Source organism: Lissotriton helveticus, chromosome 11 (genome assembly GCF_964261635.1).
Source record: "Lissotriton helveticus chromosome 11, aLisHel1.1, whole genome shotgun sequence".
Lineage (NCBI taxonomy): Eukaryota > Metazoa > Chordata > Amphibia > Caudata > Salamandridae > Lissotriton > Lissotriton helveticus.
In genome coordinates, this window is record NC_136072.1 from 408409923 (window position 1) to 408554101 (window position 144179).

Below are 144179 nucleotides of genomic sequence, written 5' to 3' on the forward strand. Positions count from 1 at the left end.
CAACGTTTGCACATACCTACATTCAATTTCCATGCCATATTAACATAGATACTATTAAATACAATACAGACAACCCCCTACGTCTAGGCACACATACTTACATACATTCGAAAAGCACCTAGACATACTCATCTCCATACCACAGAGACAGACCTACCATCCTGCAGTTCCCCATACCGTACAGACACATATGTAACCCCAATACTTCAGAAATACCTACGTAAAATTAACTTATCATCCAGTCACACAGGGTCTCCATACTATACATATCTACATAAAATCCTCATACTATACAAATGTACAGCCCCCTCACCATACAGACACCCACACAGTCCCATAGGGTGCACAGTGCCCATATCATACACATACAGTTCCCTTACAATGCGGGCACAAGCACAGTCCTACAGAGACACTTAGTATCCCATACGAGCACGTGCAGTCCCCATATCATACACATACAGTTCCCTTACAATGCGGGCACAAGCACAGTCCCACAGAGACACTTAGTATCCCATACAAGCACGCGCAGTCTCCATATGATAAACACACATACAGTCCCCATACCATAGGGGCAGGCGCACAGTGCCATACTGTACAGGCACACATACCATCCCATAGCATATGGGCATGTGCCGCCCTCCGATACAGACCCATGCAAAGCCCTCCCCCTCTCATGATATACAGGCACGCGCACAGTCCCATACCAAAGACACACATAGGCTTTTGTATATTTTTTATCTGGTGCTTGGGTGCCTCGGGCTGCCTGTGTTTTACCTCAGACCACATACATCCATTTCGGGGCACTTCCCCTTTCGCTGCATGAAACTTCTCAACCTCCAGTCAGTTTTCCAGCCGGGCCACAGCTAAAAGCTACAGAGGAGCATTTAATAAAGTCTGCAACTGGCGCTTCATTCCAGTAATACCTCCATGGCCGCCCCCCTCGGTCCGGGGTCAGGACAGAGGAATATTGTACTGGGCATGGAAATCAAGGTGCCTGACTTTTGCACCTCGGGCTTCCTAAATACAGCTCAGAATGAGAGGGGATATAATTCAGCTGTGTGCCAGCGGGGAGACCTGTCGGCCCTTGCAAACAAACTTTGAGGTTGAAAATGTATGAGATTTTGAACAAACACAAGCAAAGCGGCCCGACCTCCACCCTCAAAATGGTGCACTTTACACTTGTGTAACGCACATGCCTCAAGAACTTTTTGTAAGCTGTACTTCAAATTAGCATCATAATTCCTTTAACTACTGAGGGCAAAAGCAGTGATCCAAAAGGAATGTTCTAAACCAGGCGAAACCAACTCTCCATCTGTCCACGGGATAGGAGGGAGAGGAGGGGGACATGCCCCCAACTCCAACCAGTGCTTACATTTCTCGGAAAGGTCTGACACATGTCCTTCAGGGAGGGGTAAAAAAAATGTGCTTACAGTGTAACGGCGCGAGTAAAAGATCCAGTTCGGGTGCGGGGCCAAAAGCTAGTCAGGGCGGAAATAAGGAGGGACTAAGAAGCCTCCTTTTCAATCGTGAACTAGCGTCTAGCAAAAAGATGGGTGGGGCTTCAAGTCCCCTTCAGAAACATTATCGATAACAATAAGCCCTCGCAGAGCGAGGAGTGCATGTGGGCTCCAGGGCTAGGTCTGCGAGACCTAAAAATTGAGGGGGTACCAAAGCTGGTCCAAATGGGTAGCATTTGTATTCGGGGACCTGGGGGATCACTGTGTGGTAGGACATTTGTGCCAGCCCAATGATCCCACAATTTTTCCACACAGAAATGTGATGAAAATGTGACCATGCAGCTATATTTGAGGTTTGCTGGGGATCCAGAGTAAAAATAAACACTGGGGGATCCACACAAGCCACACCACCCAGGACTCCCTGAGTGTCTAGTTTATGAAAATATCTAAAGTTTGTAGATTTTCCCTACAGACAATCTTCACCCTGGCAGAGAAAGACAGAAAAGACAAATATCACTACACAACCTCAGCTAAACACACATACTAGTTGGATGTGGCATGAGGATGAGTGGAAAGTTCAAATGTAAATTTTACTAACAAGAGATTTCACAGAAATCAAATACACTGTTAGCAATTAAAAGTTCAAAAAACTAAACCAATGACTCACAGCTCATGAGCTGTAAAGCCTTGACAAGGCACAAACCACTTTACAGGCCATTCCTACACCGTTTATGTGTGACACATACAAAGCAATTCACATCGGTAGCCGTGGCCCAGCACATTAGAACATTCACATCAACAGACAGTTCCATTCAAGGGCCTATCACTTTCATATGCCCACATGACTGACACAGCAATCACACCATCTGGCAGCTGATGGAGTGTGTGGACTGATGTTTGGCTGGCAATGGGTGTGTAGTAACCAATATGAAGTCACTACACACACATCGCCAGTCAAATGCCAGCTTACTCACCACCAGCCAAACGCCAGTCTACACTCACCGCCAGCCAAGTGGCAGTCCATGCACACCGCCAGAAAAACACCAGTCCACTCACACCTCCAGCCAAGTGTCAGTCCACACACACTGCCAGCCAAGCCCCTTCCACGCACATTGCCAGCCAAGCACTATCCACGCACACCACCAGCAAAACACCAGTCCACGCAGATCATCGGCCAAGTGCCATCCACATGAATCGGCCACATTACAACACACATATTTACAACACATGCCATTACATTGCAAGTCCTTACAACGACTTGGTGTAGGGGGGCACTGGAGTTCGGAATAGTCTAATTTACTATTCCAACTCCAGTCTGTGCAACAGCAGGGAAGGTGTTGGATTTTAAATCCAACACCATCTGCCCCCTACAGCAATTCGTTGTAACGACTTGCATTGTAATGGTATACTATGTAACAACACGGTCTCTGCAATGACCGCGTTGTAATGAAATGCTTTGTAACGCATTCGTTGCACACAATGTTTACCCATCAACACACACTGCTAGCCAAGCGGCAGTCCACGCACATAGGCAACACATTTTTTTAACAAAAAAACACAAACCAATTTGAAGGAGATAAAAAAGCACTTACGACCTTAAACACAACAGGTCTAACTAAATACATCAAAGTACTGCCAACAGTGAAACTGATCAAAAATATAAAACAATACAGACCAGTCATTTCACTTTTATGCTCATGGTTGCCCCCCACAATTCTGTTGCTTGTGGTTCAATATAAAACATGCAGGCACACATAGCCTATGCTTAGAAGGACACTCAGGGCAGTACATATGACTTCTATTCCACGTGGCTCATTGGATAGAGAGTCTACATCTCCTACAGGTAAAATCTTTTTAAGGCATGGGAGGAATGTAATCAGGAAAGTTATAAACTTTCAATCTAGCCACATCTTGCACCACTCCAAATCTAGGAACTCTTGCCTGCTCAACTAAAACAAGGCTGCCTATCACAGCCTGCTGAAACTGAACACATTTTTTTAAAGGAAACAAGGGAACCCAAAGGTAGTACACTAGGGACCTTGGGTGAGTAATTGTTACTAAAGACAGGGGTCCCTAGACAACAATTATAAGTAGGGTGAACAACATAAGCTAAATAGACTGTATATTTTTTGTCCAGCCGGACAGAATTTGTTTAAAGAATGCTTTTTAGTCAGAGAGATATTTAAGTGGAGCGCAACCTGCGATCCACACATACAAAACAGGAAACAAAATTGAAGGGAGGGAGTTCAGGCAAGGCAGACAACCCGTATTACACGGTCCCGCCATACCGGCTATTAGCAACGGCCCTTTACAATTGGAATCTCAACCCTGTAAATGCATTAAAAGGTTCCAGATCATTGAAACCCCTGGGTACTTGCCCAAATTGATTAAATACGCCTGGCATAATTCGTTGCCAGACCCACACACTGCTCGAACCTGCACGCTAGTCCTGGAAGTGCATTCACCCGGCCCTCTGTGGGTCGCAATAATTTTGTTCCAAGACAGGCATGTTCATTATTACTGTCCTGAAGATGATCCCATGTATTTGAGTTAAGGGATCGAAACATGGACACCTATGTAACATATGGCACTTGATATTGTGAATGTAATGCACAATGGTACGAACGCAAAATCAAGTCTGTCTACTGATCACTGAAAAACACACCTTTCCTCACCTTGCCTGAACCCCCTCCCTTCTATTTTGTTTCCTGTTTTGTACGTGTGGGTCACAGATTGCGCTCCACTTAAATATCTCTCTGACTAAAAAGCATTGTTTAAATAAATTCTGTCCGGCTCGACAAAGAACATACTGTCTATTTAGCTTATGTTGATCACCCTACGTATAATCGTTGTCTAGGGACCCCTGTCTTTAGTAACAGTAACTGAACAAAAGTCATCTTTGAATCTGCAGAACAATCCTTGAATACAAAAGAAACATTGAAGGTTTCCAAATGAAACAGATGGAAAGCCAAATTCTTATACCAAATGTATGACTTATGAACAGCACTGGAACGCCCCTTACTCTATCTACACCGCTCATGTGCTTAGTGTAGTCTAAAATGCACACAGGTTTTCACACTTTAGCAAGGTGACCCCAAATAGTCAGAGGTGAAGTACTTTCATCATAAATGGTAGTCAGCATGTAGAGATCTTGCATGTCTGAAAAATTCACAGATAGAAGTTCCTTACTATGCAAGGCACTCTACAGTCCTCTCTGAATATTTTTACAAACAAGCTCTTTAGGGTAACCTTTACATGTGAAGTGGATTGTGCCCCATGCAACAATGTCCACTTTGAACAATTCCTTGAACAATTGCACACCAGTGTTGAAGCTATCTACGTATAAATGGTGCCCTTTGTTAAAAAGTCCTCTACCAAGTTCCCGCACAATTTTCTCACTGACTCCAAAAGTTGACGGATAACCTGGGGGGGCCAATAGTGTAATCTCTACCAGTGTACACCCTGAAATTATAGACATACCTAATTCTACTCTCAGACAGCATATTCATCTTAATTCCATAAAGTACCCTCTTGAAAGGAATGTACTGCCTAAAAACCAAGAGGCCCATGAACAGGACCAAAGACTCATCCACAACTATTTATTATCCTGGAACATAGATCTCTGAAAAGCGATGTCCAAAATGATCAAGGATAGGCCAAATCTTGACGAGACAGTCACAATCAGGGTGATCCCATGGCAATGCTGAAGCATTATCAGCAAAATGCAGCATCTGAAGCAGAAGCAAATGCCAATCACGACTCATGGCTGCAGGATATATAGCCATCAATGGACTAGTAGACCAATATGAAGCTAGTGATGGATTTCTTATCAATTCCATTAAAACAATGAGGCCACAGAACTTCTACAGCTCAAACAGATTTGTGGGAGTCCACCAGGTAGCTCTAGAGCGGGCTTAAGTCTGGCATTATTCCCCCTCAAATACTGTTCAGCACAGAAGTTAGTCTGTTATCAACCTTATCCAAAAATACATTGTCCATAAACAACTGAAAGAAATTTAGAAGCAAAAGGTTTTCTGTATTGACTCTACACCCTGTGAAACCACTAAAGGCAGGCAACACCAGCTGCATCATTCATGTTTGGGGCAACCCAGAGTTCAGCACTTCTAATGGGAAGCTTTTCAACCCCAGGCTGCAATCCAGGTGCTTCTTGCTGCACTATCGGCACATCAATGTCCTCATCTAAAGGAGCCACTTCCTCTTCACTGAGAGTGGCTTCACCATTAGATGATTCCTCTCGGACAGAAAATTCACTGCCAGAATCTTGAGCTTCCTGCTCTGCCTCAGATGCAGTCTCAGTCTCATAATCATGATCAGAGGATGATTCGAAAAGCATACCAACAACCTGCTGAGCGGTAATCCTGCAGCTAACCATATTCCTCACTAATAAAAGTAATGTGACAAATAAATCAACAGTAACTAACACCAAAGTATGGCTTTACAAACAGTAAGTAAACCTACTGGCATATAGGGCCAGATGTAGGAACCCTAATACCGGTTGGTAACGGCCAAAATTACCGAATTTTGGCAGTTACCGACCGGTATTAGGCATTTGGGATGTAGGTGGCTACATTTCAGATTCGGTAATTTACCGAATCGATATTTAAGAATTCGGTAAATTACTGAATTCTTAAATACCGATTCAGTAAATTACCGAATCTGAAATGTAGGAAGCACTCAAGTGAGTGCTTTTCTCCTGTAAGGAATCGTTATTTACCACCAACTACAAGTTGGTGGTAAATTACGAAAACCCTAAAAAAAGCAATTTTTTGCATTTAATAACAGTGCCATGTGGCAGACATACATGCCCTTAGGGCATGTATGTGTGCCACATGTGCATCCATGCACAATTCAGCGGTGCAACAGGGTGTCTAAGTGCCACCCTGCCACCCTTGAAAGGGTTCCCCTATTACCGATTCGGTATTTACCGATTCGGTATTTACCAAATGGGTAAATACCGAATCGGTAATTCCCATTCATTCCTATGGGCCTCCAGGCCCATAGTATTACTGAAATACCGATTCTTAATTACCGAATCTCACTGATTAGGTACATTTTTCCTAAAAATGATCTACATCTCATTTACCTATTCTTAAATACCGAATCGGTAAAATTCGGTATTTAAGAACAGGTAAATTGAGATTACCTACATCTGGCCCATAGTAATTTGTGAGAAAAAGTAAATCAATACAAAATACACAAAAATCTATAGACTCAAATACGATACCTCTCTCAAACAGCTATACTCAGGATCACCTGCACCTACTCTACACAGACACAGCAAGCACCAACAATATCCCACTAGAAAGGAAAAGCTATAGAAGATTACACTCAAGACAACACAATACACATTGTGCACAAATCCAAGGAGAATTTCACACACAACAAAACAGAAGCTAAATATGGTGCTATTATTCCACCATTTACAAAAAATGCATGCATGCAGGGCAATGATACTCATTGCAGTAAACAATACAAAAAGGTTTTTCTTACCCAACTCATGCAACTAAACTAATTGTAGATACACCAGTGCTGAAACGGCAAGCAAGAGTCACAGCAAAGGAAATCAAAAGAACTGCACTAGAATAAAAAGGAGAAATAAAACATTTCAATCACAAATAAATGCCAATGATTACAAGAAATAAAACAGTTAACATGATGAAACACTATGAAATCTGCCCATCAGCATCCAAATGCCAGCCACACACATCACCAGCCAGAAGCCAGTCAACAGACACTGTCAGCCAGATGCCAGTCAACACATATCTCCAACAAAATCCCCAGTTCAAACAAACTAACAGCCAAGTGCCAATCCATACACACCACCAGGCAAGCCAGTCCATACACACCACCAGGCAAGCACCAATTTATCCACACCACCAGTCAAGCGCTAGCCCAAACACAGAGACATCCATGCACAAGTCCACACACACCACCAGCCAAATGCAAGTAAACACATAGCCAGCTAAATGCCAGTACAGGCAGACCATCCGCCGAATTCCAGTTCACTCACAGAAACGTTCCCTGGTGTCTAGCTTTCTCCCTCCCACCGCCCCCCCCCCCCCTCCCAGAAACTGCAAGAATACATTCCCCACAAAAGGGAAGCGACTCTTGCCAAGAGTGCTAACTCCCAGACATATAAATAAATACAATTCCTGGTGTCTAGTGGCTTTCTGAGATGGGCCTTAAAATATGGCAGATCTGCCCCCAAGGAGGGGCAGAAACAGCCAAAATACATGCCACCTATAAAGGAGAGAGACGCTTGCCAAAGGGGCCGCTCCCATACATTCAAATAAATAATATCCCTATGTCTAGAGGCTTTCTATCCTTCTTGGGGGCAGATCAACCTCAAAATAAGCCAGATCTGCCCTCAAAGGGGGCAGAAACAGCCATAATATGTGTTCCATAAAGGGGAGCGACCCTTATCCAAGGTACCGCTCGCCAAACAATAAAAATCACATAACAAACTATGGTGATCTACTGAAGCAATCCTGCTGCGCCATTGTGGCCCCAACTGGCGATCGCGAAGCAGGAATACATTGCAAAGACACATCGGGGGACAGGAAAAAGTCTTTCCTTTCCCCAAATTCTTCTTTGCCTGCCCCAAATCCTCTCCGGAGGAATTTTTTTACCATATTCTCCGAGGTACTGGAATCCAATGGCTTTCAGCTCATCCTGGTGAGTTTTGATGATGTTGGTGCGCGGTGCGCTCGCCGACGTCATCTGATCGCCAAGGGGTAGATTCGCAGGTGGCAGTGAAGCACTTTTGCTGCCATCCCTGAGAAAGCCAAATCAACAACAGGTCCATGGGGGGAGTGCCATTTCTTCCCCCATGGGTTGGTGGAGGACAGTTTGGAGCTATCCTACACACACGCCAACCGTGTGCGTGGTTGGCTTCGAGCCGTCCTATGCACACAAAGGGTTAAACACTTTGTTTGAGCTGTGAAGGATCATTATATCCAATACTGCCACATATTGCTTTTACTCATGGCAAGAGACACCAGCTTAAAAAACTTTTATTAGGTTATTTACTTTATCATCAATCTACACGCTCAGAATCTCCACATATGTTGCATCACAGCTAAAAAATCTTTAAAAGATCTCAATAAGAGCCCCCTCAAGGGGCCCATTGGGCATTGCAGCGCTGGCCCAATGAGAAGCTGCCTGATGATAAAGCAAAACACCATATTGGGTGTGTGAGGGCCCTTGCTTCTAATTTATCAGATCCCCCACCTGTTTTCTTTCCTATTTTGATATTATATCAACTGCATACCTATCGTTTAAACATATTTCTATACAACATTTTTTTATCTATTATCTGACTTGTTGAGCACTTAGTTGGGGATATGTACAATGAAGTGAAGGAGCATATTGTTAGCCTCCTTGGCTTAACGACATGCTCCGCCACTTTGGGAACGCAAGGCTGCACTATATTTACAAGAATGTGGTGCAGTCTTGCGTTTCCCCCTACTATGGCACTAGATTCAGATTCAAAAGTCTTTATTCGATTGTAGAACATACAATCATAAAAGTACAATTCATAGATACTCATTTTAAAAACAATTCCAAACAATACATTTCGTATGGCAAGTGACGGACACAGAATACAGTACAAAAAAGGAGAAGGTACGGCGGGTGCTATGAGCATGGGCAATGTGAGATTAAAAACATAAATTACTATATTAGTTAAAAGACACCTAAAATATTCACAGCGTAATTATCCGTCCATACTTTTCCTAAAACAGATAGCTTTTTAAAAAAAGTTACAGACAAATAAAGTGCAATCACAATTCAGCAGTTGTAGGTAATAAAGTGCGGGCTTAATTTGTAAAAAATTCAGTTTCTTAAGACATGGTTTAAGGTATAAATTCCGTGGGATAGAGTAATAAGGGCAGATAAAGAGAAAGTGTGCCAGATCTTGAGGAGACTTACTGTCGCAGCCACAAGCTGGCAACACTTCTCCCCGTTGTGCCCCACTTGGTACCGCCAGTAGAAGATGATATAAATCAAAACGGAACCTTATTAACAGAAACCGTTCATAACTAGTCATAGGCCATGTCAGATAAGGCTCCATTTGTGGGCAGGTTTTGAGTAGTAGATGTTTCCTGACACTACCCTTCTGTATCTCCGCCTCTTCTCTGTCAGTACATCTTACCAATAGTATAGCGTTTTTTACTGAGACAACATCGGGTTTTGTAATTAGATTAGGGGCATGAAACAAATCAGAGCGGCCTATTGCCGACAGACAATCCCTTATGTATTTCACCCACGGAATTTTAAGCCTACCATCTAGGGAAAAGACATCTTTCAACAAGGCATGTGTAAGCGGAATGTCGGTGTTAAGCCAACAATTCAGCCAGCACAAAACCGGGTTGACTGCTATTCTGTCGCTTAGATATGGAACCCCCAACTCCTCGTGTACAGAGTAAGTCCCGGTGCCCCTTGGCAACCTCAATATCTTTTTCAGGGCGTTGTTTTCTGCGACCTCTAGGTCTTTTATCCTACAATAGCCCCAGAGCTCGCTACCATAACAGGCGACAGCAACACTTTTTGCCTGATAAAGTTTGAGTAGTGCGGCCGTGGGGCAATTGCCAATTTTTCTCCCAAAACCAAGAATGGCCGCGTTTACCCTTGTTACTTCGCCCTTCTTTTTGGATATTGCGGGGCCCCACGTTAATTTGTGATCTAAGAGGACCCCAAGATAAGAGAAGGAGTTGGTTAAAGGGATTTTCTCCCCATTTATACTAAAGGAGTCGGTTTTCCAGGTGCCCTTTCCTGTTTTCATGACGTAGGACTTGGAATTATTTATGCTAAGGCCACGAGACTCCATAAACTTAAAGAAGGAATTTAATAATTTTTGGAGACCGATTGCTGTCCTAGATATAAGTACTGCATCGTCTGCATAAAGGAGCACAGGCACCCCCTTTTGTTCGACACGGGGGTAGTCTGCTTCTGTATGTAAAAGAAATTCCTCCAGTTCGTTTATGTACATATTAAAAAGGAATGGGGCAAGGATACAGCCCTGTCGCACTCCCCGATTTATTCTAAATTCGTCCGTTACTTTAAGGTCTTGAGTGTAACGAACGTTAGCTTTGGTATCCGAGTGCAAGTCGGCTAGGAAGTTGACAAGATTCCTCTCCACGCCCATTCTCAGCAAAGTGGCCCATAATAAGCTTCTGTCCACACAATCAAAGGCGGACGACAGGTCCATAAATGCCATATAGACAGTACCTTGTCTAGCCAGGGTATATTTACTTAAGATCAAATATAGGTTCAGACATTGCGTGATGGTCGAATGGCCAGGTCTGAACCCATATTGTATGGGAGACAGGATACTATTGTCTTTTACCCATGTAGATAGCCTGTTAAGCATTACCCCCCCTACCACTTTAACTACTGAATTTATTAAGGATATCGGCCTGTAACATAATGGACTGCTGCGATCGCCCTTTTTAAAAACGGGGACTATGGTCGATAGGCCCCACGTTTTTGGGCACCCCGTTATAGCAGCTGCATTTATTGCTGCCGTGAGGACGGGAGCCCAAAAAGAGGTGCTAGACTTAAACAGGTCCGGTGGTAAACCATCCGGACCCGGGGCCTTATTACTAGTTAGACCCTGGATCCCCCTTACAACCTCACTTACTGTAAAGCATAATTGGTTTGCAGGTGATATTAAAAAGGCATTTTCTGCCCTGTGCTCATTACTCTTAAAAATTGTACTGAAGTGAGACACCCACTCTCCTTCTGAAATGCATGTACCTAAAACTGTGTCATTAGGGTTATCAAACAATGGTTTGTTGATAATTTGCCAAAACTTACTACTATTCCCCATCACTGTAGGATCAAGGAGGGATTCTATAGTGTTAGCCTTAATTTCCTTTTTTCTTACGGCTAGTGCTTTCCTATAAGACACACGCAGACTTTTTATCAAGTCAGGATGTCTAGGTTTAGTTTTTAAAGCATTCTTCAGATCTCTACTTGCCTTTGAGCAGTTGTGGTCGAACCATTTGGCCTGCTTTCTACTTTGCCCCTTTATTGGCGCTGACAGCATTTCACCGATTTTAGAAGCCATACCCGCAAACCCGGACAAAATATTCGTAGGGGATGAATCAAGAGATGAGCATGCTAACAGCTCCTCCTCACATGCACTGTTTATATTAAAATATAAACTATCTTGATTTATCATTGTCCATTTGATACGGCGTCTACCATTTATACAACTCAGCGTACCTCGATCAATACCAGGCGGTCGTTTGGTGAACAAAAACCCACCCATACCAATTGATAGGGGGTTGTGATCACTGTATACACTGAGGAGAATGGAAAATTGCAGGACCCGTTGTACAAGATCTGAGGATAGAAGTATGTGATCTATAAAGGATCCCTGACCATGTCCTTTAAAAGTCGGAATATCAAAAATTTTAGTATCAGGAACCATAGACATAGCTACTGTTAAATTATTCCCGTTTACAAGATCATTTAAGCTCTTACCTCCCCTAGTGTGAGAAAAGTGAAAGCCTTCGACGCTATTACATCCCAAGGAGCCCATTGAGGTGGAGCCTGGGTTACCACAAGGGTGAACATTGAAATCACCTGCTATCAACAGGTTCCGGGATGTAGTGTGTGTGTTTTTTCTCAGTAGGTCTGTGAGCGATATAATGTCACAGCCACCAGAACCACTAGCATTATAGAAATTGACCAGAGTCAGGGCATTCTTGCCGTTTTTTAAATCAAGCATCTGAATGTTTAAATTATCAGTATGGTATATGCTGATATTGCAGAGCAATCCCAGATTTATAAAGGTGGCCAATCCCCCCTTTGCTCTGCCCCTGGTCGAGGCAACCGCTGGAATGGTGAAACTTAAGTACCCTTCTATATGGACGTTTCTATCCTCCAACCACGTCTCTTGAAGGCATACAATGGAAAAAATTTTAATAAATGATAACCAGGCTAGGTCACATAACTTGTCGGCCAAGCCAGCTATATTCCATGAAATTAAGTTCACGCAGTCAGCTAATGCTGGACATGTGAGACTTTCACTAATAGATGGTACAGGAATTGAGGTTGGTATTTCAGGGTGTGTGGTCCCCGTGTCCACAGTGCTTGCTGCAGCCGATACTAACGACTCTCGAGTCAGAGCATGAACCTCATACAAGACAGAGGAGTTGGTATCTACGGGTGAAAGGTCCAAAAATACAAATGATGTGCTAGGAAGATCGTCATGGCAATTTTTCGTGCATATATCCTTAGTAACATCACTTACAAGAGCACCATTATTAAACACAATAGCAGGTAAAGATGGTGAAGACACCGCGTTGATCCTAAAAGGCAATGTAGATAAAACAGCAGGTGAACCACCATTCACATCAGCATATATTACAGCAGTATGTGTTTCTGTTACATCGCAGCTGGTACCCTTCTCTTCCTGTGACGTTGTGACACAGGAAACAATTTCACCCTCCCAACCTCCCACTACACACTTTAAACATCAGTCGCATTCCTCAAGACCACTAAAGGCCTCAAATCTATTATAGAGCTCTAGAGGAGTAAATGGCATCAAATGTGACATGCTACCCTTTGCATCTATTTTATGGGTTAATGGTATCGTATTCCACCCCTGCATTGCAGGTGGCGGAGCTAAATAGGGCATATATGCAGGGTTCAAAGCGGACTCCAAAATTAGTGACTGGGGGGTAAAATAGGTGCTGTTAATTGGGTTTTGTGGGGGAAGTACAGCAGATCTGGGGTAAAAGTACGTCAAAGGACGTGGTACAATGCAGCTATTCTCGTTGGCAAAAGGCCAGTTCAGTATATGTTGTACTGCTTTTATATCCCTAAAGTTTATGACCACAATATCTCCCCCTATATCCTTTACTCTGCCCCCCAGCCAAGACATGCGCCGGACATGAACTATTTCGCCGTTAACCAGGTTGGGTTTGGGTCTGTACAGCGAAAGCCAGTGCGTTATTTTATTTTTCAATTGAAAAAATCCCTCTCTTTTTCCTTTCATCAACTCTGGGACCCCAGTAAGTACAACCACATACGGCAGCGCTTCTGGTGGAAGCTCCATGGTTGGTATCCTAGTTTGTTCACCTCTTCCCCGGTTAATCACATTCCCAACGGATCTCGGGTGTCTATCCGGAAGGGTGCTAGGTTCTCTAATCGGGGCATTAACTGTAGTGGCAGCGTTACCATCTGTGGCTGCAACAGTTGATCTTCCCTGACCCAATAACGATTCTATTGGCAGAGATTTATTTGAGCTGATGCCGTCAGGTATTATCGTGGCCACATGTGGCCTATTAGGGGCAGCTGGGGTTGCTACAGCCGCATGGCTGTTGACGTTAAGATGTACTGGAGGTATAGGGACGGGAACATTTTTATTGGGAGGGTGCGTTGTTGAGACAACTTTTTGTTGTTGAGCTTTTGTAGGCCCTTCTGGCTGGACAGAATTCCCTAACTTGGTCAGGTCCTCCTCTATTTTACCCAACCTTGACTCCAACCCTTTAAATCTTTCAGCCAATGCAAGTGTGTAAGTGCGTACAATCAACTCGATATTGTCCAAAAGAGACTTAAAGGAGGCTGGTTGTAAGTCTATTTCCATTTGAGTATAGGCAGTATCTGGTTCTATGATTGCTTGAGGTAAAGGTATTGGGGGCGAAGAAACGGCCACTATTGCTTGTTGAGTGGCGGGGCCTTCCAGAGGCGTTATAGAGTCAATCTTCGCTTTATTGCCAAACTCTGAGTGGCTTAGTTTGGGCTTATTTACTGATGTTGTTTTCCGTCTCCTTTTAGGCGGTGGGGGCCCAATTATTTTGAGGGACGCTGGCCGCAAACATTTTCCTCTTACAACTTTGCCGGGTCTGATTGTAGGTGAAATCAAGTTCTTAGGAGTGTTATTGGGGACATTCAGCACAGGTAATAAGTCTTGTTGACTTAAAATTGGTGACACTGCTGGGGCTAAACAGTCTTGAAGGAGCAAAGGCACGCTGGCTGTTAGTGTTGAGTTGTCTGCTGGGCTAATAGTCAGATCGTCATCCAAAGTAACGGACATTATAGGTTCCGAAAAAGTTCTGTTTTTTATGCGTTCTATTGAACGACGACGATCTGCCCTCCTCTCTGCTAACAGCAGCTCCTTGTTACCCTCAGGGGCTGGTTTCAAGAAGTAATCATCCAAAGTGCGGTTTACCATGGCCACATTTTTATCTGCTCCCACTGAAACAGGACTAGTAGCAGCAGTTGCCATCATAGGTTAGATTAAAGTACGGGAACAATAAAGAAATAGAGCGCAACTTACGGGGATCAGGAACCAGGATCTCTGGCCCAGCCCGGCCTCCTCAGGCCGATGAGGGCCGTAGAGGGCCCGCCCTTTGCCCGGGCTTAGCCCGGCGTCCCGCTTGCGTCCCGCAAGACGGACTCTCCTTTGTTCTTGTAGAGTGGCGGCGAGGGGCGGGGCACGCAGGGGGGCGCTGACCGATGACTCGTGGTCAAGCAGGGACTCCTGGGATAGTGAGTCCCTGCCGCGCTTACCCCTGTAGCCTCCTCCACTGATGTTAATCTCCCTCGACAGGCAGGCAGTTTCCCGCGTTGGTGGGTCTGTTGTTCCCCCCACGGACGAAGCGGCTCCCGCGCAGCGGGAGCGGCGAGCAGTCCTTAGAAATCCACAACAGTTGATGGGCAGCAGTTGGTGCGGTCAGGCGGTTCCCAGTGCGCCAGGGGAAAGAGTCTCAGAAATGCTTGTTCCCGCTTCGCTCTTAGCGGTTTGCCGGCGGGGGCGGGGCACGCAGGGGGGCGCTGACCGATGACTCGTGGTCAAGCAGGGACTCCTGGGATAGTGAGTCCCTGCCGCGCTTACCCCTGTAGCCTCCTCCACTGATGTTAATCTCCCTCGGCAGGCAGGCAGTTTCCCGCGTTGGTGGGTCTGTTGTTCCCCCCACGGATGAAGCGGCTCCCGCGCAGCGGGAGCGGCGAGCAGTCCTTAGAAATCCACAACAGTTGATGGGCAGCAGTTGGTGCGGTCAGGCGGTTCCCAGTGCGCCAGAGGAAAGAGTCTATGGCACTAAGTTTAACAACTTAGTGCCAAGGCAGGCACCCTTGCACCAGAGTGCAAGGGTGTCTGTGTGCAGGGGAGGATTGTTTATATGTAGGAAGGTGTCCCTTCCTGTACATAAACAATCCTAAAATGCCATTTTGTAACTTTCATATGTGCTGCTTCGTGCAGCATACATGAAAGGTAAAAAAATGATTTATTTTATGGTTTGCTCATGTACACAAAGTGACACCTTCCTGTACATAAACAAACCATGGCATTTTGCGTTTTACATGTGTGCTGCGCAAGGCAGCACACTTGGAAAATCAAAAACGTGGAGAAATAATATATTTCTCCTTATTTCGCAAACTTAAGACCAGGATTTTCCTGGTCTTCATTTTGGCACTACCTCCTACGTACGCCATCCTTGTACAAAGGGGGGAGCGTCAAATACAATGGGTGTTGTGGTGGAACGCCCACCACAACACCCACTGCACGCCCCTTTTGCGCTGAGTCAGAGTGAAAGGGTGCCTTACGTACAAGGCAGCGTTAAGCCACGTTAAGTGGCTTAACGCTGCCTTTTACATAAGGCAAGGCCCCAATCGCCATGAGTATGTCACAAAATGTGACGTTCCTGTGGCGATAGGGGCTTGTACATATGCCCCTAGGTTTTTTATCCCAACATCAATTTTGCTTCTTCCCCCAAACCATATTCTGTGCCTCATTTCAATTCCATTCATTCTCATATCAAATGCCATACCTCTAAAAAGCTACCCCTGCTGCTTAACCTTATTTAGAGTCGCCACCATAAAATCAGGGATCCCTCACATTTAGTTTTCACTGATAGAGTCTACCACAACAAAGACTGGGGACCCTGTTGTCACAATGTTCATTATTGTATTCTATTCAGGGCAAATATTGCATATTTATTACCATACTGTCACCAGTAGGGTACTGTGCACTTTATCTCTGGGGAATCAACCTAGTATGTATGATTCCCAAGTGTTTGGGAGTTGTCTTCTGCGCATTCAGACACGTGTAGTGTTACCCCTTCCCAGTATTGTTGAAGTTTATGGCACAACCATGACATGTGTGTAATGTCGGCGTGTGCGCATCAGGGACAGTGTAAATAATTTCTAAGAAAATATGGATTGATTTTCTCCAGGGTTAGGTACGTGTGGTGCACTTTGTAAAATTGTATTAATTTGAACCTAGCGTTGCGGGGAACATGTGTAGGGCTTGCTAGTATTACGCTGCATTCTGTGTCTGTGCACAAGCAGCCTAGATTGGATTCCCATTTCATGCCTAGTGGGGTCAGATCCGTTGCCATTTGGGGGCGGAGCGCGTCTGCAAACCAGCGAGTGAGGTGGCTACCATTTCACATAACATGGATATATTGGATAACCATATTTGTCTGTAATTAGGCATAATATCCTCCCATCTGCTTTGTAACAGACTGATCCAAGAGGCATTTATAGGAAAATGTCCTTGGGTATTCCATCCTCTCGCACCAGGTCATTGAATGGTAGGAGTGCTCTGTTTAAATACAAGCCTCCAAGTGTATGTATATGACATTATACAAATCCACCAAGTCAGGATGGGTGGTAGCTCCTCTGGGTGTTCTGAACAAAGGAATTGATGGGGCAAATGGTTTTACATGTCAGGTGAGGGATAGAGCTCTGCAAAAACAATGGTAGGCTACTTGCAGCAATAGAGGGTGTAAACCACTTTTCCCACTACAAGGGTGGGTATAGAAAGGATAGCGTGTACCGTGAGTGAAGTCTTCCCTCCCGCCGTGTCTTATAGATGTCTGCCCTCCACCCAGGGGCCACCCACTGCAACTCAGACATTATATAATAGTGCTCTAGATTGGGTACAGATAGCCCTCCTTGACCCTTCTATAGGTACAGCTTCTTGACTGCCACCCTGCAGCTCGAGCTGCTCCATATGAGGCTACGGAGCATGCATTCAATTGGTCTAAAAAAGGATCGTGCAGGTATAATGGCAGGTCTGTATAATAATAAAGGAGATGGGGGAGCACCACCATCTTGATGAGTGAGACTCTTCCTGCCACCAAGAGAGCTAATGTTTTCTAAAAGGTCATCTGTGACAGGGAGATGAGTGCCCTAGTAAGGCTGTCATCCAGGAGATCTCGGTCACTGTGGTATATCCTGATGCTTAGGTAACAAAACATGAATGGTTGCCAAGGAACTGGGGTATCAATAATGTTGAGCATTGAGACAGGTGTGGTAGGTTTAAATGGAAACAGACAGGACTTATTCCAATTAACCTGCAGTCCCAAAAGATTAGCAAAACGACTGGTACAGTAAGTACATTATTTGGGACCCTCCCAACATCTCTTATATGTAAAAGAAGGTCATCTACATATAGGGATATTGCATGTATATCTCCTCCCATATGGATGACACATTGAGTTGCGGATGCCCACATGGCCAGGGCCAGTGGCTCAATAGCTAATGACAAGAGGAGGGGTGAGAAGGGGCAGCCATGTCGAGTACCTCTGCATTCGGTATAGGCTACAAAAGCATGTGGCCGGTCCTGACTCTAACCACCGGGTTGTTATATAGTAATTTTACAAGCAAGATAAAATATGGTCCCAGACCGAACCGAGTTAGAAAAATAAAGAAGTATGGCCATTCCAACACTTGAAAGCCTTTTCCAGATCCAACACCATACAGCCAGATCTGTGCCAGGTAGGCAGAGCATGTTGCATGACTCTGAACAATCCACACAGGTTAAGAGAAGTAGACTGGTCTGGGACAAACCCATTTTGGTCTTCATGCACAAAGTGAGGTATTAGTAATGCCAATCTCCCAGCCAGTATGCTGGTCAGTACCATATAGTCCACATTCAGTAGTGCCAACGGCCGATAGGAGCCGAGTCTGGTGGGGTCTCTGTCCGGCTTTAAGAGAGTGACCAAAGAAGCCTCGCACATAGAGCTCAGCAATTAGTCCAGTTGTATTGCCTCTTTGAATACCTTCATTAGTGTTGGGGCTAATATGTCCACGTAAGCTTTGTAGATCTCTGAGGGATAGCCATCCAGGCCTGGTACCTTCCCTGAGGCTAAGGTTTTAATTGCACCCTGAATTTCTTCTACTGTTACGGGTGCATCTAGTTCATCGCACTGATCAGGAGTGAGCCACAGAAAGAAGAGATTATCTATGTCAGAGTCAGTTGCCTACATAGATGATTGGTATAACGAGGTGAAGTGGAGAACCAGATCATTGTGTATTTCATGTTGGGTATAGAGTAGCACCCCTTCTGAGGAGTAGAGTGTAGTAATGGGTCCTCACAGTTCTTCTTGCCTTATCAACCATGCAAGCAAAGCCCCCGATCTGTCAGCTAGGGCATGTGTCTGACAGAGTGCACCGCATAGTTAAGACACCTCAGCCTCTCTAGTAGTGTAGCGTTTTGATCCCTTACTGTCAATAGCGCCGAGGAGCAGGAAGGGTCAGAAGCCACCTGTGTCTCTAGCGATAATAATGCTCACTCCAGGACTTGGAGCTCTTGTTACACTTGTCTCTACATACCACCACCCAACCCCATGCAGCTACCCGTAGTGTCACCTTGAAGGCATACTACTCCATCAGGGAGGATGTTGCAGTGCCTGTGTTTTGTGTAAAACTGTTCTCGGCTGTGGTAAGAAGGGAGACACAGAAAGGTGGGTCCTCCAACATGGTAGGTTGTAGGCGCCAGGCTGGGGATGTAAGGAGCTGTGCAGCCCATGTTAAGGTTACGTAGTGAGGGCTATGATCTGTTCTTCCCAGGTACTCCCCCTGTGATACATATGGTAGTATATAAGGTGTGCATTGTTCCGTTGCCGACCGGCCCAACAACGCAGGAGTGAAGAACGTCCCTTTCCTCTACCCTCACCGTGACCCCCAACACCCGCAATCAAAACGGATGGTGGAGAACACGACACCGGGAGAAGGTGGGTAACAAAACAAGGGAACCCAAGGTCTTGGGGAACACAACTCGTCTCCTCTGGCTTCTTGGCAGCTGACAGCTTGACACAGATGAGAACGCTAAAATGAAAGAAGGAGACAAGATTAAACACACCCCTACTACTATTACCAGTGCCAAGTACACACACGAACCACCGACCTCCCTGCTTACCCCAGATAACAAACGGGAGTGGCTTGATACGAAACAGGAATTCTTCCACTGCAATCGTATTGGTTGTTTCTTGCGTAACCCCAGACCACCCACGCCCCCTCGGGAAACACCGAGAATGACAAAGGGGGTGGAATTCACAATTCTTAGAACAAAAAAAAGGACAGGGGAAAAATGGTATCAAAGGAAATACGAAAGACACCCAAAAAAAACCTGGAATCTAAAAAAGAACACGAAGGTAGCACAAAACCGGCCGTTATTCAGCTCCTTCGTGAAACCACCCAAACACAGCGTATAACAAGATGGTTTGGATACAAAAAAGGGATAATAACGGGACGTTAAAACTCACAGGAAACGCAGCCGCGAATCCCAGAACGTCACCGAAGATCAAAAAACAGGTTCCCAATAAAGGGTTCTGAAATGCCCAAGGGAATAGAAAAACAAGGGAGCAGGGGAAAAAGGGGATCAAAACCCAGCACTAGAAAAGACCGCTGGAACGGAGCTCGAAGGAAGGGAAACAAGGTAGAACCACAGGAACAGGAAACACACGGCAAGGGACCAATAAAGAAACCAAGCACCTGTTTCCTGTTGGCAGCCCCCTTTTAAAGCGAGCTCTAGGGAGCATCCATAAATTCGCATATGCACTTGGCACTTTTAAGAAAAAACGCTAACGGGGAACTAGACAGAAGGAACCAGGCACGCTTGAACCCCAACAGTACCCACTCCCGAAAGCCTCCCTACAGGCCTTGGCTTCCCAGGGTGCAGGCGATGAAACAGACGAACTAACCGGGCAGCATGAACCCTACTTGCCGGAACCCAAGAACGGACCTCTGGGGGATAACCCTTCCAGTCAATTAGGTAATACAGCCGTCCCTTCATCCGCTTGGAATTCATAACAGTTTTAACCTCATACTCCACGTTATCATCTATTAAAACGGGAGGAGGAGGTGGCAACTCTTGAGAAGTGGTGACGTATGGCTTCAACAAAGAGGTGTGAAATACAGGATGAATACCATACTCAGCCGGTAAAGCCAACCTGATCGCAACTGGATTCACCACCTTCTGGACAGGAAAGGGACCTACAAATCGAGGCTGTCATTTTCTTGGTCCTGGCAACTTCAGATTCTTCGTTGATAGCCAAACCCTACCCCAACTGCATACAGAGGAGCTGGCCGTCTATGCCTATCTGCCTGTACTTCCATGGCTTTCTTGGACTCAAATAAATGCTGTTGGGCTTTCTTCCAGATTTCAATCAAACCCCTACTCAGGGAATCCACTGCTGGTACCCTCTCAGATGGCTGAATAGGAATGGTCTTGGGATGGAACCCCATTGAACAATAAAACGGTGACATGCCTAAAGCTGAGTGCAGACTGTTATTATATGCAAACTCACCACAGGAAGGGCTTGTACCCAACTGTCCGTCAGTGACGTTAGCAAACAGCGCAAATACTGCTCCATGGTTTGATTGGTACGTTCTGTTTGCCCGTCGCTTTGTGGATGGTAAGCTGTTGACAAACGTACTTCCATATTTAATGATCGACACAGGGCAGTCCAAAAATGTGAAACAAACTGAGCCCCTCTATCTGAAACTATGGCAGTAGGAACCCCATGCAGTCGGATCACTTGGGCCATAAACACATCAGCCAATTCTCTAGATGTAGGTAACCCTGGCAAGGGAACGAAGTGAGCCATTTTTGTGAATAAATCCACAACAACTAAAATGGCTGTAAACCCTGAATCAAGCGGTAAATCAGTCACAAAGTCCATACTGACCGTATGCCAGGGGAAAGGAGGCACTGGCAATGGGTGCAACAACCCAGACGGAGACATGTGCGAGGACTTACTAACAGCACACACCGGGCATGAGCCCACAAATACCTGTACATCATGGGCCAGAGACTTCCACCAAAACCAACGCATACAAAGCTCTTTGGTCTTATTGATCCCCGGATGCCCAACCAAGGACGATGAATGACAATATGTAAGAACCAGTGTACGCAATTCGGGGGGCACAAACAACTTCTTTGCCTGATACAATAACCCATCCTTTAACGTGATTCCAGGTTCCGACAGCCACGGAGCCAGATCTAACTGCTTCATTTCATCCTGCACTTTAACCATGAAATCATCCATGGAAGCACAACCAACTATCTTATCACCAGGAATCATAAAACAGGACTCCTCCGTCTTGTTTCCTTGTGACGGATCCGCATTAATCCGAAATAATGCGTCAGATTTCCCCTGTTGAGCAGCTGGCCTATACGTGATGGTAAAATCATATTCATTGAAGAATAGTACCCATCTCATCTGTCTGGGAGTTAAAGCCCTAGCGGACCGGAAAATCTCCAACTTCTTGTGATCCGTATAGATGGTAATGGGGTGACGAGCACCCCAAAGGTAATGGCGCCATTCCTCAAAAGACAGCTTTATGGCCAATAGTTCCCTTTCGGCAATCGTATAATTCTGCTCAGCAGGTAGTAGTTTCTTTGAAAAGTACGCAATTGGATGCATCAACCCAGATTCATTGTCACGCTGAGACAACACGCCCCCAACGGCTAGCTGGGACGCATCCGCCTCTACATAAAACGGAAGAGCAGGATCAGGATGCATCAACACAGGAGCAGATGTAAAAAGCCCAATCAATCTTTCCAAAGCCAACTGTGCCGCAGGCGTCCACTCAAACACCACTCCCTTCTTCAACAATGAAGTCATAGGCGAAAAAATTTCAGAGAAATGACTGATAAAACGCCTGTAGAAGTTGGCAAAACCAAGTAGCACCTGTATATCCTTAACACATGCGGGTATGGGCCAGTTAACTATAGCTTCGATCTTCCGGGGATCCATCTTTATACCATCCGCAGATATCAGGAATCCCAAAAACTCAACATGTATCGCACCGAAAGTGCATTTATCCAGCTTGACAAATAAACGGTATTCCAACAACTTAGACAAAACCTGCGAAACATGAGCATCATGTTCCTCAAAGGACGGGGAAAAAACCAATATATCATCAATGTAAACGATCACACTGACATCCAAAAACTCACGCAAAACCTCATTTATAAAAAACTGAAAAGCGGCAGGGGCGTTACACAAACTAAAAGGCATAACACAATATTCAAACAAACCAAACTTAGTACGGAACGCCGTTTTCCATTTGTCGCCCTCGCGGACGCGAACGAGATGGTAAGCACCTCTTAAATCAAGCTTCGTGAACACCTTGGCATGTCGCAGCTGGTCTAACAACACCGGTATAAGAGGTAATGGGTACTTGTTCTTTATTGTGACCTTATTCAACACTCTGTAGTCCACGCAAGCGCGAAGATCACCCTCCTTCTTCGGTATAAAAAATATGAGGAAGACACAGGCGAAGAAGAAGGCCGAATAAACCCATTCTTTAACATCTCATCCAAATACTGCCGTAGATGTTTCTCCTCCGGCTCCGACAACGCATAAACCCTACTACAGGGCAAAATGGCCCCCGGAACCAAATCAATACGGCAATCAAAAGCCCTGTGTGGTGGCAATACACACGCCTGATCCCTATCAAACACCTCCTTATATGCCACAAACGAAGGAGGCAAACCGTTCTGATCGCAACCACTCGCTGCACAAGACAACGGAGACACCCTATCAGTCACCTCACAATAACAGTGAAGAAGACAATACTCCGAATCAAGCGTAACCAGCCTCCGCGCCCAATCGATTCTGGGATTATGGGCCTGTAACCAGGGTACCACCCCAAATGCTGGTGCGGCAATCAGATGGAAACAGACCGTCTCAGAATGCCCATTATCAAATGTCATCAACAAAGGTTCGGTTTGTCGTACAATCGACCCAGAGGTTAGCTCCGTGCCGTCAATAGCCCTCACGGGTTCAGGTTGTTTCTTCATCACACAGGAAACCATCAACGACTCGGCCAACCCAATGTCCATAAAGTTCCCTGTGGCCCCACAATCCAATAATACCGACAAGGAAGCTCTACCACAAGATGAGTAAGCGAAGCAAGCCGATACCGTGAAATGATGCGGGACTCTTTGAACCGCCCCTTGTACGTCATATGGGTTACAAAAACCTCTTTCATGGACTAAAGGACTCTCGTAATCCCTTCCCACGAAAGCCACAGCCTTATTCTCCGGGATCCGGGACGGTTTCACTGGACACTCTCGAGCAAAGTGTCCACCCCTCCCACAATACAAACACAACTGCAACAAGCGCCTTCGCTCCTTTTCCTCCTTGGATAAGGGACCCCGCACCCCACCCAAAGGCTTAGGTTCAGGATCTGTTTTCACGTCCCCATTCTCAGATGTTTCTCTCTTGGTTACAGTTGTCCTTGGGGGTTGAAATCTGATCTTTTCCCCTTTTCTTTCACTCATACGATGGTTGAGTTTGACAACCAAATCGATGAACTCAACACAAACTTCAGGGGGGTCTACAACCTGAGAGACTATATCCTTTAAGTCCTCGCACAAGCCCTGATAAAACAAAGAGGTTATTTTTGCCATGGGCCATTGTGTCTCTGCTACTAGGCGATTGACAGTAGCCACATAACCCAAAAGATCCTGCTTACCCTGCCGGAGCTTTAACAATTCAACATCGCTTGCCTGCATAAAAGCATTCTTAGCGAACAGACTATGCATCTGGTTCTTGAAGGCCGGGAAACTATTCAACACAGCGTCATTGTTTTCCACTAAGGGGACCGCCCAACTAGCTGCAGTACCCGAAAGATATGAGATCACAAACCCTACTTTAGTAGTGTCGTCAGGAAAAGCGGTTGGTCGACACATGAAGTGCAAATGGCACTGGTTCATAAATATAGCATATCTGCTACTATCCCCGGAATACCTCTCTGGAGCTGCTAGAGGCACCGGCACGGGAGTGTTCACTGTAACAGACAAAGGAGAAGGAGACCCACTCTGCCCCCCACTCCTCTCATATTGAAATGTGGCTGGTTGAATCAATGGTGGCTTAGCCTTAACGGAGGGATCCCTCCCTCTTCTTTTAGTGCTTTCCTTCATCTCACTCAGTGTCCCCCGTAACTCCTGATTCTCCCGACGCAGGGATTGGACTTCACCCTGTATGTGCACTAAAGCCTGCATGATTTCCTGCATCGAAGAAGCCCCCCCTGCTGCCTCCTCAACCATTCTTCACTCGGGCGGTGTGTTAATTCGTGGGCTTGGTTTTCTGTTCTGTGAAATCCAGTTGGCCTAAAGAGACTCAATTACAGCATGAACTACAAATATTTTGGAAAGTTTCTAATGAATTATCTTTGGAAATCAATATTTTAGTACGTGGTGACAAACTTGTTGTGCCTTTATATTTCAGGCAACAACTAATTGGTTTAGCACACAGTGGTCATTTAGGTTCTACCTTGACAAAAAGAAAGATTAGAAAAGAATTCTGGTAGCCACGCATGGATTCTGAGATCGAAGATTTTGTGTCCAACTGTGTCAAATGTAAATTAAGTGACAACGTTTTAACAACTGAACATCATGTAGAGTCTGTACCTTTTCGTCCAAAGAAAACTTGGCAGTGTGCTGGTGTTGATTGTTTGGATCCTTATCAAATCCTACCTAACAGTATGAGGTATTTCATAGTTATGGTGGATCATCTTTCCAGATGGGTTGAGGTTGAACCTGTCTCTGAACCCACCACCAAGAAAGTCCTTGAGTGCCTTCAGAGAATTTTTTCTAGAGAAGGACTTCCTGAGGAGTTGCTTTAGACAATGGGGTTCAGTTTGTTTCCTCAGAAATGTCTTTGTTTTTTAAAAATTGTGCCATAAAACATTTGAGAACACCTCTTTACCACCGTCAAAGCAATGGAAAAGTTGAACTCTTTAACAAAGTTTTAGTAGAATGTATTCAAGCTTCTATCAAAAGCAATGTGAATGCCGCCAAATCTATTCAAGAATTAGTTTGGTCTCACCGTACCAGTCCGCATTCTGTTACTGGGAAATCTCCACTTGAATTGATGAGGGGTAGAGAAGCTGTTACTGAACTTTGTCCTTTTTGGGTTTCAAAAATGTTACCAAAGTTTGGGAATGTTGACAGTCGGTGGAAATCTGCTGAATCCAATTCCAACTTGACCAGTATAAAGAGATTTGTTAAAAACAATTCTGGTTCAATGAGAAAATGCAGATTAAAGATAGGTGACTGGGCACGTGTTAAGAACCCAGTTCTTGTTAGAAAAGGTTTGTCGAAATTCAAAGATCCTGTTCAGGTTTGTGAACTAAGAAATAATTCTGTGAAACTTTCTGATGGAAGTTGGTGAGGTATTACCTGTGTGGCTTTGGTTCCTCATAATTTCTCTTTACCTGGAGAAATTAAGAAATGTTCAAAAAGTGATTTGTTGTTACCTAACATTAGAAGAAGTGGCCGCACTTCCATTAGACCAAAGAAATTCAATGATTTTGTTTCTTGCTTATGTTTTTCATTAAAAAGAGGGGGTGTTAAGGTGTTGTGTTAGTTGTAATTTTGTGTGGGATGAACTGAAACATTTTTCAAACTTCTTTTTTATTTTTATTTAAATTGTACTATTGTCATTTGATCTGTATTATTTCTTCTTTTTAATAAATGGGAGATGTGTGGTAATGTGCAAAGTCTAAGCTCTAGGCTTAGAATGTTATGAGGTCACTGGCATTCTCTATGTACATTCTTTCTGCTGTCAGTTGCTCCGGTGCCCCTTCATGAAGAGAAGTATCTTTCGGAATAAACCCACAAATTACACTACAACCCTTGTAATCTCATCTTTACACATTACCTTGGCATTGTCCATTCGCATGTTTTGTATCTTCCGGGTTTCCCTCAAGATTGAGTCCCTAACCTGGTAATGGAGCACTTTGAATAGAAATGGTCAGGATTTGACTCTGGAGTGGGTCTCCAAGATGGAACTCGGTGTGCTCTTTCCACTGAGACGTAGGTGATAGCGCATCTTCCGGCATTAAATCCTTCAGCCATTTTTTGGTGAACTCCACTGGTGCTTGACCTTCCACCCCCTCCGGCGATCCTATCAAGTGGACGTTATTCCATTGTGAGTGGCTTTCTGCACCTTCTACCCTTTGTTCTAGCTGTCGGGAGTCGCACTTCATGTTCCCCCATGTGCTGCTCCAGAAGGTCTGCGGCTGACTGCACTTCTGTTAGGGTATGTTCCACAGTTGTGACACAGTCAGTTTTTTTCTATGGTCTGCATGTAGAAGTGTGAGTTCTGCAGGCATGCTGTCTATTTTGGACTCCAGAGAGAGTCTGGAGTGCTCAATGGCTTGGAAAATGGCATCCAACCTTTCTCCAGGCGATGGGTTCCATGTATTATGGGAACCCTGTTGTTCCATCTCTGCCGCCGAAGAAGCTCATGAAGAAGTTCTGAAGTCTACTACCCTGGACTACCCCATCACTGCTTATTGTGTGGTGGCACAGCTACACTCCTCGCTCCTCTATGTTGTGTTGGTTGTGTGTGCGCTCTGCCGTAAGTCGACAGTAAGGTATGTAGCTCAGCTTCCTGATCGGCTGCAAATTTGTTCTCACTCCTGCATTCAAATGTTTCACAACAGGACCGTAATTCGGCGTGGGGATGGCATCCAGATTTAGAAGTACTGAAGGGACCCAGTGTGTACCTCAGTGGGCCCTCTTATCCGATGGTGTGGTCTACAGAGGCCTTTTTTTAATATTTGGGTGGGTATATGACCACCTGCCTCTTGTCGCTGAAACCATGCTCCTTGCAGCAGGGCACATAAACCTGGTGATGCCCTTGGTCTGGACATGTGCCTCAACAGTCTCGAGCAGTAGCTGCATAAGCAGGCAGAGAGGAGGAAGAAGAGGGAGCCACCACTTCCCGGGAGGGCCTGTACTTACAGCTTTCAGCTCAACTCGACCATCACACGCGGCCAGGCCTCAACACTGCCATTGTCTCTGTGTGTTCACCTCTCTGCAGCCATGAGCGTCTTTTTGTTTATCTCTGTTGTCACCCTCATGTCATGGCAACAAGACGAGAGGGTCCAGGGCCGTACAGGCCGCCGCGTCCAGCCTACGCATATGCCGCAGCCTGCTCCAGTGTGTAGTCGCTACAATGATCAATCTCCTCTGCCATCTGCCATCTGCCCATCCCTCGCATTCACCGCTCCTTTGTCCCGGGGGGGTGGCATTGCCAGTATAGGACCGCAGATGTCGCTACGGTTCACTCGGCATTCGGGTCCTAGGGCCTCCACATGTCAATCTGCTGCTTTGCCTAGCCGATTGCCGCTCTCACCTCATCTTCCATGGGTGCCAAGACGGCCACAGCAGCCATGATCTCTCCCCTTGACGCCCAGATGGGGGATGCCTCTCTGTGCAATGAGCCCGACCAGCTCCCAGCCGGTTCCTCTAATGCACTCACTTCAGCTCACATTGCCTGCGTCCTGGCCTCAGTCAAGGAAGAGGGCCAGCCTTTCAATCAACTCCCCATTCTCTGCTTTTCAGGGGCATCAGCATGATCGGCGAGCTCCGAGGCACATCAGGGGTGTTCCGGGCAGTTGGATGGGAACTGGTGTGGGAGATAAATTGCAGATAATTTAGATATGTAGCAGAGCTTGCACAAGCCATGCCAGTGTTGCGACTTCCCTAATAACTGCGAGAATGGAAGATTGGTCTTAAAGATACATTTTTAAATGAACTTAGCACCAAACATGAGTTTAAACATGTTTTTAAAGAAGCATGTATAAAGTAATATGTGTAGCGCAATGTTTAGAATTTTTTACTTATTATGTGTGGATGTGCTGGTAGCCGTTAAATGTCTGTTCCTGTGACGTATCTGCAACCATCTAGATGTCATTGCAAAGATTCTCAAAAACTGAAAAAAATGACCTTTTTAAAGAAAATGACCATTATTTTGGGTACTAGGGTAGCTCTGACTAGATCCTTTGTGTTGATAGTATGCATATGACAGCTACACATTAGAAACAACCTGTTGCCTTTGTCTCTAAAGTGCACAACATTATTTCTATAAATTCCATGCATGTCAAAATGCAGGTTGTTGTTATAGATATAGCCCATGCACTGGTCTCTGAGGAATGCAGAAACAGATGTATTAACATGTTTCCTGGCTTTGTAAATCTGTGAACAGAATTGATTTGGCCACTTCCATTTCTGTCTTTTGCATATTTAGAGTACACCAAGACAGTATGAGGGAAAAGTGACATTAGTCATGCAAAGGTTTCTTTCATTAGGATTACCACCCCTATCCCAGTCAATGTGCCTAGGTCAGTGCCTCCACAGTGAACAAGCACAAGGTGAGGAGCTTGGGAATCCACAATGGATTTAACCAAAGCCAGCAACTCATGATACTTTAACCCTCTCTGGCCAAATCAAGTGATCTGCACATTTGGCAAACCCGCATCTCTTTCAATATCTCTCTTTTTTTGCAGCCTCTTTCACCCAATAGACATAGCTGTCGCCCACAATCCATATCCTAAGCATTTTGAAGTAAAGGAGAACCAGCAATAACAGTCAGGAGAGAAGGCTGGAGCTGAATGAGGTAGTTTTCCAAATGAAAAGAAGTTAAAATGGAGTTGCTTGAAAAAAAAGATATATTTAATTGGATGCTGTCAGCATAAAAGTGAATAGGCAGTGTGTTAGATGCCTTAGCAACAAGCCCTATTATTGGCTGTTGCTTAACAAAATAAATGTAATACAGACATGGATATGCTTTTAAATCTGTGGAGTAAACAACACCTGCTGTATCTTATTTGGAAGTTTCATGTTCCTTCTACAATGTGCTGTGAACTTGTGACCTACTGGTTCCACTGGGTTGCTAGGTACACTGAGCTAAGAGTATATTGGGGCGGAAGGGTGTTAAAGAGACAGAACATTTTTTTTAAGTTGAGAAGTTATAACACAATTTAAGCAATGACAGACTTTAATTTCCAACTCAGGACTATATAATAAACTGTTTTGCGGTATTTAAATTTAAAAAAAATGAAGTTAGATATCTATTTGGATTCCCATTTTGCTCTGCAATGATCGCGAAAACATTGCGAACACGCGGAGACAGGAACCTCATTTTGAAAGAGAGGGAAAGGGTTAACAGATAATAACCATTCACAAGTGGAGCTAGAGTAGTCTAAAATGAACCACATGATTTTATTTGCTGCCTTCCTCATGATCATAGAGTGGAAAGTTGAAGAGGTTGCCATTTTATAGTTACTTTGTATTAGAGTGGTGTACAATTCTTGTGCTTAGTTTTTACAATTCTTTAACAGTGTCAAAACTATACAGAAAGAGCTAAAACAACAATATAATCTATGAACTGAATTCACTGGTATGTATATAACTTTTTAATTGTTTACAAAATGTAGATTAGAAACGAAGATGTATATGGGTGTTTGACAAAAAAAAGTATCACAGTGATATAAAAAAAAAACAGATGAACTTTGTTTGACAGAGGGTATGTGTTTAAAATGTTAGTACTGGTGAAAGTTACCATGAGTAATCCCTTAAAATGACTTAGGCCCCGATTCACAGAACTAACTTAAGACAAAATCCTAAACTTACTACCATTTTGGTATTCACAGCAGGCACTTACTTATTTTGGTATTCACAGAAGGCACTTAGTCATTTCGGTATTCACAGAAGTTAGGAGTCCTAACTTTAGGACTCCTAAATGCCTTCTGTGAATACCGAAAGTCTTAAAGTTAGGATTGTTCTCAGTTTAGGAGTGGTAAAGTTAGGACTCCTAACTTTAGGACTCCTAAACTGAGAAAATCCTAATTTTAAGACTTTCGGTATTCACAGAAGACATTTAGGAGTCCTAAAGTTAGGAGTCCTAACTTTACTACTCCTAAACTGAGAAAAATCCTAACTTTAAGACTTTCTGTATTCACAGAAGGCATTTAGGAGTCCTAAAGTTAGGACTCCTAACTTCTGTGAATATCTAAATGAGTAAGTGCCTTCTGTGAATACCAAAATGAGTAAGTGCCTTCTGTGAATACCAAAATGGTAGTAAGTTTAGGATTTTGTCTTAAGTTAGTTCTGTGAATCGGGCCCAATGTTTTAAATGTCTAAGCATCTATGTTAAATGCATTCTGGTAACTGTGGTACTTTTAGTCACATGGTTAAATAGGAGTAGTGTAGTTATGAAAAAAACATAAGAAAATGTGCTGTGCCTGTATATAACTTAAAAAGTATTATTACTTTTTAGGTATGTATTAGGAAGTGTTTGTCAATGAGGTTTTTAACTTACATGACCTCTTGTATATGTTTAGATGGTGAGATATGGTTTTTCAGGTTGCAGATAGTTATATGTACAATGAGATTGTTGAGTTTACTTAAAGAGGCAGAGAACTATATATTGTTGAAAGATGCTCTGAACCTGTATATCAATTATGAAATCACATATATGTTTATGTGGTGATCTATGTTCTTCAAGGCCGTTGAAAAATTTCATGTATACAGCGATGGTGGTGCATTTCTTTTAACATGCTCTGTTTAAAATTGGGCAGGGTTAATATTGCAGAATGTCTTTTGAGAGCTTGTGTGCTGGCTTCAATGGGCATGTAACTTTTCTTTGAAAAATGCTGAATATATTTTCTAAAGACACAATAAATATTTGCGAAATGATGTAGGTATGTCATAAAGAAAAGGTTTTGTGCTTTCAAAAGGTGAGAATTGATTTTTTAGTTTTAGAAAGTTATGTATGCATGTGCACGCAGAGTAACAGAGCAATGTATACTCTTAAAGAGGCGTGTCTGGCATTATATATCAATTGTGATATCTAGACCTATTCAATCATCCAGGTACTAGACATGCACTCCTCCGATCACACAGGTACTAATTTTGTACTCATTGAACTACACAGGTAACACTCATGCTTTCATCCAATCACCCAGATAGTATCAATATAGTTATGTGAATACACAGGCACTAACTATGCAGATATGAAACCACTGATGTAGTTCCTACATACTTGGGAATCAGGCATGCACTGCCTATATCGTGAGGGGCTCTCCTAGGAACTATCTATGCACTTATCCAATCCTCCAGGGAGTATTCTTGTACTCAAACAAAAACACATGTATTTACAAGTTTTAGTGAGGAATATGCACTCTTTTAGGGCCATGTGGGGAATTATATATGCAACCTGTAACACACTATTTGCATGTACTCGGAAGAATCAATGAGCTATATGCTGTGATACAGATTAATGTGCAGGTTTTTATATGCAGAGTTTTTAAAATTTAAATCCGACACAAGTAAGATGAAAAGTATTGAAACACTAAATCTACCAGTGACACAGTGGTAGAGAGGCACAGAAATAGTCTTATGTTGTGTTTTCGGATTTAAGGTATTGAGACACTGTATGTACTTTTACCCTTTTTTTTTTTTAGTTTTATATATCTCGAACTAGACCCAAGACATCGGGTACCAGAGCGCTTTACATAGCACCAGTTTCGTTACAGAATGACACATTGATTTTTGTTAGGCACGGGGAGATTAAGTGATTTGCCCAGAATCACAGGATGTGGAGCGTCGTTGCCGAGACTTGAACCCTGTTCCCCAGCTTCAAGGGTGACCACTCTAGCCATAAGGCTACACCCTGTCCCCAACTTTGGTTGGTGTTTATTTTAAAAATTTGTACAAAAGGGATAAAGTGGTTTTTTGGCATGTATAAATGAGAACTGAAATATGGTGCAGCTGTGTTGTAGGAGAGGGTGCTTTAATATTAAAAGGTAGGCAATAAATACATTTTTGTGTTTTGGTTTTGGATTGGTACATTGAAGTAAGTGCTGGTAGTTATGTAGGTAGGTTGATGTGTAGATTTAAAACTGGAACATAACATAAAAGCTTTTTTTATCATTCAGACAGAATGTCTTCAAAAGCTCAGAGGAAAAAGGAATAGAAGCAAGTACAGTGGACACATTTGATATAATAAGAACAGGAAATAATACAACAAAGATGGACAAACCTTAACCAGGAGAAAGAAGCAGTTCAAGGAAATCAGAGTCAGAGTGATTCATGATAGAGTAGTTATAAATCTACATAGAACTATGAAGAAGTATAGAAGAAGGAGAGAGGCACTGAAACAGAAAGAACAAGTTGGGAGAGTAGGTGATAAGGCCTTTGCTTTGAAGAAGAAGCTTTTCATGTTGATCATAAATAGAATGAAGACTCATGACAAAATGTTGTTGTGCATGAGGAGGCAAAACCAGAAAAAAAGATTATTAAATAGAAGTAACTTTTGTACAATTTTTAGTGGAGAATGCATACATAGTTCTAGTACAGAGTGTTTCTTTAATAATAAAGTTATGTCCAGCATAATAAATTAGTTCATGCTATTGATAAAGGAGGACGGTGTTATGAAATAAAGAATGGGACTCCTACAGAGAAAGAGGTGATAGTTAGCCCTGGGCGTCAAATTCTGCTCCGCTTTGGCAATTTAGGCAATTTCGCTTTCTGCGGAGAACGGGAAATTGCCAATGATTCCGCGAACCGCAGCGCAGCTGAATTTTTTTCTTGTTCATGCTTTAAAAATGTGTTCTAGCGGGCGCGATAGGGACTTACCGGCATTCCTGCGTTCGCCAACGAGTTTTCCTATACGTTTGCATGCGCCACGAGATTTTGGTAGACGGCTGCGCGATCCCGCGGAAGTTTGCGATGGCGAACACGTCATTCGCCATACCATCGTTTTTTGCATTTTATTAGATTACAGGCAAAGCAGTGTGGTTTAGCATGCAGCTTTTGCCTGGATATTATAGGCCTGTTTTCTTTACATTGTTTTCCAGGTCTCCTGCTTGTTGCTTGTGATTTCTGAGTGTCCATGTGGCTGGTGGGCATTTCTGGTGGGAGTTATAAGTGTGCTGCTTTTGTCATGTAGGCTTGCATGTGTTTCCTTTGTGGCCTAGGCTTCTTGTTGTTGTGGGCCTGGCCATGAGGCTGGTGGCCATTTTGAAGCCAGGCAGTGTGCTTTTTGCCATAGGCCTGCATTGTCTGTAGTCTTCAGTTTCTTGTTGTGGGCCTGGCCACGAGGCTGGAGGCCATTTTGAAGCCAGGCGGTGTGCTTTTTGCCATAGGCCTGCATTGTCTGTCTTCATTTTCTTGTTGTGTTCCTGGCCATGTGGCTGGTGGCAAATGTGAAGCCCGGTAGTGTGCTTTTTTCCATAGGCCTGCAAGCATGTGGTCTAGTTTGCCAACAGGCCTTTCATCCAGTAGGCTCAGAGGTAGTCAGCGGTACATGAAACAACTGTTTCTGTGTGTTCTGTTGAATTTAAACATCATTTAGGACATTGATGGCATTGGATTGCATTGCAAAATGTGTATTTTTGGGTGTATTTCAGTTTTTGGGTGTGTGTTAAATAAATGCCTTAGTTGTGTGTGATGTGTTGCAGACCTTGTTTAGCCCTGTGGATTTTCGTTTTTGCATTTTATTACATCACAGGCAAAGCAGTGTGGTTTAGCTTGCAGCCTTTGCCTGGTTATTATAGGCCTGTCTTCAGTATATTGTTTGCCAGGACTCCTGCTTGTTGCTTGGGATATGTGAGTGTCCATGTGGCTCGTGGCCATTTCCGGTGGGAGTTATAAGTGTGCTGCTTTTGCCAATTAGGCCTGCATGGTTTTACTCTTGGCACACTGCTTCCATCCATTCCCTTTCCCAGCTGCAGCTCCCTGAATGATGTGATGAACAAATAATTTAATGCCAAACAGGGTCCACTTCCATTACATTTGTATTTATGTTGTTGTTCCTCTTCTTTCCTATACTTCCTGAGAGTGTACACAGTATTCCAAGAAAGCCCTTGTTGACAAAGTCTCACAAATGGCTACACTAATTTATACATTTTATTTGTTTGTTTCTACTAGTAGTAATTGAACCACAACAACAAATGCAACATTTCACTGATGTTCTTCTCCTAGCTTCTTTGCCTTTAGGTCCAACAAAAGGAGGAGGTGTCATCATCACCCTTTGTATTGCCAGACAGAAGTCCTGCTGCGCACCACGTCACATCCAAGTGTGACCACAGACATCTCTGCAACTTGTGCACCTGTGTCCTGCTGAAATCTGAAGATGATGGCCCCAAAGAAAGGTACCAGGTCCTCCAGTACCACGAAAGTTGCCAGTGAGAAGAAGAAGGAACAAATGAAGAAAGTGGCACTTGCCAAGAATAGTGTGCACCCTCTGTGTTTTTGGGGAAAAAAAGTATGCCTGCAGCAGCGGTGTCCAGCGGAGACCAAGCTGGGAGCAGCAGCTCCGCATCAGCGGGCCCACCCCACCAACCTAGGCCCAAGCCCATGAGTGTGGCAGAGGTAGCCAGTCTACTAACAAGCAGTGATGTTGAAATGTCATTATCGCAAAGTAGTACCCATTCAACGCACTCGCAGGGGGCAACCACAGCGCAACCACAGCCGCAACCACAACCAATAGAAGTTGTTCCACCTGAAGTAGGGGTAGTTCAGGAAATCAAGCTTTTTCCAGACGAAGAGGAGCAAGCCACTGTTTCAGAAGTTTCACTTTGTTCCGGACCCCGAGCAAGGAAAAGGAGGGTGTTAGAATTGGGGGTACCTGGTTGGCACGGGTAGGCACTTGTGACCAGCAGGGACCCTCTCCTCTATTCAGGGCAAGGGAATTACCCCTTCCGAATAACCCCTGCTCACCCTTTAGGTTGCTTGGCACAAGCAGCCAAGGCTAATCTTCATGGCGCTGTCAGTTAGGCATTTATGACTACACACAGTAAATCCAATGATCCCCCACAAATGGACACCAGGCTGCAGATTATATCAAAATACGTGTACTTTATGTAAAAATATATGCAGGTAGGTAAAATTATCACAAGACCTTTTATAACATTTTAAAATTGGGGCCACAAGATTTCAAAATGGCAAGTGTTTCTTTAGGGTTCAGAAAAATACTTAGGCTGCTTCCATCTGGTTCCAATCACCTTAAAAATAGTTCCACCACTCTCAGGGCACAATTTCCAGGCACTGGTACAAGGTTTGTGAGGGTTATGCGCTTCGTAGAGCTTCTGTGCGTGTCGTTCGGGCGGGGAGAACAGGCCCTGCTGATGCCCACGCACCTCGCGGTGCGCCGCGTACGGCGCGATCGTCTTTACTGAGGGGTATGAGTCATACCACTCTTGTGCAACTCGTACTCCGGCACGAACTTGACGGCTCCGACCAGGGTACGCACTTCACATAGGTGGCGTACCGGGCCGATCACGCAGAAGCGTATTGGCACAAATGAAGGCGCACAGGATGCACGGGGAAATCAGAACATTGCGGGCCCCAAGCCCGTTGCGGCGAGTTGGTAAAGTGCAGTACCTTGAAGGGCGCGGCGTACAGTCGTTAGTCGTCCTTCTTTGTAGGGGACGAGTCACACGCTATTAGTGCGCTTCGTGGCATCAGGTATCTCCGGGTCTCTTTTAATCAGCGGGTGTGTTCTCACAGGCAGGCGCGGCCCACGACCTCCAGTACGGACGGTACTGGGGGTCACCTTAGGCGGGCGGCGCGGCCTGTATCCTGTCTTGGGAGGCAAAGTGGAGTGGAGAAGCGTGGCTCAGTGGTTAGAGGCGGCAGACCCGGAAGCTGAGATCAGCCGTGGACCAGGGTTCGATTCCCCGCCTCGGCGGGTCTCGGGCTCAAAAAAAAATTCCACGGACTTGACAATTCTCGCTCCGGTGCCTACTCGACTCACGGGGTCACACTCTGCGACTCTGGGCAATAGCTTGCTTAATCTCCACTACGGCCCCTCGCGGCGGGATGCCTGGCTTTCACCTTGTGAATACCCTGCCGGGGTATCTCACAGGGGAATACCAGGACGGGTTCCCTAAGCAAGCGCCTTGAGACCCCTGGGTGATTAGTGCGCTATATAAATCGAAATACAAATACATTTACATTTACAAAGCGGGGCGGCCGGATACGTTCAGACGTACGAGCAGCTGTCCGGGCGTAGATCGCTCTCCGAAGGGGAATTCCGGCGGGAGGGGCGAGAGAGCACTCTTGCGCGCTCCAATAGCGGGCGGGTTGGCAGAGGAGCAGGTGGCCTGACCCAAGTGGCAGAGAGCGACTCTACACGAGCGGGACTCTCAACGGACAAAAAGGCAGGCCAGCTCCCGAGTGCCACGGTCCTAGGAGGGGGCGAGGGGGCGCAGTTTCGGCTCCGGCGGGAGGAACACACGATTCGATTCAACAGACGAGTGAAGACACAAGAAACCCATTGGTCCTGGGGTTCCGTTCAGGGGGCAAGCTCTGTCAAGCCCTTGGAGATAGTCCTCAGCACAATAAAGCAAGTTCCTCTTTGGTCTTCTCCTCTCCTTCCTCAGCAAGGCAAACTGCAGGCCAGTCCTTCAGCTTCTTTTTGGTCATTCTAGTTGGGCAGAGGTTCGTTGTGGGAAAACAGGATCTGATTTGTTAGGAGCAGGGCTCCTACATTTATAGCCAGTTTCTTTTGTTCTTTCAGGCCAGGGGGGGCCTTTGCATAGTCCATTTCATTCTCTGAGCACTTTGTTTTGCTGTTCCTGGCTTCTTCTTTCCGTGTGAGGGGCGGGGACAGCAGACGCTCCGCAGTAGGTGGAGCCAGAATTGAGATGACAAGTACAGTCAGGAGCACTCTATTGACAGTCCTCCCTCTTCCTGGGCCAGGTGTCGGGCAGAGTCATCAGTCGCTCCCCAGGAGGTGGAGCCAGCATTGTGGTGGCAGAGCACAGCCCTATTCAGAGTCAAGGGGCACTCCCACCACCTACCCTGGTGTAATCCCTCCATTCACCACCTGTCATCCCCAGCCCTGTCACTCACACAACCCAGACAGCAGATACACATCCTGGCAGAGGCGGGCTGAAATGGTTAGGCAAGCAAAGGCTAACTTTCTAAAAGTAGCATTTGCAAACACAGGATATTAAAATAAACTTTACTAAAAGAAGTATTTTCTTATTCTGAGTTCAGGCATACTAAACTTGACTTGCTACCATGCTCCCTGAGCCTGTTGGGATTATATGGTGTAATAATTCCAGCAGCCCATTCTGGCATATGGAGAGCAGGTAGCCTTACAATAGTGAAAAACGAAAATGGCTGTAATTCACTATTAGGACATGCCACACACATCAGGGCTTGTCCTACCTTATGCTTACAATACACCCTACCCTTGGGCCAACCATAGGGGTGACTCACATGAAGAAAAGGGAAGGTTTAGGGGCTGGCAAGTGTGTGAACTTGCCCAGCCAGCATGACAGTACCAGACTGCAAGCAGGTTCTGCAATGGCAGACCTTAGACACATTTTAAAAGGCTGCTTCTGTGGGTGGCGCATCCAGCGCTGCAGGCCCACCAGCAGCATTTGTATTTACAAGCCCTGGCACTCCTGGTGCACTTTACTGGGGTCTGACAGTAAACCAAATAAACCAATCATGGAAGTCAATTACATGTGCACTTTACATTGAGAGAGCATATGCACTTTAGCACTGGTCAGCAGTGGTAAAGTGCTCAGAGTCATTAAACCAACAAAAACAAGTCAGAGAGAATATTGGAGGAAGGCAAAAAGTTCAGGGATGACACTGCCAAGAGGGCCAAGTCCAACAGAGGGTTAGTCCATCAACTTCTTCTTCAAGCCCCACTTCTGATGATCTAGATGCCACTTGGAAGCCACTAGCTCAGTCTGAAAGGAGATGCACACCATAAGACAAGGCTAGCGAAAAGGAAGGTTCCAGAAAGCTTAAGAGTTATGGAGGTAGAAGAGGGGGGTGATGATGGTGAGCCAGTCATCATGAGCATCAATCCCAGCCCAGAGGAGACGGAGACCAACATTATTAGACTATCTAAAATCGCTGAGAGCGATGTAGCACGGATACCACCAACACAGGTAACACCAACACGACCTCCAGCTTCCATATTTGCCTCTGCAAAGGCCCGGCAGGGACCTACATCCAGTTCAACCACAACTTCAGTAGGTAGTAGTGGTAGTGTAACTGCACAGAGTCAAATTCCAGGCACACCCTCCAGTTCATCTGGTATTGAAAGTGGCACCTCCAGCAGTGCCAGAAAGTTCTCCTCCCCAATTTGGGACTTCTTTTTGGTTAGCAGTAAGGAGGAAAACATTGCTCTATGCTCTATTTGTCAGCAGGCTGTTAGGCGAGGTAAGCTTGGTGCAAACTGTGGTACCGGAGACCAAACAAGTCATCTCAAAAACACCTTCTTTGCTTAGAAAAATGTAAAACTGAACCCATTGCTGTTGTTGGGAATCAAGAAGTAGGGGAAGATATGATCGCAGTGGAAGGTGAACAAGAGGGAGATATTTCTAGCCCTGTGGCACTGTAGTAGGAGTCAGGCTGAGACACCAAGGCAACCGAGTACTGCAACGAGAAAAAGTGTGTTGTCGTTAGGCCTAACTGGGTTCAAGAAGACAGCTGCACCACAAAGGAAAATAATCCAGCCTACCATTGACAGCATGCTCAGGTCGGAGGGGCAGTACCAACGCAACTACCCAACGGCACGGTTGTACAATGCGATGCTGGCTAAAATGTTAGCGCTGGACCTTCTCCTTTTTTTTTATTTGTGGAAGGGGTGGGTTTCCTTGAATCTGTGTCAGCCATCTGCCCTAAATGGAAGGTTCCCAGACAGTCCTATTTTGCCAGAGTTACTGTTCCAGCACCACATCACGATGTGCTGGAATTGGTTGGACAAGCTTTGCAGCAGAGTGCTGTTCACAATATCCACCTGGCAACAGACATGTGGACCAGTTGCCAAGCCATTTATTACATCAGCATCACTTCACACTGGGTCTGTTTTGTGGCGGTTAGAGAAAAGCTATCTGAAGTAGGTGCTGTTGACACAGCTGAGATTTTTAATGCTACTTGGAAACATGCAACTGTAGCCATGTCCGCCATGAAGAAATTTCATACTACTGCAAACATTTTGGAAGAGTTTAATAGCAAGGTCTATGAATGGCTGAGCCCATGAGGGCTTAACATTGGTTTTGTTGCCATGGATAATGGCATTAATGTACTTAAGGCCATGGAGGTTGGTGCCTATTTCAGGGTCCCGTGTTTGGCGTACTGCATTAAGATTGTAGTTCAAGACTTTCTGAAAAAAGAACCCACAGTCCGCAACTTACTGACCACCTGCACCAAAATATGCACCCATTTCAGCCATTCTTTTAAAGCCCAGAAGCAGCTGAGGATCATTCAACGTGACTATAGAATGCCAGTCAAAGCACGTTGGAACTCAACGTATTACATGCTTGACCGTCTGTTTGAGCAGTACAGACCAATCAATGAATATGTCATGCGAAGGGCAGATGCTACTGTGAAAGGCATGACCCTACAGATGAACCAATGGTGCCTAGTTAAATGCCTGACAGAGATGCTTCTTTCTTATGAGGTCTTCACACTTGAAGTCAGCAAGGAGGACTGTACTATGGGCCAAGCTATCCCATTGCTGCACATGCTAGAGCAACAGCTGAAGTGTACATAGGTGTGGAAGAAAAAAAATAAGCATATGAGTTGGTGGAGAGGGTGCAAACTACGATTTTGTCACAAGAACATCACATATGTGCCACAATTCTGGATCCACTGTACAAATCAGCACTGAAAAGTAAGACGTTACTTCCTTTTTCAGAAGTAGATGTTGCCTGGTACAAAACTTGAATAGTTGAGGCAGCCAGTAAATTGGTAATGAACGGCTGGTAATGAAAGGCCCGCTACTGAAACCCACAACAAGTATTGCGGCAGGGCATCCGGAGTCAGGTTCAACTTCAGAGCCTGAGGGCAGTGCGTTTGGCTCACAGCTGTCACCAACACCAACACTATTGACAACAGCAAGAACCGGATCATCAACCCCCAGTAAAAAAGGCACATGATTGGTATTTACAGCAAGGACTTGCTAGGTCCAGTGCTGATGCAAAGACAAAAGAGGCCGAACAAAGTGTAGCACCCCTGAACATTGAGCGGATGGTCCAGGCCTATCTGGATGACCCAACAGAGGTCTACATTGATCAAAACCCATTGCAGTATTGGTATGGCAAAAGGGGCCAATGGCCAGTGCTCAGCAGGCTGGCGATAAACTATCTGACTTGCCCTGTCGCAAGGGTCTCTTCTGAATATGTTTTCAGTGCTGCTGGTTCCATTGTACCAGTGAAAAGGACCAGTCTCTTGCCCAAAAACGTGGAGTGGTTAACCATGATCAAAATGAATCAACAATTTATACCACCGAATTACACAATACATGAATCAACGCAGGAAGATAAGGACAGCGGCTCAGGTGACGGAAGTAGCGTGTTAGATGATAATTACCTACTTAGTTTGAGGACGACCTATACTTCCCTGACAGCTAGACTTCCACCTCTTGCTGACTTCCTCCCTTCTTTACTTTTATTTGTATGTCTGTCTTTCTGGTTGGAAACTTCGAATGGCAAAAACAAAGAAAGGAGTATCCACTATGATTTTGAAGAACAGACGTATCTGGAGGATCGGTTCTTGGCAAAAAGAAGGAAATTCATCCTTTTGATAGAAACCCCTCACTCACCACCTAGTGGTGACATGCTTCATCATTGGGGTCCACCTTGGCGTCCTAGCGACACCAAGGTGTGCTACAACACCTGGACTACAGTGGAGCGGGTTGTGGCTGTAGGTGCAAAAAAATGTTAAAAATTGTCCTGGTTGTACTCAGAAAAAGTAATTTTATTTTTAGAGCAACTGAACAATGTTTTAAAATTAATACTGGCGAGATCCTGGTAGGGAGGGTTACGACCCAGGGATCTCTATATGTGTTGAGTGGTCAACATGTTTCTACCATAAGGGCTATTGCCCGGTATTCGTCAGGACCAGAAAAAACAGGTGGACAGGGGGTGCGTGCTCCCTAAAAAGCACACCCGTCCTTGATCCCCTGTGTGCCTACTGGCAAAAAATGCCAGTGGTGAGTGCCGCTCAATAAAATAAGTGAGCTGGCGGGTAAAACAAGAGACCTGTAAGGAGAGAAGAGTGGATAAAGAACAATCAGGTATTGAGTGATAGACTTACTCTCCTGTAACGTCGTGCAGTCTCTCAGTGCAATTGATATATAGTGCCAAATGAAGTGGATGGTTCTCCAGATATACATAATACCGAGGTGGGGTGATACTAGTCAACATCTATGGCAAAGGGTAGGTGCACGCAAGTTGCATGCAGTGCTAGCACGACCCTGGGGGGGTTGGAGTATTAGATGTAAAATACTTGTGCTACACGGAACAGGTCTGTCACGTGGTGCCTAGGCTACTCGCTGGATATTAAATGCCAGGGCGGAACCTATTTCATTACAGTTGAAAGTAAGGTGAAGTGAATTAGGGCATAGATGTAACTCGGTAGTGCTATATACATTTGTCAGCAACCGACTCAAACGTGTAAGTGAATAACATTAAATCAACAGACAAGAACAAACATACATGTAACACTGAAGGACACACTTAAGTTCAGAATGACTTGGGAATATGCTTACTCCAATATGAGTACTCTGGGCTTCAACGGGCAGGGCGTAGGGTCAATGCCTGTATAATAACAACTTCTGTAAGAGACAAACAGTGCGCGAGCGTTGTAAATCTCTGCGCCGCTCAGGACGCTATGTGGGTGGTGGGCGGCGCCCTCGTGGACCCGGTATGTGGATGTGTATCCGGGGCTTGGTATCATGAATCTACTTACAGTTTCAGGCAGGTAAGATCAGAGTCGACCTACTCCTCGCGTCCACTGCTCGGCTAGTAATTCCGATGGCAGCTGGACGCGGTAAAGAGGAGTCGACCGCTTCCGGGTTTGGGCGCGGCCTGGGCGTGTAGGGGGCGGGGCTAGCAGTACGCGGTGGCGTGCTGTCGGTAGCTAGGCTACCGTGAGGATACAGCCAGCAGGTTAGGTAGTATCACAACACATAGCAGGGTCGGTTGGCTCGCGGGGTAGCTCCGCAGTGCTGGAAAGAAAACGAAGCGTGGGGTGCACGCCAGGACTTACATAGTGGAAACAGATATTTACGCAGCAAGTGGTTGTGGACATTTATAATTTACACTGCGTTTGGACTGAAGACCTGTGTCTAATCACTGGTAAATTAAGTGCCTCACTGTCAAAAGGAGCCTTATTACAAGGTTGCTAAGGGTGATATATTAAATGAACAAATTAAACCTGCTGGGTCAAGTGGAAAAAAGGCCCAACGCTGGGGCGTCTGAGCGGTTCAGTGGGGCCAAGGTGATTCATGCTATGGTATTTCGTAGTGTGAGGAACAATAAGCTAAACGCTCAGTGGAGCAAAGCTTAGGAATATATTAAGAGTATCAGGTGGCAGAGCTCTGTTGTTAATTCTAGGTCTTGGTGGCCCTAGGGATAGAGTCTCATTTCAGGACCGAGTTCCATGGGATATTGTCGTTGAGCCCAATTTTATGGGAGGAAAGACGATAGATCCATCGCTGCTCTTTTTCAAAAAGTCGTGCTTGTGCATTGGGACCTGGTTGGATTTGCTCAATTACAGTCCATCTCATGTCGTTGGGTGTGTGATGGGCTGTGAGAAAGTGATCAGTGAGCCTGGTGTTCGTTTTTTTGCATCGAATTGTGCTACGATGTTCCGCTATTCGTTGCTTGACCTTTCTTGTCGTCATGCCCACATAGGGCTTGTCACAGCTACATCGGATGAGGTAGATCACAAAAGTGCTGTTACAGTTAGTGTGTGATCTTTGTTGCCAGACTTTGCCTTCCTCAAGGTTCAGAGTTTTGGTGTTGTTCGTGAGGTGACAGACGCTGCAATCACCACATCTGGAATGTCCGGTCACTGGGGGAAGGCCCCAAGCGTTGGTGATGGTTTGGTCGGTTGTCACCATGTCCATTCTAGGTCTGGTGTTGACCAAGGTGTCTTTTAGGCTCCGTGCTTTTTTATAAGAAAAAAGTGGTTTGTCCCAATTGTGATTTCCAGTGTTCAGTATTTGCCAATGTTTTCTGATACTTTTACTGACCTGGTTTGACACCGCATTATATGTGGTCACGCATGTAAGTGGAATCTCTTCCTCTGTTCTTGGTGTGTCCTCTAGGAGGGCTTGTCTTGGCTGATTTCTGGCCCTTTTCTGACATCTCCTTGTGATTTTCTCAGGGTATCCTCGGTTAGTTAGTTTCTCCGTCAGGTCTGCTGCCTGTGTTTTGTAGTCCTGCAACTCGCTGCAGTTCCTCCTAAGTCTGAGATACTGGCCGTAAGGTAAATTTTCCCTCAGGGGGCGAGGATGGAAACTATCAAATCTCAGCAGGTTGTTCTTAGCGGTGGGCTTAAAGTGGGTTTTAGTCTTGAGCTTGTCAGAAGTCTCCAGTTCACTTTTGGGTGAACGAACTCCCTTACTCTCTCTTTTGTTTGGAAACTTCGAATCACAACAAATCCATCACCATCGTCTTTTAGTCTTTTATTGCCATATATGAGTTTCAGCTTTCTGAATTTCAGTCCACTCCTCTGAGTCCTGCTCCTCCATCCTCCTGAATCACCCTAAATCTATTGCCCTCAAGCCAGATGATTAGCATAATAGAAGAAAAAAGAAAATCTTGCCCCGTTGAGTCCCTCCAAAAGAAGTTGAACATGATGATGACTACTATAGCTATCCTCCTTTCCGAGTCGAGAGAGACTGCCCATTGACTGAAGATGAGAAGGAACAAGTAATGAATGATGCAATGTATTGGACGCTGACTGAGTGATTTGTGTTGTTGTTGTTTGTTGTGCATGAAGTTAATTAATTTGTGTACTATTATCTAAATCTACACACTAAAAGTAACTCAAGGCAATGTTTGTTTCCCTTCTTGTTTTTAATAACACAATTGTACTTCTACTGTAGGCCGATCCATTGCATCTTGAATATGGAAAGGGGACTCAATCTGTACACTGCACACTGAGTTGAACAACACCATGATGAGGACCACATTGACATAATATCTTCACAGCCACTCAGTAGGATCGGAGATGATTGATGGAATAAGTCAGGGCATTTCATGAGTGGCATACAACAACCACTGCAGACCTACATGTCTGTCTAGTGGTGGAGTAGAATGTGGTGGTATGACTGACAGCGGTGCATTGATTTGGTCACTTAATTTGTAAAATGCTTTGTTGCTGTATATGTGCTTTGTCTGCCTCTGTCAAAAAAAATGTACTCTAAATGGAGGATGGGTCATGTGTGCCGATGTCCTGCTCTGTCCTGTTGTTGTTGGAGGTTAATGCTGGAAATGGACTAGAGTAGACACGATGTATCCATGCCACCTCTGAAAGTGTTCTTGTTGCACTCCACCGAAATTTATGCATTTCTTTCTACTTGATTTTTTAACATCCCTTTTGTTTTTCCATCCACAATTACAGGTCGGCCCTTACCCTGTGCTATACTGGGAAAAACAACTCACACTTACCTTACCAATGAATCTACATCTGCCAGGCTGGCAGTGGCATTACCCAAGATTGATGGTCGGAGCATCCATGGAAAGGAGGACCAAGAGCAATGCAGAACTGCAGCTTCCCATTGACCAGGATAACATACAGTAACAGTATCAACTTTCATCATCTTTTAAATAATGTGATTCATTTTTTGTCTTCAATCATTACTACTGTGTGCTGTTGTTATTATTATGTTTGCTCTCTGCTTATAATTCAAATTAAACCCGACAGCTATTTTTGAATTTTCTTTGCTATCTTTAAAAGTAAGCCTGGTACAACAGAACATAAACTGTATGTAATTCAGGTCTCCTGCGGGCAGACAGGCAAGGCAAATTGCATAATATACTGCTGCCCTGTACTGTCTAATTGCCTAGTAGTAGTTAGTAAGTACTACTTATCATTGACCATCAGGTTATCATGATCATGCATGCATTTCCTTTTTCTCCCTTAACAGATTTCTGGATATGGTCCCCTGCCAAGATTATGTTTGTTGTTTTCCATGCATACTGTTGTTCTTTGTCAAACCTTTCCCCAAACCCCCCTTCCCATCCATTCATCAAACCCTAACCCTCTTCCCCCGGGCTGTGTGACTTATTGAGGTGTGACTAAATTAACTGTACACCAATAATTTATCACACGCTTGCTGTGGCGGAAGTGGCGAAAGCAACACTAATTCAATTTCAAGGCAGGGCGTCATAAGCAGTATATTTGCGAGGTAAATTTTTTATCAAGGGAACCTAATCCATCAGCATTAATTGCCAGCAAAGATCGGATTTGTTGTCATCCTACTACACAGCACTAACGGTTATGCTTTTGTCGAGTGCACTGTAGGCCTAATCGAGTGACTCGACACAACTAGAGTTTGTAACTCGTTGTGCTAGGCTATCCCCGCCACCATTATGTTTTATTTTATTTTGGCATATTATTGTTTGGCAGTAAGTTCTGTACTGTACTTCGTAATACTACTCCTCCCACAGTCTCTCTCAGGCGACTGACTGTCTAATTTTCTTTTTTTGCAAATGCTACTGCGAGTGTCTACTACTACTACCACCACAACCATGGCACGTTGGGAAACAAATTTGCAAAAGAGAAACACCGGGCACAGTGCTATTTACTATAGAAGTTATTTACAACAAGGGGTGGTGATGGACAGAGTCTCTGAATTAAGCAGAGTACTCTCACCCAGTCAAGAGATCAGGGCTAGATCCAACACCGTTTTTTAGCTCATTGCACCATCCCAGTTTCAGAACCTGGCTGTATGCAAATTAGTCTGTCCCTGGCCCAGTGCATCATGGGAACAGGGCAGACCAGACTACAAAAGCCAATTCTTACACTGGGAAGGAAACAAGCTTCCGGGGACCGGTTTCTGGCATTTCAGCCGTCTTCGGCCCGGCTTGCTTGAATCCTGATGGTGCAATGAGCAAGGGACTCACATCTGAGTGTACCCTTCCACGCTTAGGGTGGACAAAATTATTTACAACAAGGGGTGGTGATGGACAGAGTCTCTGAATTAAACAGAGTACTCTCACCCAGTCAAGAGATCAGGGCTAGATCCAACACCGGTTTTTAGCTCATTGCACCATCCCAGTTTCAGAACCTGGCTGTATGCAAATTAGTCTGTCCCTGGCCCAGTGCATCATGGGAACAGGGCAGACCAGACTACAAAAGCCAATTCTTACACTGGGAAGGAAACAAGCTTCAGGGGACCGGTTTCTGGCATTTCAGCCGTCTTCGGCCCGGCTTGCTTGAATCCTGATGGTGCAATGAGCAAGGGACTCACATCTGAGTATACCCTTCCACGCTTAGGGTGGACAAAATTATTTACAACAAGGGGTGGTGATGGACAGAGTCTCTGAATTAAGCAGAGTACTCTCACCCAGCAGGACTGCGAGGACCAGCGGGCAGTGCGTAGCTCTATCTGCCGCAGCTGGTCCTCTTCCCGCCCCCATCTACTCCACCTATTTCAGTGACCATGGGCTTGAGCTCGCGGGACACGCGCGGGCCAAAGCCCGGGGCTAAGCCTGGGCAAAGGCCCTCAGAGGCCGGATGAGCCCGGACCGGGCCCCCCCCTTAGATGTGTAATCTTCGGCGAGGTATGAGTGACTCTTAGATCGTGTCCCTGTTTTCCAGTAGCCAGACTCACCTACGTTTTTATATGATACATTTAATTATTTGGGTATTGTGAAACGTGTGTCTACAGTTAGGTCTGCGAATATATGATTGTTAACGTGTGTTCTGCTTAGGTATCCATAGCACTAAGTTGACATTATGACCTCACCTGCCCCCATAGCAACACCTTTAGTGGGTGGAGGAGAAAAACAAGGGACATTAGACAACTATTTTATCAGGGCTGTTACAGGAACAGACAGGGACATCGCACTTGCTGAACGACGGGCCGAGAGACGTCGCTCTGTTGAGCTAATTAAGAATAAACGTTCTTCTCTGGGCCCGCTACAGCTAGCCATGTCCCCGCTTCCTAGTATTTATTGCAAAAGCGAGGGTATTGAAGCTTCGCTCGGAGATAGTATTCCACTACTCCTCCAAGACATCACCCCTCCTCCCGATCTAAATAATGACCTGCTCATAAATCTCTCTCTCTTCAGGTAAAATCACGCAAGAGGCAGGAGTTTTGGTAGCTTTACTGTCACCAGTGGTTGAGCCTGCTAAAAAATTTAACAAACCTTCAAAAATCCCACGACCACAAGGCCCTCCCCCGAAAAGGAGGAAAAAGGCGGGTAGTAGATCCCAGACAAACAAAATCAGTCTCATTGATTGTGCCAAACCTTAGAGCTCCACATTAGATGCACCTACACTATCCGCACCACCTATTGAATCTCCCTTCCCATTATTAGATCCACTTGGTATTGATTTAATGGGAAGTATCGAAAAACTAGTTAGGTCTCTCACACTGCCCTTGGTAGAGAGACTACAAAAAATAGGCCAACAACTGGGAAATTTAGGACAGGCAATCAATGAAATCAAAGAAGGAATCAGGGGTGTTTCAGTGCCCCCACTAGTGTCTACAACTACCGTAACACCCCCAAATGTTATTGATCAAATGGTGACTAAAACTACAAATCAAACTAACTCGAAAACCCCTAAACCAATGCCCCCTAAAACATCACGGCTAAGGGAGAACAGTAGTGATAAATTGGCTCAGGAGGGTGGAAAGCCTAATCCACCGGGAAATCTCCATAAAATTACCGGTCATGAAGTTTCTGTGAGGCCATCCGCTCCTAAGAGGCACAATGTGGAACTGCCTCCGGAAGCAGTTCCGCTTGTGGTGGGGCTCACCGGAGTTCCGGTTTTGGAGGATGGTAAAGATAGTAAAAATGAAAACCAAAATCAGCTAAAGAACAAAGTCATATTTTGGCTTAGGAAAAACCGACCACTTCCTCCTAATGTGAACGGCGAAATTCTATATGTTAGGCACCTTTCCTGGTTAGGTCCTAGCACAAAGAATATCACGGGGGACATCATTATAATACATTTTAGAGATACAAGGGCAGTTAGTTATATTTTAGATTGGTTTCCTCCCAATGGCAGTAATGCAATCACAGCTCGTGATTTGACCTACTTTTATCCTAGAAATGTGATAAACCCCATCAATCCCAGGCCGCTGGTCCATTATCAGGATGACGACATCAGACCCTTATTCCACCGTGGGGCCAACTGTTCTAGGCCTCAATTTGATCAATGAGGTGATCACCTTAGACCTCTATCCCAACATCAGGATCCCTTCTTTAGGTCCCTACCTTTACATCAGGTTGATCACTATAGACCTACATCTCATTATCAGAATGATCATACCAAGCCTCCAGATAATTACTATTCCTCACCATGGAATAATTTCTTTACCCAGGAAGGCAGTTCTAATCATCAACCGACAACAAGACCATTTCTGATTCCCACACAGAATCGATTTAACATCCTGTCAGGTTTAGATGATATTGAATAACTAATAACCACCCCAACCCCTCTGGATAATTCCAATATGTGCCCCCTAGATAAGTCGACCGTATCCCAAAAGGTCTCTTTATCTGAGGATCACTGTGGCAGCTTCTCTCCCACCAGCGACCTGAAGGGCCCTGGAACCTAATACAAGATCCTTCTTTGCTGTCTCAGGGGCAAATTGCGGAAATTCAAATCCATTCCAAACAACCGCATCTTCCCCCAAAGGTACCATCATCTAGTAGCTTGATCCTTTCTATCCTATTTTGGAACACTGCAGGCTTGCGCTTTAAAGTCGACCAACCTAACTGGCTAGAAATAATTAGAAATCACAATATAGTATGCTGCCAGGAAACATGGTCGGTAACTGCTATCCACCTTCAGGGGTATAGATTGTACCATTCAAGTGCCCGCCCTTCCCTTTTTGATAGACCTAAGGGAGGCTTATCAGTATATGTATCTAATACCCTTTCATTCAAGAAAATTGTAGAAATAACAACTGAAGAGAACTACCAGATAATTAAACTCTCAGTGAACCAAGGGCATACATATTTTCTGGTAAATTTCTATAACAATCTGTCACCACCTGATTTTGTGAAAGTCCTAAATAGGATAACCTTTGTTCTAGATGAGCACCGGAATAATTGTTCCCCCCTGCCTTTTAAATTGATTTGGGACGGCGATTTTAACATTACTTTATGTAAAGAATATACTAATCCAAATTGTGGTATTGTGGATGAGGGCGGGAGCCCCCTAACGCATTTCGCACACTCCAGTGCTGGGAACATTTTAAATGAAAAGCTTTTTACCCTAGGACTGGGGTTTGCGAACGAATTAGCTGAACCCCCAATTGACTTCTCCCCTACCTTTCACGGCAGCGGCTGTAACACCATAATCGATTTAATTTTGTTTTCTAATCATATGAAGGATGAGCTGCTTACATTTTTTACTGGAGATGATATTAGTAGTGATTATTTCCCTTACAATGTCACTATCTCAGTGCCAACTGGACGTGACACAACTGGTAACCCTGGGTTGTTGAACCAAAGAGCCTTGAGTTTAGATAAAACTAATGGCTATTCGGTTTAATGGGCCAAAGTAGACCCAGATGTTATCACATCTAACGTCATCACCAGAGCCCTTCCTATGTTAGAAACATGCCTAAATTCGCACTCCACTGCAGACGATATTTTGACTAGTTTTATTAATATTACTGTAGTAATTAGCAAGGAGCTGCTTCATAAACAAAAGCAGAATGGCTCACAGGAAAAAGGGTGGCTTAATTCGGAATGTCGTAGAGCCCTTTCGACCCTAAAAATAGCTTTACACAAACCCGAGAGGGATCAGCTTGAAATTAGGAAACTGAGAAAGCTTTATAATTTGGCGAAAAAAGAATGTAGGAAAGAAAGGAAAAAAGATCTGTGGGCGCAGCTCCACAAGAGCTGCAATAGAAAGGATAGTTTAACGTTCTGGAAAGTGGTCAACTCACCCTTTTTCAATGATGTGAACACTGGTCCCAGTATTGAGGTAGCAATCACTGCAGAGGGTTGGGTTTCCCACTTCTGAAAAATATTCTTAGCTGAAGGTGTTATCCTTAATGAAAGTACATACATATCACCCTATCCGATTGAACTATCTTTTAGTCACGAGGAAGTAATTAACGCCCTGTCATCCTCGAAGCCTGGCAAAGCCCCCGGGCCGGACGGCGTACCATTGGATATTTACACGCATACTCAGGAGCTCTGGTCAACAGCATTGACCAGAGTAATTGAAGCAGCACTAAAAGGGGGTCTTGTAAAATCTTGGTCAACTTCTGTCCTGTTGCCCATTTTTAAGAAGGGTGACCGTAACAATACTGCATGCTACAGGCCCATTTCCCTCCTGGATTCTCTTGGTAAAGTTGCAGGCCGCTTGATCCTAGATAGACTGCGGGCCTGGTCTGAGGATAACAACATCATGACAGACCTGCAATACGGCTTCCGGGAGGGCCTGGGCACTGTGGAGCAGGCTCTGAATCTCTCCCTTCTAATTGGGAAGTATGCCCAGGCCAAGAAAGGCAATCTCCACTTGGTCTATGTGGATTTGACCGCAGCCTTTGACTGTGTTTCACATTCAAGGCTGTGGTCAATCCTATCAGAACTGGGTGTAGACCCACCGAAAATATCCTTCCTACGCGAGCTGTACTCGGGAGCATAGGCCAGGGTGAGATTTGGGGTGAACGGGGAGCTTACTCTCCCCTTTGCAATTACATAGGGAGTCAGACAGGGGTGTGTATCCGGCTCCATTCTTATTTAACCTCTATACAAACGGTCTCGAGAAGGCCATGCTAGAGCAGAGTCAGGACCTACCAGCAATCGCCCGTCGCCCCATTCCTGCGTTACTTTATGCGGACAACGCGGTTATCATGGCGCGTACCCCATTACAACTTCAGATCCAGTTAAATTCCTACTGCAAATTCATGGCTTCATTGGATTTAATGGTCAACATTAAAAAAACTTTTGCTATGCATTTTGGTAAAAAGACAGCCAAGAAAAAATCAATACTTATTCAAGAAGCTAAGTTGGACTGCACCAAGACATACCCCTACTTAGGTATTTTATTTGATAATACTTCTTCTTGGAAATCGGCCATCGTTAGTAGGCATCTCTTATTTTTAAGAGCTACTTCTGCTTTAATTGCCTTTGCACGTATAGTAGGGAAGCCTCCCCCAAAAGAACTTATGCAAATATACTATGGTAAGTGTCATAGCATAGCTGTCTACAGTGCTGGGGTGTGGGGCTATGTACCCGTGGACATTTTGCAGAGGGTAGAGAACAATTTTATTTGTTACCTGTTGGTCGTTCCACAGTGCTCTCCAACGTTTGCTTGTCATGTCGAACTGGGCATGGATTACATTGCTGATTACATAAAAATTCAGCCAATATTACTGTGGCACCGTATTTGGACAACGGAGCAGTGTAGCTTAATTCGTGCGTTAATCTCAGACTGTTTGGGCCTAGACAACTGGTCAGATATTCCGTGGCTGTCCTTTGTACACAACTTTCTCAAGGATTTGGATCTTTCTATATATTTTAAAGAACCTGCTATTTTAATTACTATTACAAGAAAGACCTTGAGATTGTCATGTTTGTCACATTTAAGGGAACTACGTATAGCCCAAGAAATTAATAAAGTTTCAAACCGTCATAGTTTAACTATTCAATGTACTCAGGGCATCCAACCGTATCTCACCTTTTGTCTGACCAGCTATGAAAAATATTTGTTGACACGGTTTAGGCTCAATATGTTTTTCCGTTTGGTAACATTTCCAAGGAGACAAGATTGGTCCTCTTCAAATATCCGGTGTCCTTGTGATGGTATTTCTGAACAGTCTAATTTTCATGTATTACTGTTCTGTAAATTTTATGAACTACCACGCAAACGTTGGATTATTCCAATACTGTTATCTCAGGGCCTGAGAAGATGCCGCCCTGCCATTATATTTACAACAAGGGGTGGTGAGGGACAGAGTCTCTGAATTAAGCAGAATACTCTCACCCAGTCAAGAGATCAGGGCTAGATCCAACACCGTTTTTTAGCTCAATGCACCATCCCAGTTTCAGAACCTGGCTGTATGCAAATTAGTCTGTTCCTGTCCCAGTGCATGATGGGAACAGGGCAAACCAAACTACAAAAGCCAATTCTTACACTGGGAAGGAAACAAGCTTCCGGGGACCGGTTTCTGGCATTACAGCCGTCTTCGGCCCGGCTTGCTTGAATCCTGATGGTGCAATGAGCAAGGGACTCATGTCTGAGTATACCCTTCCACGCTTAGGGTGGACAAAAATATTTACAACAAGGGGTGGTGAGGGACAGAGTCTCTGAATTAAGCAGAATACTCTCACCCAGTCAAGACTCTGTCCATCACCACCCCTTGTTGTAAATAATTTTGTCCACCCTAAGCGTGGAAGGGTATACTCAGACATGAGTCCCTTGCAATTATGTCTGATACTACACAACTAGCCGGTGGAATCCAAACTTTTTATCCAAACAACTGTAGTTATAAAAGACCTTATTCTGTCAATGTACATATAATGTTTAATACTATTTTTATTCTATTTTTATGATTGTGTATGAAATTGTACATTATGCCTGTTGCTTTTATGATTTTATCTTGTCTTCAAATCGAATAAAGCCTTCTACTAGACTAGACATAGTTTCCTGCATTTGTAAGGCAACTCTTCTTTTTATCTAATCACATGACTGCATACCAGCTCTATTCTAGATATATGAGAAAAGTGAAGGTAATATTTAATTTATAGACAAATAAACATATCTTAGCAGATACATGCATAAGAACCAGGACCCACGGGCTAATGTGTCTTATTAATCCTCTTGACACAATAAGTGCTCTATCACAAATATTGGGAACACACAGTAGTGCTCCTTGTATGAATACTCTAGGTTATACACATACAAAATTGTGGCTAGCCACAATTTGCATGTATTAACAAACTTACATTGTTATGTGCTGTTTGATCTACAATCTACATGTATTAACAAACTTACATTGGCACATGTTGTTTTAGTAACCACGCATGTTTTTTGCATGATTATTATTGCTAATCACAATGGAGTTTCTCCCGGTCATCATTATTGGCTCCATTTTTTTAATCTACGACTAGATATATGCTTACTATATAGGTTATTTTTTGTATATATGTATAATGTAAATATTTGAAAGGGCTATTTGGTACTCTAGATTAAAACTATTGTTATATATTCCCTGTTTAGTACACCACTGTGACGGAGTCCTGATGAAGGCATAGCCGAAACGGGTTGGGTTTTCAACATATGTCACCAATCTCTGCAAATTGTTTTTAGTAATAAAATGATGCGAGTAAATCAATGTAACATTGGCAACGGATTTATCATAAATTTCCAATTATCAAACTGTGCCAGATGAAAACTTTTATTACGAGGTTCAATGATTTGTCAGTCTAATGTTAAAATTATAGGATTAGACTAACATGGATATATGGTTGTAATCATTCCTATTGAGAATGTGTATTTATCAATTTTGTATATGTAATTATCAGATGTGAAAGATTTTTCTACTTAATATGAAATAGCAATTTATAAAAAAGAATAAAGATATAGTTAATGATCAAAACTTTTTTCTCTTGATGATGTTTAAAAAGAGTTAACGCATAGAGATGTTTAGAGTTCCTACGCCCTTCTATAGTAAATAGCACTGTGCCCGGTGTTTCTCTTTTCCAAATCCGTTTTTCCTTGGTAGGGTTGCATCCTATTTCCAGGGCCCCCGTTCGTTTTCCAGTAAATGTTGGGAAACAAAACCATCATCACCATGCAGCCATCGCTGGGCCTAAGTTAAACATCAAGTACAGGTAAGAGAAGAAGTTTGGGGGAGGCATAATTAATAATGGAAATGTTTTCATCAATTCAATTTCACACACCCGCTGAGTCCACTTGCAGAATGCATAGACTAGGAAGACAGACTGGCAGTACTAGTAGGACAAGTCACTCAGTGAGGGGTACTGCATCTATCTGTTTGTGTCTTACAAAGTCAGCCAATTATTAAATCAAACACTGGCTGTGGCCCTGCAGCAGCAAGGAAACAGTGTGACGCAAAACAGTAACCCCAATCACCAACCATTAACATTGTATGTAAAGTATGCATATATAATTTAATCCCCTAACAAAAATAAACTATGTAAAAAAATCCCACAATAACACCTGACCCACCCTTCTCCCTAACCCCAACCAATGTCCGAAATCAAAAAGTCCAACAAATTAAATGTCCAATTGTCCATGTCTGTTCATTAATAAAGTGAAAATCCCAATGCCCGATTCCCACCCACCAAAAGAAGCAATAAAAAAGGGACAATCAACAGGATCTGTTCATCGGCGGGCTCGCCTTTCCAGGACACAAATATGCTCCTCTAGGCAGGCCACGCTGCACTTCAATGCGCGGCAATTGCATCAACGAAGGGGCAGCAGTGGTACTAAATGAAGTGCTGACAGACTGCAGCGGCTTGACAGGACTCATACCTTCCAATGCGTTTAACTTCCAAATTCGGCACCTATGAAACCTTGATAGAAGTGTCCCTGAATTTACCGACTCACTTCAAGCGCGCCCATGTGTGCTTTTGAAATTCCGGAAAGTGGACTCATTTAAAATTATCCTTCCCGCTTCCATGTTGATTCATTTTTCTGGAATTAACATGATGGGGCCATAACCACACAGACTCGAGCTTGTCCTGGTCAGCTAACCAGGATTTACTCTGGTTATCTATAGGCTACTCACCACAGTGCTGATGAAGACCTGCATTGACTATTCAATATTGCATAGATTGGTTTGAAATGTCAACAATGCCGCCTGGTCCAGATCAAGGCATGTTGAAAGTAATTTTTTGAAACTGTTGTTTTTTTACAAATGTGTATTTAAAATAAAGTTAAACTGTTATGTTACTAAACAGTTAGACTCAAACTTTCTGCAAACTATGTTTATATATCTTCTTTTTTACGCATTGCCAACTGTATTCATGACTACTGATGCCATTGTGACCTAGGGTGTTGCTGTGAAGAAGGAACATTTATTTTGATGTAATTATTTTGACAGATGAATACAAAGGGGAAACTTAAATTAGTATCTTACTAAATAGCTACACTGAAAATGTATGCAAAAAAGTCTATACATGTATTTTACTCTTTGTCAAAAATACCCTATATTTGCAGTGTGTCCTTGGTAATTACACTCAAAGAATCACACAGGCACTACCTATGCAATCATACAATCACTCAGGCACTACTCATGCACTTACATAATTACCCAGACATTACACACTCAAACAATAAATCAATCAGGGTTGGTAAAGCACCACTACTCACCCGTGAGGGTCCCAAGGTGCTGGTGGGGTAGAGGGGCGGCTTCGTTGAGTGGTGGGGTTATCTGAAGAGCCGGGTCTTGAGGTCCTTCCTGAACTGGGCACTGTGGGAGCTTGCCGGAGGTGGAGGGGGAGATCGTTCCAGTCTTTGGCTGCAAGATAGGAGAAGGACTTTCCTCCTGTTTCAGTCTTGTAGGGACGGTGGCCAGAGAGAGAACGGCTGATCGGAGGTGTCTTTTGGGCGCTTGAAAGGAGAGGCGGTTGTTCAGGTATGTGGGTCCGGTGCTGTGAAGGGACTTGTATGCGTGACCCATACAGCCACTCACAAACCCAGTCACCGACCTATACAGCTACTCTCAAAGTTTACATATTACAGTTAGGAAATAAAATTAAAGTTACCTTTGAAATTCACTGAAAAAACAAAGGTTACAGGGATGTTATAGCTAGGAAATATAATTGAAAAAACCTTAGAAATTCACTGAAAAAAACAAAGGTCCCAGACGCATTATAGTTAGGCTCAAGTTTCACTTGTACAAAACCAGAGAAATTCAGCAGTTATAGTTAGCTAAGCTAACTATAACTCGCGCCCCCGCAATGCATTGCTTATGACCTCACATAATACATCACTCAAGACATGGTCAGTGACATCACTGATGACATCTCAAATGGCCAACACCGCCTGTGTGGTTGAAACACGTTCTTTTTGTCTGCTTGATTAAAGAATACCTTTCAAACTGCATATCTGAGTGGCTCGTGATTTGCCGCCGGAGGAGTGGAATTTATATATATATCTTAATTACTTAATGGTGATCTCTCCAGGCGGTAGTTATAGTTAGGACCATGTTTCCTTAGGAAAAGCAATTCTTGACTTGCCTATATCTTTGGCACCATTTCATGAATCTCCTTGAATTCTCTGTGCAAGAAGTGCCCCAGTGAATCTTGTTCTGCATGGAAAGTTTTGGGGTGATATGTACAGTGAGGGCCAAGAAAAAGGGGGGTAAAAAAAGTGTGTTTTCCATGTTAATTCCCATAGGACCGTTAGTCAAACCTGCAGTCTGAAGTACTGGACAGAATTGCAACAAATTTGCCAGAAAGTTAGATTTGGCTATGCAGATCTTGCTTTAAGTTATTTAGTGTAAATGTATTCAGTAGTTGTTGGGAAACTTAAGAAAATCAAGAAAGTGATATATGTGGCTACTGGAACTTCACGAATAAGAGTGAGCTTGTGCAGATCAATGCAGAGCTCTGATTGGCTGTCAACACTTCAATTATCTTGGTACTTGCCTTCAGCAGAGTCCCAAAAAAAAGTTAAAATAAAAGGAAAGGGGAAAGGTAGGAATACCCTGGCCCCCTAACCTTTTAGTGGACTTGCACCTTTCGTAGCGCAGCATCATCTGGTAGCTGCTGCTGTCCCCATTGCTGCTGCTGACCCAGAGGTCAAGATTTCGAGGCCCTCTTCCACCTGCAGGCTCCTGCCTGTGCCTCATCCCTGGTGGACCAGTGGTAGAGCGTCACTGCTCTCCTGCTTGACTGCGCTTCTGTCTCTCTTTCTGCTTTTCTCTCTTTTTCATTTTTCCTACCTCTGCCTTTTTTGCTTTTTACTTTTCTTTTCCTTTCCTTGTCCTGTTTTCTCCTTCATTGCCCCTGCTGCTGTGTTCCCCCACGGCCCACCCCCCCTCCAGTGACCCTTCCCGTATTTTCCCACCTCCACCTCCCCGCTTTCCAGCCCCCCTGCAGCACTACTGCCACTGCTGCGCCAAACGCAAGCCTGTCTGTGCCAGGACCATGCCCAGCGCCTGGGACCCTGGTTCTCAGACCATCCATCGCAATGCGCTAGAAAGCTCCTCACCCTCAACTCTTGACACCACACTGCCTGCCGCCTGTCACCGGAGGAGACCTATGGACCTTTTGCCTTCCGTAACTGCAACCACACCTTCTCCCACGGCAACACACCAGCTCTCCTTGCCACCCAGCCAACTAACAGTGCACCCGACCGAATCAACTGCATCCTCCTCAACGTGCGATACCTCCAGAAACAAGCCATAGAAATCTGGGAACTCCTAGACGCCATATCTCCCGACATCGCCTTTTTCACTGAAACCTGGACCAACCCCAGTTCTGGAACAGACATCACAATTGTCATCTCTGACGGCTACAAAATGACCTGCAAGGACCACTACGACCAACCAGGAGGAGGCATTGCTGTCGTCCACAATAAAATCCTACGACTGACCACGCACTCAAATGACCCAAGGACAACCATGGAACAACTCAACTTCCAGATCCAGACCAAACCCAAGAACTCCCTCCACAGCACCCTTGTCTACAGGCCCCCCGGCCCCCACCCTCTGTTCACTGATGCCATTGTAGACCTCATTGCACCCCAGGCTCCCACATCCACCGAGTACATCCTACTCAGAGACCTCAACTTCCACCTAGACAACAACAGTGACCAGAGCCCTTCCTCCCTACTGAAGAACCTCACCAACGTAGGACTCAAGCCGGCCACCTCCGCCTCACAAAATAAGGCCCGTGCCTGCACCCCTTTTGGGCGCCACCTTCCGCAAGGAAGGCATTCGATGCTCTGGCTACAGCTACGCGCCTTGCCCTTTGCCATGGTTCTGGTTAGGTTGGGGGGCATAAAAGAAAAGGTAGGAATTAAAAAAGTGAGTAAAAGAAATAAAATAAGCAAGTAATAGAAAAAGAGTGAAAAGGTAGTGCAAAACACAAAAAAAGTAGAAAAAAACTGAAAATATAGAACCAGGAAAAAAGAGAGATAGATAATAAAGAAAAAAGTCCAAAAAAAGGTTTCCAAAAACAAAGGAGTGAAAAGATAGAGGGAGGATAGAAGAGCAGGCCCAGAACCATAGCAATAGAGAGAAAATAAGATGGCAGTGCCTATTGCGACCGCATGGGCAAGTTTGCGTGATATTTCCCCCCCCCCGAGCAAGCAAAAAGCACTGCGAACACATAATATGCATTCCTGAACAGGAAATACTCATCGCAAATGGGCGGGAGCATGCAATACATGACCCAGAACGGGAAATAGGCATCGTGAGGGAGTAGGAGCATGCAATACGCGTACCGGAACAGGAAATAACCATCGCGAGCAGGCGGGACAAGTAAAAAACAAGATGGCCGCGCCCATTAGTGACTGCATGGGCAAGTTAGCAATGTATTTCCCCGCAAGCATGCAAAAACACATCACCAACAGGCGGGTCAAGCAATTCCACGTCTTCGCGGAGTTTCTGCGTGCTCGTGGAGATTTTTTACAATGTCGCAGATATTTGCATAACGTGACTACACAATTCCCCCCCACCCCTGGTGTTGGTATTTACAAATGTAGAACAAGTTATTAGAGAACAAGTACAATGAAAGCGGAGTCAGGCACCTGTATAGAAATGGAATTGTCGTAGTGTTTGTAGTATTCAACAGCAATCCATTTGATATATTAAGGAAATCTCTACATACCTTTCCAAAGTGAAGTTTTAAAACAGAAAATAAATGGATCCTTGCAGGACTAGAAAGCAGACAAATTTGCAGGGACACTCATTAGCTTGTTTATTACAGAAAGTGTGCCAAAGCACCTTTCATCAGTTCAGGAAGTTACTTATACACCACTCAACAATGCAAACTTTAGTTTGGAGGCTGTACTATGTGAAAACTCCTGCTTTATGTTGAGGAGAAATTAATAGAGCACTTTTGTATCGTAGTATGGCAGATGTAGAAAAGGTTTGTGATGGTGTACAGTTTTGTTTATTTGGTTCTCAGCGGGATTCTGGGGAAAATGAAGACTTGTAGAACAGGACACAGATATTACAGTTGATAGTTTTGAAGAAGAGATTATAAAATTTAACAAAGTGTCACCTAAAATACCAGAGTATGTTTGTATATGTTGTTGAAGCACTCACTAAAAGATTTAAACACAAACTGTTGACTTGTGTATAAAAAGTGAAAAAGTAAATAATGATATCGGGCAAAAATTTGCTGTGTATTTATTTGTAGGACTGGCAAAAGTTAGCTGTGTATTTATTTTTATAGGAACGCTTTGACTTGTCCATATGGCAAGTTATCTGTAAGTAGTATCACAATAAATTAGAAGATAGTAAAATGAAGAGCACATATATATTAGATACCCATTTTGTAAGATAATAAAATTCCTGCTAATGTAGAAGTACTATAAAAGTCCAAAAATAAATAAAATCAACATTGATGATTCTTTGCAGCATTGCGAAGGGCTCTTATAGACTTCTGTCCAGCACTAACTACAACTCCACAATTCATGCAGTATGATACCATCTGGGAAAACTTTGGAGCCAAATCTTGAAGTTGAGATTAGACTTCTGGAGGGACTCTCTTCTACGGTTGTTGCTACTGCTATTGAAGTTGGGGGTCCTTCAGGCTCGCATTGCCTTCTTGCTGCTTTTAGACAATTGCCAAAGTATATTTTTAGATGGTAAAGCATGGTCGTAGTGCTGCAAGAATATCTTTTATTTATACCCCTTAACAATGTCTTGTCACATATTGTGCATGGCACAATTTTAGCTGTAGAACTGGTTAAACCAACAAAATGTCTTTGTTTGGTAGTTATGTTCTATTTGTGAGTTCCGATGTTGAAAGTAATTTTTTGAAACTGTTGTTTTTTTACAAATGTGTATTTAAAATAAAGTTAAACTGTTATGTTACTAAACAGTTAGACTCCAACTTTCTGCAATCTATGTCTATATATCTTCTTTTTTACACATTGCCAACTGTATTCATGGCTACTGATACCATTGTGACCTAGGGTGTTGCTGTGAAGAAGGAAAATTCATTTTGATGTAATTATTTTGACAAATGAATACAAAGGGGAAAATTAAATTAGTATCTTACTAAATAGCTACACTGAAAATGTATGTAAAAAATGTCTATACAGGTATTTTACTCTTTGTCAAAAATACCCTGTATTTGCAGTGTGTCCTTGGTAATTACACTCAAAGAATCACACAGGCACTACCTATGCAATCATACAATCACTCAGGCACTACTCATGCACTTACATAATTACCCAGACATTACACACTCAAACAATAAATCAATCAGGGTTGGTAAAGCACAACTACTCACCCGTGAGGGTCCCAAGGTGCTGGTGGGGTAGAGGGGCGGCTTCGTAGAATGGTGGGGTTATCTGAAGAGCCGGGTCTTGAGGTCCTTCCTGAACTGGGGCACTGTAGGAGCTTGCCGGAGGTGGAGGGGGAGATCGTTCCAGTCTTTGGCTGCAAGATAGGAGAAGGACTTTCCTCCTGTTCTGGTCTTGTAGGGACGGTGACCAGAGAGAGAACGGCTGATCGGAGGTGTCTTTTGGGCGCTTGAAAGGAGAGACGGTTGTTCAGGTATGTGGGTCCGGTGCTGTGAAGGGCCTTGTATGCGTGACCCATACAGCCACTCACACACCCAGTCACCGACCTATACAGCTACTCTCAAAGTTTACAGATTACAGTTAGGAAATAAAATTAAAGTTACCTTTGAAATTCACTGAAAAAAACAAAGGTTACAGGGATGTTATAGCTAGGAAATATAATTGAAAAACCTTAGAAATTCAATGAAAAAAACAAAGGTCACAGAGGTATTATAGTTAGGCTCAAGTTTCACTTGTACAAAACCAGAGAAATTCAGCAGTTATAGTTAGCTAAGCTAACTATAACTCGCACCCCCGCAATGCACTGCTTATGACCTAACATAATACATCACTTAAGACATGGTCAGTGACATCACTGATGACATCTCAAATGGCCAACACCGCCTGTGTGGTTGAAACACGTTCTTTTTGTCTGCTTGATTAAAGAATACCTTTCAAACTGCATGCCTGAGTGGCTCGTGATTTGCCGCCGGAGGGGTGGAATTTATATATATATCTTAATTACCTAATGGTGATCTCTCCAGTAGGTAGTTATAGTTAGGACCATGTTTCCTTAGGAAAAGCAATTCTTGACTTGCCTATATCTTTGGCACCATTTCATGAATCTCCTTGAATTCTTTGTGAAAGAAGTGCCCCAGTGAATCTTGTTCTGCATGGAAAGTTTTGGGGTGAGATGTACAGTGAGGGCCACGAAAAAGGGGGGCAAAAAAGTGTGTTTTCCATGTTAATTCCCATAGGACATTTAGTCAAACCTGCAGTCTGAAGTACTGGACAGAATTGCAACAAATTTGCCAGAAAGTTAGATTTGGCTATGCAGATCATGCTTTAAGTTATTTAGTGTACATGTGTTCAGTAGTTGTTGGGAAACTTAAGAAAATCAAGAAAGTGATATCTGTGGCTACTGGAACTTCACAAATAATAGTGAGCTTGTGCAGAGCAATGCAGAGCTCTGATTGGCTGTCAACACTTCAAATATCTTGGTACTTGCCTTCAGCTGAGTCCCACAAAAAAAAATTAAATAAAAGGAAAGGGGAAAGGTAGGAATACCCTGGCCCCCTAACCTTTTAGTGGACTTGCACCTTTCGTAGCGCAGCATCATCTGGTAGCTGCTGCTGTCCCCATTGCTGCTGCTGACCCAGAGGTCAAGAGTTCGAGGCCCTCCTCCGCCTGCAGGCTCCTGCCTGTGCCTCATCCCTGGTGGACCAGTGGTAGAGCGTCACTGTTCTCCTGCTTGACTGCGCTTCTGTCTCTCTTTCTGCTTTTCTCACTTTTTCATTTTTCCAACCTCTGCCTTTTTGGCTTTTTACTTTTCTTTTCCTTTCCTTGTCCTGTTTTCTCCTTCATTGCCCCTGCTGCTGTGTTCCCCCACCCCCCTCCAGTGACCCTTCCCGTATTTTCCCACCTCCACCTCCCCGCTTTCCAGCCCCCCTGCAGCACTACTGCCACTGCCGCGCCAAACGCAAGCCTATCTGTGCCTGGACCAAGCCCAGCGCCTGGGACCCTGGATCTCAGACCATCCATCGCAATGCTGCTAGAAACATCCTCACCCTCAACTCTTGACACCACACTGCCTGCCACCTGTCACCGGAGGAGACCTATGGACCTTTTGCCTGCTGTAACTGCAACCACACCTTCTCCCACGCCAACACACCAGCTCTCCTTGCCACCCAGCCAACCAACAGTGCACCCGACCGGATCAACTGCATCCTCCTCAACGTGCGATACCTCCAGAAACAAGCCATAGAAATCTGGGACCTCCTAGACGCCGTATCTCCCGACATCGGCTTTTTCACTGAAACCTGGACCAACCCCAGTTCTGGACCAGACATCACAATTGCCATCTCTGACGGCTACAAAATGACCTGCAAGGACCACTACGACCAACCAGGAGGAGGCATTGCTGTCGTCCACAATAAAATCCTACGACTGACCACGCACTCAAATGACCCAACGACAACCATGGAACAACTCAACTTCCAGATCCAGACCAAACCCAAGAACTCCCTCCACAGCACCCTCGTCTACAGGCCCCCCGGCCCCCACCCTCTGTTCACTGATGCCATTGTAGACCTCATTGCACCCCAGGCTCCCACATCCACCGAGTACATCCTACTCAGAGACCTCAACTTCCACCTAGACAACACCAGTGACCAGAGCCCTGCCTCCCTACTGGAGAACCTCACCAACATAGGACTCAAGCAGCTAGTGACTGCACCGACCGTCACAGCTGAACACACTCTCAACCCTGTTTTCTCCACCAGCAAGAACATCACCTACAGCCACACCACGAGCTCCTCTGGACCGACCACTACTGTGTGCATCTCACATTCGCCACACATCTGAGAGTTATCCAGGCTAAGCTACTCCCCTCTATCTGCTATGGCAGCGAGGCGCTGCGTGGGAGAGACTCCAAGAACCTGGATACAATCCAGACAAAAGCCTATAGAACAATGTTTTCTCTACCGTCCTACACATCGCCGGCCCAACTTAGGCTGGAATTTGGATTGCAAAAGCAAGCCCTTGCCAGACAGGGAGCGTACATCAACTGCTGCCACAAACTCCGCTCGGCCCCCACCAACACTCTAAACTCGCTGCTATGGCAAGACATCCAAAATAGGAATACATCTCAGGCAAGATCCTACCTGAAGACTGCTCTGGTGGCTACTAATCTAACTGTGATTTGGGACATGCAACTCGGGCACAACCCATTTAAAAAACTAGTCTGGAAAACTGTTAAAACACTATCCTTACTAGAGGACAAAGCAACATTCGCCAAAAGAAACCATGCCTGGATGTCATTAAACTCTTATAAAACGCTGACACCACAACCTTACTTCAGCCAGGGTTATCCTAAGACAACAAAACTGAAGTTCTTGAAATATAGACTAGGGGTTTTGCCCAGCGGAGAGTATCTTCCACCATGGCTCAGGAGAAATGGGCATGAGGTTTGTCCGTTTTGCAACACAGACAATGGCGATATACTTCATCTGACCTGCCTTTGCGAAGAGCTACGGCCAGCCCGCCAACAGCTCTTAAAGGCCCAGCTTAAGCAGCTAGGAACTCGCACAAGAAGGCAAGCGGTTCTCGCCTGCCTGAACCCTTCGAACACGAAACTGAATTGCAGATACATTAAGTTCCTTGCAATGATCGAGCAAAAACTGTCAAAACAAAACACCTCTGAACATTGACACAGACAACATGCAGGCGGCCTACAGGACTCACAGGAATATGCTGCCCGCCTTAAAGACAATTGTCACTTGCTAATCAGACTGGGTTTTCTGTGTATGCTTTTTAATGACGATAACAACGTACAAATCTTAATGATTTTTTAATGTCTATTTTTTTTTTATGTTTACTGTTTGTACTACGCTTTGCACTGGTTTTAATTAACTATGCATAATAAACTTACTTACTTACTTACATTCGCCACACCAACCATACACCACTGCGCTCATCCCCCGCCCATTGCAGATGAAACAAAGCCACAAAGAATGTCTTGTTGACCTCCTCAGCACGACCACACAGCTAACACCAACAGACACCAACACCACAGCTCCCGACCTTCACCAATGGATCTCCAACTGCGCCGATACTCTGGCAACCCTCAAGAAGATACTAGGCAGGCAATACTCCAAGAACGACAGCTGAGTCACTCCTGCCCTCCCTTAGTCCAGACACACATGCCGATGACTCAAGAAGGGATAGAGGAATAACAAAACCCCAGAAACCCACACAACCTTCAAATCTGCCGTCAATGCACTCCACCTTCTCCCCATAACTAAGCCTCAGCGGTGAACTCCACTCCGTTCACGGAGTTTGGATTTTTCCACATACCGCGCTCTCCTGAGATCACGGATTTCTGAAAAACTCCGCTCCTCGTAGTGGAGTTTTTACCTCGCTGAGGAAAATCCAAAACTAGACCCCATCCCCACAAGATTTCTCAACTCGTCATTCTTGGATGGTTGCTACCGCTCACGTTGAGAAAGCTTCTGTTCGCGTTTTGGAAGCTGCCACTCAAGTAGAACTTCTACTCGAGCAGCAGAAAGAAGCTGCACCCTCTTGCACTGTACAAGATGCCATTTGCGCTGAGTTTTTCACGGCACCAGTACTAAAAATCAGTGTAATCGGTGCAAGGTAATCCACTCCGCTGCTCACACAACCACAGCACCGAGACCACCACCGCCAACGACATCTGCTCTCTCCTCGACCAGGGAGAAATCACAGCCCATATCCTACTGGATGTCTCTGTCGCCTTTGACACCATTTCCCACCCCACCCTAATCACGAGACTCCACAACACCAGTATCTGTGGCAAGGCACTGGACTGGATCCACTCCTTCCTGACTGGCCGAACACAGCAAGTCAGAACCTACAGAGATCAGTTGCAGAGATCCTAAGGGTTCATTCCTGAGCCCCTCTCTCTTCAACATCTACATGGCCCCCCTCGGTGCCATCGTCAGAAGCCACTGACTCAACATTGTCTCCCATGCCGACAACATCCAGCTGATCATATCCCACACCAAGTGACCCACAACCTTCAGAACCAATTTTCACAACAGATTAAAGGCAGTCACTACCAGAATGCAAGACAGCTGACTCAAGCTCAACTCAGACAAAACTGAAGGTCTCTTCCTGGGACCCACCCCCTCAACATGGGACAACACCTGGTGGCCCACCGCACTAGGAACCCCTCCCACCCCTATGGACCACACGTGCAATCTTGGCATCATACTGGACTCCTCGCTCTCAATGAACTGCCAAATCAACGCAGTATCCTCATCCTGTTTCTACATGCTACGCCTACTTGAAAAGGTTTTCAGATGGCTCCCACAGAATCCAGAAAGACGGTCCCCCACCCACTCATCACCAGTAGACTGACTACGGAAATGCACTCTATGTGGGCGTCACCCAGGAACAGCTCAGGAAACAACAGAATGTCCAAAACAATGCAGCCAGACTGGTGCTTGACATCCTCCGCTATAACCACATGACACAACACTCCTGACAACTCCAATGGCTCCCTATCAACAGGATAATCATCTTCAAGCTCTTCACACATGCCTACAGAGCTTTTCATGACACAGGACCAGAATATCTGAACCACTACCTCACCTACCATACACTCGCCAGACAACTCCACTACCCCCAATTCACCCTGGCCTCCGTCCCACGGATCCACAAGACCAGAACCTGAGGAAGATCCTTCAACTACTTCCCCGCTAAGACCTGGAACACCCTACCCCACCGCTTCAGGCAATTCGCATAATTCACACTGATCAGGAAGGACCTTAAGACCTGGCTCTTCAACTGAAACTCCACACCCAGATGGATCAGCAGCCCTGCCCCCCCCCCCCCCTCAGTGCCTTGAGACCCTCATGGGTCAGTAGCCACGCTCTTAAAATTACTGATTGATTGATTTATTCATTGAAGCCTTGGTCTTGAGGTTCCCCTGGAACCCTGCAAAGGCATAACAGCATTTTTTGAAAAAAACAATTTGTTTGCAAACTCACAACATTTTTGGCAAAAAATACAGGGTGGGCCAGGTCTGGGGCATTTTTTTAAAAGAGGAAGGTGCACGGGCCACCTCTACCTAAGGCTCTTTGAGCCCCAGGGACCACCACCTCCCCGGTACTTTAGTAGTAAAAAGAAGGGGGTCTTATGTGGCCCCCTCCATGGGCTCTAAAAGCTCCAGGGACCACCACCTCCCCGGGCCAATCAACCATTGTTGGGGGGGTCACACAGACTCCCCAAGCCCTGTGGACCACCATCTCCCTGGGGCTAAATACAAAATGGGAGGCCCTGCAGAACCCCCCCCAGGCCCCCGGGACCACCTTCTCCATGGGGGCAATTACATTTTGGGAAGAATGGGAGAGGGTCTGTAAGGCACCCCTTTGAGGAGCAGTCAAAGAGGTGGGAGCAGCTTTGACTGCTCCCGCCAAGCATAAGCAAACATTCCGTTCCCAGCGGGCGGGAAAAGTCAAAGTGCTCCCGCCCTCTGGAAGTAGAGATTCCATCTCTTTCTCTGCCCACAGACATGCAGGCAGGGAAAGTGAAAAAACAGATTGCTCCTGCACAGAAGGAGCTGCCTTTCGAGCAGATCCCTCCATGCAGCAGCACTGCCGGCTCCCACAGGTGTGGGGAGTCAGCTGGGATGGCGGAGACCTTGAGGCTCACCCCAAGGTCCTGGAGAAGAGCAGAAAGAGGCAAAACAACTCTTAGAAACGAGCAGAATAAAGGTAAGAAAGAGGCACGATAAAGGTGAGAAATGAGCAGAAAGAGGCAGAATAAAGGTCAGAAACAAGCAGAAAAAGATAGACTAGATGTCAGAAGTGAGCAGCAAGAGGGAGAATAGAGGTCAGGAATGAGAAGAAAGAGGCAGAATAGATGTCTTATTGAAACCCTATTGTTGCCACAAGTAAATCCTCCACAGAGGGATTGCTGAGACCTTCTTGGAGGCCACTCCTCCTTTCTCAACCACTCTGCAAAGGGGCCGCGTGGCGCACTATTGATTGGGGGATGAAGTCCCCTTGGCGACTGAGGGTCGTTGGGGGGGCCAAGAACCTCTCTTGTTGCCACAAGTAAGCCCCCCACAGCGGGATTGCTGAGAGCTTGTTGGAGGCCCCGCCCCTTATCTCACCCACACTGTTAAGAGGCCTCCTGGTGCACTACTGGTTGGGGGATGAAGTCCCCTTGTTCGCTGAGGGTCGTTAGGGGCCAAGAAACCCTATTGTTGCCACATGTAAGTCCCCCAAAGTGGGATTGCTGTAACCTCATAGGAGGCCCTGCCCCCATTCTCAACCACTTTGCAAAGGGGCCTCCTGGGGAATTATTTGTTTGAGGATTAAGTCCCATCTGCTCCTGAGGGTCATTGGGGGCAAAGAACTAGGCCTCTGATGTGAACTCCACCCCGTTCGCTGAGTTTTCCGCGGAGTGCAGAAAACTCAGCTCCCCATAATGCAGCAAAGTTTTTTGCCTGCTCGCACTCGCCAACGGGAAGTTGGCGAGCTCGACCTGCCTCTTGGGTAGAATTTCTACTCGATTGGCAGGAAAATTAGCTTAGCCACAACCCCACTGTTGAAGCAATCGCAATGGAGCGCACACCGCTAGCCCCTCCTCCGGATCGCCCCTAGGGACTCTGGTACATGGAGTTCTTGAGTGGTTCACCCCAGTGGGTGCAAGTCGGTACTTGTGGAACTGATGATCTCTAGACCCGATACATGTCCCTGGTTTTTGGGTATCGCCCGAGACATGGCTCGGGTTTCGGGATAACTTCCCTCATCAGTAGAGATAATAGTTAGGGATGGAAGAGAAGGCCGCCAAACAACCGTCAAAGGCCTCGATGCCAGAACCGGCACGCAGGTGCGTCGTCCAGGAGCCCGTCGGCTCAAAGCTCAAGGGAGCCTATTTGTAGAAGCAATCGCAATGGAGCGCACACCGCTAGCCCCTCCTCCGGATCGCCCCTAGGGACTCTGGTACATGGAGTTCTTGAGTGGTTCACCCCAGTGGGTGCAAGTCTGTACTTGTGGAACTGATGATCTCTAGACCTGATACATGTCCCGGGTTTTTGGGTATCGCCCGAGACATGGCTCGGGTTTCAGGATAACTTCCCTCATCAGTAGAGAAAATAGTTAGGGGCGGAAGAGAAGGCCGCCAAACAACCGTCAAAGGCCTCGATGCCAGAACCGGCACGCAGGTGCGTCGTCCAGGATCCCGTCGGCTCAAAGCTCAAGGGATCCTATTTGTAGAAGCAATCGCAATGAAGCGCACCCGCTTTTAGAAAACGCCATTTACCGTGATGCTCTTGGGTTATACCCGCTGGATTGGTGGAGTAGTGTGCGACCTATGAACCCTTCACAACCCCACTGTTCTCATGCTTTACTCAGAAAATTTGAACACACAAACTGAAAGATTTACGTGTGCCTCAAACCTACAGTTCATGGATGCTCTGGCCATTGTAGGGAACAGTACCTTATCAGGCTTTCAATCGAGATACTGAGTGCCCTCCCATTTGCAACATCTTGCCAAGCGGGGAAATATAAAAGGTCAAAAACTAAAGCATGAGGTCCACTTCATGGATAAGGATGAAGTTGAGTCCAGAATTACACACACATTTCACATTCCCATGTCTTTTGAGGAGAATAGAAAGGAGTGGGGAAGCATTTGCAAGTGTACACACCAGCTACAGTAACAGTGGCTTGGTAGCGATCAGAAATGTCCTAGAATCTGCAGAGATCTCTGTATCCTAATATCTTATGGTTGCTGGCAGTGTTGTACTATGCTATGGGGTACCAGACCTTTTGGGCCAGTCAAGACCTAGAACAGCCTGAGGCCTGACACAGTTTGAGGCACCAGAGATGGACAGGTCTTATATGGTCCAGCCCTGACCGTTCAGCCAAACTGTGACAGCAGATCAGCTAGCGTGTGCCACGCACTACATGCCTCTACTTACTGCAGAAAAGCAGTCACCTTAGACTGGCTTGCAAGGGCCCAACACAAGCTGAAAAAAGCCCTGCAGCCACTTTTAGACTAACACTGTCCACACACTTCCAGAGAGCAAGAAACTTTGGGACTGATTTAGAGGTCGGTGAACGGGATATTCCCTCCCAAAAGTGACAGATATCTTCCAGACTTAGTACAAGTGCCATAGGATCTAATGCACTTGTAATATGGTGGGCGAGATATCCCCTGCTCCGAACTCTGAATCAGGCCTTTGTTGCCCAAAACACTCCAACTTTGTGATAGCTACATGAACCTTTCTGGGCTAGCATTGTTAGTCATTCGTGTATTGCAGAGGAATGGCTGCATAGCTTTGAGTGTATTGTTCACTACCAGAACATGTTCAACTATGCATCACTCTCAACGTTACTCTTAATATCTACCCCCATGTTTTTATCTTCTTTTTAATGGTGGGTGCAGACTTCAGCAGAACTTTGATCAATTGTCTCACGGGGGCACAGTACAAGCAATTGTCCTCAATCTGAAACCAACTGCCTTAAAGGTCAGAACGAGGCAAGATGAACCAAGAACTGTGACCGTTTTGTTGTGTGTCAAGTTCTCCCCTGAGAAGCGTAACAGTGGTAAAATCAACCATCACTTACTGCCTGTGACGTTGATGCTGACCTCTGTAATGGCGCGTGTCAGAGACAGACAAGCGCAGGAAGCAAGGCTGATAACCACATCCCTTGGAAGGCATCGAGCACAGGGGAAGGGAGGTGGAGCCTCAGCAAACACAAGAGGAATAGCAGGAAGACAGCATGAATAAACGCAGGGAGGGTGAGGTCGGAGGATGAGCAAACACGGACACGGGGGGGAATCAGAACGGGCACGAGCCATGGGTGGAAAAGCAAACACAGAAGACGGGGGGAGGGGAGCTCGAACAAGCACATGGGAGGGGGAGATGGAAAAGACACCAGATCCCCTCACTAGGCACAGCAACAATTACATGCACGCTTTTGACTGAGGTGTCGATTACAGCTATTAGACCACCCTCTTCTGCCCCTGCCTCCTCCCCGCCGCACCCCCATTTGAGGCGAGAATTAAAAATCACGTTTTGAGAGCTGGAAGAGGGAACAGTGTCAGCCCAGGCATACACGCCGGCTGATTTATGCAATTCATTTCAGCCATTAGTTTTCATTAAAGATCAAATGGAATGGGTACTTACTTACTAAGAGGCCTTTGGGGAACTGAATTGCTGAGAAGAAAGAAGATTAAACTTTACATTCAACCCAAAATTTAATTCAGAAGTAATCAATCCCATAATGGGCCAGCAACTGTAGCAGGGTGATTGAAATGAAATTACCATATTTTTAATCTTAATTTTCCACACTGTTTATCTGACACTGTCAATATAAAATACAAACAGATAATGAAATAGCATTATATTGACAGTACAATCATCTGCCGAGCAGCCCTCCGTGATTAAACTGCTGGAATGTTTGATTACATTTTGTTGGCTGACATTACAAATGACACGGGTGCTTCAGCGAGACTTGCTGCCGGGCGGAAAATGAGCCCATCCATCACGGCGAGCTGCCAACCACCCCTTTCAGTCAATAGCTGCCAGCGTAGGGTACTTCTGTCAAAACGTTTAGCAAACAGAAAGGGGAAAGAATGAAAAAGCGAAGAGACAGAAGGAGAGAGCGAGAAGGGACTGAGCAGCAGGGAGGGGGCCTTGCAGCACTTACTGGAGGGCAAGAGGAGCTTCGGGGCGCCATGCGCTGGCAGCAACAGGAGGGGGGAGAGGGGGGGGGGGGATGCACGAGAAATGAGGCATGACAGGTTTTGTGTTGTCGTTTTCCGGCAGCGGTGTTGCGATTAGAGGTGCGTGCCCGGGGTACAGGGCCGCAACAACGCGCTTGCTCTGCAGTAATGAGGGCGCGCGCTTGGAGACATTCTAGAAGGTTTAACTTGAGTCACCATAATATCACACAGCATGAGCCCCTGACGAGGAGAAGAACACCCTTGAGATCGTAGACTTGGGGGCTAGAGAACATGGAGGGGGTATGAGATACAGAGCAACTATGTGTATTTATTATTTTTGTGTTGTAGGACTCCACACGTCGGCGCTGCAGTGAGCAGCACTTATGTTACAGTACTTAACAGTTGGTATACATCAGCGAATGAATGGTTAAGTGAAATGTAAGGACCTGTAAGTGAGTGTTATGAGGGCTTCAGGGGTGCTGGAAAATCAGCTTGCACGCTATGACAGGCACATATAGACCTTGGAGGGGCGGCCTTAGGCATGTGCAAGCTGTGCACCTGCACAGGGCCACCAAACCCCAGGGGCCACCACGCCAATATATATCCTTAATGAAATAATCCTCTGAGGATGGATACATATTTGCGTGGTGGCCCCTGGCAGGGATTTGGCGGCCTCCAGCTCTGTTCCACTTCCAAACACCCTGACCCCCCCCTCTTCACTGGCCTCTGTGCTCCGCCCCGCCCGGACCCCCTCTTCCAGGGCCCCCTACCTACGCTCCCTGCCCAGGGCCGCCATGAGCCAAGAGCCGCCCCTGGACCTTGTCAGAACCCTCTGTGTTCGAAATAAAAAAAAATCTTTATTTGGGATCCAATAAACTACGTGGAGCACAAAGGGGGTGGAGTCATTAGGGCGGCATTCAAAGAAACCAATAACAGACAGACTATGCATTATTTTTGGCAAACGCCCTTCCCCCCCACAAGATATATTGGCAACATGGAAAAATGTTGCAGTAAATCCTTTGGTTAAATAAAGCATTTTGAATCAAACAGCGCTTTAAATTGGCGAGAAAAGGTGGAGTCCATAAAGGGCCTATGGTCTGAGAAGAATAACTAAGAATTGTTTGTAAAAGTTGTGGCCTTTGCAATTGAAGGCATGTTCTTTAACATGTAGCCCAAAACAGTGACGTCTTCTCTATCTCTTCCTCCTCCCACTGGCCTTTCTGCTGCTTCTCAGCATCCACTGGTCTTTCTCCCCCTTTTCATCCTCCTCCTCCTCACTCTGCACCTCCTTCTGGTCTTGTCCTCCTTGTCTTATTTGTGGACCTTCTGCTCCTGGTCCTCTTCCTCTTGACTTTACTCCTAGCCCTACTCATACTGCTGGTCATCCACTGGTTCCATGTCTTGTCCCTCTTTGTTTGAATCCCTTCCCTCTGAGTTTTGACCCTACTGGTCCTCCTTATTGTTTTAGGCCTCCAACTCCCCGTCCCTGGTCAGCCTACCTCTTGAGCATGTTTTGCCTTGTGCATGTCTCCTACTCATCCTACATGTCTGCATCTTGTTCTTTAGCCTCTTTCTGGAACTCTATTCGGTGCTCAAGGCTGTTTCTTTTTCTTCCAGTCTACTCCGCAGCCTTTTGGTCCTCCACCTGCTGGTCCGGATCTGCTTCTTTTGGACCTGGTCTTCTGCTCTTTTTGGTCCAGATCCTCTGGATCCTGGTCCTCCTGGTCTTGGCCCTGATCCTCTTGGTCTTCTTGTTCTGCTCGTCATCCTCTTTTGGGTTTTCAGCCTTATTCTTCTGGTGTTGCTTTTGGTCCTCCAGAACTGACCATCCTTTTCCTCATAGTTGTGGCTTTCCCTGGTTCTGGCCCTTTTGGTTCTCCTAGTGCTTTTAGCCTTTTTCGTCATAATTCTTTCGCCCTACCTGTTTCTGGTTGTCCTGGTCTCCATGGTCCTACTGGTCCACCATATATCAAGTGCATTATATCCGATGGCACTTGTAATAAGGCAGGAAGATATCTGTCACTTTTGGGACGGCATATCCCATCCACTGACCTCTAAATCAGTCCCATAGTTCCTTGTTCTCTGGAGGTGTGGTGGACAGTGTTAGTCTAGAGGTGGCTGCAGGACTTTTTTCCTGATCATTTTTATAGGAAGCTGGCTTACTATATAGTCTACTAAAAAGAACTCCAGCGAGTACCCAATTGGTGTACAGAGGCTGAATTAGATAATACTGACTCTCTCTTTTATGGTAGTATGGGCAAGTCGTTAGGCTTATCAGATGGTAGTGCTAATCATTTGTTGTACTCACAGAGGCAATAAATGAGACATACACTCAAAGAATACATCTGAGACCAATTTAGAAAAACAACACTTTTTTGTGTATATACTTCAAACTCAGGACCTTCATTTCAAGGTAAGTACAGTTTTTGATAAAAAAAATGCAAAGGTAAGTTAATGTTCAAACATGTGCACTTTTACACACAATGCAATCCTATGGGAGGAAAAGTAAAATATTTATAAAGGTAGGTACAGTCGGTTTTAGGGGTTCACCTTATGGGATTGGAGTAGGAGTGGGCAAGGTTCAAAGTACTACCAGCAGTTCTTCAGGATCCACACGGGTTCTACTGGGAGCAGGTTGCTAGTGAGGCTGGTAGCTGGTGTGCGCATCTCCTGAAAAGAGGCTGCACAGGGGAACTTGCGGGCAAGTCCAAGGGCTCCCAAATGGGGGCTCAGGTCGCAAGGGGTTTTGGAGCATGGGGCACAGCCAGTTCGTCAGGAGCCGGGCCGGGGGAATTGGGTGCAAAGACATTGTCGGCTGGACTGGTGCACCAAGATGCACCTTGCGGTCAGGGACAACAGCTAGCAGACTCAAAATTAAAGCAGCTGGGCCACTCTTGAAGTGAGTCTCAGTGATGCGGATACACCTCGATGGCTGCTTGGTCCTGGTGCAGTGAGAATCTGGACTGGACTCTCACTGTTGGTGTTTGGTGCAAGGCTTCTGGTTCCCCAGGGGTTGGTGTTGCACAGCTCCGGTTGGTCCTAGTATTGTCACAATCTATGAGGAGACAGATCTGACCTTCCAGACCACAAGTACTTTCTCCTGCTCATCTGCTGTGGGAAAGGAAGCTGCAAGGCGGTGGACTGGACTCTGCTTGTCTGTACCTACGGACTGTAGGTGATTAGCTCCTCTACTCCGAGGGAGACTTTTGGTGTTTGTTGAAGTGCTGGCAGGCTACCCAAGGCTTTGGGAGTTTTCCAGCTCACAGGACGAGTCACTCTGTTATGAATGTCGAGAGAGGGCTGAGGATGGTTTCACGCCAAAGTCCAAAGTTCTGCTGCAGTTCTCACCAGGCAGTGACTCTTCTTCACCATTCTTCTGTTGATTAGTTGAATTTGAATTCTTGGGTTCAGGGGTGCCACTTAAATTCTCAATTTAGGAGTGTTATGGGACTGACAGGTAGTAGCCAATGGGCTATCTGCCTTTAGAGTGTCTACTCCCTCTATATGACCATTTCTTGTGGGAAGTGGGTATAACCCTGTCCCTAGAATGCTAATTCGATCCAAAACAACATGGAGGAATCAGAAAAGTGTGGTCTCCATCAGCTGCCGCTGGCTGATTGTGGGGAAACCTTCTAATTTAACACATTTCCTGCCTGTTTTGCTGCCAAAAAGTGGGGCCCGGACAGGGGGGTGGGCACCTCCACTATCTGGAGAGACCCAGGGTCGCATAACAAAGGCAGAAGGACCTTTGAGGCTTTCTGCATTGGAATCCCCATCTTGCTTGGAGGAGATGTGAACACCCCCGCCCCGAGCAGGCTTTCTTTCTGTCCTCCAAGAGCGAAGGCTCTCACCTCAGGAGGTCAGAAACCTGTCCCTGGTGGCTGGATGGTTGAGACCACTCAGTCAACCTACTAGTAGTAGGTTGGTTTTCAAGGGGCACCTCTAAGATGCATTCTGTGTGTATTTATTAATACATTTTGTACTGGCATCAGTGTGGGTTTAGTAAGACAAGGTATTTGGTACCAAACACCTTAGGGGTACAGTGAAGCCTTCATGTAGCTGGGGAACTCAATGACGAGTGTCCAGCCCATGTACTCGTTATGGCTTCTCTGTGCACCGGTAATATCTAAGGGTGAACTTAGATATCACTGGGACATATTCACTCTCGCAGATAGGGCCTCATATGGGTATAGTGTACCCTGACTTAGGAATGTAAGGCCACTGGTGCTGAGGACCTGGTTTGCAAGAACCCAGCACACTTTCAGTCAAAGTTGCACCAGATTTCAGACTAAAAGTGGGGGGTTACTATGTAAAAAAGGGGCACTTTCCTACAGTGTTCCTCCAGGTACTGATCCTGTTCTCATATCTTGAGGCTCCATGGTCCTGTTCCTACCCCTCCTAGGCCATGTGCTGCTCCTGTTCTTCTTGCTCCTCCTGGTCATCCTGATGCCAGTTTGACTAGCACTGGTCCATATGGTTCTGATCCCTTTGGTTCTGATCCCCCTGGTTCTGTCCCTACTGGAGCTGGTCAAAATGACCTTGTTCCCCCAGGTTTTCTTTGATAGGATGCTCTTTTGCTGTTCTCCCTGGATTTGGTCCTTCTGTTCCTGGTGCTTATGGATGGTTGTGGCCCTCCGGGCGCTAGTCCTCTTGATTATCAAGATCCTGGTCCTACTTATCTCGCTGACTGTCTTGTTTCTATTGTTTTTTCAGGTTTTGCTGGTATTCCTGCTTTTCCTCCAAGTCAGTCAGGAACCACCTTCAAGACTGTCAATCATGTTTTTCTTTTTTAAGGATTTCTGATTTTTAGACCTGGGTGGCAAATCATTGGGGACAGAAAAAGAGAGCTCAGTAGGGACGCCGGTCAACACCTCTTGTTCTTCCTTTTCAGGTGCTGAACTACAGCAGGATCTACCCTCTGAAAACACTGGGGTTAAGGTCCATTTTCCTGATATCCAAGGGCCTGAATGCGAGTGCAGCTCGCTGTAGTGCAGCAGTGGGGCTTCACCGCCCGCTGCATTATGACTTTAAAAGTCGTTGTGTCGGAGGACCACCAACTGCATCAGGGATCCGTCATTTCCTGGCAGAGCTGCGCCACAATGTAAGATGCTCAGCCGGACTGGTGCTGTCCTGCTGAGTATATTATGAGTTCCACGATCGCCAGCCATTTCATGGCGGGAGCCCCACCCTGAAGAGACTGGCGGTGGATGACCAAAGAGGGCCTGGGGATACATTCAGGGGGGCATAACATGTACCCCCCTCTCTGTATTCCCCCAAAGTTCCAGCATGGCATGGACATCACTGACCATGAGGTGCTGGAACTTTTTTGCCAATCCCATTGAGGTGACTGTTTTCCAGACAACACCATGGAAAAGACAAAGGACCATCCACCTTAAAAGAGTTCAACTCGTGATAAAGAGGTCGGTCCTTGCACGTCTTTGGAACAGCTATGTCGGTGGAGAGCCAGCACAACTGCTCCAAAGTCGTAATTAGGCCCTACATTTTGTCCACAGGTTTCCGGTGTTAGCAGTGGCAAGTTAAAATCTGGTGGTTAATACAAATGCTGGCGAGATACGTGTGTATTTGTTCCCCGTTCACAGTTTGGAAGCCTCATTAACTAGCACAGATGCTTAATGTGCTAGTTTCAGAGTATAACGTCTAGGTAATAGATTTGTATTCTATGAAGATCGCAGAGATCCTTTTTATTACCTTCAGGTCACCAATACACTAATGGTATTATAGCTTAGTGAGTTATGCAGCCATATCAAAAAGCCGCACGTAACCAGCAAGGCATACGTTTTGACCATTGCAGTTTTTTCAATCTTGCATTATTCTAAGGTTGTTAAAATTATTTAATTAGGGTAATTATGAATACTAATGGATAAGTGCTTAATAAAGGACTATTAGTGTCAATACACAGACATATAAATCTTACTTTGTGAGATGGCACAATGAAGGCCTACCTCTTACATAAGACTTGAGTACGACAACGACACTTGAAATCTTATTTTATCTTTCAACAACTTGTGAAGTGACAAGTTACGTCTTTGTTTGCTTTGCAAGGCTTCTGTCTGAGTCTATTATGAGGGAGTTGGGTTCTAACTGTGACCCTTTAACATCTAACTGCTTCCTGCTTCAATGAACAAAGGGAGATGCTGATTGCCTTTTAAGGTCACCGGGCCCAGCGGTAAATGAAAGTTGAGTTTTATCTCATTATTGGCAGGAACCATAGCATGTGCCCAGGTGTTCACACACTTCACCAGGACACAGTAAGATTACGGACAAGATTCCATTGGTCCCGTCTGGGATCTTGGATCCGGCTCAATAACTTCTGGATCTCGGATCCAACTGGATCCCTCTATATTCCAGCAGTGAGAATGCTCCTTTTATTTACCTGCTCTCCTGGCTCAATGTAGCAGGTGTGAAGTTTGTTGGCCAGGATTAGAGGGTTCGCAGCTGTTGACATACACAATAAAAATCATTCTTTAAAAAAACATATACCGGACACTGTGTTGACCAATCAGTCACCTTGTCTAAATTGCTGGCTCTTTCATGCCAGATAGTACTTCACATTAGAGAGTGGCGAGGGACGAGGTCACTGATCGCTGAGTGAGCCATGAGGATCTGTTGAAAATGGCAATGTATATGCACATAAGCGGCGTTCATTTGTGTTCACTGTACCCCTTGTTGTAAGCAGAACGGATATCGCTAAAAACTGACTGTGTTATCCCGCCAGCATAGACCCATGCACAGACGTATACGACAGCCATTTTAGGCACCATGGCCTCTCTGCCCGTTTGTTAAACCCCCGGCACCCCTCCCCGCGCGCACTGCTCATGCATCGGCCATAAAACCCTCTCCCTCTGCGTGACCCTGCTCTAGAAGTAACACTCCTGCTTGACCCACACCCCCCATTTCCTCCCAAGAACACCCTTCCCCTCAGCTGACAAGCCCCCCCCAGCTGCACTTGGCCTTTCGACCCGGTCCCAAGTCCTAAGACCAAGCCTCGTGGATGTACCCCCCCCTTTTTCCTGCCCAGCATAACAAAACCGTGATACACCAGCCGAAGTGCCCGATCTTATCGCCTGCCCAACCTTTGATCTGATCATCCCCTCCTGCCCTCGTGTCCTGTAGGAATGTCCGGCTGAGAGATCACAATCTCTTGTTACATTCAGGAGGGGAGGATGACATCTGAGCGACTGGTATAGGAATAGGCCTGAAGCTGGGATTCCAAGCATGCCTTTTCCTACTTCAAAGCGTCTTTATTGTAATAAGGAATGTTTGTGCATCATAAACATGTGTATAAAAGACGAAGCCTCAGAGAAACTGGGGGTGGGTAGGAAGGAGAGAGCACCTCCTGAAGACACTATGAGTGTGTCCGAAATGACAGGCTCTCCTAATAAGAAATAAAACTCTGTTCTTGTTTTCCTGCTTCCATCGCCCGTCTCTTTATTTGGTAATTGTTCAAGATGGGATCTAAGAGGCGTCCTGCGCCAGCAGCCTGGGCATCAGGTGCGTTATGGGCTGACTTTTCCACAATTGGCGTCGCAACGCGGGGTCCATCAGCGACATAAGGTCCGGTAAGAGAGGTCCAGACGATGGGGTGAACATCTAAATGATTGGAGTATACCTGCCTTGAGAGGGCCCTCGTCCGGCTGCCGATTGAATGAACTTCACCGATTCCGAACGGACCTCTCTCAAGTGACCTACTGTCCTGACTGGAATCCCACAGGAATGCTGCGGTAAAAACATGGAGAAAGAGAACGATTGGGCGCTGGAAAAGGGAAGGCGAAGAATTGCCCACACGGTCCGGTCCGGGTAAGGTTAAGTAGGACGTCTTTACGTCCGATTGGTAGGATGGCTTTATCCATCTGATTGATTGATTGATTGTACTTGAAGTATTGGTTCTCTTTGAGACATTCTCTATTTGCAAACAGCGATGAATAGGAACGTTCCTCTCTCTTTGCAAATAGTGAAGGATAGGTAATGCAGACGTTTGTCCCCCATTGTAATCCGTCATGCCTATCTTTCTCCCCACTGATTGTTTGTTATCGATTTTTATCGATTATTGCTCTTTGAGATATTCCCTGTCTACAAACAGGGAAGAATAGAAATATTCTGCCCCCTTTGCAGATAGTGAAGGATAGGTAATGCAGATTTTTGTCCCCGTTGTAATCCGTCATGCCTGTTTTTCTCCCCACTGATTGATTGATTGTCTGGACATTTATTGTTCAAGGAATAGTTCTTTTGAGGTATTCTCTGTTTGCAAATAACGTGGAATAGAAATATTCTGTCTAATCTTTGCAAGTAGTGAAGGGTAGGTAATGTGGACCTTTGTCCCCCGTTGTAATCTCTCGGGCCTATCTACTCCCCACTGATTGGTAAACTAGTTCCACCCGGACCATTTATTAGAGGTAGGTCATCTGGCTCGACCAGAGGGCACCCCTAATAAAAAGGACATATGCAACAATAACGAAGTAATCACCGTATCCTGTTAACAGAAACTTTAGCATGAAACACGCTAGGAAAAAATGGGAAGAAAGAAATAAGAAAGCAAAATCAGTAGGCCACTGATGAGTTTTTGATTTCGCAACAAATAGGAAAACGTTAGAAATAGCTCACGATAAAACACATGATTTCGCTAGAAATAAGAAACGTTAGAAATAAGCCCGTAATAAGAAACATGAAAATGGTGAGAGAAGCCAAGCTTGACATCGCAACGGCCACGAGGCAACCAGGCTTTGCCACCCCTCACTGCTCCAAACATGTCTGTCCCACCGCCTGCCACGCCCCAATAACGGTAATATGAGATAGATACAAGTCAGCAGATACCTACCCCCATTCTGGAAACTCCCGAAGTGCAACAGGTCCGCGGCTACGCCCATCCGGAAGACGAGATCTTCGGCACGTGTAGGGCGGGTCCTGCTGCCAGCCGTCGGCCGGGGAGGTCGTCGCATAAAGTGGGCCAGAAGAGGAGTCGAGGCCGACGGGATCCGGGCGTCCCCTCTTCTTTCTTCAATAATGGCTGCGACAACACGGGGGGGGTATGTCTTGCTCATGCCACCAACCCCCCCCCCTCATATCTCCTGGTCCAGCCACGGCTTGGTAGAAGCTCCCCGTTCGGCCCTGAAGCGGCGCCTTGCAGGCCACCGGGGGGGGGGGATGTCTTGCCTATGCCTCCGACCCCCCCCTCTCATCGCCTGGTCCGGCCATCATGAATGTTAACGCCGAGAAAAACGGCATGGGGTGCGCTGGGAGGGAGAGGCGGCGCGAACGAGCCTCTCCCACCTCCCCAGGTGGAGGCCCCCAGTGGCACCCCCAACGCTCCACTCACCCGACGAGGGTTCGTCCACCCGTAAAATGGCGGTCGACCCTGCAGGAGCGGGCCCGGCGTGAAGAGATGGCCCGGTTGCTTGTTGATTAAGAAATGAGTCCCACAATCAAAAGTGTTCTCCTCGACTTTGAAGATTCTATAGGAGCCACGGGGGCCCCCGACCCCCGCAGACACCCCCGATGGGGAATGACCGCCATGATTGCCCGCGGAACGATGAAAATGTAGCCGCGAGACGTCGGTGCTCCCATGCTGGCGCCAGCCTCAGTTTGAATAACTAAAATCCTGCAGACTACAGTTCGGATCAGTTCCGGTGAAAACCCAGTATGACCCGGTAGAAAAAATTGTTGCCTCCCTCCCCCTTTGACTGATGGTTCATACCGCCGATCCTTTCTGTTGCCCTTTAACGGAACGTTTGGACTGCCGAAAGAGGCTCTGGACCAACCACGAGTTGGTGGAGATTTTGACTATGCCTGGATCTGCCTGGCTGCACCCAAAAATGGCGCTGGTACAAATGAAACTTTCAACTCCTTGTTGTACCCCGATTGCTCAGCCTTGGTGTCATGAAATATGTATGCAGTTTTTAAACACAATGAATTGATATGGGATGGGTACTGATTGAACATTCGGACAATGAATTGTTGTTAAGTTTTGGCGCATCATGATTGTTGAAAGTTCGAATTTCAACACTTATGATACTCGCTCACACTGAAGTTTCGATATGATTTTATTGTACTTGTCGCACTTTTTATTATGAAATCAACGACCACCGACTCCATTAGGTTTTCCACTAATAAGTATCCCCACATGTACAGTTCCAGCCTGCTCCGTGGCCGGCCCACGGGGTTGTAGGCCCGTATTTATGCACCGACATTTTTATTAAAGATTTTTTGGAAAAAGCAAACGTAGTTGTCACGCGTAAATTGGTAAGTTTCGAATAAATGACCACTATTTCCGATATAACTAAATTACAGGTGAAATGGCTCAGCTCGATTAGTTAAGGGTTAAAAAGTATAGTACGCAGAAATATTGCAAATATGAACGGTCCAGGTTTTTGTTGTATGTGTTTTGCATTTTTGTACAGCCTAAAGCAACCGCTAAAGATCCTGGTATTTAGCCTATACTTTATATGCTACCTGTATCAGGAAAGTTGTTTTAAAAAATGCCCCTAAGTCGCCCCGAAGGAGTGCCACCTGACCCCCCCCTGGTACGAACGACAAACGACCCCGTACCACTGTAGGTTATCACTTTTCCTCAAAGGTGAGCACGAGCTCGCCCCCCCCCACGTTGCACCGACTGCCCTTTGTTCTGACCCCCCCCTGCGCACGATCCGTAATACCACACTTGGGCGACCTATGCTATCCACAGGCTTCCGATAATCATCTCTCCCACACTAAATGGTCCACCTGGGCTTAAACGCCAAGTTGGCAGGTACTGCGTCCAGTGGAGATAGCCCGAGTATGTAGTAAGTAAAAGCCTTTTCGAGTTTATGCGCGCTGATGTGTTTTTAAAATGCTGCCCCCGCCCCCCTTCTTTTTCCCTCTTTCTGCAGGTCACATCGGAACGTCGATTAAAGTACGAAAAAGAAAATGGTGATCTAGCGGACAAAGAGATGGGAAAAAGGGGTTCGATTATGGTACCTACACACGACGAGCGAACAATGACTGTTTCTCTCCCTGAACTTAGCGCTTGGGAGGACAGCCTGAAGCGGAAACTACAAAATATGACTTCGCTTGGCACCCCGAATAATACAACCAAGAATGACGTGCACTAATGAATAAATTCCTACGTTTAACTAAATAGGGAAAGTTTAAGGAATATTCCGAGGTGAGGTTTACCCAAGTACCCTCCGCTTGGAGGACTAGGAATGTTGGCAGTATTTAAAATCTACTACATCCTTTTCGCACCCTCATAGACATGAAACTCAAAGCTGCCCTATTGTTCTCCCAACTGACACCCACTGTTGCCTCAGCCCACCGTGAGCATTAGCCCGACCAGGTTAGTTCTTGGCCAATTGCCAAAGGCATATAAGTGTATGCAACCAAAGCCACCAGTGAAGGCAGCCGACGATAAAAGAGAAGAAAAAGGTAAAAAGAGCTTAGGATGCTAAGGATGCGCAGCATACAGGAAGAGATCATTTTGGCCAATAACTGTTCTATGTTTTGTCTTGGATTTTTGTAAATAATACATGTACTGTCTCCCCCGCCTTAGTTTGTGTGCACGTAATGTATGGATCTACGTCGTCCCTCTGCCTGTGTTTCCGTATTACTTGACCCCTGCTGTTCTGTGTTGTGTGCGCACTGAATGGCCCATTATTGTACACGTTTCTCTCTCTCTCTCTCTCTCTCTCTCTCTCTCTCTCTCTCTCTCTCTTTCTCTCTCTCCATGTCATACGTGTACCGAGTGGTTCGTTTAGAGTGCGGACGACTCTCTCTCTCTGAGGGTCCCCCTGTTCCCTCCTCCCTTGTGTGGTAACGTTGTGCCCCACCGGCACAAACCTAATTGGGTCTCTTCGAACACAAAGGTGTTCGGCAAAATTGACAGGAACTAAAACGATTGTAACTTGCCATATTACTACCTCTCCTTTCTGCAAAACGATAGAACCCGAGTTGGTAATGAAAGAAAGGACAGGTAAGACGACTGATGTCCCCTAATCTGGCCTTTTTATAGGGGGACTATAACGTCAATGGTCTTCTGTTTTTCAGTTCATTAGAAATGCAACCCCAATGCCCAGATTGCTTCACCCCTCTGCACTTAAGTGCGGATGTCCAAAGCGTCCTCGCTTCTCCCGATTGACCCCAGCTCCCTGTCCAAAGCATCCTCGCTTCTCCCGATTGACCCCAGCTCCCTGTCCAAAGCGTCCTCGCTTCTCCCGATTGACCCCGGCTCCATATCAGCTATCCCCGAAGCGTAATTGATGACCTTGATTAACCGTCGCTCCCCAAGAAAAGCATGTTTAACCTCTGCCCCCCTCTCATGATGATAACCCCCCAGCTTGCAAGAGTTTGCCGACCCCGAAGGGAAATGTAAGATTGTCAGTACTTGGGTTAAAAAGAAAAAGGGCGAGTCTCTACCTAAGGACTCGATTTCGAGTTTGATAGAATACACTGTCAATGGGAGTCCGATTTCTCTCCACGTACGTCACGAATGAACGCCAAATAGGCTTACGAATTCAGTGGAAATGCCCTCCTACATACTCCATAAGTGATGACTTCTGACTGTGACTGATGAACATATCCCCCACCTACTTAGGATTGGGGACGGAATTGAGATGTATAAATGTCTTCTCCTGACAGTTTTTCTAAAACTTGTTTTGTACCCATTCAAAGATACAATCACCGGAGGAGAGGAGCTGGACGTGACGCACAGCCTGGCCACAGATCATGAAGCACGTGTGACCGCAACCAAAGGTAGAGTCGCAGAGCAACGAGACGCGGGACGAGGCACCACTCTCAAACTCGGCAGGTGAAGGAATGAAGGGCTGCCTTGAAGCCCTCGATTTGCTGACCCACTCGTGCCTGAAGTCCCTGTCCCGTTTGAGCCCGACTGATGGGCCTGCCTGCTCGTCGTCCTTTGCTCCTTTGGTCCCTTGGTGTGTTCAAAGATCTGATCCCACTCCGCCCTCTCTTCCCTTGATTATTCAACAACATCACCCTTTTCGCATAACTTTTGACTCAGAAAAGAAGAGCAGCATTTAGATAGAATACGGAAGAAGAAAGACACGCAGGTGCCCAGCATGAGGCACCCCTAAGAAGATCAGTTAGGAGACAGGACTGTGATCTAACAGCAGAGGACTGATCGCACCCTGCAACGCGTAAGGATGAATCCGAGCTGGACCTATAGCTCCACCGCCGGTGCTCAACAGCGCCAACGAAAGAAGACGGACTACTAGAGCCTACCAGTGATGGCTCGCTGTTAAAAAGACACTGTGACGAAGACCCCCCCCTTCCTGAACTTTCTGCCCACTCCTTGACTAATTGCTTGTATCGAACTGAATTCCTCCCTCAGCCATTTTTTGTATTGCTTTAAAAAATGTTTCATCGGTCACTCATGTATTTAGTTTTCCAAAAGTCTCTTATAGCACTGACAAGACCCGAAGGTATCAGAGCACTTTTTACTGTATTTTGATGTCACCGGAGAGAAAGTCAGAACCTGATTCTATAATGTGTCAGAACCTTTTTCTTGATTGACCCCGACTAAGTATTATGCCGATCTCTAGACTTGTATGAATAACCCAACAAATGTAAAATCATATGTACCGATTCTGCCAATCGTATCGACTGTATAGAAATGAACTAGCTTATGTAAAAAAGCGGCGACTGTTGAAAATGGCAATGTATATGCACATAAGCGGCGTTCATTTGTGTTCACTGTACCCCTTGTTGTAAGCAGAACGGATATCGCTAAACACTGACTGTGTTATCCCGCCAGCATAGACCCATGCACACACGTATACGACACCCATTTTAGGCACCATGGCCTCTCTGCCCGTTTGTTAAACCCCCGGCACCCCTCCCCGCGCGCACTGCTCATGCATCGGCCATAAAACCCTCTCCCTCTGCGTGACCCTGCTCTAGAAGTAACACTCCTGCTTGACCCACACCCCCCATTTCCTCCCAAGAGCACCCTTCCCCTCAGCTGACGAGCCCCCCCCAGCTGCACTTGGCCTTTCGACCCGGTCCCAAGTCCTAAGACCAAGCCTCGTGGATGTACCCCCCCCTTTTTCCTGCCCAGCATAACAAAACCGTGATACACCAGCCGAAGTGCCCGATCTTATCGCCTGCCCAACCTTTGATCTGATCATCCCCTCCTGCCCTCGTGTCCTGTAGGAATGTCCGGCTGAGAGATCACAATCTCTTGTTACATTCAGGAGGGGAGGATGACATCTGAGCGACTGGTATGGGAATAGGCCTGAAGCTGGGATTCCAAGCATGCCTTTTCCTACTTCAAAGCGTCTTTATTGTAATAAGGAATGTTTGTGCATCATAAACATGTGTATAAAAGACGAAGCCTCAGAGAAACTGGGGGTGGGTAGGAAGGAGAGAGCACCTCCTGAAGACACTATGCGAGTGTCCGAAATGACAGGCTCTCCTAATAAGAAATAAAACTCTGTTCTTATTTTCCTGCTTCCAGCGCCCGTCTCTTTATTTGGTAATTGTTCAAGATGGGAACTAAGAGGCGTCCTGCGCCAGCAGCCTGGGCATCAGGTGCGTTATGGGCTGACTTTTCCACAGATCTCTGAAGTTCTAGTTTCTTAATCTTTTAACTTTACTTATCAGAGGAGTGTATATCTATTGATGTTTCTTAGTTCTAAATTTTCTAATCATAGGAGCTGTTAGAAATGGGGTTACCAATTCTTCGGGGGGTAGCATGGAGCTGAGCGGGCAGGCCAAACTCCAGAGGACATGTGTGAAGCATCCACACAGTACCCACAGACGACACACCAGGCACACCACAAAAGAGACACAACACCGCTTCTGGTTGGAAAAAAAGAATAACGTTTGTATTAGGTCCAACCTGCAAAGGTAAGATACAGTAAAGCACAGTAATCACAATAGGGTGCCAACTGGCGCCAGGGCAATGGATACCAGGGGGATTATTTACAAGGGAAAAGTAAGAAAAAGGTAAGTAAGTCCATTAGTGTCCAGGCTGAAATAAAAAGAACGTTATCAATGGGCATGTAACACAAGGTCAGTATTGCAGGGCAAACACAGGCATTAATTCTTGGCATCACCTAAGTAGTAGGCTGTAAGCGTAAAATAAAACATTAGGCGTGAAGACCCCTCATGCATGGCATCAGCATAAAATCAACCAATAGGTGTGAAACATCAGTATGCAAATAACAGCCAGCACTCTGCATAAAGATAAACATTAGGCATTACACATTTAACATGGGGCATGAAGCTACAGGACTAAGAACATCAGCATGGGGCGATCCCGTGGAACCAGGCGTCAGTACCTAACTCCTAAATATCATTATCGGAATAACCACTGGCGCCATTGCCCCGGAGCCCCCTACTCTGGGACTCTAACTCTCGAAGTGGTTCCCTTCATGGTGCTACCAGGGGCCACTGACTCACCCCGGCGCTCCCTCCTTGGGGGAATGGGAATACCGAGTGCCCTCACAACCGTTACCGCTACCCACTGTCCTGAGGGGCAGCTACGCAAAGGGCGGTAAGTTATTGTAATGTTGGAGTCCCCTCCGGGACTCGGAAATCACCTAGGTCCCTCCCGGGGTGGCTCCGCTCGAGCTCCCACTCACCGGGTCAGTATTGCAGGGGGGAGGCGAAGTCCTCACCTTCGCGCTAGCCCAGTCAGTCTCTCCCGCAGCAGCCCCACTCACCGGCTGCTCCAGGACTTGGCTCCCTTCCGCGGCAGGCGCGGGGGTTCCTACAGCGTAGGCTGAAGACGTGGGGCTCTCCTCAGCGCCTGAGAGCCCCGCCTTCTGCAGCAGTCGGCCGGTCCTCACCCGGGCCTCCTCCTGGGACCCAGGGTTTAGGGTCGACTTCTTCCGGCTTCAGGTGTACCGGGCTTCCCTCCGGCCAGCCGCCAATTGGGATGCGCCCTCCAGTGGGCGCGTCAGCAGTGTCCAATCCGTGCGCGGCAGGGCAGGGGCGCGGTCGGTGACGCGGCCGGGGCCCCCGTCACGTGATGGTGGCACTTGCAGCTTTGGGGCCTAGCGTGGCCCACTCTTTACTCCGGCGACCCTCTCCTGGTGCCGGGGGCCGCCACGACGATATATCCACAGCAGCGGGGATCTCCCCAAGCAAGGGCCGGGCTGTGGCGGTGACGGTGAGGCCCCAACTGCTCCCCGACGGCAAGGGGGGCACAGTGCCAGCAACCCCCGGGCCGGAGTGGTGACACCAGCAGCACTTCGCACAGCAAAGCCCGGCACCAGGTACCGGGCTGTGGCGGAGGTGAATTGGCAGGCACAGCGTGTCACAGGAGGGCACAGCGCTTTTCAGGTACCAGGCGGCGAGGGGCCAGCAGCACTTTTAAGGGCACCGCTCTTCAATGACAAGGGTGCTTCACGGGGCACAACGCTTGAGTCTGCTAGCGCTCAGGGACACAACAGTTCTTTAGGGCCCCACAGCGCTTCCAGGCAGCACAGCTCCTTGAGGGCACAATCTTCCTAACACAGCGCTGTAGAATCAGGCAACACAGCGCTTAGCAGGTACAGCGCTCCCAGATTATAGCGCTTAGCAGGCAATCAGCAGAGCAGTCTTGGTCACAGCGCCCTGGCAGCAGGTCCCCTCACGTTCCTGTCCCAGCTCTGTCTCAGCACATGGTGGCACATCCCCCTTATTTATATCCCCCTCCCAGACAGTGCCAGCAGCTTCTGGAATGTATCATGGTTGCAGTGGATTCGTGCTCAAGGTTCATTTGGATGTGGCCTCAGTGCTCGGCTGCCGCTCAAACTGTTATAAAAGATTTGCGAGTCTTTATCGGCACATATGCAGTCGGCACGCTACATTCAGACCAGGGTCCTGCATTTAGCTGTCAAGCTTACAAGGAGGCCATGGCCAAATTGGGCGTTGCATTGCGGTACTCTAGTCCATTCCATCCTGAGGGAAATTTGGTTGTGGAGAGAAAAAAACAGAACATTTTGCGATCTATCAAAAAGAAGGGGGACCCCACTTCAATGGAAGGCAGGTTGACGGGGAAAGCAACGATCAGGCAAAGAAAAGAAACCTGCCATATATATTTTGCAACTAGGCCTCAGAGAGGTCCAACAAACTTAATATTACACTCTGAACCACATAGGAACATCTCAGACACAAATGTTCACAAAAAATGTTTACAAATATTTTATTAAATAATTCATTTTTTTCCCTTCTCTTTTTCTCATTTATATATATAATATAGTACCCAGAAGTTCATGATAAAAAAATCCACACAATAATGGATAAAAGTTCATCAAGGACTGAATCAACTCCTAGTAATGGCCCACACACCACACAACACATACATACGAACATACATACCACTCGATTCATGGATCATACAACACTCCGCAAGGATATCAAAAATAAGTGATGAATTAGGGACAGTTGGAGTAATATCCCAGGTGGTTCAGATGGCTCTTAAAAGGAACAAACGCCAAGGCGCGTTTCGGTGTAAGGCCCCAGCCGGGGCTACACCTTCATCAGGCCAGGAGTGAGGAGGGAGGGGAGGGCCACAGGGGGAAAACGTCTTTCAACTACAACGGGCCCCGGATAAATGTCTTCACAGATGACAGGCCAGCAAAGCACACAATCACTTGACTACTCGACGGAGGAATGCTCAGCAGCACTACAGGACGAAGTGCTGTCTGGATAGGGTCACTTCACCGCTTTCAATCATTCCAGCCTCTATGGTGCCGTATGCAATAACTCAGCGGCTAGTTTAATAAAATAATTTTGGTTTCGAAAAATCCATGGTCCGGCAACACGGTCTCCAGAACTCAGGAGGACAGCATAGACACAATAATTGTCCGATGAAGTTCAAATGGTACGGTAGTATTTAGGATCTGCTTTATTGCCTTTCCTATATATTGGAACTATGACCAACATGGCCCAAGAAGGAGTGAAGGTAACCTGTGCATGTGAATTAAAGATACGAGTTAGTATTAGTGCCCACTATTCTACTTTCCCAAGAAAGGCATCAGCTGGATCCCCGTCCGGCCCAGGGGCCTTCCCCCTTGCACAACTGTGCAGAGCATCCAAGGTGTTTTTTCAACATAAATGTTAGGGGGGTGTTACTACTGGTAGGTCTTTTCATCAAATTATTTTGGACCAATGATACAGGCCTTAAGTCATTATTCAGAGCCGTAGTAATAATTGTCTCAAAATGGTCCACCCAGGCCTGTGAAGGTATCAGGGAGGTAAGAACTGGGCCAGCCTCACCCTTCAGGAAATGAGTATTTATAGTGCTACAAAACAGTGAAATGCCATTGGTTTCAAAGGCCTGGAACAAATTTAACCAAGCCTTTTCCCTTGATTGCTTTTTTTCTGGCTATTATGGTCATGTTATACTGTTTCCTGAGGTGTTTAATCAGAGATTGATCTCTTGTGCCCTGGTGTACAGTGGATCTCAGTAAATTAGATGCTTGGGTGCATCCATGGTCAAACCAACCCTGTCTATCTGTTGGACCTTTTATTGCGGGACGGACCAGTAAGGAGTTAAGGAACACAGTAATCTGCTTGAAAACTGGGACCTAGGTATCATTATCCACATCTTCAGCTAGCCAAATTGCGAATTCATTCCACATTAAGGAAACCAACTTCTGTAAAATGAACACTGGGTCTGTTCCCATCCATTTAATGTGGGCGCCATTTGCTGTACTGGGGCAAAAGAAGAGATCTTAATATTTTCTTCATAGTTGGCGTGTAGTTGAATGGTTAGGGATAGCAGATCATGATCACTAATAAGTGCTTGTTGTACTCTGACACCAGTAGTCACTGGCATGAGATTTGAATCATGAAAATGGAAAATTCCTTCCCAATCTCCATCCCATAACACACACACTAATTAGCTGAGAGATGAAATATTTGGATATTAAAGTCCCCTCCCAATATAATTGGCCAGACAGTGTTACACCACGTAATAAATGCATCAAGGTCAGTTTCTAAGGCTCTTAGTAGTAGTATGTTGAACTGTGTCCTTTAGAATCAATTAGGCTCTAAATTAAGTGTCTGTTCCCTGAACTTGTTAATATTAGGTACCCCAAATTGATTTCAGGTGAATAATATCCTTCCAATGCTCATAACATTTTAAGGATAATTGTTTCATACACAAATCTGTATATATATTCCCTTGGTTTGTGTCAGCATATATTTCTTTGCCGGTGTAGGGCCAAGTTTAAAATAAAAGCATTTTGGGTTAACTGTATCATGTCCAAAACAATATGTGAAGTTATCCCTTAGGGGCTCAGAAAACCTCCTCCCGACAGTTGGAACCTTCATGACCGGGTCGGAGCCCTTCCGACTGACTCGGTCGGTTTACATTCCGACCGCTCGATTGCGATGTTTGAGATCGGAACGTAAACCATCCGGTCATTCTGACTCGGTTTAAAGCGACTCGCAGAGTATTTCTGTAGGTCGGAACTGCATCGTACACCCCTTTGGACATAGTTTCAGCCATTGGGATTAAGATGTCGATTGCCGACAGCTTTTCCATGTTGGCCTGTCCAACACGGAGAGGCTGTCAGAAAGTGACTTTGGGGGCCCCTGCCAGGGCCCTCTAGCCCCTGGAGCCTATCTTTGATGACCCAGGGGGTACCTAAGGGACCCCCCTGCAAAACCCTGCACTGTGTTGCAGGCACTGTTGGGTGGCTACGACAGGGTACAGAGTTTTTCTCATACACCGCATTTCCCCATAGGAGACTGTGTTACAGCCGGTTCTCGGGCTTAACACGAGCTCCCATAGGGAGAAATGGGCCTCTGACCTAACTGTGTTCGGTTGCTTCGTAATCCGGCAGTCAGAACTAGCGACCGCAGATTGGTTGGTCCCAAATCCGAGTCAGTGTTGGGCAGAGACTTTTCCCACGACATCGTAATGAGCCTCTTAATGTTTTTGAGCTCCCTTGTGTGAGAGTTGGACAATGTTCACATTGTGTATGATTACAAATTGTGCTTTGAACACTAGCTCAATGTAAATAATGTTATCTATAATGATGATAATATAATATTTTGCCATAATTAGCAGAATTTAGATACAGGTCCTCGCTTTAAAAAACAATGTAATATTCCAGCTCTGAAAGTGTGTAATTAACAACATAAACATCCCAAATGTCTGAATGTAATCTAGGTACAATAGAGAAACATCCTTTACAACGCAACTTTTACCACGCAGTGCCTTTACATCGCAACTTTTACAACGCAAACCATTACAACGCATTGCGCTGGGGGGCGCTCTAGGATAGGGAATAGATTTAATTTACTATCCAACACCTTCTCTACTATCCACGGGGACTGGAGTTGGAATAGTAAATTAAACTATTCACTATCCAGCACCCCAAAGCGCTATGGGTTGTAATGGAATGCGTTGTAAAAACTGCGATGTAAAAGCATGTGATGTAAAAGCATGCGTTGTAATGTCATACATCCAGGTACAATAACATCACCCATAGAGACCTTATATATGTAAGGACTCTGCAGTATTTCTGTTGAGCTGAAGATATCATAGGGAACCTTATCCCAAACAATTCCATCAGTTCAGAAGGGACAGGCCTCTTTTCAGTTTCTGTGAAGATGAGTGTGGCATCAACACCTCATTATCCAGATCTGTGGCACAGAGTTCTGAAGGCATGGCCATTTATCAGCAAGAAGAAAAGAGTCACAAATTCAATCCAAAGAAATAGAAAATATAAGCAAAATGTTATCCAAACATATTTCCAATGAGCGACCAGGTAAGTGCATCTCAGCCACGAAAAGAAAACACCAGCCCGTGTAGATGGAGTGTGGGTGGAACTGTCAGAAAAGTCAGATAAAAAATAATCTGATCCCACTCAATAGCCAGAAGCTGTTCATTGAAAAGCAGGAGCCACATGTGCAGTAAGCAAACTGGTAGATTCCACAACGGGTGGATCTGTATAAACAATATCATCTGTAGGAGACTCAGTAGTAAGTACAGGTAATTATAACGTTTTTAGGCTGGAATTTGTAGCAGCATTTGGAAGTAACTAAAGTTCATTCTCCACCCCCCCCCAAACATCCGCCAGCTGGGAAGAAACCGCTTTGCTCACAAGCTGTAGAGGAATTTCCTGTACTGTAGCGAGAGGAGTTAGGGAACTACCAAGGACTCCTCATGGCCTACTGTTTAAAATCAACCACATGATGTAACTTGTTGCAATCAATGGAGACAAATTGATTTTCTTTATAAGCAGCAAGTGGTGGCAATATTATAGTCCTTGTACCTTGCATGCCAAGGACTGGCACCAGTGCGCAGTATGATGGGCCAAATTCCTTCTTTACACAAATGAGATCTCCAAGTCGTGGAATCTAGCCAGAAAGTGATGGTTGCTCCTTGATTCCGGGAGAGGCAGACATCTTCAACTGCTCATTGGATTGGCCATCGCTGAAGTTTTGGAAATCCTGTAAGACAGCACAATTGTCATTTATATCAAAGGGTGTGGCTGCCATCACGATGTCTGGACCGTCAAGGTCTGAAACATATATTTTGATGCCAAAGAGGACCTCCTATGGGGTCATGCCATCCAGATATTGTTTAGGGAGATTATTAAGTGCCCTTTGTACCCCATATAGGTGTTAGAAAGTACCTAATATTCTTGCTGTTAAGGATTGCTTTAAGTCATCGTTCATCCTCTCCACCACAGACTTTCCTTCGGACAGTATGGAGAAGAGTAAAGGACCGCTACATCCAGGGAAACCATAGTATTCCTATATACTGTTAAAGTGAAAGCAGTGCCCTGGTCTGAGTGGAATGTAGTACATGCATATGTTCCGAGAAAGACTTGAAAATCTTTGTGCGAGCATCAGCCAAAAGTTGTGGCCACACCCAGGGGAATCTTGAGCAAGAAGCAACTGCAAGTAGTATAAATCTAAGCACTGCATCTGAATTAAGAGGACTTCAGTGGTCCAAATAAATGCAGCTGAAAAGTTTGTTGGAAGTCATCAGGCGTGTCTGCAGTGGACGAGCCAGGGTTGAACTTTTACATTGTTGACAAATGTCATAACAAAGGGCATATTTCTTGGCCTGATTTTGTAAGCTGTGCCACCAATAACCTTGCTGTAGCAATGACATTTTGGCCGTCACACTTGCATGTGCAGAAGCAACACCTTCATGCACAGCTGTCACCAAGGCTAGCCTGCGATCTTGGTTGGGAATCAAACGATCATCAACTCCTGGTAAAGTAACAAAGGGAAACTATTGTTCACTTTAATGGTATGTATATTTAGCTGGAAAGCCTTTAGTGAAATGGGAGCTGTTACACGTAGCAACAACATCTGCTAATATATCTTTATCTTCCCTCGTATGAGAATGAGTCATCACAGCAACTGTCACAGTCGTAACTGCAGATTTGGCGTCTCATCGGCCAAAGAATTCCCACCAAAGTGTAGTCCCACACACAGACAGCTCAATGTACGAATGACATGAGTCTGTGGCCGCCAATTTTTTAAGTGTGCCACTTTCACCCAAAGCGTTGTATGCTTTATAGTATGGTATATTCTGTTCCGCTGCTTCGGTTTTTCAGAGAATCATGGGGAATATACTTAAGGAGGTAGAAGACGTTTTGGTTTTTCAGGACGATGTTTTAGTCTTTGGGAGAGACTTAAATGCTAATATCCTGACATTAGACAAAGTTCTTTCTCTTTTTGAGAAGAATGGCGTGTCTTTAAAAGAGGAAAAATGTGAATTTCTTAAATCCAGTGTGGAATATTTAGGCCATGTGGTTTCAAAGGATGGTGTTAGCCCAAAGTCTGGTTTGCTTTCAGCCATTGTGGATGCTCCTTCTCCTAAGGATAAGGATTATGTTAAATCGCTGTTGGGTCTTTGCGAGTATTATTCCAGATTTATATCCAATTTTGCTACTATCGTTAGGCCTATCAGCAATCTTCTTAAGAAAAATGTCAAGTTTCTCTGGTGTGAGGCTGCCATTAACAAAATCAAATCGTCTTTAAATAAAGATTTGTTTCTTAAGCCTTTTGATAGTAACCTTCCTTGTTGCATCACTGTTGATGTGAGTCAGGTGGGTTTGGGTGGCATGCTGACTCAAATTGACAGAGGCACTGAGAACACGATCGGTTTTGCTTCCCGGGTCTTAAAATCAGCTGAACTTCAATATTCCATGATAGAGAAGGAATTGTTAGCCTGCACATGGGCAATAGAGAAGTTTCGCTCTTATGTGTGGGGTAAGAGATTTTTACTGCAGACTGACCATAAGCCCTTAGTCTCTATTCTGAGTGGTGGTTTGAGTAAGTGTTCTACTCCCAGAATTTTACGTATGGTCTTGAAACTTCTTCAATACCAGTTTGATATCCAGTATGTACCAGGTGGAAAAAATTGTCGTGCTGACTTTTTGTCTAGGTTTCCGGTCAAGTCTTCAGTTTGTGACAGTCAATTTAAGAGAACTGTCAGAAGAAGATTGTGAAGACTGTTTGGTTGCAGCTTTGTAAGTTTCTAGTTTAAACTTATGTTCAGAAGGTGAATGGATAAAAGCCATTGATTCTGATTCTGTTCTCAAAGAAGTTATATCACATGTAACTGGAGGTTGGCCTAGAGAAAAGGCTGTCAATGCTCTTCTCCAACCTTTCTGGAAAGTTCAAGATGAGCTTACTTTAGAGGATGGATTACTTCTTAGAGGTGACAAATTTGTTCCTCCTCAAGTTTTTCATTATGAAATTATAGCTAAAGCTCACGAAGGACATCTTGGGTCTACTCTCACGAAGCTTCGAGTGAGGGATACCTATTGGTGGCCCAGGATGGATTCTGAAATTCAAGAAGTTGTGTCTAATTGTCATATTTGCGGTACTTCTGACAAAATGTTCAAATTGTCTGTGCCTCCTCTCTCACCTATTGAGTGTCCAGATAAGCCTTGGTTAAAGTTAGGCATAGATGTTATGAGTCCCTATGACAATTTGCAGGATGGTTTACGTTTTGTTTTGGTTCTTATTGACTATACGTCCAGATGGCCTGAGGTTAAACTAGTCAGGGATGCTAATACGAAAACCATTATTGCTTTCGTGAAAGAGATTTGGTTGAGAGAAGGGTGTCCTGAAACTCTTATCTCAGATAATGGTACTCAATTTATGCGTCATGAGTTTCAAGATTTTTTGTTTGAAACAGGTGATAAACATTGCAAAACCTCGCTATATCACCCACAATCCAATGGATTGGTGGAAAGGATGAATAGGGTGATTGGAGAGTGCATAAGATGGGCTAGATCTAGTAACTATGATGTTCAGAAAGCTGTTAACAGTCTAAATTGGTCTTACAGGACCACACCTCATTCATCCACTAAAGTTAGTCCTTTTGAGTTGGTCAGAGGAAGGAAGGCCAATAGTAACTTTAGACCTGGTTGGATGAACAAATGGATAATATTTGATTCTGATATCAATAAATTGATGCCTACTGTGTTAGAGAATGTAAGTGAATCACAAATTAAGCAAAAAAAATGGTTTGACGTTAAGAAGGCTACCAAACTGGTTCCTCTTGTGATTGGGGACATGGTTAAAATTAAATCTCCTGTGTTCACAAAAAAGTGTGATTCTAAATTTAGTGAACCTTTTAAGGTTCTTAAGTTTGTAAAAAATGCAGTTAAGGTCTCAAGTGGACATTGGTGGAATCTTAATAGGATTGTGAAGGTGCGTGATAATATTAATCTGAGTTCTAGTTGATTCTCTGGAATTTCTAGACCTATTGTTCCAGAATCTAATGTTCTATGGCGTAGTCGCAGAGAAATTATTAAACCTGCAAGGTTTAGAGTTTAAGTTTTCTTTTTTTTTTGTATGTTAATTTTAATTTTTGGTTATTATAGGTATGTTTATAATGTTTGGGAAAGAGGGAAGATATTTTATATTCTGTTCATGTTTAGTTATTGTGTAGAGTTCTGCAATGATTCTTCTTATGGAATCTCCTGTATCCTAGCAACATGTTGAATATTCTTTGCATGGAATGCGGTTGATGTGAGAGGCTGTGTCTACCTTGTTTCATGTAGCCTTAATAAATCCACAGTTAATTTCACCTGTATCCGGCATAATTACTACATAGTATTGCCTTTAGAATCTTTAAATCTATTTTGGTATCAGTAGTGCAAATTGTCATTAAAAGACCGAACACGATAATATGAATCACACACTACGAGTGTGGGGAATCAGGATTTGTATGTTCCAGTGCAAAAAGTAAAGCCTTCAGTTCTGCCAACTGCTCAGTGCAGTCTCTTACGGACTGTGTGCAAGTTTTTTGGGGTTGGAGTTTTCCATCCAAAATCACACCAAGACTTGTGGTGCATGCTGCGGTATATTGGTGCTTAGTACGTACAGCTAGCTGGGCTGAACCATCAGTATAAATAATATATTTATACCATTCAAGAGGCAAAAAATTGCTGGGCATGCGATAGGCAAGCTCATATTGAAAAAATTCTCGTATCTCTACAGACAAGTCAAAGAAAAAATATACATTAACAGCTGTTGCCCATTGTATCCATCTAGGATGGAGAGCTTTAGCATTGGGAACGCTTGCATTTGTAACGGCTTCCAAGGCTGGAATGGGCGTAACAACAAGTAACATTTCTTTTAATCGAGCCATCTGCATCACAGTCAGTATTTTTTCCTGGATACAAAATGCATTTTGGAATTGGAATATATACCCAATTTAAAGCACTGTTTCACCTTCATTAAGGGTGACTTATGTAAAAAGCCAATGGCACCCGTGACTATACGGATGACCAGGTTTGTAGTATTTACACAGTTATGTAAGTGATACTTTGCAAGCAAGTCAGATTGTAGTAATCTTAGTATTTTTGTGTGTTCTGATGTCCAATGTGTACTGGAAAAATCAGGGTGAATTAATTCTTATAATGATTTAATGTGTTGTGCATAATCCGGTATGTATGTTTTGCCAAAATTAAGGAATCCAAACAAGGATTGTAGTTTCCTAAGGGTGTTTGTTTGTTGTAGTAGAGCATACTTCTCCATGAAGTGTGGTGTAAGGCTTTTACACTCATGGGAAATTTTGTATTCTTTAAATAGGACACTTAGAAATGCTATATTAGATTTCTTAGCGTTGAACTTGTAGGCCGATTCAGTAAATCCCAATATAATGCAATCTACCCGTGTCAAATGTGTGTTTAACTCATAGTCCATGAGGTAGAAATGATCTACATAGGACAATGGGTCTGGGTCAATATCATGTAGAATTGACACAATGTGGGGCAGCGAACACTCCTAGACTGTTCTTATACCCCATAAGGAGTCAAGAAAAGTGACGCTGAAAGCCTGGCACCAAGAAGGCAGTCCAATACCTGCTTTCAGGCACTATATTTTGGCAGAAAAAAACATTGAAAATAACCAAGGTTGTTTGGTAATTTTTTATGGACTATGTTATTTATAAGTACGTATGGTGTGTATTTTGTATTGCAAATGTTCATGTATGACTATTTAAATGTCTACAGTCTAAGACAATACAATATGAAAGATTCAGTTTTAAGACAGAAAAAGGAGATTATTCATTTGAGAGACACAGGATTCAATTATTCCCTGGTACTCTAATTGAACATTATGGTTACATTTGTGGTCTAAAACTTATGGGTATTACATGATAAGGAAAGTCCTTATCACAGCCACCACGATTGCAATATAAAGCTGGGGCTACTGCAAGAGCCTATTCTGTGGCATATGCTTGTTTGAACTCATCATAGACAAGCACAGAAAATGATGATAGTATTACATATTCACATTGTGGTGATGTTCGGACAAACTCCAGGGACCAATCTACCTCCGCTAAGACAATGTCGTATGATAAAGTAACATTTTCCCAGAATGGTGCACTGTATGTCACCCTCAATTTGTATGTCCAAATCATGTAATCTGTCTGGAAGAGCTATGCATCTGTCTAGGTTTCAACAGTTACATACTGATCCGTTTCTTTTGCTGCCAGCAACTCCTGAAGATTCTGATGCACTATAGTGACCTCTGCTGCGCTGTCGAAGAGAGTCACCCTTCACCTCCTGTTCAGAAGGAGAGTTCTCATTGTTTGTGACATACTTTGCGTTTAAAGCCGCTACCTTCTTTTTCTGAAATTGGGGCTTAAATTGAGGAGGTTTCTCCTTCTTTATATTCCCGTCAGATGAAGAGGGGTGATTCCTATTTGGTTTCACCTACTCTTCTTTTCTGCGTTCAGAACACCCTCCTCTCTTATATTGTTTCTCAAAAGAGTCCTGAAAGGAACGAGGATGAGTATCAGAAAGCTGATACCTATCAGTTGCTTTCTATTGTGTGCACTCACGCAAAGTGTAGCATCTGTCAGAGGGCTTCGGTAGCAGAGAGCCTCCTCCAGACCTAGCCTTCTCTTTAGGTTTGGGTTTCTCCCATCATTTTTAACAAACGTAGGTTCTGCTTCGCAGTGTCATTGTCGGAGCCCGGTTTGCCAAGTTGTGGTTTACTGGGTCAGGTTCCCAAATTATTGCGACCAATAGAAGTATATACTTCAGCAATAGTTATAGGTAGCTCATGTTCCTGGTTGACTGGTGCAACCTGCATGAGCAGCTGGCGTAAATCCAGAGGAGCTGCTTCACCTTTAATGTTAGACAGAATCACTGAGGAGTTTCCCGTTAATTTCATCCCCAAATCCAGGGCAGCAGCTGCCCCGTGTTCATTCTGCATTTGTTTTAACACCTCCAGCAAGACTGACATGGACGGTGTGCCATGTGTGATGGTATAGAGAGCAAGAAAGACTGTGCCCCAAGTGTTACCTGTCACCTATTTGGAGAACCATCCTATTGGGTAATCACATAGTCAATATGCTGTGCTTGTCCTGTGGTCCCATAAGGGGAAACACAGCTTCAATCTGATCTATTTTGTGGGCTAACTAAAAAGGCAAATCCTCACAGTTTTGTGGTAAATAAATAAATAATACCTCTCTTTTTGAATGCATAAATGAATAACAGATAGCTCAATAAATAAGAGTCAAGATTCGAGGTAGTAGGAGTTTTGCAGATTTAATACAGCATAAGGACAGGAACAGGACAACCTGCACAGGAATAGGATGGCAAGCCCTGGCAGCGCTGCCGGGGTCAGTATCTGGACAAGAAGGCTAGCGTGCTATTTAATAACAGTACATGAGCATATATACATAACGCAAACACATAGCATTACATTGCAATAGGCGTAGCAGTGGGTGGAGCAATAGGCGTGACGCGTAGCAGTCGCGAAAGATAAGGGTGAAAAGAGGTGTAACAGGGCGTATACATAGACATGTGATGCAAACGTAACAGAATATGTCATAAATGGGGCGGAAACCATGGAGGGGGCTACCTAAGGAGCCGGGACCTCTAACCCGATGGTGCGCGCAAACTGGCAATGACGTGTTACTAGGAGAAGCTGGGGGCTATGAACTCTGTGCTAGGAGCAGAGACTGAAGTCTGGAGAGTCAGGGCGACATGTACCTAAGTAGTATCTAGTATCTGATGTTTAGAGAACATGTTGATAGAATCCAAAAGTTATCGGGGTAAAGGCTAACAGACTCTAGGACTGGAGCATGCATTATTCTACATGTAGTGCGTGATGAAGAATATTAAATGACCATTAAATGCAGTATTTCTCTTACATGGAGACGTAGAGGCTAGACAATGACGGAAACTATTGATGCGATTCAGTAGCTTTAGGAATGCAGAGAAGGAGGGCTGTACTGATAACTCGAATCATAACATACTCTTGGCAGACTCAGAGGCAGAGCCAGGCTGAACCGGGCACTGTGAGGCTGGAAGTAAGTGAAGGGTCGAGGATACAGGTGGGGGCTGTATCGCTCCTCAGCGAGGGCTTCAGGAGACAGGAGCTGAATCTGGTGTCCGGGCCCTTTTGAGGCCTAGAAACGGGGACTTTACAATGGAATAACGTGCACACTGGGAAACGTGGCAACGTAGCTTTACATAGGCCTAACATTCGTAGTATTCACGAGAACTGGAAACTGGCATACTAGAGGTGGACACAACTATAATTGCGTCTTTAATCGAACATGGGGAATGACATATGCATATTAATCATGCACACATAACATATGATGGAGGACGCGTAGGGACACAGAACATGGCATAATTTACTTTTCCACATTCCCTCCTTGTCACTACGTTTCCATCAGGAAACATCAATATTCATGATACCATCTATCATTTCATACAGTATCATTTGCTCGTCTCGAATTTTCTTGGAACGGGATTTAGAACGGGACTTGGGACTAGGAATTACACTAGGAATACAGGATGTAGCGCAAATGCCGCAAATCGCAGGGCCACATTGTATACAGAGGCAGCAGCTGAATATGATCGCTACTGCAATACCTAGAAAGGACAAGACTTTCCATCCCCAGGCGGAAACTATATTCCAGAACCAACCGGACCATGTCCAGGTGCCTGGATTTTGGTGTAACAGATGGGCAATTTTATGAAGTCTGGTTATAGCTGAATAAACAGACGGCGCGTTATTTGGAATGAAAATGCAGCATCTGGATCCGATGACTCTACATGCCCCGCCCCTATCGGCCAGTATGACGTCAAGGACGAGACGATTTTGCAAAACTACAAATCTCATGGCAGATTGCTCTTCGGTTAAGTTACCTAGAGCAGAGGCAGTCTCATTTACTACAGCTTCAAGGGTTCTGGTTAAACTACGGATTAGCTTACTATTCTGGATAGGTCCTATAAAGAAGAAGAAACCTCTATTGAAATCTGTATACTGTTCTAGAGCAGTTTCAGTATAATCGACAATTGGGGACTCGATCTCCCTTCTATGTCTAATGCGTACTAGATGTGTGTTTCTATGATAATCAGATGGGGCTAGGAAAACTGGTGGCAGTAGGAAGGCAATGTAACAGGTTCCCTCCCAATCGAGGGGCAGACGAACATATGCGGTCTGACCACAAATAAAATAAGAATGACGTGAAGCTTTGAAAATAGATTTCCCACTGTCACTATATTTGACAATAGTAGTACAATCACTATGTCCTACATGTACGGAACCATTATTTCGGACACATAATTCACCTTTGACTGGTAGTACTGAAATAGCAGGTAAGTCTGGAGTAGTATCAGACTGAACATTCAGGACCATGAAATTCGAAGAATAATTACCTAAATTGTAAACTTCATTTTCTAGATCTAACCCGGTTCTGTGGGGGAGACCTTGCTTGTCTGGAAAACATGTACTGTTAAGAAAAGACATATCTGTTGAGGATGACGTTAACGTGGACCATGCTCCACACGAACCATTATGTGAAAAAGGATAAGGAAAGAGTGGCAGAACTCCCTTCGGTGTCTGAAAAGGGGGGAGTCGACCACACACCCAACAATTAGTGGCATTGCTGGTCTGGTGTGAATAATGTAACATGCGGATAAAAGAATTATTTCGCATAGCGAGGCGGTAAGAGAGTTCATGAGGAGGCAGATCACTAAACGTGTGCTCTACCGTAACATTAGTAGACTTATTTACATGAGAAACTGGAAAATACAGGTAAAATGCATAACTGGTGCAGGAAATCATAATGCTGAGAAATAATATGAAACTTAGAAAAACGATACATCGGATTGAGTTTTGACTAACTCTCTCACTATGGGGGTCTATTTTATACATGTCAGAAACAGTCTAACCGTTTCACCTAGGGGAGGACTTAGACAATCAAACTGGCTGACTTATTTTACTAGACCGGAGTTTCAACTTATACTCCTGCTGCGGAGTTTTCTCTAACAGGGAGGGTGCAGTATCATTGTTCTTTGCGGGACAGTCCTTGAGAATAGTACTTTGGCAGTCTTTCAAATCCTGAGAAATGTTCTTTGAAACGGGCTTCAATCCATAAAATTTCTTTATGTGCGAAAGGTGCACCCAGCCTTTGCGTCCCTCCAACTTCACGGCTGTGCGGGTGGCGAGGAGGACCTGTCGGGGCTCCTTCCAGCGAGGCTCTAGCGGACTTGAGCGGTCAAAATTTCTCACTAAAACCATGGATCCGGGAACGATTTCATGCGGTGCCACCTCGGTATTGTCTGGAAATGCGGCGGCAACCTGTGAACGACAAGAGTTGAGGGCAGACATCAAGGAAGCTAGGTAATCTGTCAGCATATTACTTGAAACATCGGTAATACTTCGGGGTCTGGGTGTACCCCACATGTTAGGGGGGCGGCCGAAAACGACCTCATACGGGGACAGACCTGATCTGGAATGTGCGACCATGCGCATATAGAACAAAGCGACTGGCAGAGCTACTAGCCAGTCCACACCTTTCTCTTTACATACTTTGGCGATGCGGATTTTCAGAGTCTGGTTATGTCTCTCTACGAGACCTGCTGCTTCAGGGTGGCGTACACAATGGAACTTCCACTGGTACCCTAACAAAAGGGAAACATGCTTCATTAACTCTGAGGAGAATGGCTGGCCGTTATCAGAATATACGACCCTAGGGAGTCCATAACGGGGGAAGAACTCACAAACCAACTGCTTGGCAGTGGTCGCGGCTGTGTAATCTGGGACTGGATATGCTTCTGTCCACCTGGACAAAGCGCATACAATTACGAGGACATACTTGAAACCTCGACATCGCTCCATCTGAATATAATCCATCTGGAGGACTTCAAAAGGGTGGTCAGGAGGTTGGAATCCACCTTGTTCCACCGGGACACTTTTACCTGGATTAAACTGACAACATATCATACAGGTACGGGCTTTCTGCTTGGCTGCAGCTCGTAAATGCTTGTTGAACCAAATGTTCTGGATACTGTCTAACATAGCTTTTTCTCCTAAATGTGCTGGACTATGTGCGGTATTGATAATGACTTGAACCATAGAGTCGGGGAGAAACCATGTGGCTTTTCCCTTCGTCACCCATCCTTGATCTGTCTGGACCCCTCCTTGTTCGGACCATTTCTTGATTTCTTCGGGAGTAGCATGTAACTGGATATCTATGACATCTTGAGTAGGGTCCTTAATTATCATACATGTAGTCGGATCTAGAGTGTGTGTCATGTTAACTGGAATGTCTGGAGTCTGAGCTGTAAGCTTGGCTGTGCGATCTGCTAGATCATTACCCTGGGAAATAATGTCAGTAACTTTCGTATGTGCTTTGCATTTCATGATAGCAATGGATGTCGGTAAATGTATTGCATCTAACAGAGCTTGAATAAGGAGACCATGCTGAATCTTGGTTCCATGAGAAGTCATGAAACCTCTCTCCTGCCAGAGCACTCCAAAGTCGTGTACGACTCCAAATGCGTAGCGTGAATCTGTGTAAACATTAACTTTCCGGTTCTTAGCGTGTATGCAGGCTTGTGTCAGAGCAACTAGCTCTGCTGCTTGAGCAGACAGGGTGTCAATACGGTGTGTCTCTATAACGTCGGTGTCGGTAGTCACTGCATACGCGGCGACTAGTTCTCCTGTACTAGTTCTCATACATGAACCATCCACATAAAGTGTCAGGTCGGGATCTGGTAATGGAATATCTGTCAGATCTTGTCTTGGCTTTGTCGTAATGTTAACTACTTCCACACAGTCGTGTGTGGCAGGATTCAAAGTAACTGATGGTAACAGTGTAGCAGGATTTAAAACGTTGCAGCGTCTGATTTCTATGTGTGGCTGGAACAGTGTCAATTCATAACCTGTTAAACGTGCAATTGTCAAGTGCTGGGTCTGTGTTCGATTTAAAAGAACTTCCACGGAGTGTGGAACTTGTACTGTCAGGGAGTGTCCTAATACTATGGAATCACTTTGTCTGATAGCTAGTGCTGTGGCTGCAACTGACTTGAGGCACGCAGGCAGAGCCTGGGCTACAGGATCTAATGTGCTCGAAAAATAAGCACAAGGCTTGTATTGTCCTGCTTGATCTTGTGTGAGAACAGATAATGCTGTACCTTCACGTTCTGTGACGAAAAGTGTAAAAGGCTTACTGTAGTTCGGTGTAGCTAGAACTGGAGCTTGGCATAAAGCTTTCTTTAACTCATTGAAGCTAAGTGTATGTTCAGATGTCCAAGGGAGAACAGTCGATACGGCTGCCTCCTGTGTCGTTAACTGTATCAGTGGCTTGGCTAGAAATGCATACTGAGGAATCCATTGTCGGCAATAAGAAGTAAGGCCGATAAAAGCACGTACCTCCTTCTGGGTCTTGGGCTGAGGAAGACTCGCTATTAATTGAATACGGTCAGGTGTCAACTGCCTACCCCTCTTGGACAGTAAGTGTCCTAAGTAGACCACTTGCTGGACACAGAATTGAAGCTTCGAAGGGGACACCTTGTGCCCCATCTCGGCTAGGAAATACAGAACCGTCAGTGACGCTCGCTCGCAGTCACGTTCAGAACGGGCTGTGATCAGTAGATCATCGACATACTGGAGCAGGGCAGTGTCAGTTGGCATGTGAACATTATCAAGTTGTCTCTTAAGTGCTTGACTGTAAATACTAGGGCTTTCTGTGAAACCTTGAGGAGCGCGTGTGAACATATAGCTCCTTCCATTTAAACAGAATCCGAAAAGAAACTGGCTGTCTGGATGAATGGGAACACTGAAAAACGCGTTCTTGAGGTCGATTACAGTAAAGAACATGGCTTCGGAATCAATGGCTGTTAATAGGGAAGAGATATCTGGGACCACTGGGTACTGGGGAATAATACATTTATTAAGTTCTCGTAGGTCAATCACTAATCGATATACTGGGGGTGCATTTGGATCAGTACGTTTCATGACTGGAATGATCGGAGAATTGCATATATTGGAGTCAGTTTCTACAACCACTCCTTGAGCGATGAGCTCGTCAATAATTTTGGATAAGGCTGCTACAGCCTCAGGTGGCAATCTGTACTGTCTGATTCGTGGTAACACTACACCTGGCTTGAGAGTCACACGATGGGGTGTGATTTGCATGTAACCTACATCAGTTGGACCTTGTGCCCATAAATGCTGCGGAACATTAGACAATCTGGGATCAAAATCTCGTAATACATAGTGACCCTTAAAGTCACGCAGGAACAGACGTATTCCCTCTGGGGAACAGCATATAACTGCACCTAACTCTTTCAGTGTTTTAATGCCTAATAGATTTTCTGGACATGACTTAGTAAGTAACAGATCAGTAGTACAGGACAATGGACCTACTTCTAGAGTAACTGGCTTTGATATTTCATTTACAATGGGTTTTCCTGAAAATCCAAGGGAAACATTTCTTGAGCCTGAGAGCGGAGCCCCTGGAACTTCGGCGTGGCTAATTGTGGTCCTACTTGCCCCTGTATCAATCAAAAACTTTCTGTCTTTCCCTAATACTTGACTGTGAACATAGGGACCTTCTTGATCTACAGGTATCTCGATGAGAGGCAAGCCTACCTCCCTCTCTAGGCTGTTTCATGAGTATGGCTGATACTCTGGATACTCAGACTGTGCATACTGGTACATCTGCTGTGTAACATGCTGTGTTGCAGCAATGGGCTGCGGTGCTGTAACTGTCTGTGGTGCATTCTGTGGCTGAGGAGTCTGTGAAACTTGTTCTTGTCTAGGCGGACGTGGTCTTTCTTTAGTCTTACCGGTAGCTATGTTGTGTTTCAGAACTGCACACTCGTTTATAAAATGACCTGGCTGTTTACAATAATTGCAGTTCCCTTTAACGGGAGCTGCAGGATGACTGGCTTGATTCGGACCCCTCTTCTGACTGTCTTGTGGGACAGATTGTGCAACTAGTACTTTCATTTTCGTGTCTTTCATACGCTTTCTCTCGTGTTCTTGTTCTTCCCTGATTCTATTCTGGTGGTATTGGAGCATCTGTAACATCTGGGACGGGGTATTAGCTTGCCAGGTACTTTCGACTTTCAAAACTCGATTTTTAATTGGTGGACTTGAATTCTCGACTAATTTAGTAACAAAAAGGTGAGGGTATGACTCACTACTTGTCTTGAGGCCACTGTTGATGCTAAAACATTTCTCAAATCTAGAATAAAAATCACTAATGTCTTCGTCTTGTTTCTGTTTACAGGCTGAGATTGCATCCCAGTCTTCCTTTTTCGTTGTTAACAATCTGGGTAAAACTTGAATCAATAATTCAGGTAATTCTTTACATTTCGCTCCAAGACCGGGACCTGGTACTCGTGCCTTATCTTCAGCTTCTAGAACTGCCCAATCTATCTTTTTCTCTCCCACCTCCCATTTTTTTTCCTTGAGCTTTTCATACACCCCTGCGGGCAGCAGAACCTTTAACATTTTAATTATATCTGGATACGTGTATTCTCCCATACGGAGCATGTCTTTTAATTCTCGATGGAACCCTGCTGGATCTTTATCATGACAGGGAATTAATTTTTTCATCTCTAAGAGTTCCATCTTTGTGATCGGGGTGTAAACAAACACTCGTTCTAGTTCGCCACCCGTTCCTCTAACTGGGTGGACTTCTCGTAACGGATTCTGTCTCTCCATGTAAAATGGTTTACTTTCTGGGGGTGAGACATGAACAAAATGCGGGTTCAAAAACGTTCTATATTTGTGACGCTGTTCTAGAATGACACTAATTAAATCGGTACCTAGACCTTTCCATCTATACTGGAGTAACTCGTTCAGGATATCATGTAACGGGCCTGGATCAGAGTGCTGACCCTCATACAATGTAATGAGGTGCTGGATCATATACATACCCACCAGTCGCTGCTCGGCTGGGAGCAATTTCAGAAACATTTGTGCCACTATTTCGTCTGGAAAAGTGGTAGAATCAGTAATCCATCGGACTGCTGATCGGGCTAGTTCTTGTTCATGCATAGTACTTAACTCACTGTAACCGATTCGTGATTTCAGAATGTGATCGGTAGCTTGAAACACTTGTTCTAGAGAACCTTGTTCTGGTGCTGGATGATGGAAAGTTGACTTGTGTTCTGGGCGTAAATGGCGATCTGGAAATCTAGATTTTCCTACATACGCTATTCTGGCGGGATTCTCGTCGTCTACCTCTTCAGGATCAGAGTTACTTTCTTTCTCGCTTACTTGTGCTGCTTTACGCTATTCGTGTAACTTTATTATTTCTTTACGGATTTTCTTGTACATACTTTCCATAGCACTGATGGTCTTGTGCTTACCCTCGGCTATATTATCACTCCACTTTGTCAGGGTTCTCATTTCGACTTGATCTTTGGACGGGTAATCTTGTTCTCTTATTAAACAATTAATCAAAAACTTTAGTATCATGAGCTGGATCTCAGCTTTCCTTTGAGACATGACTTCGCCAATGCTTTCTGGATCATCCCCTGTACGGATGAAACGATATATTCTGTCTAGATCTTCTTTCATATTTGGTAGGGTGACTAGATACTCGGCCACCTTTCTTACGCGTAATGAATATAAAACCATATTATCCTCGCCTGGGACTGGATCATAGCCGCATTCATTAAGGGCTTTCCTTATTTCTGCAACAGACTGATATCTGGGCGTGCGCTGTGACGCTTGAGCATGTAATTCGACTAACGTTAAACGCTTGTCTGGCGGCGGGGTCTGAGGAGGACCTCCTCCTGCGGCCCCTAAACTAGAATCGTCAACTGATACTCTTCGTACTAGTGTGGCGGGAAATTGAAATGCGGGCTGAACTGGTATGGCGGACTGGACCTGGGGGACCGTAGCAGGTACTGCAAGGGGTACCCCGGTGTCTGGAGGAACGGGAAGTGCCTGATTTACAGGGACTGGCGGAGCGCGAACAGGATTTGCATATTCTGGGACTGTGTCGTCCAAATAGGACGAAATGAAAATATCAGCTGCGGTCGGTTTGTGACGTAGCTTGGTCGGAACTAATGGTGGCGGGAAATTGCTGAATGCCTCTGGGGTCGCTTTTGGCAAACCCTCGGCAAGAAGAGGATACATACCCTTAATAAGGGCATTCCTCTGTCTGTCTGACTGTTCGGCTTTAACTTGTTCACCTATCTCGATTAGTTCTTTTTCTTGGGCTCGTTCTAAGGATTCTCCACTTAATTCTGACTTTCTGATTTCTTTTTCCGTTCTTTTATGAGCTTCTTTGCGCCATAACTCGATGGCATCTTTTTGTGACTGTCTGGCTTTCTTTTTCCATAATGCCTCTTCTACTCTCATGATGCACTCGGCATCCCACGTACCTGATACGGGCCATCTATACTTTTCCTCTAACTCTTTGGTATACTCTACCCATAAATCTAGATATAATATGGCACTTATGCCATGCTTCTGATACATAAAATGACCTGGACTGTCCCTAGGCGGGACTGGAACTGCTGCTTCCAGCAGACCCTTTCTAGTTTTTAACTGACGTAACTTAGAAAACAAGGGCATGACTGAACTGTAACTGAGACACAATACGTAATTACACAATAAACACGATAATTACTTCACACTCATACCACAACATCAAAATACATGAAGAACATTTAGAATAACAGTTCGAACAGAATACTACCTGGAATACGGAACACAGAATACATGAATTTTCTCGAGAACAGAACTGACTAGAACAGAAACTAGATGCACTGCTGAAACAGTACGAAACTTACCGGTCTCATAAAGAGACACGTCAGGACCCGCATCCACCGAAGTGGACACTTTGTTTGTGGGTCTGTGTACCACCAACCCACGGACCAGAGTCAATTAAATTGACCCTGTCTAGATACTACCCCAGTAACGGTACTCACCGGGCAGCAAGAACGGAAGGCCTCGGACTGGACTGGACTGCTACGACGACGGACGACGAACTTCAGACTTCAGTTACGGGTGGACCTCCGGATACCTCGGATCTTGGACTCTCGGCTTGGGCTCTGGTCGGGACTCGCCGCGTTCCTCCACCGCCTCGTCTGGATGCTGGACCGCCTCCTCCGTCTCCTCCGTGGGCCTGAGGGATACTTGAAGCAGAAATATCTGCACGTGCACGGTATGGTTCCGTCACGGCTGCAGAGGGTCAGGGGGCCGGCGTGGCTTCACCGGCGCGTGGGGAAAGGGCAAGTCCCTATTCGGGCGCCATTATGTGGTAAATAAATAAATAATACCTCTCTTTTTGAATGCATAAATGAATAACAGATAGCTCAATAAATAAGAGTCAAGATTCGAGGTAGTAGGAGTTTTGCAGATTTAATACAGCATAAGGACAGGAACAGGACAACCTGCACAGGAATAGGATGGCAAGCCCTGGCAGCGCTGCCGGGGTCAGGATCTGGACAAGAAGGCTAGCGTGCTATTTAATAACAGTACATGAGCATATATACATAACGCAAACACATAGCATTACATTGCAATAGGCGTAGCAGTGGGTGGAGCAATAGGCGTGACGCGTAGCAGTCGCGAAAGATAAGGGTGAAAAGAGGTGTAACAGGGCGTATACATAGACATGTGATGCAAACGTAACAGAATATGTCATAAATGGGGCGGAAACCATGGAGGGGGCTACCTAAGGAGCCGGGACCTCTAACCCGATGGTGCGCGCAAACTGGCAATGACGTGTTACTAGGAGAAGCTGGGGGCTATGAACTCTGTGCTAGGAGCAGAGACTGAAGTCTGGAGAGTCAGGGCGACATGTACCTAAGTAGTATCTAGTATCTGATGTTTAGAGAACATGTTGATAGAATCCAAAAGTTATCGGGGTAAAGGCTAACAGACTCTAGGACTGGAGCATGCATTATTCTACATGTAGTGCGTGATGAAGAATATTAAATGACCATTAAATGCAGTATTTCTCTTACATGGAGACGTAGAGGCTAGACAATGACGGAAACTATTGATGCGATTCAGTAGCTTTAGGAATGCAGAGAAGGAGGGCTGTACTGATAACTCGAATCATAACATACTCTTGGCAGACTCAGAGGCAGAGCCAGGCTGAACCGGGCACTGTGAGGCTGGAAGTAAGTGAAGGGTCGAGGATACAGGTGGGGGCTGTATCGCTCCTCAGCGAGGGCTTCAGGAGACAGGAGCTGAATCTGGTGTCCGGGCCCTTTTGAGGCCTAGAAACGGGGACTTTACAATGGAATAACGTGCACACTGGGAAACGTGGCAACGTAGCTTTACATAGGCCTAACATTCGTAGTATTCACGAGAACTGGAAACTGGCATACTAGAGGTGGACACAACTATAATTGCGTCTTTAATCGAACATGGGGAATGACATATGCATATTAATCATGCACACATAACATATGATGGAGGACGCGTAGGGACACAGAACATGGCATATTTTACTTTTCCACAGTTTGATGGAATTTTACCCATAACCGAATGAAAAATTACAGGACTTATCATAGATACTGCAGGCAACTGCAGTTGCCCTGCTAGGCCTGCCCTCGCTGGAACAGCCATTCAGGTACACAAAACATACTGAGTTAAGCGTCTTGATAATCTGACTAAACCTGTGTATGATTGCTGTAGCTCATTATCACTGAGACCCTGTAGGTTAGGAAATGTCTATCTGAGTTAACCTCCTCCTTTGAAGATATTCATAGAATAAATAACACTCTCAAAGAAGTCCAACATTGGCTATCCATAAACCACCTCAAACTCAACCAAGACAAAACTGAAATCATCCTCATCTCCAACAAAGAAGAAAACCCCCAAATCATGGAATGGCTTAAAGCAATTGATGCTCTGAACACTAATCTCACTCTGGTCAACTCCATAAAATCATTAGGAATCACCCTATACCCCAAACTTGACATGGGCAGACACATCAAGAACTCCACGAAGAGTGCCTTCCTCAATCTGAAGATTCTTAACAAAATAAAACCCTTCATTCCGCGCAAAAACCTCCATCAAGCCACCCAATCCCTGGTGATATCTTGACCCGACTATGAAAATGCTATCCTCACCGGTACAGCGAAATCCCACCTAGCCCCCCTCAAAACAACTCAAAATGCAGCAGCCAGAATGGTCACCGGAGTTAGGAAATTTGAGCACATTGCACCCGCACTCAAAGTGCTAAAATGGCTCCCAGTAGAGATGTAATTGTAAAAAAAGTAATTTAGTATTTGTATAGCACACGTATCACCCCCAGGGGGGTCTCAAGGCGCTTGTACGCATACCGCTGTGGAGCCCTTCCTGGCTTTTCCCTGTGAAGTGCCCACTCCTGGGCACCCCCAAGGTGAAGCCAGGCATCCTAGCACTGTTGGGGGCGTTGTGGAGATTAAGCAAGCTATTGCCCAGAGTTGCAGAGTGGGACCCATGATTAGAATAGGCACCGAGGCGAGAATCATCAGGTCTGAGGAAAGTGAGCCCAAGACCCGCCGAGGCAGGAATTGAACCCTGGTCCCGGCCAGACCTCTGCATCAGGGTCTGACACTCTAACCATTGAGCCACACTTCTCCACTAGATGCACGCCAGCTTCAGAACTGCCTGCCTCACGCTCAAAGCCCTCTACACAGGGAAACCTGAATACCTGGCCTCCAAACTCGAAAAGGCCAGCCAGACAAGGAACCTCAGGAGCTCCAACTCTCTACTGCTCATCCTGATGAAAACATGCAAACAAACAAACGCTGCACAATCCTTCCCTGGAAACACACCCAAAATCTGGAACTTCATCCCTGCAGACATCAGGACCATCCCGTCCTTTATAAAATTCCAAAAACTCATAAAAGACCTCTTCCTCAACAGTGTCTTCCCAAACAGTTAACCATCGCTGAAGGGTACATGCCTGCATTCCGCAGCACCATGACACTTTGTCACCAAAATCGACCTCTGACAAGCTGCCCAACGCCCCTGCCCCCTCCCCCCTCCCGGAAAATGGTTCCACTCTAGACAACGTGCACTCTGCAAGGTACTCAGGACTTCCATGCCTCAATGTTGCACCACACACTGGGACTTCCGAACCAGCATGTATGCCTTATTTTGGGATTCCTGCATTATGACTGTTGTAAAGTGCTCCGATACCCTCGAGTCTGGCCAGTGCTATATCAAACTCCTTAATAAATAAATAAATATAAATAATGGTATTCGTTGTATTGCTATGCGTTGTAATGGTTGGCGGTGTAATATCACTTTTTATGTATATCTATCAACATGTGTTGTAATGGCTTGTGTTGTAAAAATATGCATTGTAATGGTAGACGCATTGTAAAATCCGCGATGTAAAAGTATGCGTTGTAACGTCATATATTCCAGATTAGGGTATGTGTTTTCTAAATACTATGTGGTGATAAAGAGCTTCAAGCACACACGTGTAGATTGAGCACTCAGCTATATGTATGAACAATATCATATTAAAGCAGGGCTCTCCAATCTTGTCCGTAATATGAAGAGCTACTTGTGTTCAATGAAAATCATCTTGAGCTACTAATACTGTTAGTGTTGTAGTAGGGACCACCCAAACAAGATTACAGTGGGATTAGTATATGAAAAATTACCAGCATTGACCACCTCAGTTGGGCACATTTGCCAGCAGTAATGTAAAAAAGCCTTTGTCAATGTGGAATCCCTCAACGTGAGTAATGTGTGACAGCCATACCTGCAGTGCCCATAGCAATACTATTAATACTAAGGCCCTAATTAAGATGCCGGTCGGAGGAGCGTCTGACTGGCATTATGTCGGAATGGAAACTGACCGACTATACTAATAGTCAGCGGTTTCATCCGGCGAATTTGGATGTGACTGACAATGAGGCAGTCGTAAACATCCACTTCTCCATTGCGGCTTGTGCAGTGGCCGGATAAGGGCCACTGCACAACCTGCATCCGGAAAATTTATTTTTTTCAAGCATCCCTGCACCGTGTGGCAGGCACAATTTGGTGTCTGCCACACGCTGCAGGGATGTTTGAGGGGGCACCATAGATGCCCCAGGCTCTATAACAGAGGGCCAGGGAGACCGGGGCCTTCTGCTAGAGGCCCCCAAAGAAATTTACTGCCTGCCTTTTCATGGTGGGTGGACCGAAAGAGACATCATAATCCCGACGACGGAGCAGAGGCTGGCTCCACTGTAATTGTGGGATTACAAATTCAGCCCGCCTCCCGATGGGCTCTGTGAGCCTGTTCGAAGTGGAGCGGCATTGCCTCGCGAGTTTCCCTCCTACCGCCAGTTTCATATTATGGCAGTCAGAAGGAAACCTATGATTTTAAGTGGAAAGCCTCTGACGTGCTGTTGGATGGCTTTAACCCTGACATCATAATACGGGCCTAAATTAGTAACAAGTCTCCCCGTCACATCATTTATCACTGAAATATCATCTTATTTTAGAAATGCAACCTTTTTTCTCCAAGCATCAGCTGATGACTTCTGAAAAATCACAACATTTTATCTCATATGCACACTTTTCAATTTGGTGTACAGATATCAATTCAACCAAGCAAATCTAATTTAGTAGGCTGTGGAACTTTGTAGGTAGTTGGAGAGCTACTAGTAGCTCCCGAGCTACTCATTGGAGAAGCGTGTTTTAAAGAGTGTCCTATTCGACTCATCATTATTAGAACTAGTTTGATTCCATGAGCATCCTAGTGCAGCGCCTTCATTCACAGAGCTTTTGATACATTAAGCCCTTCCTGTATTCTTATAGGGGCCTTTGTAAGAACTGTTAAACTATTATGGGACCATATAAAATGCGTCCATTGTCAAGATGAATTAAATAAGTTAATTTGCTTGAGGAGCCAGGCTTAAAATGTGTACTGCAGCAGGGCATGGTAAGCCTGTGCAATGAACTGGCTGTTTTTGGCCTTTGATTTTTGACTTTTAGTGCAGGCAGCATCACTCTATCTGAATAGTTCATAACTGTTATGTGTTGCAAGTTCTTTCTGCCACTTGAAGCTCGAATCTAAATGTAAATCTAAAATTGGTAAAATGTATGATACAATGCTTCTTGTAGCGCCCTCCCCAGCGTGGGTATATGCAAAGGTTCACTCTACACATGGCGCTTGGTATTACACATCTTTATTCCTCAGTGTGTAACCGTTAACTGAACAGTCTACCTCATGAATTTTGTTACCCCCACCCAAGTACTTGCGTCACTGCTCTATGGAGTCCAACAGAAACCAAAAGGGTACCATCATCACTATCTCAAAATACACAACATCTACCCCTTTGTTAAAGAAAAATTACAAATAATACACATATACATCCCAACTCTTCAATGAGTCATTTCAGTGCTCAAATTAATCATCCAGATCTGGCCATGTGAGGTTGAGAGATACAAGACAAGGGTCCATGGCTGGCCCTGGTGCAAGTGACACGTGTACAGTCATGTGGATCTCCATATTCTCAGGTGGATAAGTCTCACTTCTGACATCGAGAGCTGGCAAAGGTCAAAACAGATGCTTGAAATGCACGTAATGGACTTCCAAGGATGGTCAGCAGTCACCATGTGTCCTTTACTAGTCACAACTCTCAGTGGGTCAGCATCTAAAGAAGACTTGCATTTGCATTTCTGCTTGACGATAACTTGGTTTCCTCTTATGAACACAGTGCTCCAAGCACAGCATGGTCTATCCACATTGGTCTTAGTTTTGCATTTATGAGACAAGTCGGTATTGCGAAGTTTATCAAGGACAATAGATCTCACACTGATCCATTGTGACAGCTGATTCCCATGGCCTTCCCGAACATTTAAGTAGCAAGACTTTCTTTGGTGGTAGTATGAGGAGGGAGTTGAGCTGTATGCAAGAAGCTCAGACTGAAGAACTGATTTGCTTTCAAGCTTTTCCAGGTCAATATGTTGTAAATTCTTGACTGTTGAAACGCAGGCCATTGTCATATTTCAAAATCAAAGGAACATCGCAAGTTGCAAAATTACTTGCTAATCTCTCAATGACTCTGTTGTGAGTAGTTGATGAGAGATCTTCCATAAGGGGAAAACACTAATATTCATCAACAATCACTTGTAGATGATGTTCGTTGTCAAGGGGTCCAAATAAATCAATTGTAATCTGCCCCCATGCATATTTTGGAAGATCAGACATGTTTAACGGATGTTGGTTGTCATGGATGACTAGCAGTTGCACAAATGTCATGCCTTTAAATCTCTTTCAACTTTTTCATCAAGATGAGGCAACCATACTCAGTCCCATAGAGCTTGTTTAGTAGCAACAACTCCATGATGTCCCTCATGAGCCAGTTCAATAACATGTTGTTCCAGACTCTGTGTTTGACAGTTCTCGACCCTTGTGAGATGATGCCTTCTGGGGTAACTGAAATTTCTTACTGCACAGTTTTGAATTTCTGGTATTCAAGGCCATTATGAAGAGGTTGAATATATTTTCACCATGATTGATGTGTAATAATGTCTTTGAGTATCAGCAAATCTTAGTCAGTGCCATGGCAGCAATGATTTGTTCCACTGATAGGGTTGCCGGGTCATGGATTTCACAATGAAGTTAACATAAACATCAGCCGCTGTAGAAGTAGTGCCATGACACTGTATTGACACAAGTGAGAAATAGTCAGCAGGGTTTTGATCTTTTCCTTGACCATCCACAATCGTATAATCAATTTACTCCTGCAATCGCAAACCCCACCTCTCATTTCAAGGGGGCATTGTGGCTTCAGGATCGCTGAAAATGGTGAATAATGCTTGGGGATCAGTGATAACTGTGAAATGCTTTCTATACAGAAGCACATTAAAATGCTCACAAGCCGACGCTACAGCAAAGCTTTCTTTTTCAGGTTGTCAATAGGCACGTTCCGTCGATGAAAAACTTTGTCAAGCATAAGCCACAAAGCACCTAGGAGCATTAGGATATTAAATGTGCTGGGCAAGGCTGGCACCCAACCTCCCTGGGCTTGCATTTTGTATTTGTATTTTGTATGGGGTATTTCTAGAGCGCGAACTGTCGCTCCGGAAGGAGCATCCTGGCGCTGATAGACTAGTAGGCAGACCTGAGGTGAAGATCTAGATGGCTGCCATTACAAAGTCGTCCGGCAAACTGAAGATCCAGGTTTTTAGCTGTCTCCTGAAGGCATTTTCCTGTGTAAGTAATCTAAGGTTCAGGGGTATGGAGTTCCAGGCCTTAGATGCCAACACTGTGAGAGTCTTTCCTCCTTTGGTTGTAAGTTTGAATCTTGGGATGTTGATTAGGTTACCTCCCGACGACCTCAAACATCTCAGCGGGTCATATAGAGTAAAACGTTTCCTCAGGTATTTTGGGTCTGACCCGTTGAGGGATCTGAAGGGGGTTAGCAGGATTTAAAAAAGAATCCTTTTATGTAGAGGTAGCCAGTGGAGGGTTCGAAGCGCAGTGGAAGCAGAGGATCTTCTAGGTAGTTTCACTACTAATCTAGCTGCCGCGTGTTGCACGCTCTGTAGTTTTTTTAGTGTGGATTTTTTTATTCCGGCCATAAGTCCGTTACAGTAGTCTAATCGGGATAGTATAAGGGCCACTGCGACCGATTTACGAGACTCGGTGGGTAAGAAGTCAAAAAACTTTTTAAGGGATTTAATAATGTTGGAACAGCTTCCTGCTGTGCACCTTACATGCTGGTCAAAAGAAAGGGAGGAGTCGAATAGGACCCCTACGTTTTTTGCAGTTTCTACTGAAGGAGGGGGAGCGGGATAGTCTTCCGGCCACCAATCCTTGGAACAAAAAGAGGCCTCCTTTCCCAGCGGTAGTATCTCTGTTTTGTTAGTGTTACATTTTAGATGGTTGTTGTCCATCCAGCGGAATACGTCCGTCATGCAGGTCTTTAGGTTTTGTTCTGCTTCAGTAGAATTTTTGTCTAGGGAGACCACAAGTTGGGTGTCATCGGCATAAGATGTTACCAATATGCCGAATGACTCTATTAATGCAATAAGTGGGTTCATATAGATATTGAACAATAAGGGGCTTAAGATCGAGCCCTGGGGGACCCCTGTTGACACCTTTTTTTCTTTGGAAAGAAAAGGGGGCAAAGAGACTGATTGCAATCTGTCGGTCAGGAAGGATATTATCCAAGCTAGGGCAGTGTCAGTTATCCCTATGCCTCTAAGTCGATCGATCAGAATCTCATGGGAGATGGTGTCAAATGCTGCAGTGACGTCCAATATAATCAGGACAGCCTTATTACCTTCATCCTGCGAAAATTTAATCGAATCAGTGAGCTCCATAAGTGCAGTTTCGGTTGAATGTCTTGGGCGGAATCCTGATTGTTGTGGATGTAAGAGGTCATGGGTATCTACGAAATTCTTTAACTCTTGATACACTATTTGCTCTGTAATTTTGCCCAAGACTGGAAGGAGTGATATTGGGTGGAGATTTGACAAGTCGGTGGTAGATTTATTGGGCTTCTTCAACAGTGGCTTGACGATCGCTTTTTTCCAGTCAAGGGGTACGATTCCTGAGCTCAATGAGGCATTGACGATGGTATTGATGATGGGGTTGACTATGTCGATTAACTGATGTAGTATCTGAGGAGGGCAGGAGTCGGAAGGTGCTCCAGACTTACAGGCCCTAATAACTTCTCTAGTTTGATGGAGAGAGGCAGATCGAAAAGTGCTCAAGACATGAGGTACATTGTTACCGCTCTCCAGTTGAATGGTAGGAGCACCCGGGGGAAGGCTAGGGAAGTCCTTTTGGATGAGCGTAATCTTCTCCTCAAAAAAGTCTGCAATTTGGTTGCAGAAGACTTCTGAGACTGTCGGCTGGAGAACTTTAGGGTGCGTAGAAGATTTAACTATAGAGAAGACCGTTTTTTGCTTTTGTTGGGCATCATTAATGGCCTTAATATAGTATTCTCTTTTGGCCAGCTTAATATTGGCCAAATAGAGTTTACGTTGTTGGACATAGGCTAATTTGGCAGATGGATCATAGGACTTCCTCTATTTGTGTTCCATTTTCCTACATAGTAGGTGACTTTCTGTTAGTGCCTGCGAGAACCAGGGGGCATTTTGTTTTTGTTTTGTGCCTTTACGTTGGTGGACTGTAGTCGGAGAGCGTTCTGAGATGACTTGGTGCATCCAAGAATGGAAATTTCTTGAGTCATGAGAGGCGTCTCCTGACATACTAGGCTGTTGCAGCTGGCATGGGGGTTTACTTTTAACGTGTCGGCAACCTTCTTCCAATTTATATTACATGTTAACTGTTGATGAGTATTAGGTGCTTTGGTGGGGCCTGGGAGATTGATATTAAATGGAATGAAACTGTGGTCTGTCCAGATTTGTGGGACTGGGTTAAGGGTAGAAAGTGCCTGAAAGTTAGAACAGACTCCGTCCAGTGAGTGCCCCGCACAGTGAGTGGGTGACTCCACCAATTGATGCAGGCCGAAGATATCCAGAGTCTGGTAGAAATTAATGGCTTGGGCATCATTTCTAGACTCTAACTGTAGATTAAAATCCCCCATGAGTGTGACATGTGGGTAGCGCACCAGGAGTTGTCCTAGACATTCTCCTATTGAGTCAAGAAATGGAGCGGCGTTACCTGGAGGGCGATAAACCAGACCCCCGGAAAAGGACGCAGAGGCATTAAGCAAGATGGAAAAGCCTATTCCTTCTGCTCCCTTCAGTGGGCCTAAGTTGAATGTATGGCATTTAAGGGCATTTCTACTAATTAGAGCAACCCCACCCCCTCTACCTAGTTGTCTGTCTTGTCTAAAGATGGTAAAGCCGGCCGGAATGGCAATAGCTAGATCAGGGTTACTTGTGTCGTTAAGCCAGGTCTCCGTCACAAAAAGGAAGTCCAAATCGTGATCAAGGATCAAATCCCTGATATCCTGACTGTGGCAGCACAAGGACCGAGCATTAATCAAGCCGCCCTTGAAATTACTGGTACAAGGTCTCATGGGGGCTGCAGTAGGCAGGGAATCCGGGAGCCATGGGGTAGACCATTTACATGTGATACATGAGAAGGGACCCCATATCGATTCCATGGGAGGACAGTGTGAACATTTATTGATGTCCTTATACATTAGGAGATCCCGCCCTCTGTACACAAGAGTAGGTGATCCGTGGAACTTGGGGGGGTAGGTTGAAACGCCAAGAGTGGAGTGAGATCGATCAGAGCCTCCTGCGCCTGTCGCGGTCATGGCACGGACGGGCGCAGACAGGCTTTCCTTTGGCGGGGCGCCCGCTGCGCCCGCCCACTGCGCCGTCGGGGAAGGTTTAACATTTATGTTTGAGTAAGGCGGGAAAGAACAGGGGGCAGCCAGCAGCTAGAGCGCTACCCGGTTCGTACCCGCAAGATGGCGTCCGCCTCTCTCTCGCACCAGCCCTAAATCGGCTGTGCAGGGAGTAGGGGTCGGGAGCGAGGTGGATGAGGTAGAGATTGGGTAAAGTGCAATTTTTAAGCAATCTAAAAATGCATCGGCTATATCAGCACAGAAATTATTTAAAATATATAAAACGAAATCACTTCATTAAAAACGTGGGGCACCATTACATGAATTCAACACAATGCGCAAGCTGTAATTTAAAAGCTAAAAATAGCCCCCGGCTTCCGCCTCCGGGGCATCAACCCCCGGCTTCCGCCTCAGGGGCATCAACAATAACCTCCGTCTGTATTTTCAAATCAAAGTAGGACATTTCTGTGGAGTTCTCAATTGCATGCTTGATTCTCTTAAACTTTTCTCACATTCACTAGACCATTGAAATTGGGCATTTTGTTTCATTAAGTCTCTCAATGGGGCACTTACAGTGTCAAAGTCATGTATACACCTTGAACTCTAACTGATCATACCAAGGAAGGAATGCAACATAGTTACATCTTGTGGGGGAGAAGTGGGTGACAAAGCTTGTGTTTTCAAACCAGGCAGAAGGAGCACTGAAATTTGGATAATGAATCTATAGAGTATGCATTGCCTACTTAGCCTAAAATAAAGCTAAATTACAAAGTCACACGACTATAATTCATCATGTGTTCCAAGGAAAGCATATCAAGACACATCTTTTCTTAGTATTCTTTCTTTATTTTCAAAGGAATAAGGACAAAACCAATGAGTTTCATTCCGAACCATGGGAACTTCTACAGGGCTGTTAAAAACATATACGACAATGACTTATAAACAAGCAAGCAATACCAACATTTGGTAAACAATACATTACAAACATTGCATGCACATATAAGCAATCACACCCCAGCCCCTCTGCCCGGAGCCCTAAAGCCCTGGCCCCTGGCCCCTGTCCTTTAAATACCTGAATGCCCCTGATGCCTGAAAACTACCCCATCCCAAAAACTTAAAACTACCCTGATTCCCCTACACTAAGCCCTACAATCCTGGCCCCTGCCCTATAAACAACCCAACCCCAAGCCCTAAAAACTACCCCTCTCTAAAATCTAAAACTACCCTGACCCTCTAGCCCTGAGCCCTGAGCCCTAAAACCTGGCTTTCTGCCCTATAAACAATCCTGACTGAAATGAGTCCCACGCTGAAAACTACCCCCAAAACCCAACCACAGCCCTATTTACCAGTCTGCATCCTCTCCCATTACTTCCTCTTCCTGCGCCCGCTTCTCCGCGCATCTAGACCGTGTACTCCCTTAACCACCACGCATTTGCGTGGGTAAGGCATATGCATGGTAAAGGAAGCGTGTTTGTGCCTGCGGGGAAATGGCAAACGTGGCTCTGCCCACATTGTAAAGGGTGTTTCCCAGTCTGACCAGTGGATTGATCAATGACGTTGTGCTTTAAGAGTGTCATGTTCTTTCTCAATAGCTTCTTGTAAATGAAATGCAATTTGACGATGCCATTGAGCAGTAGGACGAACGCCGTCATTTATGTGTAGCTGAACTTTCGTTTTCTTAAGTCTTTTCAGTTCATGAAACAAGGACGGAAATAGATTCACTATCTTATGATAGGCATTTTCATTGTAACTTACTGAAACCAGCCTCATGTCAGCATCAGTACTGAAACTGTGTAAACATACATTCGATGAAGTGCCTGGCAAGACATGAATTGGTGCTTGTACTTTTGTCTTTTTATGCTTCACAGTCGCTATGGATGAACCTTGACTTTGCAGTGATGTTGAAGCAGCGCACGTATAAACTTTGGTTTTCAACAAGGTCAAAAGGGACACTGGAGACAGTTCATTGTACATTTCCTCTGGCATAGTGTTTATCGGCGCACCACTGTCTATGACAAAAGATATAGGGCCCATTCACTTTCAGTGAGGTCCAAATGAATTTCGCACTTTCACTTGTTGACCTACCTTTGACCGGCATTCTTCCTTGCAAGAAGCTAATCCTACATGCGCACATTGTCTAGCAGTCAACATTGACATCACACACCCTTTTCCTCATTGTTGCTTGATAATTACATCTTTTAGACCATTAATTTGATGACAATTGAGGTTTTTTAGTTTCTACTTGCCTCAACTGGTGTGGTAGCCTGGCCTTGTAAGTGAACGTAGAGTATTGCATCTGGAACATTCTGGCATCCATTTTGTAATTATGACGTGACACACTTTTTGTTTTCTCAAAGTGACACACTTGAACTTTCCCTCGCTTTGCAAACCATTACAAAATGGTTTTATTTCCCACAGCCTTTACATATCTGTCAAACGGAGGGACGTTTAGCTTCATTTGGCAAGGAAAAAAAACACAAATTCAGATTTTGTGGGAGACATTACTTTATGGCCTTCTACCTTGTGTTTTGACTTACTTTTCACACTCAATGCTGATTCACTTTGGGTCGCTCTGGCCTCCATATTTGCTTCTTGTCTGTCAGCTCTTTCTTCCCCTCTGGCAGCCATGAGTACTCGCTCAAAGCTGAGTGTCTCCTTCAGCATTTGTCATCTGAAAGAATCGGGGAGACAACCATCTATTACTCTGACTTGCATGGCCTTTTCATCATTAAACTTGCCATTCTTAATAAGCAAATTAAGTCTTTCTACAAACTCATTCATCGTTTCACCAGCTCCTTGCCTTTCCTGACTGAATATGTACCTTTAATAGTCGACATTCGGCATTAGATTGAACCTGATGTTTAGTGCCTCTTTGATTTGATGGTATGTCACTTCATCACCTTGTGGTCTTTTTTTTCTTCACTTCTTTTACTCCATCTCCCACCAATTTTTTCTGATATTTAATTATCTTTTTGTCATTTACTTTTTCCAGCGCATCAATGAAATCATCGAAGGTTTCAATCCAGGTAGTCCATCTGTCTCCAATATTTTACTTTTTGGAAATATCAAAGGGAGGCATGGCATTAGGAATGTGGCAGCATCATAACATGTGGAACTTTCTGCTGTCAAGAGCAGAACTCACTCCGGCAGTGTCTGGCACCTTCGTCAAACACTAACCATGTGCTATCACCTGGGTCGTTGCGCCTGCTCTCTGGCAGTGAGGTGCTGTTTTCTTCTTTAGCGGTGAGTAGCACCTTTTTTGTCTTGCACAGGTTCTTCACCCTTCTCGCCTCTTTTGCATTGCGTTCGTTTTCTCCAGCCTTTAGCGTTTCTCTGCTTTAGAAATATGTTCTGCTTTTATTGCTTCCTCGCACTCAGCGATCACTGCCTTTTGCTCTTCTCTGTACCAGCTTGTCACTGACTTTATCTTGTAATTACCATCCCTCTGTAAGGGACCACAGTGGTCCAGGTAAACACAAGCTAATGGTGGTTTATCTGAGATTAACAGGGGTGTCTGCGCAGGACGTTTCACAGTAGAGACGTTCATCTTTTGGCATATTTCACAAACATAGTTTCTGGTGTGTTTCCTCATGCGCGGCCACCAGTATTGCTGCTTTAATAATGACACTGTGGCGGAAACACCTGCATGTGGAGAGGCAAGCCCTTCATGTGCTGCTAAAATTAGTCCTAATCTATGTTCCATGTTTGGAATTACCCTATCCCCCACTCCAGGGATTTGAGCAAACGGAACATTGTTCGTATCAGTTTTATACAAGTATTTGAGTGGAAACCCTCTGGATAAAGTTTTACCACTATTTTTGCTTAAAGCATTGACAGCTAGCATTATTTCACTGTCTATTTTCGTTTTTGAACGAGTGATTGCAGCTACAGAAGCTGTTTGCACAGCTGCCTTCGCGGCTTCATCAGCCAATGAATTCCCTGCAACGTGAACCCCATCACGTTGATGACTCAGCGTCTATATCACGTGAGTGTTTTGTAGTCCTTGTCGTAACTGAACTACAAAGCAGTTTATGCTTGATTGTGCCACCTTTTGCATCTTTGTAACCATTTTGAATCCAGTTTCGCAAGTATTTATTATAAGATTGAACACAATAATACAAATCGCACACTATGTGTGTGGGAAATTCGCGATCTGTGTTTTCAAGTGCCATCGTGAATGCTTGTAGTTCAGCTCGCTCAGCTGTACAGTCTCGTAAGAATTGAGTTTTTCTGACCATTGGTCGGAATTTGCCATTGCGCCAGCGACCTTTAACGATCGCGCACACCGCACTATAGGCTTGTTTACCTCCCGTAGTGGGTTGAGCTGATCCGTCAGTATAAATTATACATTCAATATGGTCAAGAGGCAGAATTTCAGTAGGCAGAGGGCATTCTTGTTCGTATTTTAGAAATGCTTGTGTTTTCAGATAAGGATCAAAAATGTATTCAACATCTGTTGCAGTAAGAGAATTAACCCATTGTATCCATCTCGGATGTAAAGCTTTGGCATTTGGAATGCTCGCTTTTGTCACTGCCTCTAAGGCAGGTACAGGAGTTACGACCATAATGCGCTTCCCCTGTGCGAGGGCTCTTTCTTTTGCTACAGCAGTTTGAACGGCTGTCAGATTTTTTTCTGTAGAAGTGAATTTCAGTTCTGTTTGTGTGTACAAGTGTGGTTTGTAAGCTATTGGTACTTTTTCACCTCAGTTAAAAGTTAAGTATGTGAATCCGCATTGACCTGGAATTATCAGGGTCACTAAGTTGCGTACGTTTATGCGTGTTTGTAAATGTTTAGTTGCTAACATGTCTGTTTGCAATGAACGCAAAATTTCTGTGTGTTTTTGTGTCCAATTTACTGTTTTAAAATCAGGTTTGATTAATTCGTAGAGAGGTTTAACCCTTTCTGCGTAGTTTAGAATGTAAGTTCTTTCGAAATTTAAGAATCCTAGAATCGACTGTAGGTTTTTCAGCGTTTTTGGAGGTAGGAGCAGCGCACACTTTTCTAGAAAGTTTGCTGTCAGGCTTTTGCCTTCACTTGAAAATTCAAATCCTAGACGAAGGATGTTTAAATGGGCAATTCTAGATTTTTTTTACATTGAATTTGTAACCTTCAGAGGTGAATCCAAGTATAATTGTATTCACCCTATTCAAGTGCCTATCCAACTCATCATCTGTCAGATAGAAGTCATCCACATATGATAATGCTTCATCGTCATTAGTTTGTAGTAACTCTGTTACCCTTGCTGAAAATAACCCAGGACTCTTCTTGAATCCCTGGGGGAGACAACAGAAGTGACGCTGTGTCCCCATAACTGAGAAAGCGGTCAAATGCCTACTTTCTGGTTCAATGTTTTGACAAAAGAAACCATTAGAAATATCTAGTGTGGTTTTAAATTTTTTACGCACAATGTTATTCATTAATGCTTTACTGTATGCGTTCTGCACTGCAAATGTTTTGCATCAAGAATTTAGATGCCTGTAACCCAATACTAGACAATAAGTATTCTCTGGTTTGGAGACAGGAAACAAAGATTGTTCATTGACGAGGTGCATGTTTCAATCACCCCCTGGTATTGAAGTTGATCTAATATCTCCTTGATCTGTTTTTTAGCTTCTTGCTTAGCTGGGTACTGCCTTTGTGCAGTTGATTGATTTTTTTGTTGAATTTTATGGTGAGGCGAGTCCTCATCCCATCCTACATTATTTTTGTATAAAGCAGGAGCTTGGGCGACTGCCCATTTCCTGGCATAAGTATATTTTACATGAATTGGAATATGGTTAGAGAAGGCTGGCATAATGATGTCCTCGCCATGTGGGCATTCCCTGACAAATTGTGGTGGCCAGTCTTGTTCAGCTAGAAAGATGTCATAACCCTTCGAAAGTTTCCCCCAACAGAGTGCTCTCACTTTTCTTGGTATGTCTCCCTCCATCCGGATTGATATTTCATATAACCTATGTGGAGAACTAACCCTGGTATCTGCAGTTTCAACGTCCACTATTTCCAGATGATCTTTCAGGTTCTGGCGAGGTATTGTGACTTTTGCTGCGATGTCCGACATTGTCTGAGCCTATTCTCCGTTCATAAGTTGTGTCCTCAAGATCCTCGGCATGTTTGATTTTTAGACCTGCTACCTTTTTTTGAGTGAATTGAGGTTTCTTGGTTTTCTGAACGTGTTGATTGTCTTTTTTGGACTTCACGCATTCTTCTTTGTTTTCTGACCGTCCTCTTCTTTCGGAGGAATGTGTATCAGTATCTTGATATCTGTCAGGATTTTTCAAATTATCCCTGTTCCTGAGGTTTTACCTCCATTCTGAGGGCTCCTTTTGAGGAGACCTACCTCTGGAATGAGAACGCTTCTCTTTAGAAGTTTGTTTTGTGTTTTCCCACTTCTTTTTAGAAGGAGTAGGAGTATGTTTAATAAAGACCTTTTCAGGACTTTCAGACAGGTGTGGTTTTTACTGGCTTCCCACCCAGACTGTCTCTGCCTAATTCTTCATAGGATTTTTTAATTATTCTGGCTAGTTCTCGTCATTGCTCAGTTACATCAAATTCCCTTAATTTTTGGCGGATCGCCACTGATGCTGCTCCACCTTTAATATTAGCTAATATTATTGCTGAGACTTGTTTGAAATCAATCAGTAGTTTCATACCCAAATTTATAGCAGGCTCTGCCCCGTATACATTTTGAATCTGTTTCAGGACGTCTGGTATTACCGCCATGGACGGAACACCATGTGTTTTAGTGTAGATTGCAGCGAAGACTGTTCCCCAAGTGTTGCAGTCTTCCAGATGTGGTGTGATCCCCATTGGTAAACAGATTGTTATAATTCTGTGTTTCTCATGACGGTTAGTATTAGGAAATACTTCTTCGATTTGAGTAATTTTTTTAACTATCCAGAATGGAATTTGTTCCCTCTTTGCAGGTAACTTACCAATGACTGAGTGTAAAGTCTGTGGTGTAATTTTTAGTGTATTCCCCTGGTGAGATGTAGGTTGTGGAATCACTATTGCAGGTTGGACTGTGAGAGTTCGCATGACGTATTGAACCAATTGTCCGTAGATTTTGATTTACTCTTTGAGTTGAGCTAGTAACTTTACATCTGACATTTCATTAATGCCAGGATGTGGTGTGTAGCTGGCTGAAACCGGCTATGTTGCTCCTGGTCTAGCTAGAGGACCGAGCCTGGTAATGTGATTTAAATGTTTTAGGGTGCCTTTAAACCAGAGCTCATGCTCCTGGTATGTGAGTGGAATTTCAATATCCTCGAAAGGAATGGATTCCTCCGGTGGTTCATCTTCTTTGTAGAAGTAAAACACATGTGTTACTGGATTTGCCTCAGGGAAGACTATACAAGAATAGGATAACTCTGTCTGGTGATATTCATGTGCCTCTATCACAAAAACTGCCCTACCACCTCTCGATGTTAGGCCATGTTATATAAGTTTTATAGTGATGGCTTTCCTTAAATTCAGAGGAATGCATATAGAATCCTCGTCTGTTTCTTGGAAATCTGCGAAGCTAAAATCTGCATCGGCTGGATCGGCCACAGCTCCACCGGTTTCGGTGTTGTTGCCGTTATTCGACATTGTTTAATGAAAAATTGCAGAGCAAGTTTCAAGGAAACATAGATCAGGTGCACAATATTTTGGAACAATGTATCCTTCAACGTTGAACAAACCAAAAATCTAATACAAAGGATTTTTGTCCTACTCAGCTATGGCGGATATTATCCTTTTACCCACTCCAAGGGTCTCTTGGAGTATTTACGGGAAAAGCACGACTGAGTTACTTTAGTATCTAGCGTTAAATTAGTGCCTTACAAAACCGTTGGGTGCCATGTAGTGTAGTTCCTATATTCCCAATAGGCTCTGCGCATTGGGATAATATACACTATAGATAGGCTTTCCTGGTTTCAGTTTCTATTTTTGGTAAATTCTAGTGGGGTTTTTTCAGTGTTTTCCAGTGATTTCAGTATCTTAAAAAAAACAGTGGTTATCAGTGGTTAAACATGTTTGCGCCATTTAAAAACAACAGAAACAGTGTTTTTCCGGTGTTTATGGAACTTTTTGCTTTTAATATTGCTTGCTTTCTGCACTGATAGTGCATGGTATATAGACAGTGTACGTAAAGTGTATATGTGGTCCAAATGCATTTTTACAAATCAAACCTATCGTGGTACACCGTACAATACTACTTCAGTGAGTATTTGATCATGCACGCTCGCACTTTCCTTCTCGTGTAAACTTTTATCTGTGAAAAGGCCCTCTCAACATTGACACTTGAGACAGGCAACGCCATAATAGCCAGTACACAATTTGCTAACTCTGGCCACTGGCAAAGATTTCCATTCCAATACTGGTGCACCTGAAGATTTTGATTCTCTGCGACAGTTTCCGCAGTGGGAAACAACCTTTACAACGCAGTCATTACATTGCAATACCTTTACAACGCAGTCATTACATTGCAACATCCTTTACATCGCATGTCATTACAACGCAGCCATTACATCGCATGTCACAACCGATGCCATTACAATGCATGTCACTACAACGCTGGCATTACATTGCAAGTCATTACAAAGCATAGTACCCTTACACTATCCAACACTTACCCTACTGTTGCACTCACTAGAGTTAGAATAGTAATTATTACCCCTACACTATTTAACACTTACCTTAAATGCGATGTAATGCTATGCATTGTAATTGCATGCATTGTAATGGTATAATGCGATGTAATGGAATGCGTTGTAAAGGTAGTTTTTAAAAATGTGATGTAATGGCATGCAATATAAAAGAATGCGTTGTAAAGGATGTTGCGACGTGAAAACTGCGTTGTAAATGTATGTGTTGTAAAGTCATACATTTGTTGCAACATATGCTTTGAACTGGGCGCATATGCCCTCATAGTTATTGTAGCGATCAAAAATGAGTCAGCATTTTTGAAACTGGAGAAAATTTCCCTTTATGGGAGGGATCTATAACTTGTGAAGAGTACCACAGTGAGGCTTCATTGACTTCAAATGCCATGGTTGGTGAAGGGCTATTTCTCATACATTGTAAAATAAAAGTTCCAAAATTGCTCCCAACATTTCTTTGCTTACCATGTGGCAAGCACTCTAACATGAAACATGTTGCAGTCACTAAAAGTATCACCCAACGTACTCTTAAGGAGATGTTTCACATCTACACAAATTATGCTGAACACTTGACAGACAAGTGTATTTTCAGACTCTAGTTTTTGTATTATGTCCTCTATAGCAGTCATGCTTTCCTGTAAAAATCTAAGAATGCAGTAGAGTGTACTTTTCTCAAATCACCATCAATATGTGACCAAAGATCCTAACATTTCTTGCTGTTTGCATCATCACTCAGCAAAAGTTCTGTAAACTGTTGCCACATGGATAATATACCATTCATGGCCTCTAGGACTAAGAACCACCAGCTAAGTGACACAGTTGGGGTGACTTTTTCTTTGATACCACACAAAGCACAACATGAGAAATATTTGTGTTTTAGTTCCCACGCATAACAATACAGTGCACCAGAATGGTCTAAAAAGTCAATAGCATTCTTCATTAACTCTGAAGATTGTAAAGATGCTTTGAGATTGCCATCTAACAAGTGGCAAGGATCTCTTACAGGGAAACACTTCAGCTCAGGAATTGATTTTGACAGGTCATCACACAACTTTTTCATATACGTAGCTGAATCACTGCACATACAAACAATATCACTCCAATCTTTGTTGAACTTGGTAAGAACTTTTTGCAGCAGCATTCCAAGTTACAAAAAGTTCCATGTTTTCCAACAGTTTGGTGTCATGTTTTCACCAGTATCCCAGTACCGGACCCGGATAATCGTCGGGGTCCGGTACGAGGGAGTCACAGGTTCCAAGAGGGTGCCTGGCGTCGAGAGCGGTGTGCCAATTACGCCTCCACCCCCCTCCCGTGACCCATGGTGCAGAACGCAATCTTCCTACAAGTGCAGAAACCTGAAATTGGCAAGCCTCCTAAGCTAGGAGTAACTGGGAATGAGCAATTGCTCTTTCCTTAATGCACTTTTTTTCACCTTTTAACTTTTTTAACTTTCACGTCCCTAAATTAGGGTGAGCCTTAGGGTGCTCCTACCGCCAGGGTTTAGCACATTTAATGGTCCTGATGAATGCCTGGTAAACTTACACCGTTTTATAGGCAGAAACATGTTGACTGACGTTATTATTGGTTGGAATTAACCAAACAGTTACATTTGGATAAATTCCCAACACATAACAAAAAATGTTTATCTGTGTCCTAGTGATCTACAAATAAAGTATATTTTTTTGATACACTTAAGACACTTTTATTATTATATTTTCACGGCATGCCTTCACACAAAACCCGCTCCGCAGTAGACCTGGCGTCGCAGCACACTAAAAAGGCACTCGGCCTCTTTAGTGGGGCCCAATGATGAAGCATGTCACCGACCAGGGCGGTGAGTGACGGCTTTCTTAACTGACCTAAGTCAGGCCAGTTTTAATTTTTGCTCCATATTGTGGTTATTTTCATACCACTGACCTCTCTTTTTTGTTTGACTACCTTAACCGTGGATTAGGAGTGTGTCTTGAATCTCCCTACCTCTCTTCTTGTTGTCTCTTACAAAAATTAAACCACAACAGGAAGCACTTACAGATAAGGAAGCAGGTGCCGGACTTGAAGCTCAAATTCAGTAACACATTAACCAGCCCCAAATTAATTTGTCTCGGTTGAGGCTGGCTGGGCAGGTGTGCTTTCTCCCCATAATCTACAGTGGTGAACCAGAGGGTGCTGTGATGAATCAGAAGGTGCAGTGGTGAACCAGAGGGTGACAGTGGTGAGCCAGGGGGTGGCAGTGGTGAGACAGAGGGTGGGACTGGTGAGCCAGAGGGTGGCTGTGATGAACCAGAGGGTGGCAGTGATGAACCAGAGGGTGACGGTGATGAACCAGAGGGTAGCAGTGGAGAACCAGAGCATGGCAGTGGTGAACCAGAAGGTGGAAGTGGTGAGCAAGAGGGTGCTGTGATGAACCAGAGGATGGCAGTGATGAACCAGAGGGTGACAGTGATGAACCAGAGGGTGGCAGTGATGAACCAGAGGGTGGCAGTGATGAACCAGAGGGTGGCAGTGATGAGCCAGATGGTGGCAGTGGTGAACCAGAGGGTGACAGTGATGAACCAGAGGGTGGCAGTGATGAACCAGAGGGTGGCAGTGATGAACCAGAGGGTGGCAGTGATGAAACAGAGGGTGGCAGTGGTGAAACAGAGGGTGGCAGTGGTGAACCAGAGGGTGGCTGTGCTGAACCAGAGGGTGGCAGTGATGAACCAGAGGGTGGCAGTGATGAGCCAGATGGTGGTAGTGGTGAACCAGAGGGTGCTGTGATGAACCAGAGGGTGGCAGTGAGGAACCCGAGGGTGGCAGTTGTGAACCAGAGGGTGGCAGTGGTGAAACAAGGGTGGCAGTGGTGAAACAGAGGGTGGCAGTGGTGAACCAGAGGGTGACAGTGGTGAGCCAGGGGGTGGCAGTGGTGAGACAGAGGGTGGGAGTGGTGAGCCAGAGGGTGGCTGTGATGAACCAGAGGGTGGCAGTGATGAACCAGAGGGTGACAGTGATGAACCAGAGGGTAGCAGTGGAGAACCAGAGCGTGGCAGTGGTGAACCAGAAGGTGGAAGTGGTGAGCCAGAGGGTGCTGTGATGAACCAGAGGATGGCAGTGATGAACCAGAGGGTGACAGTGATGAACCAGAGGGTGGCAGTGATGAACCAGAGGGTGGCAGTGATGAACCAGAGGGTGGCAGTGATGAGCCAGATGGTGGCAGTGGTGAACCAGAGGGTGCTGTGATGAACCAGAGGGTGGCAGTGAGGAACCCGAGGGTGGCAGTTGTGAACCAGAGGGTGGCAGTGGTGAAACAGAGGGTGGCAGTGGTGAAACAGAGGGTGGCAGTGGTGAACCAGAGGGTGGCTGTGCTGAACCAGAGGGTGGCTGTGATGAACCAGAGGGTGGCAGTGATGAACCAGAGGGTGGCAGTGATGAACCAGAGGGTGGCAGTGATGAACCAGAGGGTGGCAGTGATGAATCAGAGGGTGGCAGTGGTGAACCAGAAGGTGCTGTGATGAACCAGAGGATGACAGTGATGAACCAGAGGGTGACAGTGATGAACCAGAGAGTGACAGTGATGAACAAGAGGGTGACAGTGGTGAACCAGAGTGTGGCAGTGGTGAACCAGAGGGTGGCAGTGATGAACCAGAGGGTGACAGTGATGAACCAGAGGGTGACAGTGATGAACCAGAGGGTGGCAGTGGTGAACCAGAGGGTGCTGTGATGAATCAGAGCATGGCAGTGATGAACCAGAGCGTGACAGTGCTGAACCAGAGGGCAGCTGTGATGAACCAGAGGGTGCTGTGTTGAACCAGAGGGTGGCAGTGATGAACCAGAGGGTGACAGTGATGAACCAGAGGGTGACAGTGATGAACCAGAGGGTGACAGTGGTGAAGCAGTGGTGAACCAGAGGGTGCTGGGATGAACCAAAGGGTGGCAGTGATGAACCAGAGGGTGACAGTGATGAACCAGAGGATGGCAGTGGTGAACCAGAGGGTGGCAGTGATGAACCAGAGGGTGACAGTGATGAACCAGAGGGTGGCAGTGGTGAAGGTGGCAGTGGTGAACCAGAGGGTGGCAGTGATTAGCCAGAGCGTGGCAGTGGTGAACCAGAGGGTGCTGTGATGAATTAGAGGGTGGCAGTGATGAAACAGAGGGTGACAGTGATGAACCATAGGGTGGCAGTGATGAACCATAGGGTGGCAGTGATGAACCAGAGGGTGGCAGTGGTGAACCAGAGGGTGCTGTGATGAACCAGAGGGTGGCAGTGATGAACCATAGGGTGACAGTGATGAACCAGAGGATGGCAGTGGTGAACCAGAGGGTGATGTTATGAACCAGAGGGTGGCAGTGATGAACCAGAGGGTGACAGTGATGAACCAGAGGGTGACAGTGGTGAACCAGAGGGTGGCAGTGGTGAACCAGTGGGTGGCAGTTATGAACCAGAGGGTGGCAGCGGTGAACCAGAGGGTGGCAGTGATGAACCAGAGGGCAGCTGTGATGAAGCAGAGGGTGCTGTGATGAACCAGAGGGTGGCAGTGATGAACCAGAGGGTGACAGTGATGAACCAGAGGGTGACAGTGATGAACCAGAGGGTGGCAGTGGTGAACCAGAGGGTGCTGGGATGAACCAGAGGGTGGCAGTGATGAACCAGAGGGTGACAGTGATGAACCAGAGGGTGGCAGTGGTGAACCAGAGGGTGGCAGTGATGAACCAGAGGGTGACAGTGATGAACCAGAGGGTGGCAGTGGTGAACCAGAGGGTGGCAGTGGTGAACCAGAGGGTGGCAGTGATTAGCCAGAGCGTGGCAGTGGTGAACCAGAGGGTGCTGTGATGAATTAGAGGGTGGCAGTGATGAACCAGAGGGTGACAGTGATGAACCATAGGGTGGCAGTGATGAACCATATGGTGGCAGTGATGAACCAGAGGGTGGCAGTGGTGAACCAGAGGCTGCTGTGATGAACCAGAGGGTGGCAGTGATGAACCATAGGGTGACAGTGATGAACCAGAGGATGGCAGTGGTGAACCAGAGGGTGCTGTGATGAACCAGAGGGTGGCAGTGATGAACCAGAGGGTGACAGTGATGAACCAGAGGGTGACAGTGGTGAACCAGAGGGTAGCAGTGGTGAACCAGTGGGTGGCAGTTATGAACCAGAGGGTGGCAGCGGTGAACCTGAGGGTTGCAGTGATGAACCAGAGGGTGGCAGTGATGAACCAGAGGGTGGCACAGCTAAAATGCCCGGGAGACCTGTGGGTGTGAGCTTCCACGCTGCTGAGCTGCCCAGGGGTTGTGAGCCCCCACGCTACTGAACTGCCCTGGGGCCCAGTGGGTGTGAGCCCCCGTGCTGCTGAACTGCCCCGGAGCCCTCTCAGTGTGAAAATCATTTGTGCTCAATTGCCTGGAAGCCCTCTGGGTTGTGCTAAGTGCCCCCCTGCCCCCAGTACATATATGCCCATACCGCACAGCACCATTATGCTCTTGCACCATGAAGTCTGGTGCCTGGATGCTCCTGGTCCGTGAGGGTGGTACCACCATCTGGTGCAGTCAAAATGTAAAGTCATAACTTGCTACACAGCACCAATAAACAAGTGTCCCCCCTGGCACCGGTATGCACATGTACCAGGTGTGCAGCACCTGCATGCCACTGCTCCCTACAGCCCGGCGCCAGCATATGCCTGTACGGGGCAGTTTAGTATGAGATGGGACATTGTCCAGCAGCAGCAACTGCATGCACCTGAAACAACTGAGCAGGATCAGAATGGCTTTGTACCAACACGGGCAGCAGAGCTATCTTGGACATCTGAAGGATTCTGGGGTCTTGTGCCAAAGGTATTTTTGCATCCATGAGTTTCCCGAGCGCCATCCCCGTGTAGCTCCTGTGACCAGGAGGCTGCTTTGTCCTCATCTGCTGCCCTGCTCGGTCTCTGACCCTTTATAAACAAGATCCATGTGAACTCGTATAGAAGCCCTGCCCGTTTGGCCCCGTCCACCACACACTAGCGGTATGAAACATCTTCCCGCCTGTCCCCACTATAATGGCCAGCTCACTCAAGGGACTTCGGTGCCTTTAGGCGCGCTGGCAAAGTTACAGGCACACTTGGTCACATATTTGTGCAAATGGCAAAAAAATCCGCAAGTTCGCGGGAAAATTCACAAACTTGTGGATTTTTTTTGCCATTTCGCGCGAATTCGCGGACCGCGAATTCGCAAATTTCGCCCATACTTAATAATAATGAGTTTCTTGGAGAAATCAATATCCAGGCTAGGGGAAGTCCCTTCTGCTTAAGAGTCTGGTTTTCCAAGAAATCGTTGTGACGTAGATCAACGGATGGAAGGAGCCATGCCTGTATTTGGGTAACATGGGCTATGCCTAAATAATGACTGGATTTCTATGCCTATATAAGGGCAATGTGAATTATACCTATATAAGGATATGAATCGGGAAAATGGATACAGAATCTAAATCGATACACAACAAGACCTGAGCTCAGCCGTTTACACTGGCATGGATTCGGAAGATGGTAGCAACATGGGCAACAGGGACCTTAGGCAACGGAACAACTTTAGCCTAAACAAAGGAGCTGGGTTTTTTAGTCGAGGACAGGTGCCAGACACTGTGCCCACGAGCACCGAGAAACAAAATACAGGTGCATCTGCAGGAGACGTGAGCTCAGAAAGCGGAGGAAATCAAAAAGGAAATTACAACAAAAAAGAGGCCATTGGAGACTCAAATGATGGGTGACCCCAACACTGTCATCAATATCTCTGATTTACAACTCACCAAGGCTGAAATACAACTCCTCTCCTTAGGTTTGACCTACTGCCCAGAAAGCCGTTTTGATTACACTACCACCAGAATTGACATTTTTAATTTTATACGGAAACTGAAACTTATCAAATTCTTCAAACAGAAAACATGCCAATAAGACCCCTACCAACAACATGGAAAAATGGCCTACACTCATGGCACTCTTGCTGTATCAGACATCGCAACTGTACGCAACATGGCTGAACTTGAGTCTCCTACTGACATTACCCTAAAACAACAGCTGCTGCACAACGCTGGCATTGACACCACAACCAAAATCACTAGCCCTGTCCGGCCACCATCCACATTTATGCCCACTTTGCCCCGAGATGCCATCGACATCTACAATGATGTCATCATTGAGGAGGTCAAAAACCTACACAAACATAAAACCAGTGCAAAGCACAAAAATAACTTTAAACACAAACAATAGATGGATCTCATGAGAAAACTAAAAGACAGATCAGATATCATTGTCAACAAATCTGATAAGGGAGGAAACATTGTCTTATGGCTTAATAAATTGTATATGGAGGAAGCAAGCAGACATCTGAATGACGCCACATGCTATAGGACTACCACCATGAAGGAAATAGTTGCAAGTGGGAATGAACTAAAGAAAAGACTCAATAACTACAGGACACAAGGCGCTCTCATCAAAGATGAGTTAAATTTCCTGAAAAACGAATTTCCTGTTCTCCCGATACTTTATTTTCTTCCGAAGGTACACAAAGGAGCATCACCGTTGCCAGGGAGACCAATCATCTCGGCACGAAAAATCCTTTGTGAAAATATATTCAAATATGTTGACTATTTTCTTCAAGAGCATGTCACTAACTTACCAACTTATTTAAGAGACACTAGTGACTTCTTTCTGAAAATCAAACTGTTCCTTGGTCCCCCAATTGTGTTCTGATGTCTCTGAACATAACTTCACTCTCCACCAGCATACGTCATCATGATGGATTAAACGCATGCCAATAATTCTTGGCCAGGAGATCCATCTACTGTTCTAAACATAATGAACTTATCATGTTTCTCATTGAGTGGTGTCTGCAACATAACTTTTTTATGTTTAACATCAAGGTATACCAGCAGCTTAGGGATGTTTCCATGGGGGCTTGCTTCTCCCCCATTTACGCATGTCTTCATGTGGGCTGGTGGGAGGAGCGGGTCCTCCGGGTAACACACTTGGATGCTTGGTCGAACAACTTCCTTTGCTGGCTACTTTATATAGATGATGTATTTGTGGTTTGGAATGGCTTTATTAAAAGCGCAGGGTCATTCATCAATGAGATCAATTGCAATGAGTAAAATTTGGAGTTTAATGCCACCATGAGCACTGAGTCAGTTGATTATTTGGACGTAAAATTGTATGTCTCTGAAAACGCATTACATTCTACCCTCCACAGAAAAAACACTGCCGGTAACTCCACTCTCCACACCACCAGCTTCCACCCCAAACATCTTATAGCAAATATTCTGTATAGGAAAATCCTGTGCTTGCGCAGAATTTGCAGTAACACCTCAGACCTAATCAGGTGCCAGAATGAGTCACACATGAGATTGAAGGCCAGAGGATACACTGATAAGACCATCACTGCAGCTATCAATAAGGCTAATTCCATACCCAGAGAGGAGCTGTTACATGGCGTAACTACAGACACCATCAGCTACACTAACATTCAGCCAGAGTCGCCCACCAAGAGATGGGTGACCACGCGCCTGATCATCAAACACAATACTGAGACACAGGCACTTAAGGCTATAAACAGCAAACACTGGGGCATCATCAAGACTGACTCCACAGTGGGACCCATGGTAGCGCCTAGGCCAGACATCACTTATAGGAGAGCCAGCTCCATGCATAATGCCATAGTCAGAAGCAGCCCAGAGATTACCACCGTAACCAACTGGCTATCAGGCATCAAAGGATTCTTCAAGTGTATCAGTTGTTTGGCATGTAAATTTGGGCTCAACGGGGGGCAGAGCTAGCCACGGAGAAAGATGGCCACAACCTAAGCAAGCTCCTCTCAGACGCCTTAAATATTCTTCAATATCCTGCATAACGGAAACTCAACGACTCAAGAAATAGTGAAACCTGAATCTACTGTGGCACCAGGTACTTGTGCAACCCGGGAAATTACACTCTGCGGTACTCTACAGCCTGTAACACAGCACAATGCGCCTGAGGCATGGCCTGGAGGAATTGAAACTAAGGCAGCGGACTGCCGTAAGAGAAGTGACCGGGACGCAGGGCACGCAGCTCAGCCGCGACGCGGGGCCCTCGTCGGTACGGTCAGAGCACCACACTTTGAGGGCCCGGTGGTGACGAGATGGTTGCGGCCTGAACAGAGGAGAACTGCTGCGGTGTGAGCGGTGGTGGCAGTGCTGGCTGCTGATAAAGAATGAAAGTACAGTCTTGAGCAAATATACAGTGAGGAAACACCACAAAGATATTAGATGTGCCCGCGGATAGTACGATGATCAGAAGATCACATATTGTTGCTGCGCAGGTCTAATAGCGGAGGAGACACTGCACGGCGAAGGGAGGGCGACGCGCGACTCAAACTGGACATTCTCTGTGAGGGGACGGCATCATGCTAGGAGCCCGTGGAAGATATTGAAGTGAACCTTTTCCACACTACGGAGCAGCGACAGGGGCACTGCATATCACGGAGCCGGGCCGGAGAGCCTGTGCCACAACCTGTCAAACCATTCCAGTGCAGAAACAGGCACAACAGAGAAAAACAGGGTTAGAAGCTAATAAGAGAGTCTCGCACAAGAGAAGCAAATTAAAGGTGACTAGACTTTTCCTTAAACAGTGCATTTTAACTCTAAAATCTAATATGGCGAAGACTGGCATTCACACAGGCAAAAGATTAGCGTTCTAGTCCTTTTGTCTCGCGCTCACCCGAGTGCTTATATTGCCCAATTTGAAAAAAGACTGCGCACTTCAACCGTCAACGCACGGGAGTAAGGTTCTCATATATGCGTTTTTGGTTGAGTTATTTGAATTTTCCGAGTTTTAGTTTTGGTATTGGAATTGAAGCACTGACGCGTGTCACGTCTTCATCTTCCAGTACCGCTACAGTTTCGTAAGGAGCTTCTTCTGAAGAATGCATGCGCAACGTGGGATTTCAACGCCAAATCTTCGGATCAAGCATGAACCAAGACTGCAGTTCAGTTTAGGCAACATTGTATCTAGTTCTGGTGCAGCAGTGGTGAGAGGTGTATTCTCCAATTAGAGACTGCTATTGACAACTTCTTGTTTACATGTTTAGAGGACTAGAGTCTCTTCTAGCCAATGATAATATTTCCTGTTAGATACAAGGAAACCCTTATTTTCTAGTCAGGATAAGAATACCAGATAACTGCAGAGCTGTATTTTGAATAGGTACTTAACTGTTTTAGGAAATAGCAATATTCCATACGGTCATAGTAGTTAAGTAGAGTAAGTGTAGTGTCTTGTTATTACAGATACTGAAATACATCTCCAAATACAGTTCACATCAGAGAGAAGCTAAAGCCTGGACAAAATAGGTAATTGTGGGTTAGAAATATAATTTGAATTCTAAAGTAATGCAAGTTTATATGTTTGCTTAAAAGGTTTATATTCCCACTACAGGCACAACACGCGACTCAGCTGTTCCATTGTGTGCTCAACATTCAACAACGACGCCAGGCAGTCTCTCTCTTTTTCTCCACTTCCCCTTTCCCCCCTGCTGGTGTGCTGCTCTGAAGTGTTCATACCTTCCGGTGGTACACTGGTTGGTGGGCGTTGGGTACAGCATCGACTCCGGTGGTTTGGTCTTAGTTTGTGACAGATTGAAGTGCCGCGACTACCACCTGAGTCGATATGGCTGAGGGGTTTGACCTTAAAACTTTAGCTGGCATTTTAGATGGGTTGTAAAACCAGTTGACGCAGTCAGCTCAAGAAAATAGGAATCTCAGGGAAGAGGTAAAGAGGTCCCAACAGGAAACTCAACACATGAGATTAAGGATGGAAGAATTTATGTCAGACACTTCCCCCTCATCTAGATTAGGGACTGATAGGAGATCCGCTTCTGAGGTAGCAACTCAAGTCATACATTCAGAGGCGCCAATAGTTCCACTGGCTACCCCAGAAAGATTCAGTGGTGACCCACATAAGGCCCAAGTCTTCCTCACCAAATGCTCTCTTCATTTTTTATGTCGATCTGCTGTGTTCACAGAGGACCAAACTAAAGTCGCATTTATGCTGTCCTACATGAGTGGAGATGCCGCCGCCTGGTCAATGCCCATGATAGCGCGCAATGACCCTACCCTTTTTGATTTTGATTGTTTTAAAAAAGAATTTCAGAGAATTTTTGATAGGAGGACTGCTAATCAGGCCACCGATAACAAGCTGTTAGATTTAAAACAAGGCAATCGAGATTTGGTGGCCTATATTGCTCAGTTCAACAAGTTAATTGTGGAGACAAACTGGCCCAAGAGTAAACGGTCGGCGATATTTTATTGTGGCCTAAAAGATGAGTTGAAAGACGCCTTGGCTCAGATTCCCAAGAGGCCTCAAGAAATATCTGAATTAATTGATCTGGTGCTTCAATTAGAACATCGTCTTTTCGAGAGGAAATCTGAGAAGAGAAAAGACTACCGCAGTTTTGTTCCTCGTTTTGATCGAGTTAAATCCGAAACCAGTAAATCAGAAACTTCCTCTGGCAAAGAACCGATGCAGATTAGATCTGTGTGGGGTCCTCTCACGAAGGACGAAAAGGAAACGAGACGTTCAAAAAATCTGTATGTTTTGCGGAGCCTCGGGCATTTTGTAAGAGGCTGTCTGAAAAAACCCAAGGCTAGTCAGGGGTTAAAAGACAGGTCCCATCAGTAGAAGGAGTTGCCCTGGTGGGAAAAGTTCAAGAGTGAACTCAAAAGTCTCAACAAATAGCTAATACATTACATCCAGCTGCTCCACATTTAATAGCGTCTTTTACCGTCAAGTTTGGAACCACAGTAGTACAGGCGGTGTCAGTGATGATAGATTCCAGAGCCACTGGCAATTTTTGAGATCAACAATACGCAAAGAAAATTGGAATACGTGCTATCAAAAAGAAACAGTTCGAATTGGTAAAGGTAGTTGATCGTTCCGATCTCACTTCTGGCCCTATTGTTGAGGAAACTGAAACCTTGGAATTATTTTGGTTGCAGGGTCACTGTGAGTATCTACGTTTCAATCTCATAGACGCACCACAGTTCCAGCTAATCTTGGGGTTGCCCTAGTTGTCTGAAAACAATCCTAAGATTGATTGGGAAAAAAGAACGGTGGAAATGACATCAGAATTTTGTAAGGTCAATTGTTTCGCTTGAGACTGTGAAAGACATGTGAACACGGCTGTCACAAAACTAGCTCAGAGAACCAATCATGTGTGCGTTCTGGACTGAAAGGAAGTTCCAAAAGAATGCCAGGACTTAGCAAGCGTTTTTGACAAAAAAAATGCAGAGCGACTTCCACCACATCGCGAATATGACTGCAAAATAGAGTTGGAGCCAGGAGCAAACTTGCCCTGCAGTCGAATATATGCCCTGACCGAAGCAGAAGATTTGTATCTAAAGGAATATCTAGAGGAATATCAGAGAATTGGGTTTATTCGCCCATCACAGTCTCCAGTTTCGTCACCCTTATTTTTTCGGCCTAAAAAGGATGGAACTCTTCGCCCATGCATTGACTACAGGGCTTTGAATTTGGTGACCGTGAAAAATCAATACCCTCTGCCATTGATCTCGCAGCTTCTGGATCAGGTCAAAGGGGCAAAAGTGTATACTAAACTTGATCTTCGTGGGGCATATCACCTGGTGCGAGTGGCGGAGGGTGAAGAGTGGAAAACAGCTTTTCGTACTAAGTATGGTCTATTCGAGTATCAGGTGATCCCTTATGGGTTGAGCAGTGCACCAGCAGCTTTTCAACATTTTGTTAATGACGTCTTACGTGAATTTTTGGATCGTGTGGCGGTGGTTTACATTGATGATATTTTAATCTTCTCAGACTGCATGGAAGATCATGTGAAACATGTGCGCGCCATTTTGGAAAGACCTCTGGAGAATCAACTTTTTGTGAAGCTGGAGAAGTGCTCATTCCATGTTGAGCAAGTGGAGTTCTTGGGATTTGTGTTGTCGGCTGAGGGAGTGTCAATGGATCCTACCAAGGTCCAGGTTAAACAAGATTGGGTTTCCCCAAGGAATCACTCAGTTGTTGAAGAAGGGAAGGAAATTTGAATTGTCGGAAAACGCAGAAATAGCTTTCTAATTCCTCAAAAAGGCTTTCACTACAGCGCCGATTTTGGCTCATCCCGATCCAGAACAAGCGTTTTTTGTAGAAACTGACGCCTCAGACTTCGCTACAGGAGGAATCTTGTCTCAGAGGGATAAGCAGACAGGTCAACTCCACCAAGTGGCTTTCCGATCCAGAAAACTGTCTGAACCAGAGATAAACTATTCGATAGCTGATAAAGGATTATTAGCTGTTAAAGAAGCCTTTCAGGACTGACGTCATTACCTTTTGGGAGCCAAACATTGCGTAACAGTGTTCACAGATCATCGCAATTTACAGTTTCTAAAATCGGCAAAAACACTAACACCACGCCAACTGAGATGGTCCCTATACTTTTCTGAATTTAACTTTGTAATTACATACAAACCTGGAGCAAAGAATGGAAAAGCTGACGCTTTGCCACGTATGAATATGTCTGAAGAGGCGAAAACTCCATCCGAAGACCCGATCATTCCTTTGAATAAAATTGTCGGGGCGATTCATCTTAAGGAATATTCTGAGGAGGTTACCCATCACTGTTCACTTCCTGAGTTAACTACATGGGTGGAAGACGATGAAAGAAAAACACTCAAAGATGGTGTTCCATACTATGATGAAGCTCTGTATCTACCGACCAAGGAGTTACAAGAAAAGGCTTTGATAGCCTGCCACGATGATCCTTTGGCAGGTCATAAGGGCACTAAGAAGACTCTGGCTTTATTAAAAAGACATTTTTGATGGCATGGTATGGCGGCTCATGTGGCACAGTATGTATCCACTTGTGAACTCTGTATTAAAGGGAAATCCAGCAGACGAGCACCCCAGGGCTTATTACAACCTTTACCAACTGCACAACACCCATGGTACACTGTGACCCTAGATTTGATTGTAGACCTTCCGCCTAGTCAGGGGTTCACCACAATTCTGGTCATAGTAGACACTTTTTCAAAAAAGAGTCACTTCCCTCCACTGAAAGTTGTTCCAACAACCCTCCAGTTAATTCAGTCATTCAATCAGCATATTATTCGGGCTCATGGGATTCCATAGGTTCTCATTTCAGATAGAGGAACCCAATTTGTGTCCAAGTCATGGAAAAAATATATGCAGGGGTTGGGAGTTGACGTGCGATATTCTACCAGTTTCCATCCCGAGACAGATGGGCAAACAGAAAGAGTCAACCAGGAATTGGAACAGTATTTGAGACTCTATATGTTGGAACGGGAGGGGAACTGATCAGAATTACTTTGGACAGCTGAGTTCGCATATAATAATGCGGTACATGATTCAACAGGTTATACCCCATTCTATTTGAATTCGGGCAGACATCCAAGTTTAATGACAGGGAAAAGAGATGACACAGTTCCAGTTGTTCAAGACATGTTAACACAATTAGAATTATGTCATAAGAAGGCACAGGAAAATTTACTGAAGGCTAAGACTAGGTACAAAAAACTAGCTGACCGGAAAAGGAGAGTAGGTCCAACCTATGAGGTAGGAGATCGTGTTTGGCAGTCTACTAAACATCTGAGGCTGAAGGGAAACAGAAAGTTTCAACCAAGGTTTATAGGCCCCTTTAAAGTGGTCAAGAGAATTAACCCAGTGGTAGTGAAACTACAGCTCCCAAAACAGTTAAAAATTCATCCTGCTTTCCACATCTCTCTTTTAAAAAAAAAATCCACCCCATGCGAGACTAAAACAAAATCCTAGGCCCTTACAAGTTAATTCAGAGGAGGAATTTGAGGTCAGCCAGATATTAGACTCAAGGTTAACTAGAGGAAAGTTGTATTATTTGGTTGGCTGGAGGGGTATTGGTACTGAGGAACGATCTTGGGAGCCAGCAGTTAATGTGCATGCACCCAAATTAGTAAAGAGTTTTCATAAAAGATTCCCATCAAAGCCAAAGATTGGGGAGCCCCCTTTGGAGGGAGGTACTGTCACAACCTGTCAAACCATTCCAGTGCAGAAACAGGCACAACAGAGAAAAACAAGGTTGGAAGCTAATAAGATAGTCTCGCACAAGAGAAGCAAATTAAAGGTGACTAGACTTTACCTTAAACGGTGCATTTTAACTCTGCAAAAATCCAATATGGCGAAGACTGGCATACACACTGGCAAAAGATTAGCGTTCTAGTCTTTTTGTCTCGCGCGCACCCGAGTGCTTATAAAGCCCAATTTGAAAAAAGACTGCGCACTTCAACCGTCAATGCACAGGAGTAAGGTTCTCCATATATGCGTTTTTGGTTTAGTTATTTGAATTTTCCGAGTTTTAGTTTTGGTATTGGAATTGAAGCGCTGACGCGTGTCGCATCTTCATCTTCCAGTACCGCTACAGTTTCGTAAGGAGCTTCTTCTGAAGAACGCATGCGCAACGTGGGATTTCAATGCCGCATCTTCGGATCAAGCATGAACCAAGACTGCAGTTCAGTTTAGGCAACATTGTATCTAGTTCCGGTGCAGCAGTGGTGAGAGGTGTATTCTCCAATTGGAGACTGCTATTGACAACTTCTTGTTTAAAGGTTTAGAGGACTAGAGTCTCTTCTAGCCAATGATAATATTTCCTGTTAGATACAAGGAAACCATTAGTTTCTAGTTAGGATAAGAATACCAGATAACTGCAGAGCTGTATTTTGAAGAGGTACTTAACTGTTTTAGGAAATAGCAACATTCCATACGGTCACAGTAGTTAAGTAGAGTAAGTGTAGTGTCTTGTTATTACAGATACTGAAATACATCTCCAAATACAGTTCACATCAGAGAGAAGCTAAGGCCTGGACAAAATAGGTAATTGTGGGTTAGAAATATCATTTGAATTCTAAAGTAATGCAAGTTTATATGTTTGCTTAAAAGGTTTATATTCCCACTAGGCACAACACGCGACTCAGCTGTTCCATTGTGTGCTCAACATTCAACAACGACGCCAGGCAGTCTCTCTCTTTTTCTCCACTTCCCCTTTCCCCCTGCTGGTGTGCTGACTTGAAGTGTTCATACCTTCCGGTGGTACACGGGTTGGTGGGCGTTGGGTACAGCATCGACTCCGGTGGTATAGTCTTAGTTCGTGACAGCCTGGAATTGACGTATGCCCCCACGCTTCACTCCACATACCATCTTCGTTCACAG